At 34.6% G+C, this 144,179-nt stretch overlaps 2 protein-coding genes across 11 annotated transcripts; one reads left to right on the top strand and one right to left on the bottom strand.

Moving 5' to 3' along the window:
• Positions 1 to 57,470: 57,470 nt before the first annotated feature.
• Positions 57,471 to 83,040, bottom strand: LOC143245103 (uncharacterized). Its single transcript, XM_076490991.1, has 3 exons — positions 82,971 to 83,040; positions 75,893 to 81,152; positions 57,471 to 61,436 (listed from the first exon to the last, which is right to left on the bottom strand). The coding sequence occupies exon 2, from the start codon at positions 81,018 to 81,020 to the stop codon at positions 76,350 to 76,352; it is 4,671 nt and encodes a 1,556-aa protein (XP_076347106.1). The 5' UTR covers positions 81,021 to 81,152; positions 82,971 to 83,040; the 3' UTR covers positions 57,471 to 61,436; positions 75,893 to 76,349.
• Positions 83,041 to 83,493: 453 nt separating this feature from the next.
• LOC143245101 (uncharacterized) lies at positions 83,494 to 132,187 on the top strand. Of its 10 annotated transcripts, none has more exons than XM_076490986.1 (10): positions 83,494 to 83,814; positions 89,336 to 89,387; positions 92,663 to 92,774; positions 93,429 to 93,581; positions 99,803 to 99,887; positions 107,343 to 107,399; positions 107,709 to 107,741; positions 118,430 to 118,499; positions 126,808 to 126,931; positions 130,924 to 132,187. In XM_076490986.1, the coding sequence occupies exons 3-10, from the start codon at positions 92,670 to 92,672 to the stop codon at positions 131,875 to 131,877; spliced, it is 1,581 nt and encodes a 526-aa protein (XP_076347101.1). In that variant the 5' UTR covers positions 83,494 to 83,814; positions 89,336 to 89,387; positions 92,663 to 92,669; the 3' UTR covers positions 131,878 to 132,187. The 10 variants fall into 10 exon arrangements, with proteins under 10 accessions (XP_076347101.1, XP_076347096.1, XP_076347104.1 ...); XM_076490981.1 differs by having other exon boundaries at positions 126,808 to 126,985; XM_076490987.1 differs by having other exon boundaries at positions 83,497 to 83,635.
• Positions 132,188 to 144,179: the final 11,992 nt, after the last annotated feature.

Here is a 144,179-nt window from a genome sequence, read left to right as displayed (position 1 = left end):
TTTTATTTTTTTATTTTTGTTGTTGCTGTTATTGCTAATTTAATTGTAAAATAAACTGTTGTGCGTCCAGGCTTATTTCTTTCTGATTTAATTCAACTTCTTCTTTCTAAAAATCCTATATTCCTCCTGTTGTCGTGGTCTCCGTTGGCGTGCCTGTCAGTTCAGTTGCAGTTACCACATTCAAACAAAAATCAACTGGAAACAGTATGATTAGTTGGCCTCACTAAGTTATGTTAATAAGCAATAACGTGAAAGTTAATTGGCACGGAAATGTTTACCACTCTTTTTCGATCGAAATACGTTTTGATTCAGAGTGCTATGAAAATAAGTTCGCTTCAAACAAATAAAAGATAACCAGTAACATAAAACAAATATTAAGAGTAATTACTTAATCAGCGCACGCGATGGGGTAAGACTAATAAGTGCAAGTTTCATCTGCACGTACAATGAAAACTTCATGCATTCATCAAATGTATTAATTATAGACGCATTAGAGTGTGCTACCAAGAGCAGAGCTCGGTGAGAACGAGAGGCCACAAACCTAGTGTACAAAATAGAATACTGGAAACTGGCAACTTCAAGTCATAGGAATAATATTAGTTTGCTTTGTTTGTTTCTTTGAATTTCGCGTAAATCTACACGAGGGCTATCTTCGTTAACCGTCCCTAATTTAGCAGTGTAAGACTAGAGGGAAGACAGCTAGTCATCACCTCCCACCGTTAATTATTTGGCTGCTCTTTTGTCAATGAATAATAGGATTGACCGTTATATTATAACGATCCCACGGCTAAAAGGGGCGACCCTGTTTGGCGCGACGAGGATTCGAATCCGCGAGCTTCAGTTTATGTGTCGAGCGACCCTAACTACATGGCCATGCCGGACCGAAAATAATATCAGAAAACAATGTGATGCGATAATATATAAAACCTAGTTTTTTTAATGATTTGCGCTAAGAAGTGTTTGGTAAACAAATACAATTAAGTTTAGAAATGGTTGGCTTGAAAATGTTTAGCAAAAAAAAACTCACTTAGAGGGAGGTTTTCTTGGAAATTCTTGGCATAAAAAATATGTTTGAAAATATTACTTGGCAATGTTTGGAATAAAACCGATTTTGATGGGAATTCTTATAAAACCCCGATTATAAAGGACTTAATTTAATGTGCATGGAAGAATATCCCATTTACAGTTGATTTCTTAGAAATGCTTTTGTATAGAAACCCATTTAAAAGGAGTTTCCTTTGAAATAATTGTTATGAAAACCCATTTAGAAGAGACTTTTATTGTGAATTGTGTAATACAAAAATACCCACTTAGAAATGAATTCCTATGACATAGTCTTATGGTGGGTCAGCGGTAATTTTATGGACATACTACCCTAAAATCTGAGGTTTGATTCCTTGCAAAGTACAGAGTACAGCGAGTTATTTCTGTAGTTTTACGCTAAGAAGACAACGCATTGAGTCCCCCGTTGGCACAGCAGTAAGTTTACGGATTTACAACGGTAAAATCATGGATTCGATTCCCCTCGGTAGACTCAACAGATAGCCCGATGTGGCTCTGCTATAAGAAAACACACACACAACGCATGGAATACTTGGCATGTAAGCCTATTTAGAAGGAGTTTCCTTCAAAATAAATAGCGACAAAATAAACGTCTTTGCAGTTAATGCAGAATAAACCCGATTTTGTCTGAAACTTCTTTGTTGTTTGTTCTCATATCATGATTTGTTGAAGAATGGTGGTACCTGGGATAATTAATACTGTGAAATAAGTAATGAAAATCTAATGATTATTGTACTTCTCACACTTGCTGCAAAAACACGATCTTTTTGCACTTTGTGACCGTGGGTGCACTATAAGGATAACAGTCAAATCCCACTAATTGACAAGAATAGAGTTCACGGAGGGAATTGTTGACTACTTACTTCCGCTTCAGTTTTGTAGCTCGGCGCAAGAATTCTGAAACAAATAAAATAATAACAAAAAAACTCAATAATTTTACGTCAATTCAAGGCGGTTAACATTTTTTTTGCTACTTTTGACTGTCGTTGTAATTTTCTAAAGAAGAAAGAACTAGTCTTTAACTCGTATGCTTTCATACGAGCATTTCTAATCCAGTAATCTGATTTATTAAAACAGAAATGGTCAGAAAAGTAGTGTCCAGGTCTGATTAACATTTTTGAATGCACTATAAGGGATAAAATACGTAGAACCCATAGAGCAGAGGAGGTCTGTCAAGCCCCCCGCTAATACAGCGGTATGTCTCCGGATTTACAACGCTCAAATGAGGGGTTCGATTCCCCTCAGTGGGCTCAGCATGATATCTGTCAAAATAAACCAAAAAGTGATTTTTTTTCCTTAGTGGTTTATAAGAATATGTTCAATTACTATACTTTGTACTGCGCTAACATTACATACCGTTTTTATATATTTACCGAAGAAAAAGCCTTCTATTGTAAGAAGAAAATCCATAGATAGAGGACCGTGTGTGTATTCAAAAATAAAGATGAAAAGGCGGGAGTATTTTCTGGGCATTCGAAGCAGTTTGAGTGTTGAATGAAAAATGTAAACGTCTAAAACATATTGCAAGGATGAAAGTGCTCCAGCTAAGAACCTCTCACCAAATAGCGCCTTACCTCTCCTGATGGCTCAGTGGTAAGTAAGCTTAGGGTTTTTTATTGCTCACTGTACAGTTTGATGCTCGAAAACAAACGAAATAAAAATTACAAAAAAAACGTATAACACTTCGTGATCTTTATCTTATTTTGGTGTTTGATTACGTAAAGTTTTTTTTATATTTCAACACATAATTTTTTTTTTAGAATTTATCTCCAATTTGAGTATGTTCATCTTCTAGGTTGCTGCTAAAGCACATTATAAACTTAGAGACCTTTTCTTTTCGTGTTAAAACGTTCAATTAGTTGGTTTGTTTTGAATTTTACACAAAGCTACACGAGAGCTATCTGCGCTAGCCGTCCCTAATTCAGCACTATAAGACAAGAGGGAAGGCAGCTAGTCATTACCGCCCACCACCAAATCTTTGGGTACTCTTTTACTAACGAATAGTGGGATTTACCGTAACATTATAACCTCCCACAGCTGAAAGGACAAGCATGGTTGGTGTGACCGGGATTCGAACCCGCGACCTATCAGATTACGAGTCGAGTGCCTTAATCACCTGGCTAAAACGTTCGAAAAATATAGAGTAGAATACGAACCAGTAATTATTGTGCTAGGCTGTGAATAGGAAGGCCCATAGTTCGCGTCCTATTTCGACCAAATAAAAAAATCGCTCTCGGCACACTAAAACAAAGATGTTTTAAAAGAGGAAATGCCAAAACTTACTATTCAATTAGCTTTGTGTGCGAATATCCAAAATTAACAAAAAAGTTTAAAGAAGTGTGAAGGTTAAAAAACCCGAAAATAATTTGAATCAGATGTATTTGCAAATACATATTTAGCGTATTAAACTGGAGTTTAGGGTTCAAAATATGGTGGAACCAAAACGTTCTTCGCGTATTAGTTGTGGGTGCGTTGTATGAGTGTCTACAGATTCAAAAATATCCGCATCGCTGACAGGTTTTATACACTTATTCTTTCCTTGCTGGTCCACAGTTAAAATGTAAAGGTGGCTATGTTTTTACCCATGGGGCGTCTTTGACTCGAACGTTAAATTTTTTTGTTTCTAAGGTGTTCAAATAAACAAACAAACTTTCAGTCTGTTCAAAACTTAGATAAAAATGTATTTTCTTTTACTGAACCCTCTGTTACTTAGTATTTAATAATTAACAAGGACAAGCAAGTTATATGTGCCCACTTGTATTAGGCCTAACATTATTTAAGCCTATATTGTATGTTCCCTACATTCGATAAAGAGATAAAATAACATTGTAACTTTACTTAAGACTAGGGGCCCGGCATGGCCAAGCGTGTTAAGGCGTGCGACTCGTAATCTGAGGGTCGCGGGTTCGCATACCCGTCGCGCTAAACATGCTCGCCCTTTCAGCCGTGGGGCCGTTATAATGTGACGGTCAATCCTACTATTCGTTGGTTAAAAGAGTAGCCCAAGAGTTGGCGGTGGGTGGTGATGACTAGCTGCCTTCCCTCTAGTCTTAAACTGCTAAATTAGGGACGGCTAGCACAGATAGCCCTCGAGTAGCTTCGTGCGAAATTAAAAAACAAACAAATAAAAACAAATCAATAAATAAGCTTGTTATGCACTATTCTACAGCTTAAAGCTAGGCCTTTTTAAAAAGGTTTATAAGCTTTTTGTTGTTGTTGTATACAAGATGTCTGATAAAGTATACTTACATCCGTCTTTTGTTTACTTCCGTTGAAAGTGCGAGTGCATACGTATTAAATATTAAGGCGATCATGCATTATCAGGACAGACAGGTATTAATATAACAGATTTAGTAACCATCCGTAAAGCATTATGAAAACGAAATTCGATATTTAGGGCCGGGCTTTAAGAATGTAGATTGGTGACTCTACTAGTTTGATCAGTGTATATTAAAATTAGAGTCAACTCATGCATGCTATACAGACGCTGAGCTTCAGAGCATACATGATTTTTAATAAGAGTGGCAGACTTTTAATAAAGACGATAAAATAAGATAGGCACCAGAAACTTGAATGACGTAGAAGTGTAAAAAGAGTTATTCGTAAACTTAGTGTCAGTATACAAAACTTCCGAATGAGTTATAGCCTTAATAAAGATCCTTGCGTTAGAAATATATGATAGTAAAAGCGATTTTCAACGTTGTTTCATTCTATTACTATACGTGTTGTAAAAGACGTAAACTGCTCTATGTGATTCAAACAAATTTGGGGCCCGAGATGAGTAATCCCCCCTTTAAAAATTGCCATTGTAGCCTGATATGGAAATGATGAAGTAAAGGCTCGTTGAGTAATAAAAAATCGCTGTTTAGAATTACGTTTAATACAGACAAACCTCATGTTTCATTAAAACTACAAGATAATATTGTAATAAATATTGTATTTCAACATCATGGTTTACTTTACGTACATAATGCTAGTATTTGCATCTCATTACCAGAAATAAACAATAATGAAAACTCATTTTAAACTTGTTTATTCAAGCAAATGATGTCTTTAATATGCAACACATTGTTATATTCAATTCTACTGTTCTACTATCACTTTATTTTCAACTGGTATGAATTTCATAATACACAAATGAACCAAGTTAACATTTCCACTCTTACGTAAACATATACTTTAAAGCAGTGACTTAAGAGTTTGTGACTCATATTTTAATTCTTTTCCCAGTAGCAGAGCGGAAACGCTAAAAATCGGGTTTTGAAACCCGTGGTGAGAAGAGCAACTTGAAAGCTGAACTAATATTATACGAATATTTATGTACATTTTAATGAACAATTATACATTGTTTGTAACACTATCATTATTATCATTCGAATCCGGGTTTTAAGGTTATAAGTATTTAGGGGTAATCGCATCCCTGATTTTAGCGTTGTAATTCCGTAGACTTACCGCTGTACCAGCGGGGGACTTGAAAAACTTAAAATAGGTGGAAAACATAACCCGAAATAAAATGAACTGTTTTGTTTTATTATTTTCTAGCCGGTTATTAACCTTATCATCTGTATCTTGGGTCCCTCAGTAGCATAGCGGTATGTTTGATATCTCAAACCCGTGGTGGGTAGAGCACAGATAGACCATTGTGTAGCTTTGTGTCTAATTCAAAAACGACGATAACAACAACTGTTTCTTGTTGTGTGTTAATAAGCACAAAGTTACACAAAGGGTTGTCTGTGCTTTTATCACCCGGTTTCTAGTGGTATACGTTCGCATACGAAACATTGGAAACATTGTGCCACTGGGGCTATCTGCACTTGTTGTGTGACTTTATAATGACCGTTATTTTGTCAGGTATCGACACGTGTTAATTCTAACTGTTGTGTCGGCTTACTTGTTTGTTCGTTTAATTTCACAAAAAGCTCCTATATGGCTGATGCGCTAGCCGTCCCTAATTTTAGAATAAAAGACTAGAAGTAAGACAACTAGTTCACATTACCCAGCGCCAGCTCTTGGGCTACGCTTTATCAATGAAGAGCAGAAATGAACGACACATAATAACGCCTTCACGGCTGAAAGATGAACCATGTTTGGTGATAGGGACTCGAAACCGCAACCCGCAGATGACGAGTCAAACACCTCAACCAGTCGAGTGCCCTACACATCAGATTATTATACCAGTAATAATCTACACATTCACCAGTAATAATCTATACATTCACCAGTAATAATCTATACATTCACATGATTCCAGTTTGCTTCATCAAAATTTTCTTTTACGTATTCTTTTTTATTTCACTGAGTTTGTTGTTTTTGTTTGTTTTTTGAATTTCGCACAAAGCTACTGGAGGTCTATCTGTGCTAGCCGTCCCTAATTTAGCAGTGTAAGACTAGAGGGAAGGCAGCTAGTCATCACCACCCACCGCCAACTCTTGGGCTACTATTTTTACGAACGAATAGTGGGATTGACCGTAACATAATAACGCCCCAAGGCCGAAAGGGCGAGCATATTTTACTGAGAGGATAACTTCCGATAGGACAAGACATGTCTCGCCGTTTACCATTAACAAAAGAAAAGGACTTATTAGATTAGCTTCCAAAGGACTTTCGTCTATAGAAGTTAATAATAGTTGTTTTAAATTTAAAGTACACCCATACGTGAAAAAGTCAAATAAGAAAATCGGGTAACAGTCATTAATTTATCATTGAAAAATTAAATTGATGAAAATTAACATTATAATCATTGTCTTTTATGTTTCGGTAAACCACCCAGTTACATTCGACATTTTTCCAAAATATCCCTATGCTATTAGTCACGTACACGGATTAACTTGTCATGTTATGGGAATGTTAGAGTGTTTCGACTTACTTTGCACATGCTGCTAACCCCGTAAATAAAACATTTCATGTTTTATTATTCGATGTTTTGATCATCAAACGTTTCAGTTTTGATTATTGATTTCAAACAACTGTGTGATAGGTGGGGTGGGAGAGTAGTGTTTGAGACACAAACAAACTACCAGAACCGTTAAAATGACGGAAACTGAATAAACAACACAAAAAGCAGCTCTTCACTTTGAAGTATCTAGATCAATGACGTAACACACTAACGAACAATCGTTCTGTACTCTATAGTCTTGTACAATCATTCTGTACTCTGTAGAACCTTGTACAATTCTTCTGTACTCTGTAATGTCTTGTACAATTCTTCTGTACTCTGTAAAGTCTTGTACAATCCTTCTGTACTCTATAGAGTCTTGTACAATCCTCTTGTACTCTGTAAAGTCTTGTTTTTGTTTCTTTGTTGTTGTCAACTATTAACTACTTTTGTCAGGCAGAATAGTAGAATTTAACCTCAATCTTATAATGCACCCACGAACGTAAGGTACAGAAAGAAATTTTTGTTTGGAGGTTAGGGGCAGTAATGGTCATGAAGCGTGGACCTCCGATTCACTGGACTTCAGTCGCCATTTATAAATTCCGAGATTGTTGTAAAAGTTCGCCACTGAATAATTATTGTTTGTACAAGAATCGGCACTCTAATGAGCATGTATTAAACACGTACTTAAGAGCAGTAACTATATCTAATGTTAGTAACCAAAGGATGAGAAGCGATCTTCCTGAGTCCAGCTCAAACAAAAAAACAACAACATATTTTCATTGACTTTATAAAGTTGAAGAAGAGAAATAGATTTTATATTTAAGTAATTCTCCAAATAAATGAACATAACAGTTAAATTACAGAAGATGTTAAGTTTACCATTTACTGTGTGTGTGTGTGTTTTCGTATAGCAAAGCCACAAAGGGCTATCTGTTCAACCCACCGATGGGAATCGAACCCCTAATTTTAGCGTTGTAAATCCGGAGACATACCGCTGTACTAGCGGGGGTCCACCATTTACTAAATAAATATCTTTGATTATTCGGTCTTGTTGAGAATTTATCGCTAGTTACAACCGGCGGAACATTAGTATAATCAAAGTGGTTATAGTTAGGATACGACTGAATCAATTTGGGTGAACGAGTTCCCTAAATGGAAAAGAGGTGCCCAATAATGAGGATTTGACTCTCTTCCGTTTCAGAAAGTCTCCTAACGAATCATTTCAAGTTTGTTACAGGAATGTCTTAAAGGGTATTCACCATCATATCTATTATTACTTGCTCCATACAAACCAACACAATCCAGCCAGTACCAATAGGCAAATTATCTTTCATCAGTAAAAGTCACTATATCGTTACGCAGTAACAGTGCTCCCCAGAAACCCCTTAACGTCGTTATTTCTATTTATACCGGCTCCAATAAACCCAATAACATCGTTACTTCGATTTATACCAGCTCCCTAGAAACCCAATAACAGAGTTATTTCTATTTATATCAGCTCCTCAGAAACCCAATAACAGCGTTACTTCTATTAATATTGGCTCCCCCAAAATCCAATAAAATTGTTACTTCTGTTTATACCGGTGATTCCTCACATCTTATTTCAGTCAACGACCCAAAATAGTTATGTTGCAACAAGGTGGCATTTATCCTGCATGGTATCCAGGGAAGGAACACTTCACATTGTCTCTCTTAAAGTTCATCATCTGAAGAAAAACATAAAGCAAATATGTTGCCAAAACAAAACTTTTTAAAACCAAAGCCGCGTTCAAAAACTATTGTTTTTAATAAATTATTCGCTGACATTTTTGCTCTCGGGTTCTTTTTGAAATATTTATCGTGCCCATGCGCAGTGAACCGATAATTCCTCCTGGCCATATTGTGTAAATAGCTGTCACTATGTGGCATGGTCGACTTCTTAGCTGTCACTATGTGGCACGACGTTTTCAACGAGGACTTGGATACATCAAAATACCACTTGTATCTGTTATCGTTCGTTTTCCAACAATGAAACAGTTTTGAGAATATGTCTTTTGGGATTTTTCAGTTTCTAACAAAATACAGTTTTTATAATCTGTTATCGTTCGTTTTCCAACAATGAAACAGTTTTGATAATATGTCTTTTGGGATTTTTCAGTTTCTAACAAAGTTACAGTTTTGATAATTTGTCCTTTGGAATTGTTCAGTTTCTAACAAAAATAAAGTTTTACTAACATGTCCTTTGGGATTGTTCAGTTTATAACAAAGATACAGTTTTAATAATATGTCCTGTGAGATTGTTCAGTTTCTAACAAATATATAGTTTTAATAATATGTCATTTGGGATTGTTCAGTTTCTAACAAAGGTACAGTTTTTATAATATGTCCTTTGGGATTGTTCAGTTTCTAACAAAGATACAGTTTTAATAATATGTCCTTTGGGATTGTTCAGTTTCTGACAAAGATATAGTTGATTTTTAATAACAAAGTCCAGTTTACATAATATGTCCTTTGGGATTTTTCAGTTTTTAACAAAGATACATACAGTTTTGTTCATAATAATATGTCCTTTCAGATTTTTCAGTTTCGAACAAAGATACAGTTTACATAATATGTCCTTTGGGATTTTTCAGTTTCGAACAAAGATACAGTTTACATAATATGTCCTTTGGGATTGTTCAGTTTACATAATATGTCCTTTGGGATTGTTCAGTTTCGAACAAAGATACAGTTTACATAATATGTCCTTTGGGATTTTTCAGTTTCGAACAAAGATACAGTTTACATAATATGTCCTTTGGGATTTTTCAGTTTCTAACAAAGATACAGTTTACATAATTTGTCCTTTGGGATTGTTCAGTTTCTAACAAAGATACAGTTTACATAATATGTCCTTTGGGATTGTTCAGTTTCGAACAAAGATACAGTTTACATAATATGTCCTTTGGGATTGTTCAGTTTCGAACAAAGATACAGTTTACATAATATGTCCTTTGGGATTGTTCAGTTTCTAACAAAGATACAGTTTACATAATATGTCCTTTGGGATTGTTCAGTTTCTAACAAAGATACAGTTTACATAATATGTCCTTTGGGATTGTTCAGTTTCTAACAAAGATACAGTTTACATAATATGTCCTTTGGGATTGTTCAGTTTTGGCAATGTTTCTACTCGTCGAAAACCTCCTCTCATCAATACCATCAGACAATACTTCCAAATAATGACACAAAATCAGTAACTAAAACCGAAGCGATCACCAAAAACAACAAATGATAACATGTAACAAAGAAATGGGGTACTGTTTTTTCAGGGCAGGTAATACGCAAACAATGCGCGAAACAGCTGTGCATTCTCACAGCAAGATGCACGAAGCGCTCACATAACATAATTATGTGTCGATTCTTGGAAATGTATTTAGTTGTCTTTTTTGTACCATATTTTCTTTTCTTTTTCAGTTGTAGTTATGGTTTATTCAAGAATTAGTTTATTTCATTCTTTATTTATCTTGGAAACTTACCTGGCATAGCTGAGAACCTTAATGTTATGCAGTTCCAGTCGAACCGAGCGAAACGCGTCATCTACAAGAGTGTGGTTGAAATATTGTCATTCATAGCTCTTCTAATTCTTAAAATTCCCACAGGAACTAGTTAGAGAATTGCAATGTTAAAATATAATAGGCCTAATACTAATGATAAATAAATAAATTAAATCCATACCTCTTCAACTTAAATAAACGAGTTCATACCATAACAACTGTTGTTGTTTGTTTTGAATTTCGCGCAAAGTTACTCGAGGCTCATCTGCACTAGCCATCTCTAATTTAGCAGTGTAAGACTGGAGGTAATACAGCTAGTCATCACCACCAACTCTTGGGCTGCTCTTTATCAACGAATAGGGGATTAAACGTCACATTATAACGCTCCCACGGCTGATGTGACGTGGATTCGAACCAGCGACCCGCGGATTGCGAGTCGAGCGCTTTATCCACATGGCAATGTTGGGCGCATATGGAAAGAACAAAAGTTATTAAAACAGGATTGGACATTACTACTAGAGGAGTCTCAAGGATATTATTTCAGGAAGAAGAGCCAGTATCAAAATCTTTAAGCTTGTTAATAGCCTTTTAAGTCATGTTATTCACATTGATTAACTGATGATGAGAAATACATGTCTTCAAAATATATATTTGTGTTTCTATTCATGAAGAAAATGCTTGCCACTGTCTCTAACTTCGAAATTCTGACCAGAAGAAAAGCAGCCAGTCAGCAACACCCTACCGCCCGCCATTCATGCTAAAGAAGTTGACTGTACTTTTACAACACACATCTTCAAGATATAAATTTATGTTTCTATTCATGAAAGAAACGCCTGCCACTGTCTCTAATTTTGATATTTCTATACAGAAGGAAAGCAGCCAGTTAGGAACACCCAACACCAAACATTCACACTAAAGGGATTGACTGTCACTCTTTATATATTACCCAAAGCTTCATGTGCGATGAATATTTTGAGATGTCGCGCAAAAGTAAACAGATAAACCGTTAATTAAAAAATATACCCAAAAACCAACAAAATAAAACGAGTACAAATGGGTACTGTCGGCCTTTTGCTTTAGTGTAGTCGGTAGCTGGGAATAAAAGGCGGCGCCACATTACTGTCCCTCTGCTGGATCAGCGCTGAAGTCCAGAATTAGGTTATATGAAGCACAGAGTGTATATAGTTCATGGTGTTGCTTTGCATTAAGTAAACCACAGAAAAACACGGCCACGCTTCTTGGACTATGCTCTGAAAAACACGTTCGACGGGACTTCATAAACGGAGGAAGGAAAGCTTGCCGTTTAGCCAATGCTATAATCCTCCTTTGGCGTTTAGATAAAAGAAAATAAATAGTTTTACAAACGAATAATTCACGACAATTGTATATTCACATTGTTACTTAGTCACGTATAACAATGTTTTAACTTGATACGCATTGAGTGTTTCAATTTACATAGTTGTAACACAATTTCATTTGCTAATCAGTTTCCTGCTGTGTGACAACTTGTTCAATATTGTTGTTAAAGAGCATGGTGCTATAAATTACCAGTAAAATACAGCAAATTACTTGTTTGTTGGTTGTTTGTATTTTAAGTATAGTTACACGAGGACTATTTATGTGCTAGCTATTCATAATTTTCAAGTGGTAGACAAGAGGTAAGGCAGCTAGTTAACACCACCCACTGCCCACTTTGTCCTATTTTTGACATATCGAAAATTGGGCTTTGGCCATCCTTCTTACAATAAGCCCAAAGTGTTCAATGTGCGGAGCACGATTTTTTTAAGGTGGAGAAGCAGTAACGAGACGCGAACCACGAATTACTGGCTCCATGGTCCAGCAGGTTAATAATTGTTATTAATGTGTTTTTTTTTAATTTTAACTTCCAAGTTTTGGCTAATAGGTAATTATTGAAACTACTCTGTATATAATTATGTGTTTATAAAATGTTAGTCGATCTGTACTGTTAGTTGCATATTTGTAATTTCTGGTTCAAATAGTATATATTTTGGTATATTTACTGAGCTAAAAATGTAAAATGAAAACATTTTTCTCTTTTAAACAATCGGCTTACAGAAACGTGGAGCCCCCAGTGACACAGCAGCACATCTGTGGACATACAACGCTATAAGATGGTTTCCATACCCGTGGTGGGCAGAGCAAATATAGCCTTTGTCTAGCTTTATACGTAAGTACAAACAAAAACCTTGGCCAAGTGTATCTCAGTTGTTAGTGTGCTGGACTGTCGGACTGAAACTCCTTAGTTCGCATTCCATTGGGAAGAAAATAGTGTTTCATAGTTTTGGGATAGGTGCGTAATAAGAATGACAATCACATCGCACTACTCGACATGAAAAGAAAATCTAAGACATAGAATTGTGTACAAGCACAACGTGACAGCACAATAAAAAGTATATTTGTATACAAAAAGTATAAATTAATATGTTGTCAGGTTTAAACATTAATTAAAGACTAATATACGAATTTCTATAAATCAAGAACTTCATAAAGGCAGGCCTTACTTAATCAAAGGTTAACTGTCAAAACGGGAAAGTTACAATAAAGATGTCGCGCGTGAACTACTTTTCGTGTTCGCAGTATTCAACCAATAATTAGACTTTTATTTTTCTCAAAGGCCCCGTATGGTCAGGTGGATAAGGTACTCGACCTACTAATCCGAGGGTCGTGGATTCGAATCCCCCTCACACCCTTTCAGCCGTGGGGGCGTTATAATGTGACGGTCAATCCTACTATTCGTTAGTAAAAGAGCAGCCCAAGAGTTGGCGGTGGGTGGCGATGACTAACTGCCTTCCTTCTAGTCTTACACTTTTAAATTAGGGACGGCTAGCACAGATATATCATGCTTGAACTTCATATTCGAATTTCTCTGTCATTTATTAGACCTAAATAATTTTAAAAAATAGTAACAAAAGTAGACAGTTTGGTCAAATTCTAATTCTAGCACTATTTCTGTCACGTTTTTTGGTTGGACCATATTAGAGTAAATATAGTTGATCGCTGAGTGGATAATGCAATAGCGTAAATTTATCGTAAGATTCTTTTTAGTATGTGTGTGTGTGTTTTTCAGCAAAACAGACTACATTCTGTATTTGTGGTTCGTTTTACACATACAGAAAAAAATTATCGGATCAAAGTGAGTATTACGGATGTTCCCTCCCTGAAGGATTTACTTTAGCCCTTAAAAACACGATTCAAATAATTTTTATACTAAAAGAACTCATGAGCTGTGACTAAAGCTTGCTAAGCCTATTTGCTCTGAACACCAGGATGACCCTCATACCAATCGATACTTACGGTGCTCTACACGGTTTTGGAAAATTGATATGATGTATAACCGGTGAAATGAAGCACGTGCCTCTTGTGGTTCTAAAGCCAAGACTAAACCATTTGAGTAAATAGGGGAGGTTTGAAGACCGAGCCTGATTAATTTATAATTATCAACCCTCAGTACATTTATTGTATAAAAGTAGAAAATTTTAAGAACATTGCGAAATTATTAAATGTGTACAAAATTCACGTCGTCCACATCGTGTTAAGTCAATTTCCATGTTGTTTTTTTTGTTTTGTTTTCAGTGACATTGCTATACAAAACAAATCCTTGGAAAAACAAACAACTGGATTCAGACTCGAAATGTCATGTATTTACTGGGGCTGCATCACAAATGTAGCGTTTACCGCCAGGTGGTTAAGGCACTTGATTTGTAATCTGAGGATCGCGGGTTTGAATCCCCATCACACCAAACATGCTTGTCCTCTCAGCCGTGGGGGCGTTATAGAGCGACGGTCAATCCCACTATTTGTTGGTAAAAGAGTAGCCCAAGAGTTGGCGGTAGGTGGCGTTGACTAGCTGCCTTCAATCTAGTCTTTCTCTGCTATATTAGGAACGGCTAGCGCAGATAACCCTCGTGTAGCTTTGCGCGAAATTCGAAAACTAACTCTCTTTCTTATACCTCAGTCGTGGTTAAAGTGTTAACTGAAACCAAATGTTAAACATTCAGAAACTACAACGTAAATATTCAGTCAACTGAGATTGCTATGCAGTAGCACAGCGCCATGTCTGCGGAATTACGATGTTAGAATCCGGGTTTCGATACCCGTGGTGGGCAGAGTACATATGTACATATAGTCCATTGTTCAGCTTTGCGCTTAACTACAAAAAACGCGCTCCGTAAGACAATGGAACTGTAAAATTAAAAGATTGATAGTCTGACAGTTAAATCTCATTATTGGATCAGACAATAGTAGTCTAAGATTTGTCTGTGGATGGTAATGACTGTCTGTCTTTCCTCTAGTCTATCAGCTCAGTTTAAGGACGGCGATCCACATTGTAGCTACATCTTTGCGCAAACGTTTTTTTTTAACAACAAGTCTCGAATCATTAATTCTTGGATTCACAGTTTGGGCACGCTAATAACTAGTCTACGCCCAATCCAGGTTATTTGGTGAAACACTTTCAGTCTAAACTCAACTTATGAATTAGTAAGCAATATGAGGAGTTGCTTTATTTATACTGCAGTAGGCAAACACAAAACTGCATTAACTAATTCTAAAACGCATCTTAACTCCACTAAATAACTGTCGAATTTAAATACAATAACTTACGAGTTGCATTAATATAAATAAGCATTTCTAAGTTCGTCTTCAACGCCGCTGTACTTCATGAATATTTTCTTAGTTTTCAATAATGAAACCAAATGGTATCCATCCTTTTCACATACCAAGGATCCCTGAACTTCTCATCCTTGGAGAGTCACGTGTATAAATTAATTATTATATTAGACTTTGTTGTTTTTACATTAAGTACTTGATATGCAACAGTTAAGTACTTGATATGCAACAATTAAGTATTTGATATGCAACATTTAAGTATTTGATATGCAACAGTTAAATACTTGATAGGCAACAATTAAATACTTGATATGCAACAATTAAGTACTTGATATGCAACAATTAAATACTTGATATGCAACAATTAAGTACTTGATATGCAACAATTAAATACTTGATATGCAACAATTCAATTAAGTCTTCTTCTTTCGGTTTTATCGTTATTTTCATGAAAATAGAAATACAAGTTTTGTTGTACAATTTGTTTAATTATATGACCCATAATGGTCAAGAACACCATAGACTCTTCTCGTTTATTTTGTGTTGGTGAGCTGCTGCTTTATTACATAAAGAGGTTATAAGACACATATTGCAAGTTAAACAAAGATCTGTTTTATTACATACAATACTACAAACGTTTAAACTGTAAGGTATGTAATTGCAAAGCAAAATAAAACGGTCTCCAAAGAGGACAACTTTTACCCTAACTGTTCATATAAATAAATTTGTTTCCTTATCTCGTACAGTTTCTACAAATTATGAATATATTTGTTTTCAGTAAATAGGTCTCTCCTTTACTAGGAAACCTACATACATTTGTTATAGCAACTTATTCGATAAAATGAGATGTGACCTTTTTGTTTTTTATTTAACTGAAAACAGCCTTTACAAATCACTCAATGTAAACATTTACGCTGTAATAAATTAAACCATTACGAAATATGTCCAACAGAAGCAGAAATACAAACGGTTTGAACTTTAAAAAAAAACAAAAAAAAAACAAAACTGAAACGCCAGATCTTTATTCTGGAACATTTGCACGCTAATGTGCCACGTGACCCATAATTGCACAGAAATGGCTCTCAGTAGGGGTTCCCTGTAGCATGTAACAAATTATGCACGAATTTCTAAATTGATTGTTTTAGGAATATACATTCGTATATATATGCCTGGTTGTTTAAACATGTACTTCCATCCATCCTACTACGTGTTTATCTATCTCTTTACTTCTGATTATATGTTCAATTACCATCTTCTTTATCTTTCTTGGAAACTAGTTAGCTGTTTATCAAGTTAATAAGTTATCATGGGTTAAGCTGACAGAGGATTTCCTGAATGAAAGCAACATAAGTGACCGCATCAGGCGAATTCAGTTGATTTTTTTACCGTCAGTTATACGTCAAAAACTCCTCTGGTTTAAACTGTTGCGCCACTCCTCAATCTCCATTTACAGAACGCTTAAGTATTGCTTAATCGAGACTACAGTAAACTATCTTTAAACCACGTTTTGAATGATAGGCTAGTGATCATTGTTGCAACACCTATTGAACAGAAACTCTAGTGCTTAATAACGCGGTGTAAAGGAGACATGTTTTGTTAAAACCTTACCGATGTCTACATATTAGATATAATATTTGTACGTATTTGAAAAGGTTAATTAACACACCTTGCAGAGATAGGGTATTGCTTCCAGTTTCAGTATGAATGAGAAGAAACTCAAAATATCCGATTTTTTTAGGTTATTTTAAAAGCAGCTTTGGTTATTTTTCTGTTTTAAACACATTGGTTGCATCCATTATCATCCAAATATAACCTTATTTTTTCCCAGATTTTTCATGAGACGATATTAAAACATATATAAGCTCGTTTTTCGTATACAATCAGAATACAATTAATTATCAGAACGACAAGAAAGATTTGGAGATATTTTAGATGAGGAGGTCACATCTGCAGTGCCATCCTTCAGAGAAGATGACTATGTTTAGATAGTCACAGATAGGAGATATGAGTCCGTATGCGTGTATGTATTCTTATAGTAAAGCCAGATCTCATGGGGCTCTCTGCTTTGTTTACAGATGGGAATCGAACCCCCTGATTCTGGCCTTGTAAATGCGGAGAGTTACCGTTTATCTACTGGGGGACGATATGAGTACGAAAATTCGTTTAAAGGTAGTGGGGAGACATGCGGGGGTTTGGATATCACTCAACTCTGGGGACTAGGTATTCTTTAACTTCTTGATGGTTTTTCTTTGTAATTCTAAGAACAAATCAAATTGCAAAATCGGTGAAATAATGAGCTATTTTCGATAAAATATATTAGAAAAACCATTATGTTGCATTATGTCATCCTAATTGACGTTTTATTATTGTGAAAGTACATGGTTTATTTCTTTAAAGGAACAGGACTAAACTTGGTGGGTAACAGGTAATATGGGTAACACGAAGATTGTCCTTCTCTACAAATCTCTTACCAAAAAGGCACCAAGGGGACTAAAATGTAAGCTAATTCACTGATGATAGTGGACTAAGAGCTGGTTTACAGAGTCGTTGAATCATTTTGTATTCTTGACCCCTTCCAGATCCCTAGGCTGCTGTGTACGTAACTATATTCACATATCCATTTACAAAGTAGCAGGATCATTTGTGGTACACGTGCTCAGGCACTACAGATGAGTTTCATAACGGGGTTTGTTTTCGGGTATAAACCCTCTTGGGGTAGCTAAAGAATTAATTGCGGATTATAAAAAAGCTTTTCCGATACATTGGGACCTATGTAAGTCATGAGGGGGCTTTTAAATTCGGCACCAGAAGGTGGATATTTTGAATTAATAGGAAGAACTTGCTGACCATGAAAGAACAATCCTGTTGACAAAAGATGAAGTGAAAGATTTACATGAACGTTACTCTATAACGTGATTATGTTAAATGTTTGTCATCCAAGAAGAATATTTATGTAAAAACGGCTGGTTTGGGTTGAGAAAGTTTTTTATGCAGAGGAGCGAACAACGTGTTGACCTTCTTCGGTCATCGTCAGATTAACAAAGAAGGAAAGAGGTAACTGACCGATAGCTGACCACATGTTTGAAGGGGGTTATGTAACTTAGTGTTGGAATGTAGAGGGCGTGTTCAGAAAAATGGAAACCAGATTCAAAGAATACAAAAAATCACTTTCACACGTTTTCGAACACTGCAAATCAAATAAATACAACATAACCATAGAAAACACCCAAATATTAAATAAAGAAACAAACATAAACAAACGCAAAATTAGAGAAGCCTTACTTATACAACAACTCAAGCTCAAAATAAACCAATACAAAGGAACGCCTTTATGCCGATATTAATAAATATAATCAAATATCTAAGCACGCCTTCTACGTTCCTACATTCAGTTGCACAACCCCCTTCAAACATGTGGTCAGCTATCGGTCAGTTACCTCTTTCTTTCTTTGTGAGCCTGATGATGACCGAAGAAGGTCGAAACGTTGTTCGCTCCTCCGCATAAAAAATATTTCCTCAACCCAAACGAGCCGTTTTTATATACATATTTTTCTCTACAAGTGGTTTTTCTCGTCATTACTGATTTCGTCATCCAAGAAATACATTTCATATTTAAAATATGGACATTTAGTTATCAGTGATTCTAAATCGACACACTTTTATAAACAGATTAAAAGAGACTGATTATAAACACAATCATCGTAATTTTTTTCTTTATTCTTGCCCTAAACGTTTAGGGCAGCAATAAAGAAAAATTCCCATCTTGTCCAAATATATTCTACAGCAGAACATGTGTAACTTACTACTAGTATTTTATGCAATTATAAGCTGTAATTGTTGTTTCGAAGAAAAATACATTGGATAACTTGGTTTGGTTTGTTTTGAATTTCGCGCAAAGTTGCACGAAGGCTATATACGCTAGCCATCTTTAATTTAGCAATGTAAGACTAGAGGGAAGGCAGCTAGTCATCACTACCCACCGCCGACTCTTGGGCTACTCTTTTACCAACGAATAGTGGGATTGAACGTAACATTATAACGCCCTCACGGCTGAAGGGGGCGAGCATGTTCGGTGCGACGAGGATGCGAACCCGCGACCCTCAGATTACGAGTCGTACGCCTTAATACGATTGACTATGCCGAACCACTAGTAGTGGGACTTATTTGAGCTACTTTGTATTTGTTTATGTTCATACGTACGTATATTTCTTTCTTTTTCAAAAACAGGCCCACTTCACTTAGCTGAATATCACTACTCTATTTTAATTATTTTTTTAGAATATTTTACCACTGTTTGTTCTGAGCACTGGAATTACATTTTCACAAAATAAATAAATATGTTTGAAATATTCTAAATTTCATGTTCCTCGTTTAAGGAAGGAAATGAACTGAAATAAAATATATCTCGGTTTATAGGATGTTCATTTTATCACAAGATAATTTTCATTTAACCAACACCCGGTCTCCACAGCATTACTTGTTCCCTTAAAGTATATATGTATATCATTCGTTCGTCTCAGACCTTTTCTAATTAATAAGTGCAATGAAAAATAGAAGGCAGATAGTCAACACCAGCAGTCGTTAAATCTTTGGTTACTTGTACCGAATGGTAAGACATGATCTTTTTTCACCCACAGCCTCACTAGAGAATATGCTTCTCTAGTAAAGGGACACAAACCCTGGATCCTCGAATGTAAAGCCCGGAACGTTCACAAACCTAGACCACGTTTGTCCATTTATAATTGAAAATTCTCAGGTTTTAACAAAACAGAAGTTTTGACGAATGATTTAGGGTATGCTTTCATGGTGACAGAGATGGTGGTCCATTATTAGCCTTCTCTCGGTTCTAATTGATACCGTAGATACAACATTTTTTTACTATTCCTAAATCTCAATACAGCTGTCCAATGAAACTAACCTCAAAACTTCATATTCATAGTTCGTTGATGATATTTCAAAACTGGGTAAGTTTGAAATCTGATGCTCGTGTGAAAATTCTATCGAATACAGAGTAGATATAAAATAACATGTTGTTGTTGTTTTCTAGGGAGAGAAACAAAAAATACAAAATATTATTCTGGAAAAGGACTGCAATATGCGATGAGGTTTCAAATAATTTTGTATTAATTTAAACATGGCAAGCATCCACCATTTTTTAAATTAGTCATACCACTGCGAAACAAGATCGAAGCAGAATGTATCTTTATCTTGTTTCAACATTCTTACCAATCGTAACTCCATAGTAATTACATCAAAAACATGTCTAATAATCGAATTTTCGTGTAGTATACAGGGTTCTTTCAGTCTGTCATCGTACGTTACATCGATTCTCGAAACGCAAAAGTGATTCCTCTATATAAGAAAGAATTTATTGTAATTACAAAATTTCAAAAAGAATTGTCTTATTAGGCGTTCTTCCTTTTTCGAATTAGTTAAAAACAAACAACAAATAATGCGTGTTATGAAACATTCAAAGTGTTAAAATTAGTGTGTTGTCTACAAGTGCCATCTGTATCGTGTCATCACCACCCACCGCCAACTCTTGGGCTACTCTTTTACCAACGAATAGTGGGATTGACCGTCAGATTATAACGCCCCCACGGCTGGGAGGGCGAGCATGTTTGGCGCGAACCCGCGACCCTCGGATTACGAGTCGCACGCCTTACGCGCTAGGCCATGCCAGGCCCACTAATATTATGTAATATTTATATATAACGCCATACATTTTCCCATAACGAACTGCTTGAAAACGTACGATATATAATTAAGAATTACTTAATTTGCAACATTGAAAAGTTTCATCTCACGACTGCCATAAGGTTTGAGTGCGTTGTCAGTGGCGGATTTAAGATTGTCTGGGCCAGGGGCTAATACTCTTTGTGGACCCTACATCCCATGTAAGTTTACATAGAATAAAGTTATCAATGGGCTCCCATTAAGACTATGGGCTACGGGGCTGAGAGCCCTCTAGCCCCTACCTAAATACGCCATTGTGCGTTGTGTTAAAATGATTTTCAATGCGCGAATTAACAAATCACGTTTCAACTACAACAAACACAAATTTGTGGTGGAATCGATTGTATCAAAACTACACTTTGACGTCATTTGGCGTTAACTAAATAGTGTGATGTCATCTAAAGTCCATCTCTTATGGAAATGGTATGTAACGTCTCTTTCCAACGAAAATACTTAATTCAGTATTTCCAAAGCGGAGATATCTGTTGTACTTAAAGGTAAGGGTCAGCTTGAGAATCTGGAAAGCCCAGAAAGGAACCTGTAACAAGTCAACCCACATTCATTGTAAGCAAAGTGCAGCATCTTTTAACAGGTGAGAATCCACTCACACAAAGGTCAGCAACGTATCTCGTTCACATGTTCAAGGCAAGAATTATGCATTACAATAAAAATATGTGGCCACAAAATATGTGTTGACCAATGATTAGGCTTCCATCTGTGATTCCCGTTCACTCGTCACATATTTTAAGCACCCAGCAAGTTAAATGGAAAATGAATATTCATGCTATTTCATACGATTGATACGAAGAAATACTGACCTATGTTTTTATGTGCAATTATACTGCTGAAACTGGCGATGTGTAACGGTCACCTTTGCGCACCAACCAGAATACTGAAAGTCCACAGGGAAAAGAAAGAGCATTTCGAAATGGAAATTACGCTGCAGAGCCATTGTTAAGATACACTGCCAGGGCCATTGTTAAGATACACCGCCAGGGCCATTGTTAAGATACACCGCCAGGGCCATTGTTAAGATAGACTGCCAGGGCCATTGTTAAGATACACCGCCAGGGCCATTGTTAAGATACACCGCCAGGGCCATTGTTAAGATACACCGCCAGGGCCATTGTTAAGATAGACTGCCAGGGCCATTGTTAAGATACACCGCCAGGGCCATTGTTAAGATACACCGCCAGGGCCATTGTTAAGATACACTGCCAGGACCATTGTTAAGATACACTGCCAGGGCCATTGTTAAGAAACACTGCTTTCAGGTAGAGCATTGCCTCAGATATCGAAATGGATTGCAAAGACGTTTTGAAGTCCCAAAATCGTTTTAATATGTAATGTACTTAATCCTCAATATAACCTTAGTAAATCCGTGTGAAACTTATAGTTGTTATAATTTAGTTAAGTAGAGAAGTGGAAATTAACTTATCAAATGCTAATAATACTTTACATTGCCTACATTCCACCATGACAGGTTTACCATATATTATGTAATATTTATATATAACGACATACATTTTCCCACAACGAACTGCTTGAATAAAAAGCAGACACCGTAACGTGAGTAACCCGGCATGATCAGGTGGGCTAAGGAGTTCGATTTGTAATCTGATGGATGCGGGCTCGAATCCACGTCGCACCAATCATTTTCGCCCTTTCAGCCGTGAGGGTATTATAATGTGACAGTCAATCTCTATTCGTTGGTAAAAGAGTAAATCAAGAGTTGGCGGTGGATGTTGATGACTAGCTGCCTTCCCTCTAGTCTTACACTGCTAAATTAATGACGACTAGTTCGTGTAGCTATGCGCGAAATTCCAAAACAAACCAAACCATCACGTAAACAATTATTTAAAAGATGTTGAACTTTATGATCCAAATTGTTTTCTTCGAAAACTGAGTACTCAAGACCTTGTAAACAATGAATTGACACAATAAGTACTCAAGACCTTGTAAACAATGAATTTAGACAAATGAAGTACATATCGAAACAGCACAGGAAACTCAAACGAATTTTGGACTTATTCAACGAAGTGTTACACTTGCAATTCCCATTAGGTCCGGCATGATCAGGTGGGTTAAGTAGCTCGACTTGTAATCTGAATACAAACGTTAGTGAGAAAAGCCGTCCATGTGCCTCAGGTAACATCACACAACATATTTAACAAAGATCTTTGCCTGAAAAATCGACGTAAGTCACGTAAACACAAGCTACTTCCATGACATATTAAATCAACGATTGTATACTTCATGACTCTAGGGAAACAAACTGATTTTTATGCTAGTCCATACGAAGATATTCGCCCCAACTCCAGGAGTACAACAACGATATGCGTGTGTATCTAGAATGCTGAAACCGGGTTTCGATACCCGTTTATCTGGTTCCGTGCTTAACTAAAAACAAACGAAGATATTATATTCGCTTATAAATTTCTGTGCGATTGTATCGTTAAAACGAGCGCTGAGAAATCATCATCCTCTTACACTAAATGTATTATGGAACGTAGTGGGGAGAAGGAAATGTGCTTTGAACATGACAACCTTACGAAGGAGCATTTTAGAATGAAACCTCCACTACAGGAATAGTGTCCAGATTCATAGCGTTCAGGATATCAATTAAGACAGAAATAAGCAACATAAATAAATCATAGAATTTGACCTATAATCTTTCTGTAAAAGTGCCTAACATATCGGTAGTTTTAATATATCGTTGATGGTCACTGATATTTTGTAACAACAGAATACACTGCAGAAAAAGTTATACTCATACTTGTTACCAATAAAAACTGCCCACCCGCTAGTTCAGCGGTAAGTCTACGGATTTACAATGCTAAAGTCAGGGGTTCGATAGCCCAACGTGACTTTGCTATAAGAAAACACACACATCAATAAAACTACTTGTATTTATAAGATAAAAATGAACACGCCTGATGATGGTGATGTATCATCTGTTCTATGAACAGGATAGGAACTATGAGTATGTTCCTGTATAATGTTGATATCAGTTTTATATTCATAAGAGATGTCATCCTCAAAGCAAATTAGTGCCCGGCATGACCAAGTGGTTAATGCACTCGATTCGTAATCTGAAGGTCCAAGGTTTGAATCCCTGTCGCACAAAACATGCTCGCCCTTTCAGCCGTGGGGGCATTATAATGTGACGGTCAATCCTACTATTCGTTGGTGAAAGAGTAGCCCAAGAGTTGGCGGTGGGTGGTGATGACTAGGTGCCTTCCTTCTAGTCTTACACTGCTAAATTAGGGACTGCTAGCGCAGATAGCCCTCGTGTAGCTTTGCGCAAAATTCAAAAACAAACGAAGGAAATTAGCTTTGATCTTTAATTATTTCATTGACGGATTGAACTAAATTTATTTGAGATTTCTTTTTTTAATCACGTTAAAAATAATTTAGTTCACTGTCTCAGTCAGGTATGCTCAAACTACGTAATCACAATGAGCAGTTCAGTTAATGTAAGACACCACTTTGTTTGTTACGTTAAGACGTCTATATCTCACTGACTTATATTTAAACTATTAATAAATCTAGGTGTAATTTGCAGATTTCAAAAAAACAACATAAAGTTTTCAACAACAAACTTCGAAAAAGAAGCAGATGACAATACAATAAAAAACTGTTTTTTTCACTGTATATAAAATAAAATGAACACGTTTGCCGTCACGTGCCCCACATTTAAATATGGCAAATAGTAATTTATTTATTTAAGTCTTTTTTTTTTTACGAATGAGATACTAATAAAAGCCTGTCTGAAAAATAAGTTATGATAACATATTTTATGACATTACGTTACAAATACTGTTGCCTTTATAGCTGATGACAGAAGCTAGATATAAGAACGCAATCTTGCTGAGGTGTTTCACTTTTGGTTTGGTTTTATTTCACAATTGGCCTGGCATGGCCAAGCGCGTAAGGCGCGCGACTCGTAATCCGAGGGTCGCGGGTTCGCGCCTTCGTCGCGCTAAACATGCTCGCCCTCCCAGCCGTGGGGGCGTTATAATGTGACGGTCAATCCCACTTTTCGTTGGTAAAAGAGTAGCCCAAGAGTTGGCGGTGGGTGGTGATGACTAGCTGCCTTCCCTCTAGTCTTACACTGCTAAATTAGGAACGGCTAGCACAGATAGCCCTCGAGTAGCTTTGTGCGAAATTACAAAACAAACAAACAAATATTTCACAATTTTGCACATAGCTACACAACTGCTATTTGAGCCCAGCCGTCCCCGAAATTATGCTCGAAGACTAAAGGGCCTTAACTTTGTGAATAGCACCTACTACCAACGTTCGAGTTACTTCTTTTCGTTCAATATAGTGGGACTTGGCTCCCATTTTTATAGAGTACGTAGGGCCTTAAATTGCGGAGTTCGTCGCTTATGCAACAGAACTCGAATCATAAGCCTTCAGACTCACGGTACAGCCACATTGTTTCCTAATAAAATTGATTATTACATACATGTATGATCTTTAAGAAGATTTATTATACACAAAGATTTGGTTTAATACGCTAGTATTATGTTGTATGATTCATATATAACTATTGCATTTTAATACTAGAAGGTGAAAAGATATATATGTTATGGACTATCTGCCTGGGAGAAACGACATTTCGATACGCATACGTGAATCTAATGAACTCAGCCCAGTGTATCGGTTGTCATTTCAACAACTGTATCTCAACGACGTTATACCAATTAAATTAAACCCAATACTAAGGTACCAAATCCAGGAAGAAGAAAGAGTCTTACAAACAACTTTCAGGATGTCCATGACAAAGCCATTTAAAAATAAGCCACGAGCCAGTCAACATTTGAGTGATGATTATTCCATTGTTCTTTCCTGTGAGCCAATACATTTTCCATGTTTTACGGTGATAGCACTACATTTCCGCTCTCAAGAAAGAGTAGAAGATGATATATCGCGTCTGAGGTAAAGACAGTGTATAATACTTGACGCCAGTAAGAATCGCTTGATTATTGTTGATGGCGCTCTCATCAATCTTTCTAACCTTCAATGACGTTGAGTTTGATAACGAGAGTGAAAACAAAACCAAAACCAAAACGGATGAGCAGAATTATAAGAAAAAAATAATTTTATAAGAGAACGAAAAAAAATTAGGTGAAATGAAAGAGGAAAAATCTCTAAAATTGTTGGATCAAGTGTGTTAAAAAAAACAGAAGAAAACAATTGATGAAGCAACTTGTAGAAACCAACAGAAAAATGCATATATAAATTTTAACTCCATGAAAATTAATGTCTGAATTAGGAAAACGGGTAAACTTTTGACCTCCGAACATAGCGTTTAATTAACAGAGATGAGTGGAATATTTGTTTGTTTTTGAATTTCGCACAAAGCTACTCGAGGGCTGTCTGTGCTAGCCGTCCCTAATTTAGCAGTGTAAGACTAGAGGGAAGGCAGCTAGTCATCACCACCCACCGCCAACTCTTGGGCTACTATTTTACCAACGAATAGTGGGATTGACCGTCACATTATAACGCCCACACGGCTGAAAGGGCGAGCATGTTTGGCGCGACGGGGATTCGAACCCGCGACCCTCAGATTACGAGTCGCACGCTTTGACACGCTTGGCCATAACGGGCTGCATGTGAGTGAAATCCAGCAAATATTTTGATTATAGGAAAAGTAATTTCAGTGATCAGAAGAGCATCAATCATTAATTATAACAAATATTTATTTTGTAAATACTCTTGTTGTTTGTATGACCAGGTGGTTAAGGCACTCAACTCGTAATCTGAGGGTCGCGCATTCGAATCCCCGTTGTACCAAACATGCTTGCCCTTTCACCCGTGGGGGCGTTATAATCCCACTTTTCGTTGGTAAATGAACAGCCCAAGAGTTGGCGGTGGGTGGTGAAAAGTATCTGCTTTCCTTCTAATCTTACAGTGATAAATTAAGGACGACTAACGAAGATGGACCTCGTGTATTTTGCGCGAAATTCCAAACAAACTACAATCATCTTGTTTGACTTTGTTTTCATCCATCAACTGCTCAAGATGAGGAATACACGCTTACATCTTCGTTGGTACAAACTGATGAAAAAGCAGAATTTAATAATCAATGTGTATACGTGTGCGTATATGTATATATATATATTTATGTGGGTGTGTATTTGTTTGCAGTTAAGTGCAAAGCCCTACAATAGGCTGTGTTTTTTCTTACAACGAGCAGCTAAATCCAGTTTCTAGTTTCGTAAGTCCGCGGACACACCCCTGTGCCACTGGAGCTTTTTTATTGTATAAAATAAAAACTGCAGCATTTGAAGTATTTTCGGCAAGTTTAGAGTAAATTAACCTAGGATATAGGTTTCCGTTTATTATATACAGCTTTGTGAACCAACAATACCAAAGTTAAGGCACGCATAAACCTGATTCAAATTTATTACTCATCCGGACTTTTACCAGCCTACCCTGTTATGGTGGTTCAATAGCAATAGTTAAAAATGTTTGTTTGTAATTAAGTACAAAGTTACACAATGGGTTCTCTGTGCTCTGCCCACCACGGATATCGAAATTCGGTTTCTCGCGGTGCGAGTTCACAGACATACAGCTGTGCCAACGGGGAACAGTTAAAAAGTTTTTCATGCTCTTATATATATATATATATATCGTAATGTGCATTTTATATTAAATTTCAGACTTCAGAGTTTGTGGTTCACGTTCCGTTCTGCAAAAATACACTCCGCACTTTGGAGACGTAGGTGGACTGTAATAGTAACAGTAGAAAAACTTCTCTAATTGCGCTTCCCTTATTGAATAAGTACACACACACATATTCATATAACAACTGAAACGTTTAATCATTTGATATGTTTTACATGCTATTTCAATGGAATTGACTTCAAGGTATCGTGTCCAATATATTCTAACATTATCAAATATGCAATGTTATAAAATACCATGATCTCAAAACAGAAGCAACGTAGGAAAGTGATATAAAAGAACAAACTACTCCTCGAAAGTGGAAAGTTCTTAAAAGACACCAAATTATTGGCATTTGCTGGTCTGCAGTATTTTTATTACGCTTGTAATACCGTAGAATGGAAGGTTTATCGTTAGATCACAGTTAGATTTAATGTTATAACATACTCAGAGATTTAACTGAATTGTTGATGCGTGAAAACATTATTTTAGACAATTAGCTACTATTCAATAATGTACGTATTTTAAATCTTAAAAAAAATTCTACTATATTAAATAAACCCTGAAGTTTCCGGCTTATAATGCTCTAGAAATAAATCTGTCCTCAGTATACAAATGTGGCTTACCTCACAATGCACTGTTTACTGGCCTTAAATTAAACTTACCTTATAATTCTTCTATTGGAGTAGGTCAGCAATGAGTGTAGAGATTTATAAAACAAAATAAGTGGTTTGATTCCTCGTTCTGAAGAGAATCCGTTTTGTACAAAGAAAACAACAACAGTAATCGTCTATTACAGTAGCATTATTTCATGTACATATGTGTAAAGATTATATGAAAAACTTTTTTACCTGAAGTCACCTCTAATAAAATAGTTTTAGCATTAAAAGACTGAAAAGAAGTTAACTTACAAATTACAGAATTACATTTGTCATTAGTTATGTTTGTAAATTACAAGTTGGCCAAGTGGGTAAGGCACTTGACTCGTAATGTGAGGGTCGCGGGTCGAATCTCGGTCGCACCAAACATTCTTGCCCTTTCAGCCGTGGGGCGTTACAATGTTACGATCACTACCACTAGTCGTTGGTAAAAGAGTAGCCCAAGAGTTGGCGGTGGGTGGTGATGACTAGCTGCCTTCCCTCTAGTCTTACACTGCTAAATTATAGATGGCTAGCGCAGATAGTCCTCGTGTAGCTTTGCGCGAAATTCAAAAAAACAAAACAAATTCCAAGAAACAAGTGAAGCAAAAGTGGTCGAGTACTTTGTCATTTTTTTTCGTTTTACCTCTTCATTATTAGCTGCCTTCCTACATCATTATTCCAATACAATCAATAGCAAAATACGAGATCCACATGCAAGTCTTGACAGGATAATAGTCATATATTCATGACAACATTTAATGATACTGAATTAAAGAGTTACACATAGACGCTTGTTAAGTATTGATAAAGTAATCAAAGTACCATCTTACACATGCTAAACGGAACGCAGAGAGAGCTTGTGTATTTTTAAATTTCGCGCAAAGCTACTCGAGGTCTATCTGCGTTAGCCGTCCCTAATTTAGCAATGTAAGACTAGAGGGAAGGCAGCTAGTTATCACCACTCACCACAAACTTTTGGTCTATTTTTTACCAACGATTAATCCCATTATTCGTTGGTAAAAGAGTAGCCCAAGAGTTGGCGGTGATGACAAACTGCCTTCCCTCTAGTCTTACACTGCTAAATTAGGGACGACTAGCGCAGATAGCCCTCGAGTAGCTTTGCGCAAAATTCAAAACAAACAAACAAACAAACACACTCTAACCAGAGTTAAATTAAACACTAGATTCTATAAAGATTTGTATGGTTAATCGTCGTTGTGTTGTGTTTTACATTTACTGAACAAAGATCTGGCTTTTGTGTGATATTTCTTTCATTTGCACTAATTTTGATAAGCGAAATTAAATTTTTCATATTGACTTCACTTACAGGACAAGTTTGAAATAATGTTTACTTAATACACGCTCGATTTAAAGTAATGGTTCGGAAAAATACAACCTTAATAATTTCTAAGTGACTATTAAGTTTCCTTCCAGACCTGAAAAAGTGTTTAACTGATTTACGGAAGATTGACGAAAACGCCTTGTTCGAAAATAGCAGTTGATTGCCTTAACTTCCAAATTTGTGATGAACAAACTGTACAATATTATATTATATTAGATCAATTTCTTAAAATGATTTGATAAACATTAAATATGTGTGTGTTTTCTTATAGAAAAGCCACATCGAGCTATCTGCTGAGTCCACAGAGGGGAATAGAACCGCTGATTTGAGCGTTGTAAATCCGTAGCTGGGAACAAACATTAAATGTACCAAAACCTTTTGAATGCTCAAATGAGTTATAGATCAGTGCACTTTGTCTATCTTCTATTAATACTTAATACTTAGATTAGGCCCAGCCCAAATCTCTAAAACTACAAACGCTGATAAGAACATGGTTAAAAACGGAAGTTTCCAACGAACCAAAGCGAACTTGTCAATAAACGTTATATATTATTTCATCGTTTTAATAACTGAAATTATAATAACAGCTCGTCCGAATTTCAACTCTTTCTTACACGTTTTCCGAAACAAAACCATTGGAAAGGATCTAAGCTGTAAATATCTACTTATCTATACATGCACATAGCTTGATGACTTCTTTTACAAATACGTTTATTTGTTTGTTTTGAATTGCGCGCAAAGCTACACGAGGGCTAAATGCGCTAGCCGTCCCTAATTTAGCAGTGTAAAACTAGAGCGAAGGCAGCTAATCATCACCACTCACCGCCAACACTTTGGCTACTCTTTTTACAACGAATAGTGGGATTGATCGTCACAATAACGCCCTCACGACTAAAAGGATGAGCGTTTTTGGTGCGACGTTGATTCGAATTTGAGACCCTCAGAATATGAGTCGAGCCCCTTAATCACGTGGCCGGTCCTGCAAATACGTATCGTCCAAAATGTATTATACTGCAGCGTACTTTTATTTGAATTAATATTCTGAGGCTGATTCTGTTTGAAAGTTACTCATGAGATTCAAAGTTTGTCATTACAGCCAGTTCCTTGAGTTGATACAACGAAAATGTGTGACTAGATCGCTGGACGCACACAAACAACACAATGATAACCTTTTGTTTTGTTTTGTTTCAGTTTTCTTCATTCACAATATTGCAATAACGACTTCAATGTACAGTAACACTTCATCTAGCGGGGATATAAGGTATAGAGTTGTTGGAGTGTGTTATATAGCTGAGCTTTCATTCTCTTAAAATGCACAGGTACTACACATTTGTGCAAATTAATTGAAACAAGACAGAAAATTACGATTTTTTCATTTTTTTGCGTTTTATTTCTGAGAATCCAAAAATTACTCACAAATTAATACATGATATGACTGCCTTTATTTTACAGAAGATCATTAATCTGCTTTAGCATCGAGTCCACGAGTTGACTGTAATCTTTACTAATTTTTGGATCGCGGTACCACACCTCAATAATGGCGTCAATTAGCTTATATTTCATAGTACAGTCTTTTCCCTGAAGACTTTCTTTACAAATCGCCCAAAAATTTTCAATAGGATTTAAATCCTGAGAGTTTCCAGGCCAGTCCAGCACCTTTATTCCCGTTGTAGTCATAAAATTCTTCACAAGTTTGGATGTGTGGTATGGAGCCAGATCCATCTGGAAATCTCTTTTTTAATTCTGGAACAACTCTTCTCTGCAAAACTTCAATGTACTGTGGTCTTCACATCATACCTTCTACGATATTTAAGCCTCCAATGCCATAGTAGCTGAAACAGCCGCAAAACATCTTCTTCAAGGGATGTTTTACGAACTGATTGATGTGAGATTCTCGAAGTTTCTCACCTGGAGATCTGCGAACATGCAGACTTCTTTGATCCTGTTCAAAGAACTGAGTCTCGTCACTGAATAACACCTTCCTCCATTGTTATTTCGTCCAGTTCTTGTACTTCAGACCCCATTGATACCGTTTTATCTTTATTGAGTTGGTAAGAAGTTGTTTTTTGACTGGTCTCCTTGCACTTCTAACGCAATTTCGAATGACGTAATATTCCTTAAAATTTCGTCATATATATCCCAAAAATAGATCGATTGTACTCCAAAACACAGATAATGACGCCGTCTGTGTGAAAAAATGACTATTAAAGGAAATCAGCGGGTCCAGCGAGCCTACATCGGCCGCCATGCTGAAAATATTGTAAAATGACCATTTGTTTCAATTAATTTGCACAAGGATGTATATATGTAAGTTCATTGTTGGTGTTAAATGTGTATTCTATTTTTATTTTTTGGATTTCGCGCAAAGCTACTAGAGTGCTATCTGCGCTAGCAGTCCCCAATTTAGCAGTGTAAGACAAGAGGGAAGGCAGCTAGTCATCACCACCCACCGCCAACTCTTGGACTACTCTTTTACCAACGAATAGTGGGATTGACCGTAACATTATAACGCTCCCATAGCTGAAAGGGCGAGCATGTTTGGTGCGAGCGGGATTCGAACCCGCGACCCTCGGATTACGAGTGGAAAGCCTTAAATTCTTTTTTTAATTACATCACATTTCCGCTGACCATAGAGGTCATATATATAAAGGCATACCTGAAAATGTAATGTAATTAAAAAAAACGTTTCGCCAAAGGTCCAACAATAAATGAGAAAGTTTCTATGTTTAAACACCAGGTGTAGAAGGAAGTATATGCATATATAGAATGGGTCTACACTCTCTGTTATGAAAGTTTGTAGTTAAATGAAGTATTTAACATAAATTATAATTCTATGCTTAAAATAACATATTCAGGTTTTCTGTGGCCCACAGATGAACGTAACAAAACAACCGAATTTAAATCAAATGTATTTTGAAATACATAAGCAAATACACAGTAGTTATTGTGTGTTTGTTTAGAATTTAACATAAAGCTATACAATGGGTTACTTGTGTTCTGTCCACTACGGGTATCGAAGCCGGATTTTAGCAGTGTGAGTCCACAGACAATGGGGACCGTAGTTATGATAAATAAATCATTTTTTGTCTAAACTTTGAAGTTTCTAAGCAATCTGATTATTTTCGTTACATTTTCACGACGTTACTCGATACAATATTAAAAATTTAGGCTGCAGTAAACTGTGTGATATTTAACTTCTGTGGTCAAGCACTAAAAACTGTATGTCATAGACCAGGGATGGCCAAACTTGCTTAACGTAAGAGCCACATACGATAAAGTTCGGATGCGTGAGAGCTACAAGACATGAACAAATATTACACACACGTTTTTATTGTTACATAAATTTTATATAAATATTAAGAAATACATGTACGTAATAATATTTATTCATATATAGTTTGTATTACTTTCAATAATTACACAGTACACATACACATATACCAAATGTTTTCAAAATCCTAGCTGATTATTGTTTTAATTATACTGAGTGTATAATCTAAGAAAAATATGGGAATTTGCAATTCAATAACATTAATGAGACCACCACAAATAAAAGGGATAAAAACAGATATTTTAATGATATTTATTTGTCTTAATAAATATCTGGTAAAAACATGGAGGAAAATATGTGAAACAATAAAATTAGAGACATTTTAATCAGATATCACCTTACAAAATGTTAGTCTTATCATAATATTTTTCTGACACAAAGAGACATTGATAGAATTATCAGGCTAGTGGAGGTATTATGAGTTTCCATCTTGGTTGTGAGTCGTTGAAATTCCGGCTGATATTTTGTCAAGACTGTACAGATTAGCTCTGTCATGTGTTGATTTGTAAGGATTGCACAATGCTTCGACTTCACAAACTTCATTACAGAGTACAGTGATTCACAGCAGTATGTTGTGCTGAAAATTGAGATGAGTTGTACACTGGTTTTCTTCACTTCAGGATAGTTTATTTCTGGCACTTGCTTTCAGAACTTAATTGTTGAATGAGATTTATGGATCATCTTTAGACCCAGGTCCTTCTGTAGTTCTATTAGTTCCATTTCCACAGCAGATGATTCTGTAACCAGTGGTTCGAAAATTGGACAACCATCATTGATCACATCAATCATAAATGGATATACAAGAAAGGCGAAGCAGGGCTTCAGCTTCTGCAAGTTCTCAAACCTGTCTAGGAAATTATGAAGCAGTTCTTGTAATTTATCCTGGTATTCTTCCAGCTTGTGGTCTTTTATTTCAATTCAGGGAATGTACTTACTCTCCTTTGAGATTGGGAAAGTTATTGTTTCTTAACACTATGTCTCTTTGAAAAAGTTTTATTTTATTCTAAAAGCTGAAAATTCTCTGAGTAAGATCAGAAACAATCTTACCCTTCTCTTGGAGTGCCAAGTTGAGTGTTTGTAGATGATTCATTATCTCAGTAAGGAATATTAGATCTTGAATCCATTCATCATTTCCCAGTTGAGGATAGAATCTTTTCTTTTCTTCAAGAAAAATAATAATAGGATCTAACAGATACACGAACCTATTTAAGACATCACTGGTTGACAGCCACCTCACATGCAGTAGAAAGAGACGTCACTGGTTGACAGCCACCTCACATGCAGTAGAAAGAGACATCACTGGGTTTATCTTCAAGCTCCAGTTCTTCAATAAAATTTTTGAACTGTCGGTGGGTCTTCCCATTTAAGCGTGTGAAATTGACAATTTCAAGAACAAATTTCATAAAATCTTCACACTTGAAGTATCTGGCTGCCAGGTGTTCATGATGAATAACGTAATGAACAGGGAGAAACTCTGGGAAGCTGGGATCGCTTTTCATAAGTGCAATTAATCCTGCATCTTCCCCATCATTGCAGGTGCTCCATCTGTTGCAACACTAACAAGTTTATCCAGTAGAATATCAGCATTTGTTAAAGCTGTGTCAAGCGCATTTTTAATGTCAACACCACGACTTGTTTCTTTTACTACTACTAAGTTCAACATCTCTTCTTTCACGTTTACATCAGAGGAAACATAATGAACAAAGACCACCAGTTGTGCGTTGTCTTGTGTATCTGTAGATTCGTCAAGGGCTAAGCTGAATGCAAGGGAATTCTTTAAATTATTTTGCCTTTTGTCTGCAACATCAGCAGTGATCTGGGAGATACGTCTCTCTGTAGTGTGGCATGAAGCTGGTGTTCGTGCTATTAATCGATGAAGTTTTGTGTTACTTGGATCTAACACTACAACAACTTCAGACATATTTTTCTTAATAAATTCACCATCAGAATATGGGCGTTTATCACGAGCAATATTCCATGATATAACAAAACTAGCTTCAGTCGTTGTATCAACTTCCTTACTGAACGTTGTCAACAGTGTCTGCTAGCTATTTAGTGATTATTTTAACACAGTGAACTTGTTTTCCCATAATTCTGATGTAGGTGGATAATCAGACGAAACGTTTTTGTGATTTGTTTCGTAGTGGCGTTTCAAGTTACTGACCTTGTAATGAGTAGCACAGTTCAGATAAGACACAGAAGTTTACTTCCTTTAACGGTGAATGCAAAATCTTCCTCCCACTCTGACTTAAAATTTCTGTTTTCATCTTTCGCTTCTTACAATTTGATGACGCCATCTTCCTTCACAAAATTTTCACAGACACTTATAAAAAATTAAAGTGAAAAGAAACAATAAGCTTCAACATGTGCAACGCAACCAAACCCTACAGCGCCCAATATCGCTCTAACATTCAGCTAATTTCACTGCCCGCAACACAGCCACACACACCACAATAACGCGATCGCAAGCCACGCCCACTAAAACTAATATTGTCAGCACCGGCTTGTACGATTACTGATTCTCCAGTATAATTCCTCTGTAATTCTTGCTCATCCAAAATTTCTTTAATCCCTGACTCAACTCTGGCATTAAAATCAGAATTTAAGTTCTTAAATATATTTACTTACCATGAGCATTAAACTTACGTTTTAATCCAGTGGACTCTCAGTTTATACCTGATAAATAATTATAAAGCTTGACCATCTTTTGTTTACCTTTTATATTAATTGTGATTCAAAAAGGAGTTCAGCGAACATATTTCCGCTAGCAGCACATTATATGTCAAAGATCCGTGGTTTGGCCACCCCTGTCATAAACCAATAACCAAAGCCAGACTTATAACAACAGCAGAATGTCTACCAAGGTACGGAAAAACTATCGATGAATTTAACTTTTCAATCTTTTCAGCTCTATTTCAGTATCTTTCATAAATACCTTTATAGTAATATGGTAACTTAAAGCAGGTTCCCAGTGACACAGCAACATGTCTGACAACTTACAACGCTAGAATCTTGGTTCAGATACCTGTGGTGGGCAGAGAACAGGTAGCAGATTGTTTAGTTTTGTGTTTAACTACAAACAAACATAAAGCAGATTTGTGGTGGTATTAGTACCTTTACAACATCGTTGTAATGACTTTGTCTTATAACGCAGGCGTGGTGAACTTACTATTTTTATAATATAATTGTGACTATCTTACTGTCTTTTTATACCACAGTTGTTACGAACTTAATATTTTTTATAACACAGTTGTCATAGTTTTGCGATATTTTATAACACTTGTAATAAGCTTACTGTATTTCACAACATAGTTATCACAAGCTTTCTACATCTTATAGCAACAGTTGTTGCTATATTTAATAGCGCATATGTTCTGGCCTTATTATATTTTAAAAACAAAGCTGTCATGTCCATACTTTTCTGGAATGTTCTTAATGTCTGTAACAGATTATTTATGATTGCCATGTGTTGATTTCAAATAAGGGTGAAATGTGATTCTTGCCTTCAGTATGTCCATTCTCGTATAAATTGTAAAGTCAGTTCTTTTATAGGTTCCTAGCTGTAAGGCTTAACTGTATGTACACAAAAAAATGAGAAAGTTTCCAAACACTACTTATCGCATTGACTGTTTGTTTTTGAATTTCGCGCAAAACTACACGAGGGCTATCTACACTAGCCGTCCCTAATTTTGCAGTGTAAGACTAGAGGGAAGGCAGCTAGTCATCACCACCCACTACCAACTGTTGGGTTAGTCTTTTACCAATGAATAAGGGATTGCCCGTAACATTATAACATCCCCATGGCTGAAAAGGCGAGCATGTTTGGTATGACGAGGACGCGAACCAGCGCATTACGAGTCGAACGCCTTAACCACCTAGTCATGAGAGTCTATCATACTGATAACTTGGACACATTTAATCCATACGTTATATACATATATAAATATAGATGTATTTATTCTTCTCTGAAGTGAAGCGCTATTTTCATAGTCTGAAATGCGTACAGCTTTGACAAGGAAAGACAAACCCAAAACAGCTGTTTTTAGTTTGTAAGCAACATAGTAATTTCACTCAAGAACAAAGCTTCAAAATTGTATTATTGACTAGACTGAGCCCTCTGAAACAAAGAAACAGTTATTTAACATTTAAAATATGTATAAAAACTAATGAAAAAGAAAAAAGTCTATTGAACGGTTTCGTAATGCAAGGATTCGTGTATGTACAAACAACGTAGAATTCAACATATGCTTTGTGATGACATGGTCGTGAATTTAAAATGCAAATTACAGCTTATTATTTCTTTCTATTTTTGTCACAAATAAAAGTCCTTACTACCTCGTTAAGTAGTTGTTTGGTTAATAAGTGATATTTTGTGTAGAATCAATTTATTTTGTAGTTGTTTGTGAATAGTTTTTTTTCAATTTCGCACGAAGCTACACGAGGGCTACCTGCGCTAGCCGTCCCTAATTTAGCAGTGTAAGACCAGAGGGAAGGCAGCTAGTCATCGCCACCCACCGCCAACTCTTGGGCTACTCTTTTACCAACGAAGAGTGGGATTGACCGTCATATTATAACGCCCCCACGGCTGAAAGGGCGAGCATGTTTGGTGTGACGAGAATGCTAAAAGACCGTGATTGTATTTAAAAACAATTGCATTTTTGTGCTGCGTATTGACTGATTAAAACCTTATGATATCAGCTGGGTGTTATTAAATCACACATCATATTTAAAGAAAACAACATAATATACAATATAAAGCGTAACATCTGCTTTTCTCGTTCGATACCACTATTTAAGTACCTATAATTTCAAATATTACCAATTTAGACACTTCATATTTTCCCTGGTAACAAATTAACTTAAATATGTTTTGTTTAGATAGGATAATTGATGTAAACTTATTTGAATTTTACATTTTAATGCATTATCTAGATTAGACCCACTTTCTTTACTGACGCTCATATTACTGACTTGTGTTGGCAGTATCTTAAAGATGCGATTGTTCCAAACACCTTGTAAGTGACCATCTTTCAATTTCTGGTCAACAACAAATGACTTGTTTTTATAAACATAAGCAGGAGCTCATATGGTGAAATGACTTGGTTAACTTGTGGGCCAAGTCTGTGAATGAACAAGCTTCCTTTTAAACAGAGGCTTTAGTAATCAATGCTCGTAGTTAATATCCTAAAAGAATTTGAATGGACGACAACGTCACGCGCATACACCTAAGGTCACACACGTGTCTGCAATCGTCTCGTGGTAGATCCAATATAACCTTATTTGCGACAAGGACAAATAAATCGTTAAAGAACATTAATGTGTTGACATTCTGGTTTACAAAATGCACCTTAAACTGAGTATGAAAGAGAGGACATCTTTTTTTCTTCTTCTTTAAACTTATCGCTCGGCGAATCAGCGATAAGTGTGAGGGCTTTACTCAACTCTAAAATTTGGATTTTTATCCTCGTGGTGAGCATAGCTTACTGTGTAGCTTTGAGCTTAATAACACATAGAAAGAAAGAAATGATAAGGTAATGCCGAAGAAATTTTGTGTATAGGTACTTGATGGATTGTTGATTTTATGAATATTTTGTTTTCAAAACACATGAATTATCCTATACAAAAAATAAACTAAAAAAATTCGTTATTCTGATGTGTTTGGTATTTGAAGTGCACGATGAATTAAGATCTTGATAAACTTGGGTACATAACATGTAGAGATGAAGTACAAGCAAAATGTGCGTAGTAAAACATTTAAAACTACTTTCAGAGATATAACCAAATATCTGTACGTAGTAAAAACATTTAAAACTACTTTCAGAGATATAACCAAATATCTGTACGTAGTAAAAACATTTAAAACTACTTTCAGAGATATAACCATATATCTGTACGTAGTGAAAACATTTAAAACTACTTTCAGAGATATAAATAGTTAAAACATTTAAAACTACATTCAGAGATATATCCAAATATCTGTAATAGTAAAAACATTTAAAACTACTTTCAGAAACATAACCAAATGTCTATACATAATAAAAACATTTTGAAATACTTTCAGATATAAAATCAAATGTTCGTAAGAGAACAAATTTGTTATGTTGCTGAATCAAAATAATTTTGTTATCTATTTAGTATTGATGTTGTTTTGTTTGAATTAAGCAAAAAGCTACACAATGGGTCATCTATGCTGTGCTCGCCACGGGTATCTAAATTCGGTTTCTAGCGTTGAAAGTCTGGAGAGCTAAGAACTGATAAACATGATCAGGATTCTAAAAGATAGTAGACGTCTCTGCATACCTTCAACAATACAATATTTTGTATCTCAGAACGGCTGTATGGATATTAACACTTTTATTGATAAGGAGAGAACAACATTTCAACTTTCCTAGGTCATCTTCAGGTTAAGTGGATTTATCGTCATTAAGAAATACAATAGTTTATAATTAGAAGATTATAGACATTTCTCTAGCTAATGAGAAATTGCTACTTCATTACTTACTCTAATCATAAAGATCGCCATTAAACAAAAAATAAGGTCTTTTAGTAGCAAAACTCATTAGATTAAAAATAAATTGGAATGCACAACTCGCTCGAATTATTACAAAAAAAAATTCAGCATATAATTCTTTACTCATTTTTGAAATTCGTGCTAAGCTACACGAAGACTGTCTGCGCTAGCCATCCATAATTTAGTAGTGAAAGACTAGAGAGAAGAGATATAGTCATCATCATCCAACGCTAACTCTTGGGTTACTCTTTCACCAACTAATAGTGGGATTGATCTAAACATTATAACAACCACACGGCTGGAAGTACGAGTATGTTTGGCGGGACGGTGATACCAATCCACGACCCTCAGACTACAAGTCAAGCTCCCTAATCACCTGGCCATGCCGGGCTACATTCAGTTACATTATCTATTTCAAATGAATATAAATATATAAATACTAGACATAGAAACTGGCACAGTAGATCTTACTCTCAACGTTTACATTTTTAGATTTATTGTACAATTCAAAACTATCCCTCACGATATATTTTCAGAAGTATAATCCTTCAGAAAAAACACTTATATAACCTGCTAATGCGTGGTCATAGGTTTCTGCATTGGAAACCATAGGTTTAAGTACACAATCTTCCGTATAATCTATAAGAGTCCCTGGATTACAACCTAGTAGTTTAATTTCGTAATCGTGTTTCTGAGTCAGCACACTATCGTCTTTTTTGATTTCAGTAAATTTCTTTGTTGTTCCGTTTCTCTAGAATTATAAGTTAAAACATCTAATTCAGTCAAACAAAATATTGTACACTTTACTCGAACAGTCAAATTTTTATCTTAAATAACACCATTACTTCTTTTAATCAGGATTAATTATAACATTGTTTTGTTTTTCTCAGAGATGAAATACTAATTTCTCTTTTTACCTACGTATGAAGACTGTTTTACATGTTGTTAAGCCCAAAGTTACAAACTGCACTATCTGTGGTCTGCCTATAACCAGGGGTGTAGAGTTTTTACACCCGATGGGGGGGATGATTTTTGCAACAACTTATGTGGACTGTTCAGTTTGCAAATTAGTAATCTCTGATTACGTGAACCTGAAAGCTGTAAACATGCAGTCACAGAGTAATCTTGTTGCCACGATACTTCAAGGTTTCCATGTAGGTTTGTATAAGTGAAGTGTTGTGAACAGTTTTCAAAATGTTAACAGAATAAAGACAAATGTGTCACAAATTAGCTGCCACATGAATTTATTCCTGCACAGTATAAAAGATGGACATTATACTTGACAAGGTTACTTATAACTTTCATTGCATGAATTACGTTTTCAAATATTAATAAAATTAGTAATTACCCTTGATTAGTTTATATCTACTGAAAAACTGTTCGTGTTGTTTGATAAAAATAATTAAAATGTTTTTGCGAACTCTTGGAAATTACACATCAGTACAATGTAGCACATAATTATTCATACTTTTCATTGAAGTAAGATTCATTAAGTCCTCTAGTCTACATGTTCCAAAACGTAAACCTCCTTTGTGATGATCTGTTTATGAATTCTTTCATAAGCTCTTCTATATTTATCTTGTCGACCTCATCTTTGTGAGTGTGACAAACTGCCACATGGTTGAGGCGGCATTGAGACATAATTGACCTTAACCACGTCTTCAACCGTCCTAATGCAGGAAAGCTGCGTTCACATTCACAGCTGGATACTGGACATGCAAGCAAAATTTTCATGAGAAGAAACACTTCACTAAACATCTGCTGGTTTGTTTGATGCATTTTACAGTAAGCATCCTCCGCACCTTTCAGAGATACTGCTTTTGTTGTTCCTTTGAACATGGGCAACTGAAACTCGAGCCGTTGTGCAGAGACTTCTGGATAGAAGTTTATAACCGAGTTGTCAATCTTGCCAGATGTGATCATGTTCTCAAGTGCTAGGTATTGCCTAAGTCATTGTTGTCTGCATTGAATCTAGTGGTCCGATGTTCTATGACTGTGTCCACAAATTCAAAATATTGGCTTCTGTTGTAATCTCTAGCTGTTGCAGAATGGTGTGCTGAGCAATCACCTGTGATCCTTTTGGGGGTTTGCGAATGCGTGGTTGTTCAATAGGCACCAGATCTAGGGAAGTTACCTTTTTCTCAGCTTCATGAAATATCTTGTTGTAATTTTCCTCTGTTCGCAATACCCGCAGTTGCTCAACTGTCATTGCAGAGGTTTCAATCATGTCAGATACTGTCGCTGATTGTGCTTGGAATGCACGGTTTAGTTCCTCTAATGCAGCTAATGGCTGCTGAGCCATCAACAACCCTAAAACTGTCTTTCCTTTGTCAAATCTGTCCAGCAGACCTCGTGCTTTCACTGATACATCTGATTTTTCATTTGCTAATTTAGACAAAGAATCAACAATGTCACTGTAGTGATCATTAGCATATGTAATTGCAGATAGGCGGCACAACCAGCGTGTTGAACACAGTGGGCGGATGTATTTAACTGGACCATTGTGGCTGTCTGACGATAGAATATTTTCAAAGATTGTCTTGTATTTACCTGACCTCTGAAGCAAGACACCAGGTTCATGTACCCACTGGATAGAATCTCGAACACATTCACAAGCTTCAACTGCATGTTGCATTATTAAATTAGCCTCGTGTGCTCCGCAGTGATAAAACAAAGCTGACGGTTGCTTCTCTTTTATCTTTGCCTGGCATCCACTGTACGCACCACTTATGTTAGCGGCTTCATCATAAGTTTGTGCTTTTAATCGTGACAGTGGTAAATTGAGTCTAGTCAGTACGTCAAGTATAGTCGAGGATATTGTTTCACCAGTTGTATTGGAAACATTGTACAAACCAAGAAATGTCTCATGGACGTCAAGGTTCTCATCTACGTATCGTACACATATTGCTTCCTGTTCGGCACCTGTAACATCTTGAGTGCCATCAACCATTAATGCAAATATTTTAATTTGCTGCACTTCGTGTGCTATGTTTCTCAGTATTTGATGGCTGAACATCTCCATTATTTCATTCTGAGCCTGGGGTGATGTGAATGTGCTTTTCTTTAACAAGTAGGTTCTTCCTCTTCCAGGAGCTTCATTAACTGCAGGTAGTTCCTCTCCGTATCAGTATGTCCACGTAATGCTAAACCTTGACGCAGTAAGAAACGTAAACTACTGAATATTTTGGCTAGACTTCTTTTGCATTCTTCCTGCTGCTTCTTTTTTCCATCATGTAGCTGGACAGCCACTGGAGTTACATCAAGCAAACCTTCTAGAGATATAGTGAATCTGTGCTGAGAGGAGGATTGGTGTTCGTTGAATTTCTGTTTTGCCTTTTTCCACTTTCAAAAACCGGTGGATATGAAGGTATACTCCACTGGCTTCTCCAATTTCCCTGTGAAAAGGCTTCTATTTTCCGCCTTGGCACAATGAAAGCATATGACTTTTTGAATCTGATTGTCGAAGTGCAGCCATGGGAACTCATCAAACCACTTGCCCTGGAATTTGATATTTTGAGATTTTGCTTTCTGTGTAGTATTAGTTGTGCGTCTGGATGATATGGTTTTCCACACTGTATCTGTGGAGTGTCAAATTTTTCATTACTGCACAAACTTGTTTCACAACTATCTGGTGGTTCATGATGTGCAATAGTTGCACAAGCATTTTCAGACTCGTCCTCCGATGAACATGGTATTTCCTCTGTGTGGCAAGTTTCTATTCCTTTGCTTGAGGTTGTTGGATTATCTGCATCTGCATTGTCACTTGTAGTACTAGTACTGGCTTGCAGAATTGTCTAATATCGGAAAGTTTCAGACGCTTGCTTGTCATAATTGGAATCTGTTTCCCAGATGACTCAACAGGTTAAAATACAGTCTCTATTGAAAACCTCTAACTTACAATGAACGAAGAGAGAACAGAAGAAGTAGGACTGAACTGTACAATGTATTTAAGTCGAACCTCACAGTGACTACTGAGCCGACTGACCGCCTGGGCATCGCTGGGACAATAATGTGTGCTAGTTACAACACAAGTGTTTGCAAGTGTCTCGAAAAATACTTATACAATCACAAATATATTATACTCTTCAAAAAAAGAAACGCAAAAGGGATATTTTTGTTATTTTAAAGAGAAATATATGTAATAACGTTACAAGCTCAGAGTATGTGATGTTACACGCGTTAAGGCACTGATTGTCAGACCAAAATGACAATAAAAGTGCACTTTGAAAACGGAGGAAAACATCGAATTTTCGCCAAAACGCATTCGTGTCCAAAAAATCTGTTTGAGAGATCTGCATGTTCTGCAAGTGCAACATGTGCAAAATCCCTATAAAAAATGACGGGTTCTCGGTTTCCATAGCTCAGTGTTAAGCCACCGACACGCAATACAGTTACGCCAAGACTGACTGAAGCACAACGCAACAACGCCATTGGTCGCTTAGAAGCAGGCGAATCTCGATCAGATGTTGCCAGAGCTGTGAATGTCCACCCAAGCACCATCACAAGGCTATGGAATCGTCACCAACAACATGGATCAACTCGTGACCGTCCACGATCTGGCATACCTCGTGTGACCACGCCCGCACAAGATCGCTACATCTGGTTACGTCACCTTCGGGATAGGACCACCACTGCGACGTCTACTGCCTCAACCATACCAGGGTTGCGTAGGATTTCCGATCAGACCGTACGCAACGGTCGACGAGATTCTTAGGCCCCATGTGCAACTAATCATGGTGAACGTCAACGACGTTTTTCAACATGACAACGCCCGTCCTCACACAGCCCGACTCACCACTGTCTTCTTGAGACACCACAAGATCAACGTTCTTCCCTGGCCCTCCAGATCACCAGATTTAAACCCCATCGAACATCTTTGGGACGAGTTGGACCGACATCTGCGACGGCGACAACGTCAACCGCAGACTCTACCTCAGCTTGCAGCAGCTTTGCAGGCTGAGTGGACAGCCATTCCACAGGATGTGATTCGTCATCTCATCGCTTCCATGGGCAGGAGGTGCCAAGCAGTTATTGATGCTCACGGGGGCATACTCGTTATTGACGTTGAGTGACGTTAAACTTCAACTAGTGAGTGTGGACTTCGCCTTTGCAGACTTTGGATGTTCAGCAGTGAATGTGAAAAGTTTCACACATGTCATACAGAACTACTCGGAATAAACTTGTTAACAATATGTCTCAAATTTTGCCTTTTGCGTTTCTTTTTTTGAAGAGTATATATTCCTGTTAAAGCTCATCAAAAGGCAAACACGTTGTGATTTTATGTCTGTAAGCACGTCTATTAAATAAAAACACCTGAACAAAAACTAGCAATACAATTCGAGTAGAGGCTTCAGGCCGTTGAAATCGCTCCTTTTGTGTTCTAATTATACAAGAAAATACAATATTTTTGCTATCTATGATAAGAGAATATATTGTTCTTTTACCATTTGTTTTTGAATTTTGCACAAAGCTACTCGAGGGCTATCTGTACTAGCCGTCCCTAATTTAGCAGTGTAAGACTAAAGGGAAGGCAGCTAGTCATCACCACCCACCGCCAACTCTTGGGCTACTCTTTTACCAACGAATAGTGTGATTGACCGCACATTATAACGTCCCCACGGCGGGGAGGGCGAGCATGTTTGGCGCGACGCGGGCGCGAACCCGCGACCCTCGGATTACGAGTCGCACGCCTTACGCGCTTGGCCATGCCGGGCCTGTTCTTTGACCATAAAGCACCAGCACTTTATTAGAGGGCGGTGATAATCTGAAATTTCATTGATTAATGAGAGCCACAAACACAGGTCTAATAAGCCCTGTTGTAAAATTGAGGCTCAGACTAAAGGGAGCGGAGGGGGATGATATAGGGCGCGTCTGGATCCGAGCGGCCCGAACCTGTCGTTACCTGTACACTAAACGTACACTATGGCCAGCAGCTTCGGCAGCTAAGGCGAGTAAGGCGTTGAACAATAAAACCGGCTAGACATGCATAAGAACAAATGGCGTAGGAAAACCGCACAATATACACATAAGATTGATGCAGCTACAAGCTACAAATGGCCTGCCAGATCTAGATAACAGGAGTTTACGCTTGGGAGTAATATTTTTGAATTTCATGCTCTGTTCAATTTGTTGTGATGAAAATTTTACTTAATCTTACTCTACGTACAAGACGTAGGTAGATTCTGTGATAGTGCTTGCAAGCCTTGCATGTATACTTAGGGCTACTGATTGATACTTACGAACTATCGCTTAGATCGAAAAGCTTAGAAGCAAGCCTATGTTAATGATGTACATTTTGGCTGCTGAAAAAGCCTACATCTAGGCCTAATTATGTAATTCGATTGGTAAGAACACGAGAATCACAAAAACAAACACACAATTTGTAGGCTTGTGATGCAATAAAACAATTCAACAGACCAAACTGTAGGGGGGGATGATTGTATGCACCATACCCCCACCTAAAATAAAGGGGGATGTATCCCCATCCCCCCAGGATCTACGCCCCTGCCTATAACAGATATTCAAATAAGATTTTTTTAGAATTATAATCACCAAAACCTAACAGTTGAGTCGTGAGGAGACAGAAGTTATAGTTATAGTTGCTAAAATTGTTTGAATTTCATGTAAAACTACACGAGAGCTATCTGCGCTAGCCGTCCCTAATTTAGCAGTATAAGACTAGAGGAAAGGCAGCTAGGCCCGACATTGCCAGGTGGTTAATGCACTTGAATCGTAATCCGAGGTTCGCGGATTCGAATTCCTGTCACATCAAACATACTCGCCCTTTCACCCGTGGAGGCGTTATAATGTGATACTCAATCCCACTATTTGTTGGTAAGTGAGTAGCTTAAGAGCTGGCGGTAGGTGATGATGACTAGCTGCTTCCCCTCTAGTCTTACACTGATAAACTAGGGACGAATAGCGTAGATAGCCATTGTGTAGCTTTGCTCGAATTTCAAAACAAAGGCAGCTAGTCATCACCACCAACTGCTGACTCTTGGGCTATTCTTTTAACAACGGATTGTGGAATTTACCTTAAAATTATAACGCCGAAAGAGCGAACACGTTTAGTGTGATGAGGATTCGAATCCGCGACCTTCAGAGTACGACTAGAGCGCCCTAACCACTTGGCCATGCCGGGCCTTAGTTGATAAAAGTAAGTTAACGATATTCAATTTACTTTAGCTTTTGTGTTATTAAAAAAGACTCTACAAATTTTAACGAAATACGTAGTTTAAAAAGTTGCTTTAAGATCCTCTTAAAATGAAAATATAATATTGAAATTTTAACTTATTCAATGTATCAAATTTCCAACATGAGATAAAACAACAAAATCGCTGTAACCCGAGCACTTTCGGAAGGTGGGCCCTTCTTTATCATCCCCAATATACTCCTGAAGAAGATAGGTCGATCCACCTTTCCAAAGCTCTTGGAGTGTAGGGTTTTATCATTTTCAAATAATTCAATATTATTAATCACAAACTGGAAGTATTCCAGCTACAAGCAGGAATACTATATATATATATATATACACCAGGGTTGTAGTGCACTAAAGCGCTGCTCCCTCATCTGAGATCGCAGTTGAGGACCGACACTTCAAAAACTCAATGCATATATAAATTAATTTATTCAGATTAGAACCAAAATTAGGTGCCTTTCGTAATCAAACTTTCAGAGTATCAGAGAATACACTGGCTGTTTACGATTTTCCTCTTCCATGTACACTGGTAGAGCACTCCCAAAACACCCAGTACACAGTCTGTTCCTCTCCCTCAGGAGCTGGATTTAGACACCGTGCGACGGTTTCGGCTCGAATTCTGTTATCAGAGCGTCAAAATTGTGAAATCATTATTATGTTTTTTTTTAAAAACATAAATATATTATAAAAATACTTTGCAAAATGCATTTTACAATTATAATGCGTGTTTGAAATCTAGAAATTTTAAAAAGCTTATTGTTTACATAATATAGAATGAATGTAGTTTTCTTTTTAATTATTAATGTCGGTAAAACCGGAATTGTGCAAAGCATCATAAAATTCGAAGCTTTTAATACTGTAGTGCAGTTGAAAATATAATAAATTAATAACATTTGCGTTTTTATATGTTACCAGGTAGTAGTTTTTTCCCTCTTGCAGCCTAATCTGAAGGAAGTTGAGTTGCGTGTTTTCTCTCAGTAATATATGCGTATTTAATTTAGTTCTAATGCAAGTACTCTCAAATGATTAGTGGTGTATATAATTTCTTTATTTAAAATGGACTAACAAAAATGGAAATTAGGGCTAGAATATGTGATCTTTATTCTGATGATGACGTCACTCGTATAAAAACATTTTTCCAGGATTTCGACACTACGAAAGTTAACATTATAAGTGATTGTTTGTTTCTTTGTTTTGAATTTCGCGCAAAGCTACTCGAGAGCTATCTGCGTTTGCCGTCCATAATTTAGCAGTGTAAGACTAGAGAGAAGGCAGCTAGTCATCACCACCCACCGCCAACTCTTGGGCTACTCTTTTACAAACGAATAGTGGGATTGACCGTCACATTATAACGACCTCACGGCTGAAAGGGCGAACATGTTTGATGTGATCGGGGTTCGAACCCGCGACCCTCGAATTATGAGTTTAACACCTTAACACGCTTGGCCATGCCGGACCATTATAACTGATAAATACATACTTAACAGTAATAAACAAATAATCCCCGCAAACACACTAAAACTTTTGCACACCAACAAATGCAAGAAACAATCCTTGAATAAGTAATAAAATATAACACATATTTATGCCTAACAATAATAAATCAATAATTTCCCACGCACACATGCAACTTTTTACACATCAACGAATACTGGAATTAATTCAGCAACGAACTGTTCTTTGCGCAAGGGACTAACTACCTTTGTTATATCCATTATTAATATTGAACCTCATTGAACATTATGAGTATTGTTTTGTAGCATAATAATTTCTCGTACACGCCGCTGTAGGATATATAGAATTTTGTTTGTTTTGAATTTCGCCCATAGCTAAACAATGACTATCTGCGCTAGCCGTCCCTAATTTAGCAATGTAAGACTAGAGCGAAGACAGTTATCACCACCCACGGCCAACTCTTGAGGTACTCTCTAACCAACGAATAATAGGACTGACCGAAACATTATAACGGTCCCATGGCTGAAAGGGCGAGCATGTTTGGTGTAACGGGAATTCGAACCCTCGACCTTCGATTACGAGTCGATCGCTCTAACCACATGGCCATTTTAGAAGTAAAAGACATATTATCAGTTACATAATATCACATTTGATGTGTGGTTTATTCTTTTATTCTTTTACGCAGGTCTTAGTTGTTGGTCTTTTTCAGCATTTTCTAAACCTTTTCTTAGCACTAAAGGATATAACCGTAAGTGTATCTTTACTATCATTTACTTTGTATCTCTTTTTTTACTAATAGATGTAATTTCAAAGCTGTATTTACCAAGCTTTATGGGCCCGGCATGGCCAGATAGGTCAAGGCGTTCGACTCGTAATCTGAGGGTCGCGGGCTCGAATCCCTGTCGCACCAAACATGCTCGCCCTTTCAGCTGTGGGGGCGTTATAATGTGACGATCAATCCCACTCTTCGTTGGTAAAAGAGTAGCCCAAGAGTTAGCGGTGGGTGGTGATGACTAGCTGCCTTTCCTCTCGTCTTACACTGCTAAATTAGAGACGACTAGCGCAGATAGCTCTCGAGTAGCTTTGCGCGAAATTAAAAAAAAAACAATCAAAGAAACCGAGCTTTATTATACAACAACCAACAATTATAATCTTTGAAGGCAAGTTTCAAAGATCTGGATTTCAGATACACAGATTCATGATATTAAACTAGTAATATAATTCAGTTTACCTCTGGTTGATGTCTAAGTATTAATATAATTACTTTAACGCATGTATCATGTACATCTCTATCTCGAGTAATAAACTTTTAATCTTCCATCATAAAGTGTTCATCATACGGTTTCATGGCATATTCCTTCGTATTAGAAAACTGGTTTGACCTCAATTTCAGATGTTCTTTATTAAACAAGACAGAAAACAACTCTGATTTACTTTTATTGATTTAAACCATCCAATCAGGTTTGTTTTATATTATAAAACTACTATTATTAAACAAGACAGAAAACAACTCTGATTTACTTTTATTGATTTAAACCATCCAGTCAGGTTTGTTTTATATTATAAAACTACTATTATTAAACAAGACAGAAAACAACTCTGATTTACTTTTATTGATTTAAACCATCCAATCAGGTTTGTTTTATATTATAAAACTACTATTATTAAACAAGACAGAAAACAACTCTGATTTACTTTTATTGATTTAAACCATCCAGTCAGGTTTGTTTTATATTATTAAACTACTATTATTAAACAAGACAGAAAACAACTCTGATTTATTTTTATTGATTTAAACCATCCAGTCAGGTTTGTTTTATATTATTAAACTACTATTATTAAACAAGACAGAAAACAACTCTGATTTACTTTTATTGATTTAAACCATCCAGTCAGGTTTGTTTTATATTATTAAACTACTATTATTAAACAAGACAGAAAACAACTCTGATTTACTTTTATTGATTTAAACCATCCAGTCAGGTTTGTTTTATATTATTAAACTACTATTATTAAACAAGACAGAAAACAACTCTGATTTACTTTTATTGATTTAAACCATCCAATCAGGTTTGTTTTATATTATTAAACTACTATTATTTCAATAATATTATGCAGCATAATTACAAGTCATATTTTGTACAATACAAGTGTCATAATCTTTCTGATCTTTAATCGAAATTTGTTTGTCTGTTACAATCTTATAATGAATGAGATATGACGACAAAGTTCAAAATATAATAGGTTTTCATCTTTCGCCAGTTAATTCAGTTGAATACCTTCATTTGAGGTAAAAATGCACACAAAGAGCATATTCTATGTAGAAACACGTGTCTATCTTTCAGCTTCAGTTTGAATTATAAAAAAAATTAAGTAGAACGGAACAAGTCGTAACATTTTAACTGAATAATCAGTTTTCTTGATAGGTAGTGAGTTCTGTAACAATCAAACCAAGTATTTAGGGAACGTTTTTCACATTCCTCTAAACTAAAATGGTTTGGGTATGGACTAGTGCCTGACATAATCTACTGTGCATCTGAGGGTTTATAGTTTATGTCCGGTTGCATCAGAAACATGCCTCACACTTTGAAGTTGCTAGAAATTTCTCTCTACTAAGCTATCAGTATTAAATTAGGAAAAGCTGGTACACATTGTCCCATGTGTAGCTTTGCACAAATTTCCGGAACAAATTACCTTACCTTAAGGACCTGAATAATAAACAGTAATATTACACATATATATTCCGTAAATGGTGATAACCGTGATAACCAGGTTATTCAATTCATCATAGTTTACTACATAAAATATTCCACGGCATTCGATTTCAAGCAAAACTGCGCTCTTTTCAATGCCACTGTACCGTATAAAATGGCACGGTGGCAAGCTTGAGGACTTATACTGCTAACTTTCGGGGTTTGATCCCTGCATTGGGTGAGGCTCAGATAAACAATTGTGCAAGTTTTGAGATTTTAAACAAATAAAGAAACACAGATAACGTAATTAAATAGCGAAACTTGTTTTTTTAATGCTGGTTTCCCCTCACATTAACGAATCCCTCATTAACAAAAATCCAGAGTTCCATTTCCCTAAGTGGACAGAATTGAGGTAGACAATTAACAAAAATATTCTTCGTAATTTTTATTTAAAAAAACAAAAAAATAAAAAAGAATATATTTATTTGTTATTTTTTGTGACTGTTGGCAAAACTTCAACTTTACTTTGACAAATAATAAGAAATATTATTAAACTAGGAAGATTGTTTGTTTGTTTGTTTGTTTGTTTGTTTTGAATTTCGCACAAAGCTACTCGAGGGCTATCTGTGCTAACCGTCCCGAATTCAGTAGTGTAAGACTAGAGGGAAGGCAGCTAGTCATCACCACCCACCGCCAACTCTTGGGCTACTCTTTTACCAACGACTAGTGGTAGTGACCGTAACATTATAACGCCCCCACGGCTGAAAGGGCGAGCATGTTTGGCGCGACGGGGATGCGAATCCGCGACCCTCAGATTACGAGTCGCTCGCCTTAACACGCTCGGCCATGCCGGGCCAAACTAGGAAGATCATGCGTGTACATCGTTTTATTTAGGTTTTTGAACCGCTTCTTTGCTCACTAAAATATTTTACTTATAAAAATATTATGGAAAACTAGTGTTATACAGATGAAACTATATAAAAAGGTGCAATTTATGTAACTCATAGAGTCCAATTACGTGGCAATAATACTATTTTATCAAGAAATATTAAGTACTATTGCATAGCCCGACAAAAATGACACAACAAGCATTACTCTCCACCTAATACTTTATATACTACCTCACGTTTCACAGCTAACTTGAACAAATAAATTTTACGAAATCTTGCTTGATCAGCGAAGAGACAGAAAAGTGCTGTCAAAGCAGCTAAACTTCGGTAAATTCCTTTGTGAGTCGATCAAAATTAAGTTCAATTTTGCAATGAACTTGTGATGTATTCATAGAATAATTATCGGTAATAATAAGTTAGGTTAATAACTTCTAATATAGAGAAAAACCGATGCGTTTTGGTAACACTAAGTTCGAACAATGGCTTTTATGTCATGTTGCTTAGCAATAAAAGTATAACCTATTATTGTTCGTTGTCCATGTACTGAAAGTATAAATTGAAATGTATAGACAACAAAACTGGAATAATATTTGTTGATTTCTTAATTTTGTGTCTCTGTTGATTATGGAGGTTTTGTATTAAAACCGTTGGTGATATAACAAAAGTAGCTTGATTCATAAACAATTTAAGTTTAAAATTGAATAGTTTGTGTTTTTTTTCGGGATACGTGTTGTGCACTTGGCTCCAGGCTAGGTGATCACACACTTCATCTTTACTTTGGGTTTAACATACCAACACTCACTACACTTATAACGTTTCATGGTCCCCTTTCACCCCGACACTAAAATCTCAATAGGCAGACAGTAATGGAATTGTTCTATTTGGATAAATGCATTTAAGTTTTTATAATTTGGTTTGTTTTGAATTTCGCGCAAAGCTACACGAGGGCAATCTGCGCTAGCCATCTATAATTTAGCAGTGTAAGACTAGAGGGAAGGCAGCTAGTCATCACCATCCACCGCCAACTCTTGAGCTACTCTTTTACCAACGAATAGTGAGATTGACCGTCGCATTGTAACGCCCTCACGGCTGAAAGGACGAGCATGTTTGGTGTGAAGGAGATTCGAACCTGCGACCCTCGGATTACTTGTCGAGTGCCTTAACCACCTGGCCTAGTTTTTATTATATTAGAGAAATCAAGGATGACGTGACGTGACACACGCCGATTTTATAAAGATAAGCCATTTCTTGAGTCGTTTGATGCGAAAAACATCAAAAGCTTTTCTCTATTGTTGTCTTACCTTATCGTGTAGATACTTCATAGGCAACCTGTGTTCTTAAAACATGGGGAATCGAGCTCCCTATTTTAACGTTACATATGTAAACTTACCGCTGACCAGTTGGCGATTTCTTTTTATTATCCATAGTACAAGCTTGACAGTTCTACGATTTTGAATATATTTAGATGCGCTTCTATAAAGTTATTTTAAAAGAAAAGTTAATATACTTTTTAACACGTATCCATAGCTACATATCACTCATTTAACTATAACGATAACTGAAACTACCAGAATTTTAAATAAACGGTTTGTAATTACTTCATAAAATGAAAATATTTGTTGTTAATACTGTACTGTGTAAAAATATCTAACCAATATGAAGACCAAAATGCACTTATTCATATAAAATATCAGGCCATCCCATAAGTATTGTCCGAAAATTTAATACAGAGAGTGCATCATCATTTCTGTCTTTGTAGAAGACTTTAATGACTAAAACATGTAGTAGGACATATATAAAAATGTCCATATAAATAAAAGAAACTAATCTAACTCCACTTTTTTAGATCATTAATCAAATAAACCCATATGAAGATGGATGTGTCTGAGAAGCACATTAGGCATATAATGCCTTATGAGTTTGAAAGATACAATAGTGCAGCAGACACTACACGAAACGTTTAAGATGTTTATGGTGCGGAGTCTCTCAATGCAAGAAAAGGTCGAAGGTGGTTTCAGAAATTCAGATCAGGTGACCACAGCTTAAGTGATAAGCCACGCTCAGGTCGTCCTGTTGAGTTTAATGATGATTTGCTGCTGGCTGCACTTGAAGAAAATTGTGCTGCAACAGTTGAAGAACTAGCACAGAAGCTTAATTCAACCAATACAACAGTTTACCGTCATCTGCAACAGCTTGAACAGTGTCAAAACTTGGAAAATGAGTCCCTATGATTTGACAAAAGGCAACTTTTAAGCAAGAGTGGACATTTGCACTTTTCTGCACTCTCGGGAACGTAACTCACCTTTTTTTGGAAGGTTAGTGACTGGAGATGAAAAATGGATATATTATAAAAATATTAAGCGCCACAGACAATAGCTCAGTGCAAATAAACTGGCTAAATCATAGCACAAAATGGACCTCCAACCTAGGAAAGTGTTGTTAAGTGTTTGGTGGGATATTGTTGGTGTGATCCACTTTCAGTGTTGCTACCATTTAATGTAACGAATATATCAGACTTCTACTGTCAAGAGTTAAAGCGCTTGAATGTTGCACTGAAAGAAAAGAGGCCTGCTTTGATCAATCATAATGGTGTTGTGTTACACAAGGATAATGCACGGCCCCATACAGCAAGGATCACACCAGTCAAGATTGAAGAGCTAGACTGGGAACCACATCCTCCCTATACTTCAGACCTTGCCCCTCCTGATTATCACCTATTCCGAAGTTTGCAGAACTACCTTAATGGAAAAGAGCTTGGAACATATTAAGATGTCAAAACTACCCTCTCTACATTCTTTTCCTCCAAACCCTAAGAATTTTATAGAAATGGCATTTAGAAGCTTGTGAACCGTTGGAATGAAGTAATTAATAATAATGGAACATATATTATTGATTAAATAACATTAAAAGTGTTTGAAATCCTTTCTCTTTTTCTGAATCTAAAATTGGACATTACTTAATGGATGACCTGATAGGTCAATTACTGTTTGCCCACTATGATTTTAATGACGGGGATGCAAGGGATCCGTAAAACCTTGTTAGTGTAGTGAGTATTGGTATAATTAGAATAAAGTAAGTAAAATTGATAAAGCCACGGACATAAACTTTATCATGAAAGTAGAAATATCGAATTAGTTTTAAATCGTTTCGGTATTAAGTTATTTTCTGTTATATCACCAACATTGTTAGTAGTAATAATAAAACCTCTTTAGTCAACAGACACTTTAAATTTAAGAAATCAACAAATACTTTCCCAGTTTTGTTGTCAATAAATTTCATTTCATACCTTCCGTATATGAACTACGAACAATATTGTTATCCTTCTGTTGCTGAGCCACACGACATAAAATCCATTGTTGGAATCTTGTGTTACCAAAACGCACTAGCTTTTTCAAAATATATTTTAGAAGTTGTTTTTAACCAATAATTATTCTATGAATACGCCACGAATTCACTTATTGAGTGGTCTTAGTTTTGATTGGTTTAAAAAGGAGCAAACCGACGATTGGCTGTTTCAACTGCACTTGTCTGTCTCTTTATTGGTCAAGCTTGATTTCGCTAAATTTATTTATTTCAATTCACTACGAAATATAGCTTAGGGTGTACTATGGGTTTGGGGTGTTAGAACTTACACCGTTGTTTTTGATGGGCTATAAGGTAGTTAGATATAAACTCTATTTGACTTAAAAGTAAGTTATTGTAGTAAAGTTGGCGACAATTCTTATGACCAGTTTTTTAACCTAGTTAATTCCCTAACATCAATTTACAATTCGTTTTAGTATTACCTCAGTATACAAATCGAACTATTCCAAAATAAAACTAAAAAAACGTTTCAATAGATTCTAATATTGATTTATTTTGAACAAATCGACAAATAAAATTATATATTTTTCTTAATTTCAAAAACGTGTTCTAATCAATACGAAATGAAAGCATGGAAACAGTAGTAATAAGTATTTCCTACCAAAGGTTTAATTATTTTCTTAGAAAAATGGAGAACAATTGTGTTTCATTTCTTTTCACTCGGGTATCTTTGTAAACTTCTTTCTCGTTTAAAGTCGTACAGACTTAACATGAGAAAAAGCAATCTTGAAAGATAGTTTTCCGTCTATTAAAAACTTCAAACAAAATCATTTACGCGCTATATCTGATTTATTTATAACACATTATTCTTTATACAGCAGAAACACATTTATCAAATTTATTGTTTTTGTGATTTAAGGTTTTGTTTTCTTTCTCGGTCCTAAGAATGTCCAAACGTTGATATATTAAGGATCTAGTTTTACGAATTTTAAGTTTGATGTTTCCTATTCGCTGTAAAAAGTGTGATACAGTTTCACTTACCCCCCTTTCTTTTTTCTTGAGACAGAAGGAAAGCAAAGAGTCTAGGTTAATACCAGAGATACCTTTTAATGGAGATTTACTCACTAAAATCGAACCAGGCACGTTTCGGATTACTTGTACTTCGCATTTCTTTATTTTTCGAGTAATCACGTCTCGTTTTTGTTCCATACTTCCTCGAGTCTTACTTTTAATACGATAGTTTTCTTTTCGTTGGGGTGTTTCAATGAATTACGTTTTGTGTGTGCGTGTGTATTTTTGTTGTTTTTTCGTTTTGTTTTGTAATATTATCTATACGCGTTTTCCCTAGAAAACGTATAGAGCGAGCCAAAAGAGTTGCTGGTAATTTCTGCTTTGTGAATACGATACCGCATCAAACTTCATGAAAGGATTTCTCCACCCCCCCCAAACGTATATACAGGTTTGGTGTTTCCCCGAGCATATCATCAAAAAGATTTTGTTTTCAGAATAATTACAAAACAAGTATTTTCAGCTTAAACGTTGCAATTAAATTCTCAGTTTGTCTCTGAAGTAGAAAGGTCCACCTTTCGAAAGCACTTAGGTTATACAATATCGTTTTATGATGTTAGAAAAATACGTTTTAGGTTTCTGTCAAACATGCTTTTAATGGCGTAATTACGCTTTCAAATAAAATTTAGTTTTCTGATTGAGCTAATGATAATAGTTAAATAATCAATTTATAACACGAACTAACTTATTAATGAATACGCAGTTTCTTAGGAAGAAAAAAAGTAAATACCAAACCTGGAATTTTTCATTTTAATTGTAGAATGTGTGTTGTATTTTATATTTCTAACAAAAATAGGCTCCATATTTGATTTTGTACAAACTCAACGTCATTCCGGACAATGCAATCATATGAACAACTCCTTATTACAGGATGGGCAAAAAAGTCTAGGCGGCTTCTTCACCTTCTAATAAAGATAGCCTATTGATTTTCATTTTCACGACATAGAAGTAGGTTTGTGTGTTTTTGAATTTCGCCCAAAGCTACACGAGGGGGCTATCTGCTCCTAATTTAACAGTGTAAGATCAGAGAGAAGGCAGCTAGTCATCACCACCCACTACCAACTGTTGGGCTAATCTTTTACCAACGAATAGTGGGATTAACCATTACATTATAACACTCCCACAGCTGAAAGGGCGAGCATGTTTGGTACGATGTGGATTCGAACCTGGGACCCTCAAATTACGAGTCTAGTGCTTTAACCATCTGACCACTCCGGGCCAGAATGATAGGTCTCCATGTGCGACGTAACATTCTCCTTAATATATTAGGGGTGATCTTTTTGTTTCAAAGTTGTTTCATATCGTTCCTTTGCCACAACCATTACTAAAACGCGAAAAACTAAATTGTTACATGAGCAATGAATAAGTGGGGAACAAACTTTTTGTCCATTCTGTACAGTTCGGGGGTTCTTTGGACTACGGATGCATGTCATATTCAGGGTTAAAATTAATTGTATTAAGGTCATAAAAATCTAGATATTTAACAGAGTTGTGATCATTTAACTTAATTCATTCACGGAAAGAACGACATGAACACATTTTGTTTTGGTTTATATATTTTATTTGATTAGCAAACAAATTATTCCATTGTTACCACAGTTCACACAACAGAACACGATGAATACGATGCTAGAACAGATGACAAACACATGGAGTTCAAAAACAGTTGCAGATTGAAAGATTTTTTGTCAAGAAATAGGAGAAACTTTCACGTTAAATAAACAACAATGTTACAGTAACACAAGTAGTTGTGTTCAATACGAAGCTAACTTTAAAACGCAGAAAGAGAAGAAAAGTTTACACAATTTGTTAAGGAACAGTTTTAGTTCATATACCACAAGATTACAAAATTATACATTGTGAACTTGAAATTTCTCTTTTGATTAACATCATACAAAAATCACACAAAACTTAAGACTGTTATCTCTTTTAAGTGCTATGTTCAATAGAATGTATTATAAAGTTCGATTACTGTCTTAGGCCTTGGCACTTCTGTAGCCTCACCTGAGAGGTTTATTTCTATGTACAGTTTAAGGCCTTAAGACTGTTCTTATATCACAAATATAAGCTTCAGGATTAAATTGTTAATTAATGAGACAGCAGGCCACCAATATGTATAATTAACACCTTTTACAGCTATGTGACATTTACTCTAGTTATATATACTATAAACTTTATTAGAAAACTTTTAAAACAAACTTAAAATTATACATTAAAAACGCTTGTTTACATCAAAGTATGACTCGCACGGTGGTAACGTTACATAGTAGTCAAACACGTTAAAATAGTGATTAAGTATAGATCAGTTACTTTCATTTATAAAGTGTTCACAGTCGATACAAATATGTTTAGCAACATTTTGTAAAAGATAACTTCATTGCACACAATGCAATCGTAAAACAATGCGCCATTTGAAATCAAAATACATTACAAAAATCAATTGGAAACAATGAAAAGATTAAACATATTTTACGTAGAACTACAGTACATAATATTTGGAAGAGCTGGAATCATTGAAACTTAGTTTTGATTTTCCATTTTAAAGTTAACATGGACTCTAAAAAATAAAAAAAAAAACACTAAGCAGTCTCAAGTAATATGTTAATAAGTTGATAAAGATTGACAATTGTTTAATAATTAAATAATAATGGCACCATTATTCCAAGTTCCAGTGTACTTGGTATCATTCTAAATAATTAAACAGAATAAACTTAAACAATTTTCTAGTTTTGGAATAAATAATAGATTCCACTACTTTCACCAGTTCACCCGGTGACCTGCTGTTTCAAATACGTTTGATTGTTACGAGTTGTAAGCTGCCAAGAAAACAAATGAAGTTCATTATTTCTCCTTCGGGACGTATGTTTCACAATCTATAGAAGGCGGTCTCTACACGTACATTTAAAATTTTGACTCAAGTCAACTCGAAGTTAGGCTGTAATTAAATAGTGAATCAATAGTTTTAACACAAGCCTTTATTCGAACAGAAACCAACAGCCATCACTGGTACAAACTTTACTATATTCAGATTCATTTTTTCTGCCTTTTTAAAATGACTAATACATGTTATTATGTCACGAAAATTGTGAAGCAGGTCATGAAATATATATTTTTTCTAAAATAAACTACACTGAATATCAACACTTTTAACCATTTTGTTTTCTAGGTGGTGTAAAGGTATTTTCGGTGTAAGAAATGCTCTAACTGCAACTTTAAAATAACTAAGTTGCTTATCTGGTGGGTAAATTTTAAACTTAAAATATTACTCTTTTTCGCTATTAGGGGTTCCCACGAGATGAGTAAAATCAACTGGTACCTAGTAAGAAAGGCTCCCTCTGGGATAATATAATCACTTAGCGACAAATATAGGACTGTTTAATTAGGAGAGTACAATCATCTGGTAAAGGATTCTATTAATATAATTTTGTTGTTTGTTATTAAGCACAAAGCTACACAAATGGTTATGTGTACTCTGCCCACTACGGGTATCGAAACCAGGTTTCTAGTAGTATAAGTCCACAGATGTATCACTGTACAACTGGGTGAGAGTTATTAATAGATGAACATAGTTACTTAGCAGCTAGTGGGGGGGGTGTCCTATTACATGAGTAAAATCACCTAGTAATGGTTTTAATGAATTGAAAATAATTGTTAATTAATTATCAACTAGCAGGGGGTTCTTATTAGATTAGTAAATGTATTTAAAAGATGCGCCGGATAATAAATAATCTCGTCAAACCTTACGTAGTACTTGTAATTTAGTGGGATAATTTAGTTACTCACGTAGTACTAGTAATTTACTGGGATAATTCAGTTACTCACGTAGTGCTAGTAATTTACTGGGATAATTCAGTTACTCACGTAGTACTTGTAATTTACTGGGATAATTCAGTTACTCACGTAGTACTAGTAATTTACTGGGATAATTCAGTTACTCACGTAGTACTTGTAATTTACTAGGATAATTCAGTTACTCACGTAGTACTAGTAATTTACTGGGATAATTCAGTTACTCACGTAATACTAGTAATTTACTGGGATAATTCAGTTACTCACGTAGTACTTGTAATTTACTGGGATAATTCAGTTACTCACGTAGTACTTGTAATTTACTGGGATAATTCAGTTACTCGCGTAGTACTAGTAATTTACTGGGATAATTCAGTTACTCACGTAGTACTAGTAATTTACTGTGATAATTCAGTTACTCACGTAGTACTAGTAATTTACTGTGATAATTCAGTTACTCACGTAGTACTTGTAATTTACTGGGATAATTCAGTTACTCACGTAGTACTTGTAATTTACTGGGATAATTCAGTTACTCACGTAGTACTTGTAATTTACTGGGATAATTCAGTTACTCACGTAGTACTAGTAATTTACTGGGATAATTCAGTTACTCACGTAGTACTTGTAATTTACTGGGATAATTCAGTTACTCACGTAGTACTTGTAATTTACTGGGATAATTCAGTTACTCACGTAGTACTTGTAATTTACTGGGATAATTCAGTTACTCACGTAGTACTAGTAATTTACTGGGATAATTCAGTTACTCACGTAATACTAGTAATTTACTGGGATAATTCAGTTACTCGCGTAGTACTAGTAATTTACTGGGATAATTCAGTTACTCACGTAGTACTAGTAATTTACTGTGATAATTCAGTTACTCACGTAGTACTTGTAATTTACTGTGATAATTCAGTTACTCACGTAGTACTAGTAATTTACTGGGATAATTCAGTTACTCACGTAGTACTTGTAATTTACTGGGATAATTCAGTTACTCACGTAGTACTTGTAATTTACTGGGATAATTCAGTTACTCACGTAGTACTAGTAATTTACTGGGATAATTCAGTTACTCACGTAGTACTAGTAATTTACTGGGATAATTCAGTTACTCACGTAGTACTAGTAATTTACTGGGATAATTCAGTTACTCACGTAGTACTTGTAATTTACTGGGATAATTCAGTTACTCACGTAGTACTTGTAATTTACTGGGATAATTCAGTTACTCACGTAGTACTTGTAATTTACTGGGATAATTCAGTTACTCACGTAGTACTTGTAATTTACTAGGATAATTTAATTACAAGGCTCAAAATCTATAACAGCTTATGAAACAGACCTTGCAATGTGCTCAGTTTGTACATCTTTGATTCCAGTTTAGCATCAAACTGAGACGTTTGAAAAAGTACGACGACTGAGTCATGAACAGATGTATTTGTCCCTTGGCTGCAACAACCGTTTAATCAAACACCAATCATGGTAAGTATAACTTTAATGTGGGTAAACAATACAAACTAATACATGCTCAAAAAGTGTTACAAATACATATGAAAAAAGAACAAATCAAATTTCAACTTCACATGAAGAACCACAGCAGTTAAAGTGCAAGAAGTTACAATACTCTCAAAAAATGTAATACTCCTAAATGTCAAGTAGAGAGTACAAAAATAGTGCATACAATAACGGACGTTTTCAACAGGAAACATCACTGCAATAAATATACATAAAATGATGGACTAGAGAAATAAATAAATATTTAATGTTATAATATCATGTATACATAAACGTGTGTGTACACAAAATCTAAAGTTTTGATTTTTGCTTGTATCACTCCTGATTTGACGGATGGATTTGGTCCACGCTGCAATGCTTTTGTGCCACAAAATATAACAGCATATAAAAATAGCTCCTCAGAGGCAAAGAAAGCATTGCCTTCGTGGTAACTTGTCAGCGAGGTAGGAGAAAAGGCGATTCTATTAATTCAATATCCTTTCACTTTCCTAACAGTTCTGACCACTCCAACATTTGAATATAATAGATCCTAAAGTACCCTAATATACTTATCTCTTTCTATCATTCCTAGCTACCTTGAAAGTCTCTAGAACAACACTACAGTGACTAGTACTACGCTAACATTTTGTCTGAGGTACAACCCTACAAATCAACAGTTTTAACTAAAATTATATTTCTATAATATGTGCCTTTTCAAAGTATTCAACCTTATCAATCACTTTGAATTAATCACTCCAACATGCATGCAATGAATACAAACATTTGTAATAAGTAAAGTTGTGTAATCACGTTACGTAATTATTGACCTTCAACTGATACGTTTAAAATATTACAAAGTGAAAAAAACCAAAAAACTGGTCTTTGACAAGGTGTAAACCTAAAACTTGGCTACCCTTGGACTTTTCACTATAGATAAACACAGACTTGTACAAAACTATAATACAAGGTGAATTATAAAGGTGAAATGTAACATTTTTTTTAACTCTTTCTTTAAATACAAATCACCAGTTAATCCTGAGGATATTTATAATATTTATCACACAGGTTACACGTAACTTGGAAAGTATAAACAATAAAAACTACAGTAATTAATTAATAATTCAGTAATTACTCATTCACATCCCGAAAAATTAAAACTTGACTTAATTCTCGAGTAGCTCAAATGCGTTTAATAAAAGCCTGACTCACGTGGCTGGTTAATCTATCATATGATAATACAAGTTTCATTTCAATACATATAACGAGCTGTAATGGTACGTGGGGATTCCATTACAGGATGAGCAGTATGCGACAAAAGTTTCTACAACAAACTAAAAAAAAAAATTTAACTACCACATAGACGTTTTCACCACTATAATGAACATGACAGTCCTTCAGATACTAGGAATATTCTCGAAACAGAACATACAATACCATTGAACGTTTATATACAAGTACAGACAGTCATATATGTATAAATATGTACTATTAAGTAAAATCACCACATTGTAATCAACTATTTTAGGCTGGCACAGTTACTGCCATACCCCCCTCCCCGCAAGAGTTCCCATTGCCTAATCATAGCACGTGCTTCTTTCTATGACTAGGAATAACTAGTTACTGTTAATACAAAGGTAAGTTTGAATTATTTGACCCCTTATTTCACAGTTAATTTTAACATCAGAAAACATAAGTGGTTACTTTTGAACGTCACACGTGGAAAGACATTTTGTTTTTTTTTGACAAAGAACACTGATTATTTTCCGAAATTTGAAACGGTCGACCAGACAATAACATCACAGAAAACAAATGTTATTTTGGTTAATGGTCTACAGAAAGAGTCAGAAACAAAATTTCTGATTTTTTATTTTAAGGATGACCGAAGACGTTAAAAATGTCTTGACGCAACCACAAATAACAGGTCAAAAAAAAAACACATTATAAAAAACAAAAATTCAAACTTATCGTGACGACAATTACGTTATGCAACTTTCACTCGTTTTATTTGTAGTTAATTTCTTATTCTGTAGTATGGAGTTCCACTTTAGTCCTGGTTCTACGGAAAATTATAACAGACTAGTTACTGTGTGTTTATATAGAGTTACGTGTGTAAGTAAGAATCTATACGTATATCTGTCTACTGAGGCATGAATCTTTGGACTTGTGCACAAACGCTAAAATAAGGGCGAGTTCAAAATCCAGCCAACATCAGTTACCATGGCAACAACAAATTATAAATGATACGGAAGAAGGTTTTATTGAGTTGATTGGCGAGAAGACTTTCTGTGCAGAATTAGAAGGGCTATAAATGATTTGGACAGAATAACTAAGGGAACTATGGATAAGGGTGCAGGTGCGCAATTTTTTCACCAATCTGTAAGCGTAACTTTTACTTAACGCTTGTAAAGAAAAAAAATGCTTTTTCTTCACAATACCCCGAAGAAGAAAAAAAAAAGTCCTGCTTTTACTTCGAGTCTTAGATCATCACTGACCACACACATGAAATAAGAAAAATGAAAATAAGCCAATGTTACATATTAACACAAATATATAATCAAGACATTCAAAGGCAAACAATTTGAATAAAACAGACTCAGAGGTTCTAGAAAGAAAAAACGATGTTCGCAAAACACCTGAAAAATGATAAAACAGATTCATCAATGAGTTATTCCGCTTAAATATATAGTACATAGTTCTATGAAATACTTCCAATACTTGTAGAGTGAGAAAGGTTACAAATGAAACTAAACTGTGGGTTTCATCATTCCGTAGTATCATGTGTAATGCAAAAAAACAAACAAAACTTACATTAGGAAATTCAACTGTGAGTGATAAAAAAGAGGGTACACAAAACATGTGGACTGTTTGTTTGTTTGCGCTAGTTGTCCCTAACTTAAAAGAAAAGTCAATTAGTAAACACCACTCGTCACCGGCTCTTTGGCTACTCTTATCGGACCAAAGAGTAGGATTTGACCGTCACTTTTATCACGCACTCACAGCCTCAAAGTAAGAGTAAGCAAGAGTCTGGGCTCTACACTCCCGCATGCTAACAGCTATACATCTCGAAACTATGTGTATTGACCGTAATTACTGATTGAAGTTTTAAAATGTCTTGGGGAACCATAGTTTGGAAGTTCGCGCACAGTTACGCAAGGTTTACCTGCGCTAGCCGTCCTTACTTCAGCAATGAAAGCCCAGAGGGAAGACAAACAGTCATCACCACCCGCTTCCAACTCTTAGGCTACTTTTTATCAACGAATAGTGGGATTGACTATCGATTCATAACGTTCCCCCAGCTAAAAGGGCAAGCATGTTTGGTTGGACGGGGAATTGAACCCGTGACTCTCAGGTTGCGAGTTCACCACCCTAACCATCTGAACATATCAGATCATACATTATTAAGCCATTTAATTATTGTGGATTCGTGAACAGGGCATTAACACTGTCCGATATCTTAATAGAAGAGCGCCGTTTTATATATTATTACGTATTTCACAAATAATAAACATCCTCAGACCTAACAGTGTTGGTAGTTTCTGAATGAATAACAGTAAAGCGTCATATCAAACTGTTACATCACTTGGAAAACTAGCTAAATGAAAAAACCGGATACATCTTCTTCTTTGCTGGTGACTGGATAAGTCATACGATATAACTAATTATATATTCCAGCTTTAATAGTACAATTCAAGTATATATATATATATATAGAAGAGTTAGATGCTCCGATTTTTACACAGTGTATGGAGTTTCAGGATGTTAATCCAATAATGTCAACATCTGTTAACGTACACGAAATGTTAAAATTTGTATATATTTTGCTTCAATTGCTATCGACCCTTTGCTAAAAGCACTAACCGAACAAAATTTAATGTGGATTTACGATTCACTGATTTTGCCAGTGTTATTATATGGAGGAGAAATGTGTTTGAACCCCCCCAACACCACTCCGGCGGTTTAGCGATAAGCTTAGAGTCTTATAACGCTAAATTGAACAGTCAAACCACTATGTTGGATACCGTGGCAGTTAACCCATTGTTAAGATTTGTGGTTAAATAAAGTCATAAACATAGAAAATACACCTAGATAAACTTAATGTTATAAGAACCAGCACAGAACCAAATCCTAAAAACGATAAAGTTCAAAACAAGCAAAGTTTAAAAAAAAAAAAAAAGGAAGAAAAGTACGAGAAAACACGCGATTCACACGTAAACTGTCGGGACGTAAAACGCGATTTACACGGAAACTATAGGGACGTATAAAGGGGACATGTATCTCAGAACGGGAGATGCTACTTCTAAAGGAAATGAATGACAAAGGGCGTATGCACCTCAAAACAAATTATAATTTTCACTAGAAATTATTCATACCTTTTAAATATTATATTTGCATATAATTTTATTTTATTTTTAGCGGGGACGATCTCACCCGCTACACTCCTGCCCTATGCGCACTTGTATAAAACTAAACAGCACCTCGAATTATATTTATTCAATCGAAAATAGGAAAAATAATGTTTTCACACACTGTTCATTTCTTTGTCTACTTATCGTTTTTATGTAATATTTTCATTAATAATCAAAATATTGTATAGGGCAATTAATTGGTGGAGCACGTGGCAGGTTACATCAACAAAACTGTTTGGCAATGCTGAAACCGCCATGGTAATAATTTTAAACATACAACTTACAAACGCACAACGACGTTCTTAGCGATAATATATATATATCTATATGTTTTACTTTCTTTACTTTCAAAACTAACATTGCAACACAACATTAACTCCCCCCTCATAAACATCCCCCCTTCATGCTTGCGCGTACCTAATAATTTATGACGTTATTTTCTGAAGATTAAATCTATGTCGATACTTGCATACTGTAATCTCACTGAAGCTTTAAAAGTGTAGTTAAAAGCCACGTGTTTTAATGGAAGCACGTTATCGATCGCAGAGATGAAAAATAATTTTGTGGGCTGGAAATAAAAAAACAACGAACGAGTAGTTATTAAGGCATTTTCATTGATTTTTACAGAGAAATAAAACAAATTATGTTTTTATGTTTCCAAGAAACATGTAGTAAACAGAACCCTGGCGTTGCCTTTTAGATTAATTAAGCCTCATGATTCACAAACATTGTAAAATATATATATATATATATATATATATATATATTAAGTTTCCAAAATACACTTTGTTAGGTTTAATAATTTCCATTATAAAAATATAAATAAATTAAGCATCACCACCATCCACATACTACACGTAGCTGAAATGTTTGAAACGGATGTGTAATTTTGTTGTCGATAAAAAGAAACATTTTTTATCTCAAAAACAATATCGCATGTAGCATTCTGTTACATTGATAAGCATTACCACCTGAACAGTTGACACATTTGAAACAGCAGTATTTAATAAACTTGGGCAGTGTCCGAAGTGTGTGTTAAACGGCATCATCTCTCAAAAGTTTATTTTTGAATTTCGCGCAAAGCTACAGAGGGCTATCTCCGCTAGCCGTCCCTAATTTTGCAGTGTAAGACTAGAGGGAAGGCAGCTAGTCATCACCACCCACCGCTAACTCTTGGGCTACTCTTTTACCAACGAACAGTAGGATTGACCGTCATATTATAACGCCCACACGGTTGAAAGAGCGAGCATGTTTGGTGCGACAGGGATTCGAACCAACGACCCTCGGATTACGAGTGGAACGCCTTAACCCACCTGGCCATGCCGGGCCCATCTCAAAAGTATACTTCTTGTGAACACCAATCGAGGTGAGAAAAAAAAATATTGATAAGGTCAAAGCTACACAGCGAACTGTATTTAGCCTGCCCGTCGCAATATCAAAACCCGATTTTTAGCGTTATAAGGCCTTAGACTTCTTGCCGAGCCACTGAGGTGGGAGGAAGAAAAAATAAAAAAAAAAGAAGGGCCGAAAATGTTTACGAACAAGATTTGCTTATTACCTTCCAATGCTAATACACAACTATAGGAAGTGGTGTCGCTTATGTATTATCTTCAACGGCGTGTTGATTTTCTCGTGCGCAGTAGAATATCACTAATAAAACCACAACAATAAGAAACGAATGCAATGTAACGTCTACAATGTAATGCATTCGTCTACTCATTCTGGCTTGAGTGTACGGGGGTGGGAAATTCTCTGGTGTATGAAGCGTGAACATTTATCTCCACATGTCTCAATAACTGAAGTTAAACAACACAGCTTGTTCTTTAAATACCGTTTCCCTTTAAAAAGTAGCAAGGGAAAACGTGCAATTTGTGTTGAAACTATCTCGTGACTAAAACAAATATCTGAAGAAAATAAACGCCACCAAAAGGCACACCAAATTATCCACCATGTTGTTTCTAAAATACGTAATTTGGAAATAAAACACAATTAATGGTCAAATAGAAAAACCTGGAAAAAAATATGAAACTAGTAGTTGAAAAAAATAAATAAAACTATTTGGTAACCTTCGTTTGTTTGTTTTATGAACTTCGCGCAAAGCTACACGAGGGATATCTGCGCTAGCCGTCCCTAATTTAGCAGGGTAAGACTGTAGAAAAGGCAACTAGTCATCACCATCCACCGACGACTCTGGGGCTACTCTTTTACCAATGAATAGTGGGATTGATATTACATTATGACAACCCGACGGCTGAAAGAGCGAGCATATTTGGTGCGACAGGGATTCGAACCCACGACCCTCGGATTACGAGTCAAATGCCTTAACCCACCTGGCCATGCCGGGCCCCTCTCAAAAGTATATTTCTTGTGAACACCAATCGAGGTAATAAAAAAAATATTTAGTGGTAAGGTCAAAGGATTCGAATCCGTCACCCTCAGATAACGAGTCGAGTGCTTTAACCACCTGTCCATGTGGAGACCGGTATCTTTTGTGTTTTAAGCCTAAATGAAGTGTATAGGACATAAGTCTTCTTCTTAAGCCTAATTGTTTTCAAGATTCGTATATAACAAAACATGCTACAGTAAATAACTTTGTTTTAACGTTTACAGCGTGTATGTTCATTCATCTTTCAAACATCTTTTATATGAGCTTCATAATTAAGTATAATCTAATTACAATAACAAAAATATGCTTCATTAGAATAATACATTTTCTGTGAGATGTTATTATAAACGCCACTTACGAAAAAATGTACTTGTATATCAACTTAAAATGGTTATTCAATGATAATTTAGAATAAGTAAGACATGTACAGTTTGAGAAGGACTACATGGAGAAGAGAGATACACGAAAAAAAAAATGGATGAAGAGGAAAACGATATATGTTTTCAAGTGGAGACGTCATTAATACAACTAGAACTAGGTAATTAGCGTCATTAAAAAAATCCAAGAATATTTGAAGCATAACCGTAGAAAGGAAAGACATGTAAGGTGGGAAATATCGATTTCCTATTGTCTGGAGCAAGTTGTCTGATAGAGATCCCATAAGAACTGGACCTTCCACTAACCTAAGATGTGACAGCGACTGTTGACAGCGTGCAGGCTTCACTTCACAGTGATGCACTATGTTGCCATGGTTACTGGACAAAATCTGGTCGGCTAGACAGTTTATCTGTGGCGTAATACTTGAACATCATTCTCAAAAGACATTCGTCAATACTGCACCGATAGGTGCAGCAGAATCAACTTTTTTTCTTTTTGGCTTTAGAAATTGGTATTTGAAAGAAATAGGAGGAGAACATTCCGCGAAGTACTTGGGATGTAACACGGAATTTTACCAATTCTTGTAAACAATAATAAAACTTCACGTTTATAAAGAAGCCATTTCTGTAATCTCAACTGTTATGCTGAAATGTTTTTAGAGTGGCGTACTAACACTGATCATAACATCTGGAGAAAGATAACAAATAAATGTATGTATATTAGCAATAAAACATAAAAATGAGGCATCAGGCGCTCTGTGACCTTTATTAATAACGCAATGCAAGTCCTTATCAACCAACAACGACTCAAACACGAAGATCGAATAATAAAGTGTTTTTTTTTGTTGTTGTTTTTAATTAAGCACAAAGTTACACAACGGGCTATCTGTGCTCTGCCCACCACGGGTATCGAAACCTGGTTCTTAGCGTTGTAAGTCCGCAGACATACCGGTTAGCCATTGGGGGGCCGAATTATAAATACACTTAAAATATTTTTATATGAACGTTAAAAATTTATAATTACTCTCCAATGTTCTCGTTTTCTTCATTAAAAAAATTACATTTACAAATAGTTATTGTTTACACTGCGGTAAATATTATGTGTTTCCCAATAAGCTTACGAACCTAAAAAGATAAAATAGTACAATATACTGTAACATTCCCTATATGTCCAGTAAAAAACAACAACAAAAAACAAAATGCTGAAGACTATAGCACCGATGATGGCGCTGTGCCACTGAAACTCTTTAAATTATATTGAACCCAGTCATAAGCCACGATTACTGGCGTTTAATAATACTACATCGGGCTATCTGCTGTGTCTACCTAGGGGATCTAACACCTGATTTTAGAACTGTAGATCCGTAGAATTTCTGCTGCCCCAGCGAAAGACACTACTGAATTAAAACATTCAGTTGTGTGAGTAAAACCATGGTCAATTTTAGCAGTTTTGGCAATTTCTTACTTATCATAACAAAAACGATTGTTTAATGTATTTCGATTTTTAGTCAGTAACATAAAAATAGAAGATAGAAAAACAGCAGAAGAAACATGTGGAGATGGCGAGACGTTTGAAAAATATAAATATAAATAAGTTTATGTTTATCTTTATCTGTTTTTGTTTATACCAGTTGAAAAAAACAATTTAAATGTGTTGGAAATTCCCCCCCCCCTTCAAACAAATCTTTCTCACATACATGGGGAAAAACCCAACAAAAACAATTACAATTCGCCAACAATAATTTTTCATCACAGATTCATTGTTTCTTCATTTGCCAATCACAATGATAAAAGTTCGGTTACTTAAGAAATAAATTCAACAACCTCGGATCTTTTGGACATACACGTGTTTTTATGTAGGCTTTTGATGTGCAGTTAAGTACCAATTCATATAATTTCTATTTTACCTAAATCAAATGACACTAACAGTTTTAGTGTGAGACTTTGTTTTTTGAATTTCGCGCAAAGCTACACAAGGGCTATCTGCGCTTGCCGTCCCTAATTTAGCAGTGTAAGACTAGAGGGAAGGCAGCTAGTCATCACCACCCACCGCCAATTCTTTTACCAACGAATAGTGGGATTGACTGTCACATTATAACGCCCCTCACGGCTGAAAGGGCGAGCATGTATGGTGCGACGGGGATTTGAACGCCTCAACCCACCTGGTCATGCCGGGCCATTTAGCATTATAAGTTTTAGACTTACTCCTGAGCCATTTAAAATAAGATATCTTTATTTTGAAGTTTCAACTGACATTAGTATTAAATTTTCTTTCTAACTTACAGAACTTATATCAGCACTTTTTGATGTAAATATCTGAGGGTCAAAAGAAAATAAACACCTTATTTTAAAAAATAATACGAGCACGTCAACATCACTGACAGCCAGTTATATTGCATTTTCGAATAGTGAAGCAAATAGAAATGATTATGAAGCATTACAACAATGGCCTGGCATGGCCAAGCGCGTAAGGCGTGCGACTCGTAATCCGAGGGTCGCGGGATCGCGCTAAACATGCTCGCCCTCCCAGCCGTGGGGGTGTATAATGTGACGGTCAATCCCACTATTCGTTGGTAAAACAGTAGCCCAAGAGTTGGCGGTGGGTGGTGATGACTAGCTGCCTTCCCTCTAGTCTTACACTGCTAAATTAGGGACGGCTAGCACAGATAGCCCTCGAGTAGCTTTGTGCAAAATTCCAAAACAAACAAACAAGCATTACAACAAGCGAAATCATAATTTTTTAGTGTGAAAAAGGTGGAAAAAAGCGTGGCACATTTAGCAGTTACTGTTTACGTGTTTTGCGAACTAAATACATACGTACACACAAACTGTCATAGAAATAATGGCAGATGTTTCAGTGGATGAGGAATTTCGTTCTCAAAATCTTCACAGAAATGAAAAAGGACTCCCCAAGGGCCTCGAAAAGTATTGTGGGAAAGATTCTAATCATTGTATCACCCCCTAGTGAGAAACATAATGGACAGAAGTCGTTGGTTCGTTTCGTAAATGTCAATTGTACTTTTAAAACCAAATGGTTGACGAATGCTTATGTCCGTTTCACAGGGGGGGGTGCAGCACGTACATCTTGAAAGTGTATAACAAAGACCAGGAACAGATAATTCATGTGAAAATTGTTCTGGCAAACCATGTTTGAGCTGGAATTGTGTGTAAATCTAAAGACCTCTTTAAAACGTCATAAGCGTAATGCTTTAAGTGTGTTTTAAGGAACACCAACTGGTTTGTATGTCAAAATACATATATACGTGCAATGGAATAGCTGATAGTCTTTGAAAATTTCTAGATTAGCAGGCAACGTCAGAACAAAAACATCTTCCTCATACAGATATGATCAACTATATTGTCTTCCATTTTTGAACCAAATTTGGCTGACCAAGTTTATAGGCGCATGCGCGCACACGCACACAAATGTATGTATTTATGGTTATATAAGGTGTCTCAAAAAAAATCCACCAAAAAGAAAACTGAATATCTATTTATTATACAAGATAACAACAAAATTCAAAACAAAATATTTTTTGAAGGCTTGTAAGTTTTATTTGAGTCAATTATTATTATTTATTTATGTATGAATGTGTTTTATTTCAGATTGTTTGTTTGTTTATTTTGATTTTCGCGCAAAGCTACATGAGGACTATCTGCGCTAGCCATCCATAATTTAGTAATGTAAGATTAGAGGGAAGGCAGCTAGTCATCATCACCCACCGCTTACTCTTCAACATCTCTTTTACCAACGAAAAGTAAGATTGACTGTAACATTATAACGCTCCAACGGCTGAAAGGGCGAGCATGTTTGGTGCGATGGGGATTCGTACCTGCGACCCTCAGATTACGAGTCAAGCACCCTAACCACCTGGCCATGGTGAGCCACGCAGACTTCATAAATGACGTTGTTTTTAAGTAAAATGACAACTCAGGAACCACCTGGCCATGCAGAGCCTCGCAGACTTCAGAACTGACGTTGTTTTTAAGTAAAATGACAACTCAGGAACCACCTGGCCATGCCGAGCCTCGCAGACTTCAGAACTGACGTTGTTTTAAAGTAAAATTACAACTCAGGAACCACCTGGCCATGCCTCGCCTCGCAGACTTCAGAACTGACGTTGTTTTAAAGTAAAATGACAACTCAGGAACCACCTGGCCATGCCTCGCCTCGCAGACTTCAGAACTGACGTTGTCTTAAAGTAAAATGGCAACTCAGGAACCACCTGGCCATGCCGAGCCTCGCAGACTTCAGAACTGACGTTGATTTTAAGCAAAATGACAAATCCTGAGCAGTTTCCTCCGATTATATCCCTTCGGATTTTTATCTCTGAAGCTTTTTGAAAACAAAAGTTTAGCATAACAAACCTGAAGATCATGAGGATCCGACACTTTACATTCGTCATGCTGTCTTATCCATCTCTGCAGCTGTTAGAAAATATGTTCTTAGAATTTGAATGCTGAAACAGAATGTTTATGGATAATAATATGAGACATGTAAACTTACAAGCCTTTAGAAGACATTTTTCTTTGACTTTTGTTGTTTCTCAAACAACGCGCATGCTATTCAATTTTCTTTTTGGTACACGCATTTCGAGAAACTATATATATATATATTTTATATTTCATGTTAATGTGTTTTGGTTTATGACTTGAATATTTTATGGTTTTATATGTATATAGCGAAAACGCTACCAACTTGCCGAAGCCTAAAATATAAACATACGACATTTCGATCACGGCGGTATTTTGAATGTTGATATATATACGTTATTACGTACGTTCAATAAGATCACAATAAGATTAGCCCCTAGCAGCACATCGGTATGTCTGCGGACATATAACGCTACAAACTGGGTTTTCATACCCGTAATGGGCAGAGCACAAATAGCCCACTGTATAGTTTTGTGCTTAAACCAAAGTCAAACAAAAAACAATAAGATTATATATTTATAATTATTCATAAACAATATCGGTAAAACATAAATATTCATATGGGCTTTGTATAATTTCTAAAGCGACACAAAATTCGAAGGGATTATACAATTCGAAATAGATATCCATTATGTATTAAAATTCATAAGGCCAATTTGATATAATAATGCAATTTATGATACGTTGTGTGCTACTACCACTTAGTCAGTCGTGTATGTACAGCTAGTTACTTATCGTTTACTGAAGCACAGTGCGATGCACTTCTGATTTTTTATTTTTTTCCCCTGTGAGTTTTCATAAACGTTTTCAAACACTTCAACTTAAAACATATATTTATGATATACATTCAAGTCAATGTCTGGAGGTTATAATTACTTTTATGTTGTTACTGCTTAACCCATTATATTTCAAAAAGTGTCAATAAAACTTCTATTCAAATAGAAATGGAAAATATTGGAATTGTTTCGAAATTACTACCTATACGACTTTTAGAAAGAGGTATTTTCCTGTATGTGTTATAATAGCTTTTCTTTGAAGAAAGACTTATGTCTGGATTAAGCGATAATTCCAAATGGGTCTGCCGCATAGAATAAAAACATATATTTAAATTTACAGTTTATGTACAAAGATAATATAAGGAAAACGAAGAAGAATCATAAATTAAGTTTTGTACTTCATTTCCTACAAAATTAATAACAGGTAAAAGAATACGAACTGATAAAAATACGACAAATAAAATTATCGCTTTATGCTAAGCCTATTTTAACAATCTGTCTATAGTATGCTCATTAAAAAAAAAACGCAGTTTTATTTATCGTATAGTGTGTTGTACGAGTAGGAAATTACAGGGAATTTAACTAATTAGATTTGAGAACAACACTCATTTCTGTATTTCACAACGTTCAGACGTTTAACATATCAAACTATATGGATGTTTTCCATAAAAGCATACATTACGGTCAGCGATCATGAACAGGGCTCAACCTAAATCTACACTTCTTTTTGGTACGTACTTAACCAAGTCTTAATACTGAAAATATACGATCTTATAACACTAAAAAAATGTTATTTAATTAGGCACGGAACATTTCGATTTACAGCTTTTTCACGAACGTTCACTAAAGCAACTGATTTTACAAAATGTTAAGTGTTATAAGGTCGTTTATTTCTAGTATTATTATATTTTCTATACAACAATATGCACTACAGAAATTAAACAATGAGCTAATGAAATCTTACATCTGCTCCGAATCCTTTCTAAAAACTCATTGTTATGCCTTAACAGCAAAAGACAGGGTGATTTAACCTTGTTTACCTTCGTGATATCGGATTGCAGAGGATAGAAAAATTAGACGACCGTAATTTATTACTTATTCGACTTACTGCAGTAGGGCTTTTTTTTGTGGAAATATATATTTATATATAAATAAAGTTTTTAATGTATAAACTTTAACAAGTGGTTAATAATAGGCATGCGAGCTGAGTGTACGTCCAGCGGTTGCGTCATTATGCTATTCATGCTAAGGGACTATTTGCTTTTGAAGATTTTTATGTATACGTACACACCTCAATGAACGGCGGTTTCGAAGGTTGACTGGATTATAAATAAAAGCCAAAAATTTTCATTATAAAATAGTTGTATAAAGTGTCTAGTTCTATAAAATTTATCGAATATGTATGGCCAGATATGCATGCCTCAGAGACTGTAAGCAAAATAAAACACAACCGTTTCAAGTAAAACTTTAAATACGCTATTTCACTGAAACGACTAGGCTCAATTTGTGAAATAAATCAAAGGGCGTAAATTGAATTTTTTTATAGCTGAACGAATTTTTATTTATTAACACTTTAAAGTTCATTTACCAAACCAAAAGGGTTAATGTGAAAATTTCACCATTTTTTATAGTTTCAGAAGCGATTATTGTTTACGCATAATTATATCTTAAGAGCGAAAAAAAGAAAATCTCCCCTTTTGTCCTTATCCGGTAAATCAACTCCTGGTGTCTGTTTCTGTCAATAAGACTATCTGCGAGATATTTTTTGCTACGTAGTGAATGTTAAAAGACCTACGAGTATTTAAAACAATGCAACTGAAAATTAGCTAATGCTGTCACAGCCATCACGAATGTAGTTATCTAAAAATTATTACGTGTTTACTTACAAAGATGAGAATTAATTATCACGAAGTAAATAATACTTGATGAAATGAGAGACACAAAAGGACGATATGAGACATACACAATATAATTTAACATAATCGCTTGTCACTCACTGGCTTGAGAAAAATCGTGCTTATTTCGTGTAATTAATAATTACAATAAAATAATACGATATCATAATATTAATTGCGTTTTCATTTATACACAACTGAGATACCGTACGAGGAAATAAAAAAAACAAACAACCTTTGGTCTGCATCCTCGTCTGATACGCAACTAAATTGAATGTGGTTTCAATAAATGATCAAAGCTTTTAAGAAATCAATCACTCAATCAAATATACAATCTACATCATTTGTAAATTAGTTTCTCAGTTTTGAAGCTTATGCATATCTGATATAATTAAATACCTTGTGAATACTCGTGGAAACATGAAACTTGTAGTTGAGATAGTTGATCCTTTCTTTTTTCCCACATCAGATCCACAACGGGCTAGCAACGGAAATGATGAACACTTCCATAATAATACCCATGTGACACTTTATACATCTTCTGAAAATTGAAGGTAAGCGATCCAGTTCTGTTTAAAAATCTGAATAGGCTCTTCAATTAACTAAGAAAAATTAATAAACATATACCCGTAGTGCTTTAGTAATATAATAGGTTATCTGATAAAAGACTTTGAAAAGTCCAACAATATTTTGATTTCAAATTTTATCACCTGAGGAAAATCACATTCACTTGTCACACGTAACAAAAACGAATAACTAAATATTATTAAAATGCACACTTTTTTTTTGATTTCAGAAGAAAAGAGTCACTACATAACAGTTCAATGATTTGATTTGCTTTCTTTGTAAAATTACCTTATGCTGGGGTCAAAGAGAAAGCCATTGTCATTGGATGAGAAACTTTCTGACAAACTGGAAGATAAACAAGTGAGGGTACAAAATTTTCTTCTTTGGTCACTCCTTCAGCTTGTGGTTGAGCCAAAAAGAAAGGTTGCATGATAAAAGTTCCAGCTTGAAGCTTCTGGGGCATAGCATAGGTAAGAGGAACTTCATCAGACGTTTTCTTTTCCACATTTGATTCATTAGGAACAAATTTATCATCTCCATTTATTGATTGGGTTCCAAGTTTATTTTCTGTCTTTTTTATCCCAGAATCTTGACTTACTGATGTACTTTCTACTGTTATTGATGGTTTACACTTGTCTCTGTTGGTAACATCTGTAATTTTTTTACATTTACTATTCATAGATGCCATAGATACTTTTCTAACTCTTGCTTTATACAGAAGCATGTCGAATTTATGCCTTTTCAAGAACTTGGGAAAACCCACATAATATTTTTTTCTATTGTGAGCTGAATAAATGTGACACAAGCAATGTTCTTTGGAACTAAATTTCTTGTTACATTTGCTACACCTATACTTCTTTGATTTGGACATTTGGTGCTGAGTACACTGAATTTTGTAACTTGCATTCTTTGTATTGCTACCAACACAATCTTTCATGTTTGCATGTGACACTGGATAATTCCAATAATCTGTCACACTGGTGTTTTTGTCCTCAAGTTTGGAATATTCATGTGAAACATGATTAAGAAGGTGATGCTGTAAAGACTGATGGTTCTGGAAAGAACAATGACAAATTATGCATACATATTTCCCTAATGCTTCGTTTCTAGTTAATAAATGTTTCTCCTTATTGACATGATGATAATTAGAGCTGCACACAGAAGATAAGTTATAATGATAGGCTTTTGCTTCTGTTGAATGTTCCTTTTTTTTCCCCAACAGTATCTCATTGTCACACCCTTTCTTGCTTGTGAATACTATACTATCATTCATTTTAAGGTCACTATATGGATTCAATAAGGTGGCTGACTCTTTAAAACATTTTCCAGTTTTGAAATGGTGATCCTTAATAATATGGACTTGAAGATCAACCTGATCATCAAAGGACTTTCCACAATAGCTACATACATTTTCCATACAGTTTGATGTTCTGTTTTGAAGAAAAAGTAAACTTTCTTTAGGAGTATTGTTGTGGTCATTAAGAATATGCAACTTCAGACACTTGGTGTCCTTAAATTTTATGTCACATAGAGGACAGGTTTCCATGCTACAAGGAATGTCTTTTTTGAAAGTTTTGTTTGATGGTATTTCTTTCATTTCCTTGGGTGATGGTTCTTCATAGATACCATGGGTGTTCTGTTTGTGAACTTTAAGAAAATATTTGCTGCACAGCTCCTTTTGGCACACATCACAAGTCACTCCTCCAATGGTACTTATTTTGGCTGCCTCTGTGGGCTGCTCAGTTAGATCAATGCCATGCATCTTTAACATGTGAGTCTTCATAAAGTACTTGTTGCATAGCTCTTTGTTACAAGCATTACAGTAATTGCTTTTAGTGTGTTTCTTGGGTGCAACTGCATTTGAAGAAGAGATGTTATTAATTTCTGGCAGGTGAAGTGATTCTTGAACAGCAGTTTTTCCACATGTACTTCCTGATTGCAGATTCTCACTCTTATCATTTATGGCAAAAGAGAGGTTTTGGTTTTGCATATTTGGAGGCAAAATACTTTTATCAAGAATACCAGAATGAGATATAATACCTGTAATTGAAGAAGTATTGGAAGGGGATTTGAAAGAAGAATTAGACACTGAAGGATTGTGGTTTTTATTTGCTCCACATAATTCTTTTTTAACATTAACATTTCTAATGACTTCATTAATAACTGGGTCATTGTTGATACTTTGATTGTAATATTCTTCATAAGCACCATTTTTAAAACTATTTGAATTTCCAGTCATTGCATGAAGCATTTCATAACTTAAATTAGTAATTTCTTCTTTTGATTTAGAGATATTTCCTTTCTGTATTTGTGCTGGCCTCTTATCAAGATTAACCAAACTACTTTGGTGTTGGGCTTTCACAGTTCCAGGATCAGAATTTATACTGCTAGAAGCGTGAAACTGAGGTATCTTAAGAAGAGAAGATATTGTTGACATGTCAGCTTCTTGTCCAGTGTTATCATTATAACATTCTGTGATGTTGTTTTCAATAACTGATCCTTTTTCAAGAGAATCTTTTTTCTCACTTGAAAATGTTTCACAGAGACTAGGGCTTTTAGAAGCTGAATTTTCTAGTTGCATTGATATTTTCTCAACATCTGAAAATTTAATCCCATGTTTCTTTTTCCTGTGAGTACGAAGAAAATATTTGTTGCAAAATTCTTTACAGCAGATCTCACAAAAAGCATCAACATTGATGACTCCTATTTCTTTTAATTTTTCATTGGTAAATGGTACTTTATCTCTTTCACACTCTGAATAAGCTTTAGAACTGGGGACAGAAATAAAGTTATCATGATAATCTGATGAGCCTAGAGTGGTAGACATAACTGAGTCAACTTGTGGGCTATGTAAGTCTGCTGATACTGCAATTTGTTGTTCAGTTTTGTCCACCTTAGCACCATGTGGGATGTTGTAGGATATTAATATATTTGATTTAGGTTCTATTGGCTTTATCTCTAAAGTCTTATTTATTTTCTCAACTGTCAGGCTATTTATAGGAGAGCTAGGAGAAGATGATTCAGATGATGCAAATTTGGCATCACAATAGCTTCTAGCAGTCAGATTTTCATGAATTGGATCTCCTATCCCATGCTTTTTAAACTTGTGTTTTTTAAGAAAATACTTGTTACAAAATTCTTTTTGACATAATTGACAATAAGTTTCCTCATTCATGATGTCTTGAGATGAGCTCAAAATATTAGAAACATGAAAACGAGGTATTTTAAGAACAGAAGAAATGTTGGACACATTATTTGTCCATTCAATAATAGACTCATTATACTCTTTTTCAATTTTGTTTTCTAAAAGTGATTTTTCCACAATATCATCCTTTTTCTCAATTTTGAAAGTTTCAACAGAACTCTCAGAAAATGTATTTCCTAGTTCCAAAGATTTACTTTCCAAACCCGAAGCATTAATTATATTTTTCCTCTGATTACTTTCATGAAAAAAATAGTTGTTACACAAATTTTTACTGCCAATCTCACCAAAACTACCAACACTGCTGGTCTCTAGTTCTTTTGAAATTTCTCTATTCTTCTTAGACTCTAATGGTTCTTTAGGTTTGGTAGTGACAACTGAATCATCTTGTGAAGCAGGGAATCCTATGGATACAGTAGTCTTCTTTTCAGCTTGGATAGCAGGAATATCCTTTGAAAAGTTGATTGACATTAGGTCATCTGATATTGGCTCCAAAGGCTTTACTTCTAAAGTTTTGCTTGTTTTCTCAACTACCAAATTACTTCCAGGAGAGTTAGGAGTTGATGATACAGGTGATATAAATTTGGCATCAAAGTAGCTTTCATTAGTCATGTCTGCTTGACTTGGTTTGCCAATTCCATGTGCTTTAAACTTGTGTTTTTTTAGGAAATATTTATTACAAAACTCTTTCTGACAGAATTCACAATAAGCCTCAATATTCATTATACCTTGAGAAGAGCTTGATGCAGTTGTAGAAGGTTTCAATAACATACGAGGAGGTAAAGATAATTCATTACTCAAACTTTGAGCAAAGAGGGTACCTCCATAATGACAGCTGGGAATTATATCAGTAGAATAAATTCCATGTTTATTAGCTTTATGTGTCTTCAGAAAATACTTATTACAGAATTCCTTTTGGCAAATGTCACAAAAAGCTTCTTGATTGAAAATTCTGATACCTGCAGAACCTAACTTCCCATTGGTCATATCAATGGTCATATTTTGTCCCTGAGTCTGAGGTAGAACTGGAAAGAAATATGGATTAATTGGATTTTGAAACATGGTCAATGCACTATTAGGTAAATTATTTGTCATACTGACTTCAGCATGAGAAATAGGTATCAGAGGTGGAATTCTGGAAAATAGCATTAATGAATCTTTACTTAAATTGTTTTCTTGAGCGGAGCTATTAGCAGTGCCTAGAGGTAAAAAAATATTTTCAAAATTTTTAAAAGAAGAAAAATTTGTAGCTTCTGAATAATTAGTTCTTTGAAAATTAAGTAATGTACTTTTATCTGGTTCCTTACCATTATTGATGTTACTTAGCTCTTTAGGATGTGCATTAGTATTATGAAAATGCAATGACTCTTTTGTCTCAAAATTCTGACTACAATGGAAGCATTTCAATTCTATTTTTTCCACTAGTGGTTCATTTATTGAAATGGGAAAATCTCTTTTTTCCTTTACTTTTAAAGTCTCTTCACTTGAATATTCTATCATATTTTCATCTCTTATAAAGGTTGTTGGGTATTTAACTGGATTGCTCTGTTTGCGTCTTTTCTTAAGCTTTGGTCCTTCTTCATTACTCGTAGTTTCTGTTGGTGGTTCCAAGCTAGTTACATCATCATCATCTTCTGAGACTCCTTGAATATCTTCTTCTATATCTCTATTACTATTTGCAAATATTTCCTGAATATCCAATGCACTGTTGGTAATGATATCAGAATTTTCTATTCCAAGAAGTTCCTTTGGATTCATTCTTAAGTTTAGAAAATTAAATTCCTAGGAGTATGGTTTTCATCAAAAGTTTCTTTTGTCTTAATTTTCAAAAAAAAATATAATCCACATGCTTCAACATTGTATCTTCAACATAGTATCTTCTTTCAAACCCTATAAGAAATGTTAATATTTTAAATTAAACTTCAAATACAACTATTTCCTGTTATTCTTGATTGTAAACAACTAGTAGAATAATATATTTTGAAAGACCTCTAGTTTTTTATTGTAATATTTATCATCTATAATATTATCAACTAAAGGAAGTTTCTCATAAAACACATGTGAAGTTAGTAGTAAATATTTTACAATAATCTTATTTAAATAGTTTCATATCTTGCAGTTGTTTTGATTGAAATATAACAGAGTTTCAGTAATTTTAAATGCTGAAAATATTATAATTTGAACTTGGCTTCATGCTGAAAGTATAATAAGTAAACAATGTAAGCATCATTTATAAGCATAATACCGTAATTACTGGAAAAAATAAAGCAATTACAGCTGCATGCTATACAAGAAAATTTTACACTGTGAAAGGAAGCTCTTCTGAAACACAATAACATAAACAGTATGCATAAAAATTCAAGTGAGTTAAGGCTTACTTTAATACATTTGCAAATTGTACAAGAATTGCATGCATTATACATTCTATATTTCTTCTTTTAAAGATTAAATTTTAGGTTAATTTTACTACATATACAAGACACCATACAAAAAGATACATATATGTATATAATTCTACACCAAATTGTAAGCACACAATGGTATTTACATCTCTCTTTTATTTATTCAATAAATCACATATATTTTGTAAGCTATAATATATTTAAAATATTCAGTGCATTCTGTTTTAACTTCTGCTTGTATAAGAAATCTATAAAATTGAATGTTTTACAAGAGGTAATATATGCATTTTGATTATGCAAGTTCATAAATATATTACATATGTATAGCAAGATATCCATATACATGTACCCCTAATATGAATTACAAATAAAACAAAGGGGAGTGTATGTAACAATAATGATAAAGTGGTTCATTGTCACATAATTTAGATTACTTGTGTCACTACACTATACATATATACACACACACACATTTTATATATATATATACACACACACACACATATATGTTACCATGTACAACAGATATTTTTAACTACACCAAACACTTAATGTTCTGATTTCTTCCTTACAATATATCTTGCAATGGTCTCAAAAGTTCAACTCTGAATACTTTCTCTTAAATGAGTTTCTTCAATGAACTCCTTGAAGCTGTCAGTCCTCTGAGTTTTGTATCAGTTGAAATCCTCAAGAAAGCTCAATATTTAAAGTATAATGTACAGAATTAAGCAAAGAGAGCCACATAATTTAATATATAATTTCTACATATAATTTATTTTTATTTTCTTAGTTGTGTAATTATTTCTATTTGTTTTTTAAATATTACCAATTTCTGTTTAAATGTATTTTTGTGTTATTTGTGCATGTTAATGGCCATTAAATTTCCAGTTCTTTTTTTAACTACTTATTTTATAAAGCGATTTTTTTCACAAACACTAACACAGGATTTTAAGGGGCTTCTTACATGGTTTAACCTCTAAAATATGGAAGCATGGAAAAGTAACCTGTTTTCCTGCTTGTTGTCTTTTCATATTTATAATTTATTGTATTTTTGTTTGTTTCTTCTTCTATTTTATATGTTTCTATGTGTTTGTTTATTTCACTCATAAAATTACTCATATGAATTAGTTTGTAAACAGATTCCTCTTGATAAAGCATATTGCTTAATTTTTCTATAATCTGGGCAAACACGCACTAGTTACATTATAATTTTTAGTTGAATGATTTGTTAATGTTACACCGTGTCTTTGAAATGAAACAATAGTATATATCATACGTTACATATTACTATATATAAATTACATACCCATTACTTCTTCGTGGACTGCTCGTGAGTGTATTGTGATTACATCATTTGCATACTTTACTTCTTTCCCTAAAAGTAAAAAGAAATCCCATATATAATCACTTATGAAATATAAATAGGTGTATTGAAAATAATCATTACTTATTCTGTTATTTAAAAAATAACAATAACTTTTGTTTTCATTTATGCCTACAACCAAATTATTGGATACCTTCCATCTTTCTGTCAGCTCCCACCTTATGTGAGTAATTGGCCTCTACTGACCAAACGTCGAGATATGAAACACGAACAAGCAAAGGAGAACGAGCTTTGAGTTTGAGTTCGTTCTTAACTTTTAACTCTCGCATAGAAAGTACACATAACAAAAAAATTGTTTTCATTGGATTAATCCAGAAATAAACAAAATCAAGAATTAACATTATAAATCCTTTATAAACTTTAAAACTAATGCAGCACAAGCTATCATGTATAAACATAAAAAAAATAATTATAAAAAATATAAACTGAACTTACAGAGGGCCTCTCTTCGCGTGTGTGAGCAACCTTCGTGAGGACGCGTAGTTCTTATTCAATGAGCTTCAGAGGATGGCTTCCCAGCATTCCCTGTATTAACACGGCTTTTGTTTATATTAGCGGAAAGATAGCGGGATATGTGCGGGAAGTTGGTGTGGAACATTTGAGTTTTTGTGTAATTTGATGTACTAAGGTCTAGGTCTATATTATTACAGGCGTGCGAGTCTATAATATTAATAAGCAGATAAATAACTTTCAATAAGTTAAAACTGATGTCAATTTTATTTTCAACATTCATCAGTGCAAATAAATATCAATGAAAGAAATCTTGGTAATTGTTAATGCATTAGTAACTGAGTGATCTCAACAACCAAGTACTAATCCTATTACTGCTGCTATTAGTAGTAGTTAGACTGTAGGTAAAACACTAACAGTAAAATTATAACGTGTGTTATAGTATATTTAATTAAAATTAACTTATCATTTCTGAAAAATAAACTAACTGTAAGTAAAACTAGTAACGAGAAATTATATGCATTGATAGTAGTTAAGCCTTACTGTCGGTCTATGGCATTAACAATTTTAGGTATAACTTGTTAAACTGTGATACTAATACATACACAGTATTAAAAATACGTTAATCATTGTTATAGTGAACTTAATATATAACAAAGAGTTATATACTCATAATGAAACTAATTAAGAGAGCGTATAATATAAACTAATTTTAATTATGCTTATACTTTTATAAATCGTTACTAAAAATGTTGGTCAATTTATTTAGTGTAAATTTAGTACAAGTACATAATAGTAGTACTACTGTGAATTATTTTGTTCAATCACGAACAGTGAAGAAAAATTACTTTAAAAGTTTAATTCATGTTAAGATTTTATTATAATTATGTGTATAAGACATTATGGGTACTCCAGTTGAAATATTATTTTTTTAACTTAAACATGATCCTGAATGTGGCATAGGTAGTGTCATCAACATGATAAATTTTCTGTTTCATCTCATAAGTTTATTTGGAAACGCTAGGATAAGCGCTTTTTCCTTCTAAAGACGAGTTCTGTACATTATTTGTTGTTTTTCTCTATTCTAAAGACTGCTTCATTTTTATTTTTTTATTATTTACAGCTTAATTCTCTGAAATTACAAGTAACATAAATCAACTAAGTAATATTAAATTGTATAATAAAATACAAAACCATATAACCTGAGTATTTTTGAAATGTGTACCCTTCCTTAATCGGAGACAAACTAAGAACTCGTGGTAAGAAAGGTCTACCTTTCAAACTGCTCAGGCTATAGTTTTTGTTTCTGTTAAATTATTATTAATATTTTATTGTGTCTATACTTTAATAATGTGAATTTTTTTCTGATGACTTGGAATGGTACAGAGAGCTTTTGCTTTTAACATTTAAGAACAGCAAGGGATTTGCTACATTGAGAAATGTTGCACATATGTAACCCTACACACTTTGTTATGGCGCCATTGTAGACACTTGAAACTCAACATTGACAAAGATTACAGTTTGATTTTCAGTGAAATTAAATTGTTTAAATTTGTACAAAGATATAAAGCTTAATTTTCTCTCAAAAGTTTTGAAACAAAAAATATATTTTTGTATACAATCCTTAAACTTATTTTCTTCTATTAGTGGGTCTGCCATTCTCCTGTTAACATGAACATGTAATTCCAGAAATAAATGTGTGAATAGTATAAAAGCAGTTAATTGGTACAGATGGCTCAAGGGATAAGTATGTTAATTGTCACAATATAATAGACAGGATACACAGTCATACCAATTATGTGCCTTTGGTGAATTATGTTTATCTAGTGTCCATTGTGATAAAAACAACACCTCATATCCAGCTGTCATCATTTAAATTTCTTAAACTCTTTACATTTGCTGTATATATCCATCACATCTAAAGGTAACCTTTTACAAAGAAAAAGAACTCTTTATACCTTTTTAAAGAACCCTTTATTAAAAAGAACCCAACATGATGCATTGAGACTATTAGTACCCTTAATAACCATGAATACTTCAACTGAATATTCTTTAGATCTTTGTTTTTTCCAAAAGAAAACATCTTTTTTAAAGATAACCTTTCCATCCCAGGTATTATCCTATTAACCATCCTTCGAGCCATTTCCAATATTTCAGTGTTCTTGAGGTAAGGAATGCAAATGAGGCCTAACCAGTGATCTGTACAATGAATTGATAGCCTTATCAGACTTGTATTTAATATTTCTGTAATAACAGCCCAAAATTATGTTTGTTTTTTGTTATCAACAGCTAGCATGCTGTTTGATGTAATAAGTTTATCTCATTCATAGCACTGTTTAGGTTATTGTCATCAACTTATAATTTTAAGTTAATTGAAGTAAGATCTGGTCCAGGAAACTTGTTGTTCTGTTAAATTTCCACATTTCTCATATTCCATTTTTGGTTGTCTAATGTTTTGTTCAACTAACTCTCTTCTAGAATTGTTTTAAGTCTCCCATTTTTGCAGTCAATTTAAACTTCTTAAATTTGAAGTTATTTTCTTGTGTTACTTGTATTGTTAGAGAATCAAACCAGTCATTTCTTTGCAGCTGCTAATTTTTGTGTGCAGTCTATCTGCATATATGTAACTTACCATGAATTTAGGTTCTTTTTAGAGGTTGTCTGTCCTTATTGTAAACAGATAAACAAAAGTTTGTATGCAGTTTAAATGTACATTTTAAATCTGTGCATGTATCTAAATTCTAATAAAAATTAGATTCAACATAACTATTTTAGAATTTAAAACCAAAAACAGTATTGAACTGTTCTTGAATGATAAATCTGTTGTAGATTAACTTCTAACAGGGTTACTGTATGTCCTGTAAAAACAACATTTTCAGTTAAATTTCCACTCTGGAAGATGTAATAAAACTTGATGTTTTGGAAAACTGTGAATTTGTAAAATATGTGATTTAATGACAGTTAATCTTTGCACTGAAAATATGTGATTTAATAAGAGTTAGTCATCTCACTGAAAAGCAAACTTTAGTAAGGTGTGGTTAAGGATGTCGAATTTAAAATAAAACCGAAAATATGTACATAAAGCAAAAATTGAAATTGCTGTTTTTATATTACCACTTTTTTAGTTGACTGTTTTGCTAAAATTGCCTTCTGCTTAACTATTTGTGACACTTTTAACAATTTTACATATATTATAAATATCAACTAACCTTATATTATCTGCATTTATATTTTATTAACAGCATAGTAAAAACAAATGAAATTCAGCCTAAATATTGCATATGAAAAATATTCTATCAACTCTGATCTGATTTGGTTCTGTTATTCGAACTTAGAATAATTCAAATGAAATTTACTGCTTTATTCTTTTTGCATTCTGATTATCTTATAATTACAACCATCCTATCTAAAACAAGTAATCTGAAGGTTGTGGGTTTGGATCCCCATGACACCAAACATGTTTGTTCCTTCAGTTGTGGAAGCATTATAACATGATGGTAAGTTCCACTATTTTTTGGTAAAAAATAACCCAAGAGTTGGTAGTGGGTGGTGATGACTAGCTGCCTTCCCTCTAGTCTTACACTGCTAAAGTAGGGACGGCTAGTGCAGATAGCTCTCATGTAACTTTGCGCACAATTCAAACCAAACTGAACCTGTTGGTAATTTTATCTTTGTTTTACTATAAAAATTAGCTCTAAGTTCAGATCCAAGTTGAGTGGAGATTTATACCATAACTTTTTTTTTCAAATTATTAACTTATGTTTAGAGCAAAATCATATAGTATTAGAAAGAAGTGGAATAACATGATTCTTTAAATTAGAGATTTGAATTATGTGTTAATATTCAATGACAAAGACTGGGTGTTAAAATGGCTACAGTACATAACTATCATGTGGAAGCTTCTCTTTAAAATCCCGGTTGGGATTTTGTTTTATTTTTTCTGAAATGTTGTCATATAAAGAATATTTGGGAAAATATGATTACCATTATAGAATACATTAGGGTGCAAGCTATATATATAACTGTTTAAGTCTAATATAATAGTTGTGATTTAGATAGTTTAAGTACAGTCTAAGTGTTAAATGTAGTTGTTTTTAGAAGCAATTGTTTACCGATAGTTTACTTATGCCACTGTTTGTGAATTATATGTTGTGTAGCTCAATTGTTGTGAATTGATGACTATTGTAGTATTGCATAATGCTATTAAAAATTTCTAAGTTTGCTTATTGTTTTGAGTATTATAAGTATAAATACACATTTAAAATTTAGTTCTAATTAGATATAGGTTGTTAGATAGATACATTTTGATTGCTTAATTGTGAGTTTAGCCATAAAGAGTGTACATTTGTGATTTTAAAGTGAAATTATTACAGATTGTGTTGTAATAACAGATAAAGGAAAAAGAATAATTGCCAAATTGTGTTCTGAATTAACTGAACTATCCTATGTGGACTTTGGTGAAAAAAAAAACAGTTATTTAAAGCTTTGGATGCAAATGTGATAACCAACATTGCAACAAACCTTTGCACACAAGATTGACTTCTTTTAATATATTATTTCAAAACAGGTGGATTGTGTGTGGTTTGTTTATTGTGGAAATTTATCACCAACAAATCAGACACCTACTGTAAAGAATACAGCACATACATAAAAACTGACATTGGGTCGTATTACATGTAAGCACTATTGTCTGTTTGTTTCAAACACAACTTAAACATTTTTCAACCCAATAGGTGTTGTTACATTATCTATAGATATTTTTCAACATATGTAAAATATCTTTAAATATTTATTCAAAACTTTTATTTGCATTTACCACACTCTCAAATTCTTTAGCTCTGCCATTGCAGTTAAGTTGCATGGTCAAACATTTGACCATGTAGGAATAATTCTTTAGTAACCAATTCTGTTTTTATAAAGTTCATTCTATAAGGCTTTATCAAGAAGCAGATTTTAACATAATTTCAGAACAAAATTACTTAGATTTAATATTCAAAAGAAAATTTATTTATACTGTTAAGAAAACATGTAGTTTCAAGAAATCGATTTAACCTGAGCTCTTTTGAAAGGCAGTCCTTTTCTCTTCAGAGACAAACAAGGAATGACTGTGTAATGCCAAAGGTTATATAAAGTGAAGTTTGAATGACATCATACAAGTCATCAGGGAAATCCAGAAGTTAGTAGTTTTCAGTGTATTGCTATAAGTATTTCAGGTAGTATTGCACCAGAAATGAGAAACTTGTGACAACACATTGTAAGCTACTAAAAATGCTTCCAGATTTCCATGTTGGTTGCATGACATCACTCAAACTTCACTTTTTGTTCCACTGTTTTTCACATGGTCATTCTAGTTTGCCCCTGAAGAAGCAAGTTCTACCTTGTGAATGCACTTCAATTACAAAAAACAAATAAACATTTTCTACCACATAATAGGTATTCAGCTAGTATTTGTATAAATATCTTTTAACATTTTATTACCTTTACTATTTACAACTAACATCATAACACTTTCTATGTGGCTTGAATGACATATCCTTTTGTCAAGAAAAATTTCTTTAGTGGTGCTGTTGAGTAGGTACCTACATATAATAAACAAGTGCACATTGGTTGTTAGGTTTAGGTGACAGTGCCATTTTGTGTATTCTGAACCTATTTTAGCATGTAAGAGTAGCCAGACACATTTTAAACTTGTTTTTATTTCATAGAAACATAAGTTGTGAAGGTATGATAATAATTTCATTATTATCAATAATTATAGATGTTACTATATGTCGCATGTTGCACAATGTCATGCTTGATTTCTCAAAATAAGAATATTTAATGTCTTCCCATTACAGTTTTAGTGACTGGAGTGCAAGAGGACTATGAAGGGTGTTGCTGTGAAACCTTGTAAGTTAAGTGATTCTTAATATGATTTTAAGTGCATAAACTTTATCATGAAAGTAAAAATATTAATCAAATTTTAAACTTAAATTATTTCTGAATTTTAATCAGTTGAAACTCTAACTTAAATCAACAATTATTTTTTCAATTTTGTAGTTTATACATATTTTATGTTTTAAGTTGCATGGTCAAACATTTGACCATGTAGGAATAATTCTTTAGTAACCAATTCTGTTTTTATAAAGTTCATTCTATAAGGCTTTATCAAGAAGCAGATTTGAACATAATTTCAGAACAAAATTACTTAGATTTAATATTCAAAAGAAAAATTATTTATACTGTTAAGAAAACGTAGTTTCAAGAAATCGATTTAACCTGAGCTCTTTTGAAAGGCAGTCCTTTTCTCTTCAGAGACAAACACGGAATGACTGTGTAATGCCAAATGTTATATAAAGTGAAGTTTGAATGACATCATACAAATCATGACTAATAACAATATTAGATTATAATTTGTTGCTAAGCAACATGACAGAAGCTATTGTTTGAATGCATTGTTATGAAAATGCACTGGTTTTTCTGTATTTTTGAATTTGTTATATGGAGAACCATTTCTTCTCCATGGTGTTTGGCTAGCTTTCCTCGTTAAAAAGATGAATACATGCATGTGTGTATCTGTTTGTAATTTCAGGACACACTTCTTTTTTATGTGGTTTTTTTACTTGCTTGCTGCATTAAAAAGATGTACACAGGCAAGCACGTGGATAAGAAATAGTACCCATGTGCACACTGTCAGAGTCTGTTTAGTATGGGTGAAAATTTTCAGGTTTCTAAGTTCTCTTGTAGTTTTGACAGCCACTTCTTTTTATGTGGTTTTTTTTGGTAGCTTGCCTCATACAAAGATGTGCACATGCATGCATGTGGATAAGTTATTATACCCAGATGCACACCATAAGGGTCTCTTTTGTGTAGGTGCAAAATTTCAGGTTTCTAGGTTCTTTCCTGTTGGAGCTACTTTGGTCACAGACACAAAAACATGCCATTTTATTATTATAGATATGTGATCAAAATTATGGATATGACTAAGCCTCTAAACCTTGCTGGAAAAGAAAAGTTTTTTTATGGAGAATTCCAGTTACAGAAGTTATGAGTGCAATATTCTTGTTACAAGTGGTTTGCTTCAGGATTCAGTGTTTGAGTCTTTGTCTTTTTATTTACATCAATGACAGTAAAAAAGAGCATAACAAGTAAATTAATAAAGTTTGCTGGTGGCATTAAACTTCAGTACTCGTAGTTATACTGAGAATTTTGAGTCATTATAGAAAGTCGTGGATCATATGGTACATTTTACAAAAAAAAACAACAACAAAAAACTGGTAGATTATCTTTAATTACAGAAAGTGAAAGGTATGATATTTGAGTTATAATAGTTTGGAACATATTGAAAGATATAGGCAAGTGATGCCTTGTTTCTTCCAGAATCATAACTAAAACATACTTCATAGGGTCATGCCTTTATGATACGTGCATCTAACATTTCTACAGCAACCAGGATATTCTTTAAAAACCCCACATAACTTCTGTTTATTCTCTTTAAAAATAGGCATTGAATTGCCACATCATGTTCTTCAAGAGGTGTAATCTTGACAGTTTCATAATAATTGTGATTACTGCTAACTGTAATAGTAGTTGCTTTGCTGTATTAGAGCAAATTATAATGTAGATTACTGATGCTTTTCTCTGACATTTAACGATTTTCTTTTCAAACTGATACTCATGTTCATTCCCCCCCCCCATTATTTTGGAAACTTGTGGGTTAAGAAACGCTGATCTAAAGAGATACCTAAAATATTTTGTATATGTTGATGTCTAAATTAACCATTCCTTAAAAAACCCATCTTATCAACTATATTTGCTATAGAAGTACATCTTATGTAATAGTAAGGATGAGTAGAGCATTGGTTTTAAGACACTTGCAAAATATCGGTCCCATTGTACAACCCTGGTCAGTGTATACTACTGTGTTATTTTTTTGATAAGCATATAAAAAGGTTTTTAGTGTAAAATTATTTGCATAGACCAATGCAATGCATTCTTGAGATATTTCAACAATCATGGACAGTCATCCACCATACTTGTTTTATAATTCTGTGTGTAACATTGCATTGTGCCATTAGACTGTTTTGGGAATTTTAATTGAATTTCTAGATGAGCATTGGAAGAACCTCATTTGTGGTACAAGTGCAGCATAGATGTATACAGTGTTCCCTCTGAGCTTCTTGGTTGTACAACAACCAGTCAAGTGCTTCACACTTCCAGCCATGCACAACCTCAGTAATGATGACAATTCTCAATGTTGATGGCCTTAATGGCCCTGGCAATCGATAGGTCTAAAACTCAAATAACCGTCTGGTAGCACTGCAAAGAGGCCTAATGATCCAGTATAGTCAGTGATCCAAAAATACCTCTTCCACCCAAAATATAAAAAGAAAATGAATAGTACACATCCACTCATTGCTTTAATACTGGTGTACATGAAAAAAATTAATTCCACATGTGGATTGAAAAATATTAGAGGGAATATTGGATGTGTTTGTATTTTCATAAGAAGAAAAGTTCATACTCTCTCTCCAGTATTATTCATGGTGAACTGTTTTGTAGGCTTTCAGTCACTAACAGTTTTATTTTTTGTTACATTTAAACATACGTGAAATGTAATTTCTTATTGAATGTACTACACAGTGTATGTAAATAAAAGGAAGAAAATAAGTAGGTTTGGCACAGTAAAACTATTAGTAACCTGAAACCAACTAGTTTTGGAACATAATTTTGATGATAATTGTGTTGCTGAAATTACTTGGCTTTAAGTACCTAATAAGCCATTATGTTTCATTGTGCAAAAAATTTACATAATTTTATTTTTTTACATATATGGCATGTGCAACTCTAATAAAATATTTCAACAGTTGAATTTTTTTCATATTCTTACATAGCTGGAGAGAGATTTTGAAATTATACCAGGACCAATTAAAATCCTCAGTTTTATGGATATTATTGTTCTTTAGCTTAAACTTGTGAGAATCAACCATTTGAATTACTTACTTGAAGCCAAAAGAGAACATATTTTTTCTTTAAATATTTTGCATATTGGATGCATATATATATTGAGATACTAACAGGAAAGTTTAGATTAAAAAATTTTAACTAGTATGAAAAATGCTATGTTGCAATACAAAGAAGTAGTTGGTAACATGCTGATAAAATCTTGCTCTGTGTTGTTTTAGTTAGAAAATGAAGAAGAGTCCATTTCATGCATCAGAAGTTATGGAGTTACCAGTAAAGAAAAAGAAAACAGGAGAAGAACAGAAATTCTGTGCCATAACAAATGAGAATGAGGTTAGTACTTTAAGTCGTATAACTCATTTTCATTCTAAAATTCATCACTGCTTTTAAGTTTTATTTTGTCAATCAAAACCTTATTCTAAGTCAACTTTACTTCAAGTTAAGTGTATAAGATCTGTAGATAAATTTTATAAAATTACTCAAAAAATATGAAGAAAATTTACCAATAGCAGTAAGAAAGAAATTAGTTGTTCTAATGTAAAATTGATTTATATTTGTGATAAGAAAACAAGACTTGTCATCCAAATAATATCATATTTGTATGAAATTGAACCTTCAAAAGAAATAATTCTCAAGCTGTATCATTACAGTTTATATTTATTGTTGACAAAAACATATATTTATGTTCTATGGATCATTTATATTTGATTTTGTTTAAACTTAGTAATTTGACAACTTTAAAGTCAATTTTACCTTGCAGTACTTGTGGCTTGACTTCCTATAATTCTTTTTTTTTCTTTTTCTTTTAATCAATATTTGTTATTTTAAGTGTTTGACTTCTCTAGATTATAATTTCAAAATACGTTTTAACAGCTTCATGAGAAAACTGTGACAGAGCTGAATTTTGAAGTAATTCTAAATACACATTTGTCCATGTATTTGTCTGTACATTATATTTGTTCAGTGTTTTTATGGTTTCTTTTTCAGTTGTTTGCACCTGTATATAGTGATGAACTTGATCTTAAAAAAGAAATGCACCCCTTGCAACATTATGTTGATGACAGTGGACAACTAGTAGAAGAAATGTTTAGTGCAATTCGTGGACCATCATTTAAAACTCTTTTGCCACCTATTTTAAAGGTATCATCCAGTTTCATTAACTCTTGCAACATGGGTTTGGTCATTCTTGATGACAAAAAACAGCTGGTAAGGGTATTAACACTTTTATTGATAAGGTGAGAACTCCATGGGGGTTCAAAATTTTAAATTTCTTTTCTGTAATCCCTAAAACATCTTAAATACATATCACACGTTTTTTTTTTCAGTGAAACTTTATATTTTGTCTGTTATTTTGTCTACTCTAACTCAAAATGGAATTGGTCAATTTGACTAACCTTATAACACACACACACACACACACACACACAAAATCAAGATAAAGCTATATTATGGGGAATCCCATGTCACCAGTTATAGCCAAAACTTTTGATACTAGATTAAATCTCAAGTGATCAATTCAGCCTTACACCCACCATTATACCGGTACAGGAATGTTGATGATATAATTACTGGATTTACTTCTACAGAACACATTTATTTTTTTTAACCTTATTAACTCTATACACCCCAATATTAAGTTCACCTGTAAAGAGGAAAAAACTAACCATATAGCATTTCTTAACCTCGAGATCACTAGAACTGACAGACAATTCAAAACAGAAATTTTCGGAAAAATCACCCACAGTGGGTTATACATTTTCTGGGACTCAGCACATGATGTAAAACAAAAACTTGACTCAGTAAGAAACCAAATAAACACAGCCACAAAGCTATGCTCACCCAATAAAATCAATGATGAAATTAACAAAATAAAACAACATTTCATCAACATCAACAAATATCTTCAAAAAATCATGGCAAAAATTATTTGCACACACCTAGACCGACAATAAACCCCAAGATACAACAAACTACAAAACCTTATATTGCTGCATACCATATGTTCCTGACATCCGTGAAAGAAATAACCAACATTTGGAAAACACTTAAAACTTAACATTCCACTAAACACCAAGTTTATTCAAAAACCAGGTACAAAACTAAAGTCCATACTATGTTAAAACTACACTGACAAACACAACACCAACATAATTTATACAATACAATGTAACAGTTGCCACAACTTCTGTATTGGAGAAACAAGGAGAAAAATAGAAACTAGATTCAAAGAACACAAAAAATCACCTTTGCACATTTTTGAACACTGCAAATCAAATAAACACAAAATAACTATAAAAAACACCCAGATGCTAAGTAGGGAAACTAATAGAAACAAGTTCCAAATCAAAGAAGCCCTATTTATACAGCAACTAACACCAACATTAAACCAATATAAAGGAAGAGCTTAATACCTATACTAATTAATAACCTAACATCCACCTGCAATGCTCCCTACAATCCCTGACCTGTTTATACTCTCGTCCCTAAGTCTTGTCCAGCAACAGTCACTTGCAAACTCTCTCTTTCTTAGCCTGAAGATGACCTAGGAAGGTCGAAACATTGTTCTCTCCTTATCAAAAGAAGTTTTTAATATCCATACCAACCATTCTGAGATACAGGGGCGTGGTCAATTTCACTGACAACATGATCTCTTTGTACTTGTTTAGTCTTTATACGTTTAATAATTATGACTTTCAATATAGAGTGTATATCTTCACAAAATCTGGCAGTGTTTTAGTTAACATCTTATGTCTTTCACAGATGAAAAGTCATTTTCTAGTGAAATATTTTTAATAAACTAAAATAATGGTTTGTTCAGTGTTATATTGAGTATTTGTTTTGAATAATCTGTGTGCAAAGTAATTTTTATGTCAAGATTAGAAATAATTTTTCTCATCTCAAAAATTTCAGAATTCTTTTGGTTTTCCCTAAAACCTCCGATAAACATTTTAATTTTATTTTTCAGTAAAACTTTTTATTTTATCTGTTATTTTCTCTACCCTAATTCAAAATGGAATTGGTCAATTTGACCAACCACATAACCACACACAAAAAAATCAAGATAAAGCTAAATTATTCCTTTTTATTTTCTAGAATGATTTAAAATTGTAACATGAAACTTTCATTTACTTTAAATAACTTTAAAATCTTAACAGTATACATCTGTTAATAATTACATTTTATTGTTATATTGCCTGTTGAACCATGTCTAACTACTATCTCTGATATAAGTTGAGAAACTCTGGTCATGTATAGCTGATATTATTGCTATCAAATTACATTTCATACATGCTGCTCATGTGCTTAGCTTGTGCATTGTGAAACATTTTTATTGTATTATTTATTTTACCTAATATGACCTTAACTAACCAAAATAGGTTCCTATTCTTTCATTTTATTTACTTTTATTATAATAAAGAAAGAATAAAGATGGAAAACAAGAAATAAAGTGGTTATTCTATCTTCTTTTTTCTTGCCATTGATTGTCTGGAATAGTTAAGCCTACTTTTTATTCTAGTGGTAATAATGCACCAAAGAACACAGACTGATAATGTGTAAAATGTAGACAATCTCTCTCACCACTCAGTTTTTTTGGCTTTCTAACTGCAATAAGAGCTGTTAAAAATTCATCTGAGGTAGTGATTAAGTTTCTTACTGGAACTTTGCTTGCACTCTTAGTGAAGTTAACTGTTATCTTTTCAGAAGGTTGTAATGCAACATGTTATTTGATAGATGAAAACCTCCAGTGTCTGTCGGTTGTATGTAATATATAATTACATGTAAGAGAGGACTGTTAACATATCCTGAAAGAGAAAATATGACAGGTGGATGTGGCAGGAGGGATTTGATTTTTTATTGATAGCTCTATAATCAAACAAAATAGAAGGTTACAAAATTAAGTTTGAGAAATAATGATTCTATGGTGGATAATTTATGTTTAATTTCTTACTCTGTCAAGGGGTGGTGGAAAAAATAGAGAAGGCAAGATGGTTAGAAAAAATGTCACTTGTGTCATACTAAGTGAAATTTAGGATTTAAAAATTTTTTTCTTTTAGAATTAGGAACTGAGAACTTGCATACTATTAACATATGGATTAGTAACTTAAGATTTTATGCTGTACTAATTGGTATAACATAAAGTCATTTAATAAAAGTTCAGATATCAAAACTTGGTGTCGTGTGGTAAAGGACACCAGGGGAGAAAAGTTTAAAGCAGTATTACAGTAAAGATGGAGGAAAAGTTAGTTACAATATGTTGTTAGAATCATCTCTGAAAATAAAAACCAAAATACTAAATTCAGACTAATTATAGCCATTCATATCCATATCTTTACCCAACAAATGCTCTAAAGAATTTGGACTATTAGTACACATCACAATATCCTACAGTTAATGAGAAAATCTTGTTAAAAAAAAACAAACAAGCCTGCTTCTAGGCATGTTTTTGAGGCATATATCTGCTAACCTCAGTATTCAAGTTTGTATTTCCAGTTTTTTCATACACCGTAAACACAGATGGACACCAGTGGGAAGATCTTATTATTACTAATTATTTTACACTTTTGCTTCAAATTACCTCCGAGTAACCATGTTTAATGCATTTCAGAAAGTAAATTTCAAGCAGGTATTATACAAGATTTTATGAATTAGTCTGAGATTCATAATGCTTTCAAAAGCATTTGAAAATTTTAAGCATAGAAACACTAAAATAACTTAATTTTTTACATAAAGTAGAAACTTACAATACATTTTTTAAATTTTTGTACTTTTGTGTTCATTTTCAAAATAAACCCAAATTATAGATAAAAAAAAACAGTTCAATAATTTTGTGTATTTATTAGTGGGTATTTGATAAAGGTTAGTACCAGGGAAGAATAAATAGGTGTATTTCAGTACTTCATTATTCTGTATGTATTCTTTCAATGTTGGCCTTTGAGTATTTTACTGTCAACTTAATGTGTGATATAAATGATCTATTCTTCCAATTCAGTGTGCATAATACAATAAAAAACATCCTTTATTAAATGGGAGTTTAGGAGTTTGGCTTGACCCCTAATAACAGGTTAACGTTTAGTAGATTTGCTACTGAAGTTAAAAAAAGTGTTTTAAGTGTTATAGTTAATAATTTGTGGTTAAAATAAGATGACTTATGAATTCTATTGAACTGAATTAATGTAATAAATTATGCTCCACTATTTTGTAAGTATTCTACATTAAATATACTGTGTTTCAGTTGAAACAAAATAGATCAACACCTGTGACATAATGAAAATGCTCTTCAAGTCCTGGTGACTTGGACCTTTCTGCAGTAGCAAAGATGCAGGGATTCTGTAAACTACAATGTTGATCTTTCTAGATCCTTGGGAATGAAACATTCTCATCCATAATCAGCTTTTCCCAACACTTTTGTATGTTGAGAAAATATGGAATATTGTTATTCAAGAAGCTTCTGCAATCATTGATATAATGGGAAATAGCAGTAACAAGGTCTCAAAAACAAGAGATACTCCACATACCATGTTTCTTCGAAAATAAGACAGGGCTTATATTAATTTTCACTCCAAAATATGACACTAGGGCTTATTTTCGGGGGATGTCTTATTTTGATATATTAAAAAAATGAAGTTACAAAGTAAAACTATTAAACTAACCATTTAAAATAAACTAATATTAAACTATTAAACTAACTGATTAATACTTAAACAAACTAATTAACTAACTATTAAACTAATTAATAAATTAATTTTTTTTTATTTCTTTCCTCTTCCTGCTACTCTTAACGAGGGCTTATTTTAAGGGTAGGGCTTATATTAAAACTATCCCCAAAAATCACACTAGGTCTTATAATCGGAGAAACACGGTATATATTTTATGGCAAAAACATAGTATACTAACAACACAAATGTATATTATTGAAATAAAACATTTGTAAGAATGCCAGTAATAATAGTGTTATGTTTTCATAAGAAACTGGTATAATCTCTCCTATTGGACTGTCGTATAGGTTCCACTCATTGCATTTGGTCACATGAAACAATGCTTATTCACTAACACTTTTACTAATAAATATTGTGAAGCATCTTTTCTAGGGATTTTTAAAACTCAATGTACACAGCATTGTCTTGGATTTAGTGTTTTGGTTAACTCTGCCATATTCTTCAGTAATTTTAAGTGAGTACTTTATTCTGGTAAGTTAATATACATATGTGTTATATGACTGATTATGCGTAATTCTGAACATAATTCTTGTGTTGTCTTTGATAATGGTATTGATGTGAAGTGACCACCAACCATCATACTTTATTGAATATTAGACAGATTGCTACTGTTATTCAAACCAACCTTTACCATATGGTGCATGAGGGCCATGCTGCACCATTGAAGTAATTGCTTGGTTACTGCAGAATGTGACACCAAGTTGAGCAATATTAGTTAGGTTTACAGTCAGAATTACCTGTATATGTAAGGGAACTTATATTTTTCTACCTGGGCTGAACTGTGCTTCAATAATAAATCAAACCATGAACATATCCTAAATCTATTAATTTGAACAATGTGGTTATATTGTTTTAATAGGAAAAGGAAGTGTATGATGTTTTTGTGAATTTTTTTAAATTTTCTTTTCAGAGGTATTATAAACATGACATCACTTTTGTATAAAAGTTTATTTGTGTAGTATAGTTTATAAGACTATCAGAATATATAAGATCACTAAAGTATTTGTGAGGGAAAATTTGGGTAATGTAATGTTGAATATGTTTGTAAAAAATCTATATGAATATCCAACAATGTACATGCATGTATATCTGTTTTTAAAGTAATGTTGAATATGTTTGTAAAATGTCTACATTAACATCCAGGTATGTACGTACAAGTGTATGTGTTGGAGTAAAAAAAGAAACTGCATCATAACAGTTGTATTTTTGAGAAAATCTTAGATTTCTGATTTCTGTGAAACAAATACTAAAGGTATTCTTGTTATTATATGTGCATGATATTTTTTCTATGTCATGTGCTTTAATTTCATTTTAAGGCTTAAATGTTTCTTTTTTAACATGCAACATTGTGTGTCATTTGGTTATTATAATTAAATTGTACTATTTCTTTCTCAAAATCCCTTGCAACTTTAGTGTTATAGTTATTTTTAATGGTTCTATATTTTTTTTCCTAATATTTCACTTTGTATTGTTATAACTTTAAACAGAAATATGTGGAAAAGTGATTGGTAAATGTAAGTGCAGGTTGCCAGTTTATTGTTATTTTTTTATTGGATAGTAAAAAAATGACCTACAACATTGTATAATTCTATTAGGACATATTTGATTTGAAAGTTTTCAGTGTTTAAATTTCTTCTGTTCCAGAAATGTCCAATTGAGGAGTTAAAGTTGCTATGTAAGGAACAACTGGAAGTGATGTCAAAGAAATGTATTCTTCACATTTTATCTTGTGAGTTTAAGAATGTTTTAATCTTTCATTTACACAATTTTAAAACACATTTGAATTAGAAAGCATGTTTGAGATGTCATTGGCCATACCAGTTTATCAGATCTCAATATTTAAGAATAAGTAATAATTCTAACTCTGTTGTCAAAAGAATGGACTTGCACTTTTGTAAAATTATATAGAATAGTAGTATTTAGTAAATTGGTTCAATAATATGGGTGTTGGGCTAAGGATTCTTCAAGAGTAGGTGTCTTTGACTTGTTAGAGATAAATTCAAAAATAAAATAACAAACATACTACTTGTTTTTAAAATGTGTGTGTGTGTTTAGATATATTCAAACTAGTTAAATGTTTGTACAACAAATATTTTACACTATAGAGATCATAGCATAAGCACTATATATAGTTTTCTTTTCAAAAGACTATTTAGGCCTGTTCAATTGCTTTAGAATTTCAACTGGCAACATGAACTACTTTTCTCTGTTTCTAACCCTCTAGTATTCCATGAATAATTAACTTATGATTATAGCCAGAATTACCATGTTCACATATTATTTGTTCCAGTAATTGTCTGGTCCTTATATTTTATATATTGTCTGTTCCTTTTGTCAGAGTATACTTGTGCTGGTACAGTTACTTTATAACTCACTTTGACAGAATAAACTATACCTCTTATCTTTTTAAAACTTTTAATTTTCCTATAACTTATTAATTGGTAGGCCAGTGTTAACCATTAGGACTTTTGTTCCTATGGCAGTTAACTTTGTTTAATTTGCTTTGGCTGAATATCTACTACCTGTGACTTTACTTTCTTGGCTGCTCTGTCTGTCTGCTGTTCCCACTCATTTTGCACTATTTATATATATATATATATATATTTATCACTTAAGCATCTGTTTGCCTTCAAGAAATCTCTATATCCTCAACATCAGTATAAATTACATATCTGGATGTTTTTTATAGTTTCCTTATTTATTTTCTTTGCTGAAAATGTTTTTGTCTCAAATTATGTTTGTTTAAAATCCACAGGAATTTTCTTGTGACAAGACATTAATTCAGCATTGTTTTAGGTTTAGCAAATTCTGTATTAAGGCAATGCCTAATTATTCAGATGAATCAAATCTTCATTTATTAATTATTATAATTTATCATATTTAAAAAATGCAAACAAAATATTATATATTAAAAACTTAATTTTTAGTTATTAACTGATCTTAACCAAGAATGTCATTGCAGTGTTCACATTGTAACACTTTTTTATGCATAAATTATAATATCGGAAATTCTCGACAGTTGCTTTATATGCATCACAGAGAACCAGACCAAAATTATCTTTTATATTTTTCACTTACTACTTGATAGCATCATATAGTTTTTAATAGAATTAAGATATGTTGTTAGCAGTTTACTTTGATTTGATGCTACAACATCTATACTGTTTGCTGTGGTATTGTTGGCAGAAATGATCTGACATTGCTCCTCCCACCCTACATCAGTTGGTTCAGTGAAAAATTGAATTTAAATACACATGGTGGGCAGAGCACAGACAGACCATTCTGTGGCTTTGGGCTTAATAAGAAATAAACCATTTTATGTTGCCATATATCTTCGAAATTGTGTATTACCCAATGAGGAGGACCTAGTGGAAGATGGAAAACCCATTATGGGCAAACCAGTATGGTGTAGGAAGAGTTGTTAGTACAGTTAATAAGTAACAAATTATAGAATTAGAAATCCTGTCTTTGTTTTATTTTAAAATAAGGGAACCCAATTTTTCTCAATGATGAATAAGGTGATAGGGACTTCAAGACTAAATAAATTAAAATGCTAGTGTTAACACTGTGTTAGCAAAAAATCGTAATGCTTGGCTTGGTAAAGGTATTGGTGGCACCATTTTGATAAATAAGGATTTGGGTCATCAGTAAATTTTTATCAGTTTTGACCATTTTGTGATTTTTAACCATAAGTTATGACTATTGCAATCAACAAAGTACCCCAAGAAATGTGTCAAGAAATTTCAATAAAGTAATAAAGTCGAAACTAACTTCATTTATGAAATGGAACTATCTGATGGACAATAAAAAAATATTGAAATTCTAAGACACAAAAATAAGTATATTAAGTGTTTTTTTATAACAAAAGTTGAGATTTCACAACCCATATAATTCTTTCTAGCTGAATCTAGAGACTTTAGCAAATTAGTACTAATGTTCATGTAGTTTAGTTAAGTAATTTCATTGTGAGAAAGATAGTCAGAGAATACCAATGAGACTTTCTGTTCTGGTATATTATTGTGGTTTCAAAAATACGAAAAAAAGAAATGGGGATTGCAGAAAGCAGTGTTTTATTTAAAGTGAGTCTATGAATCACTACATTGAATTGATTTCACTACATTTCAACTGACTGATAAGCTATCATGGGTTTAAATTGTATACTAACCAGCATTTGTTTGATGTACATTGTACATCATAATCACGTCTGAGTTTCAACATGCAAGCTAGTGTTCTTTTGTGAAGATTTTATGATATATTAGTAATCTAACATCATCTTAAGTGTGTGTGTATGTGTAAATAAGGTGGGATCTAATTGTTTCCAGCAAGATCCAAGACAAATGCAACATTCTTTTGATTAAAAAGCAGAAGTTGGGATATCCTGAAAGATAGTTTCTAAAGATTGATGTAAAGACAGCTAGAAGTGAAAAACAGTATCTTTTCATTTCTAATTAGGGCCTGATATGGCCAAGTGGTTAAGGCACTTCACTCATAATCTCAGGGTCGCGGGTTTCGAATCCCTCACCAAAGAGGGTCGTTCTTTTATGCTCCCCCCTTCCCGCGAGTACAGCAGTAAGTCTATGGATTTACAATGCTAAAATGAGGGGTTCAATTCCCCTCAGCAGGCTCAGCAGGTAGCCTGATGTGGCTTTGCTATAAAAAACACAATTTTACTTGACAATAAAAAATAATACTTAAAAAAATTTCTAATTAGTGTCAGCATAACAGCTCATGAAATGGTTTTCAGTTTTTCCAGATACAAACTTTTAGCTTACAGCTAGCTCCATCATCTCTTGACCAATTTGAGATTAAACCACACCCAAAATCTCATAGATTAATTTACTGTAATCCTGACTTTTTAAAAGAACTTCAAGAGCTGTGAATATTGAGGATTTCCTCTTGTTTTTATTTTGTAAATTTTTGGAAACCCCTTTGCCTATTCTTTCATGTTAACTTTCCTTGGATATTCCATCATAATCATATTTCCACTGATTGCACATGCCACATCTCATGTCAGTCATCAAACATAAGGTTTATTGAGTAGCAGCTACAAACTGTAATCAATCATATACTTAAGTGGACCACAGCAAATGGTTTTCAACTTTCTCTCTCTAAAACTGTTTGTGTACATTTCTGCCACCAACAGGGTATTCATCTAGATCCAGAACTTCATATTGGTGATGCTGTACTTCCTGTCATTCATGAGACAAAGTTCTTATTTCTTATATTTGACTGTAAGTTAAACTTTATTTCCCATATCAAGCAACTTTGTATCAAATGTATAAGAGCACTGAACATCCTCCGTGTCCTCTCTTCCACCTCTTGGGGAGTAGATCGATACTCCATTATTAAAATTTATTGTGCCTTTATCCGATCCAAACTTGACTATGGGTCTATGGTTTATGGTTCTACCAGAACCTCAGCACTGAAAATGTTGGATCCTATCACCATCAGGGGCTTCAGCTTTGCACTGGGGCCTTTCGTAGTTCTCCAGTCCAAAGTTTGTATGTGGAGTCCCATGAACCCCTTCTGTATATTCACTGTTTGCAACTGTCTCTTATGTATGCTTCCAAACTTCACTCTTTACCACAGCATTCTACATGGGGTTGTGTTTTTTATCCTCAGTGACTATCCCAAACTGTGACCTATCGTTGAGTCATCCAAGGAAGGCCAATACTCCTGATTGGAAATATTGCTCTTTATTTGCTGAACATCTTTTAAATGATCCATCCATTTCCATATATACAGATGGTTCAAAATCAGGTGACTCTGTAGGTTCTGCTATGGTTTGTTACAGTTCAATTGTAGCACACAGAATCCCCTCTACACTTTCTCTGTTCACTGCCAAATTGTATGCCATTTCTCTTGCCTTGAATTATATTGAAACTATGCAATATACGAATTGTGCGATCTATACTGATTCACTCAGCTGTCTATTGGCCCTGACATCATTCCATGTTAGTTATCATTCTATTCTTATCAATATCCAAAAGAAAGTGGCCCATCTATCTCTGTCCAGTTTGTTTTGATACCAGGTCATGTTGGTATTTGTGAGAATGAGCTAGCTGGCAGAGCAGCAAAGTCCATCTGCTTTGGCTCTATCACCACTGTCCCTGTTCCATATATGGACTATGGTCCAGTTATCAAAATCCAACTATACACCAGTTGGCAGTCGATCTGGAGTGAGCAACAAAATAATAAGCTTTTTCAAATCAAGCCTTCTTTAGCTCTTTGGCCATCTTGTTTCTGTAAAGATCAAAGGGAGGAAGTTGTTTTGGCTAGACTATGCATTGGTTACAGTTTTTTAACTTACCACTTCCTTTTATCTGGTACTGATGTACCAATGTGTGGTCTGTGTGGCACTCAGGTCACAATTGTACATATTTTATTATCATGCCATCATTATAACCAAGAATGACAACAACATTTTAAACATATTTTTAAGGTAGGTTTGCCCTTGACATCAGCCAGTGTCATAGGTGATAATGGCCACCTCACTCATGTTTTTACATTGTTAAGAGCCATTGGTCTTTTTAACTTCATTTAAGGTGTTTATTGGACAATATATTGTTTTAGCATGATTTCTTTTACATGTTTTAATTTTTATTTTGACCTGAATCCAGGACTGGAAAGGCCAACTTCAGGTGACTGACAGCAAGTTTGAACTTAATGCTTTGGTCTTCCTGGCACGTCTTAATTTTACACATTTTACGTATTTTTACCTTAATTTCCATGTACCATTGTAGTACACCACATCTTGTTTGGCACAGATAGCCTAGTAGCTGATTGCACACGAAGGTGTATTACATGCTTCCAATAGCTTTTTAGTTTGAAATGTCTTCTTGTGGGACGGTGGTAAGTCTGAAGTTACAACACTAAAATCATGGGTTTGATTCCTCTTGGCAGACACAGTAGATAGCCCGAAGTTGCCTTGCTATGATAAAACACATACTTTGAAATTGAAAGAAATTGGTGTTATTAGATTACACTGTGATATTTGTGTAGTGTTCTACATTTGTTTACTGTGTTTGAAAACAAGAAGGAACCCAGAATAAAAAAGCAACTTTTGTTCAGGAAATGGAAGATATTGGTTAAAGGAGGTGCAAAAAAAGTCAAATAACTTCCAAAAATAAAAAAAAAAATGTTAAAATTTGTCTTCACAGAATGGAAATTTGTAACGGTTGATTGAGGAATTTAAGAGTAATGTTCTTGACAACATACACATGTATATTATTTATATAGATTTGTAAAGAATTGTATGGGAATTATTTTAAACTCTACCATAAAATATAACATCTCTTTGAGAAACTAAATAATTATTGTGATGTACCTGCTAAACTAGGTCTTTCCTGAAATCTCCCATACTTCTTGGCAGTTCTCTAGTGTATAATGATATACAGTTATGACAGAAAGTGTTCGTACCCCTGTGTCCTGAGTGGTTTTTTGCTCATAACTTAAAAAGTATCATGATTAGGCTAATAGAAGTATAGTATATAATAAATATTATACTAACACACATCTACATAAATGTTTATGTAAATTGAATGACAAATAAACTGTTTATAAACAAATAACCAAACATAGGAGGGGCAGAAAGTATTTGTGTGTCTACTTTAATGGTTGGTTGTGTAGCCTTTCATGTGAATTACTTGGTGCAATCTCTCCTCATAGCCCTCCATAATTGTTTGACAGTATTCAACTGGTATTTTCTTCCATTCTTCTTTACAGACAGCCTCCAACTCTTGCAAGTTTTTTGGATGACGCTGATGAACTCTAGTCTTCAACTCATGTTAAACATTTCCAATTGGGTTGAGATCGGGTGACTGTGATGGCTACTCCAGAATGCTTATATGGTTCCTCTGCAACCAGGATTGCAATATTTTGATGTGTACTTAGGATCATTGTCATGGTGGAAGATCCAACGACGCCCAAGCCGCGAGTTCCGAGCATCGTTCTTGATATAAGTGCCTAATATATCAACGTACTCTTCTTTTTTCATGATTCTGTTGACGTGGTGAAGGTTGCCTACACCAGAAGAGCTGAAGGAACCCCATAGCATGATTGAGTCACCTCCGTGTTTAACTGTAGGGACGGTGTTCTTTGGAATATTTCATTCCCCCCTTCTTATGGAAAATATAGCGAACATCTTTGTGACCGAAAAGCTCGATTTTAGTCTCATCTGACCAAAGAATACTCTTCCAATAGGTAAAGGGTTTATTTACATGCTTTTTTGCGTACCTCAATCATGCTTCTAAATAAACAGGCTTTAAATATGGAGTTCTACGAGGACGGCATGCTTTGAACCCAGAAGAGCATGACATGTTCATAACTGTAGAGGTGCTTACTTCAACCCCAGTTTCCCTTACCAGTTTTTGTATGCTATTACGTGTTAAACGAAGGTTCCTACTAACTTTTCTGAGAACCTTCCTTTGGTTCTCTCTGGGTGGGGTGTCTGGAACGAGGGAGGTTAGCAGTTGATCCTGTAAGCTTGAACTTGGCAATTATTGCTTTGAACAGTAGGTTTCAGCACATTAAGTTGTGTAGTAATGCTAGAAAGAGACACACGAGACTTGTATTTTACAATAATTCAGTTTTTTTAAATCACTGGACAGTCATTTTCTATTTGCCATAATGATCAAGCAGAGAATGACCGAGACGGCGCTAAATTGCCGGAAGTAAATTTTTTGCTGGCTAAATTCCAATAATTATGAACCCAGTGTCCAGTTCTGGAATGGTATAATGTAATTTATTTGCCAAAATAAACAAAATTTTACAGGAATATCAGTTTTTTTCACATGTTCTGAAATGTACGAACACTTTCTGCTCCTCCTATTTTTGGTTATTTGTTTATAAACAATTTATTTGTCGTTTAATTTACATAAAAATTTATGTAGATGCTAGTATAATATTTATATTATACTTCTATTAGCCTAATCATTATACTTTTTAAGTTATGAGCAAAAAACCACTTGGGACACAGAAATACAAACACTTTCTGGCGTAACTGTAGGTTTTAACTGGTTTCATAAACAGATATTTAAAATGATGAAAGTTCCAAGCGATTTTTACATTTTTGAATGGTTACGGTATGTGTAAATTTAGTTATTGTCATTACATGCTGATTATATACATAAATAAAGGGAGTTGTTTAGTTATATATAGCTTGTAATGTTTTATTTTGAAATAGCTGAAGAAATGGTTCCTTCACTGAGCACTGAAAAAGAAAATATCAAGGAACCGGAAGGTAGGGTTATATGTACATCATTAAACAAGATGGTTAACGTGAAACTAGAAACTGTAGTTGTTCAGATGTTCTGTGTGTACTTTTACTCAAATTCTCTTATGCAACAAATAGTGAAAACATTTAAAAAGATATTCTGTCTTTTTCTTAGCTTTTATGATAACAGGATCTTGGTATATTCTTATACAGCAACAACCATCCTTCACGTTTTAAAAAAAAATTAAATTAACAACAAAATTCACAAAATTAAAATTTAGGTATAATGTATAATACTTTATTTTGAAACAGTTGAAAAAATAATTTCTTCATTAGGTACAGAAAAAGAAAATATTAAAGAACCTGAAGGTAAGTTGTATGTATATTGATAAACAAGGTGAGAAATGTGCATCTAAAAACTATGGTTGTTAAAGTGTTCTGTCTTTCTCTAATTTTTATCATAGTACACATATTGTGAAAGACAAATTATTGTTTCTTAAAACTTTTAATATAGCGAGATTTCAGGTTTGCCTACATTGCAACAACCATCATCTTTGTTGTAAAATAACAAGATCAAATTTAACAATACTTATAAAGTTAAAAGATTTAACATGGAGTAATTCATTGTTAACCCTCCTTTATTGTTTTTGTCACAAGGTTTTAAGTTACATTCAAAATTTAGTTCATCTAATTTTTGTTTGTTCATCTTGTATCAATTAGTATATTTTTATAGTATGCAAGTTTTACATTCATAATTTTATAAGGCAATATTTTAATAGAGATCCTGAATTTGCCATGGTGTGAGAAATATGACATTTTTTTTCTTTCGGCATCCATTCTGGAAGTACAAAATATCACTCAAGTAAAGCATAATTTTCTTAGCCTTCAATTTTGTTTGACTACAGAGTCATCAAATAGAAATCAGACCCTATATATCAACTAACTTTGAATTTGTTATGGTTACACTTACGTAGTTAGAAAACAATAAAAATTGTGACAGTTATTGGTCATTGTCTACTTTTTGCATGTTATTATTCTGTGTTCTATGATGGATTATTTATTTAAATAATTATTTGGTGCACCACTACCATTAGTATATATATATATAAAAGTTAAGTGTAATTGGCAATTTTTCCAGACAATAAAAAGAAGATTCGAGTAAGATGTTTTCTATTTTTTGAAAATGTATATTCTTTACCATTATAAAAATAACCAAAATGTAGAAATAGTAGACTCTTCAGGTTAGATAAGATAAAATAAATAATAATGTAATAAAATATACTTATCAAATCTTTTTTTTATGTTCTTGATTGTCAAAGAGAGTTAATCCTAATTTTGTATACTACTTACAGTGTACCAATTAATTTTTATTTAATTAACCCTTTTGTAATAGGCTCAGTATAATATGCTCAAGTACATTTGCATATGTTAAGTATTTGCATTATGACTTTTGATATAGCATGTGTATCTTCACAAAATGTTATGACTTTTGATATAGCATGTGTATCTTCACAAAATGTGGTAGACTTTTAGAAAAGGCTACAACCCTTTTGTACACAAGAAATTAGTTTTTTTGATTAAATATTTTCCTAAAGATTTGATTTTGAAAATATTAAGTCTGTTTTGTTACTGGTCTGAGTGCAGAGTGATTTCATGTTATGATTAAAAACTTTTTTGTCCCAGAACCTCAAATATTTGTGTAATCTATAAAACTGCCTAAATACATTTCAAATGTGTTTTCAGGAAGACTTTATATTTTGTTATTTTCTATACCATAACTATTTGATGTCTGTTAAATGACCTATCTCATAATAACCATAAAAAAACACATTCAGTTTTTGAAAGATATCACACTAGTATGCTAATTTTGACAAAAAATCAGCGTACAAGAGGTTTTTAGCACGTTCATGGTTTTTTTGTTTGAGATAAGAGTGGAGTTCCTGTCCTGATTTGAACACATGAGACAGTACATTTCCATGGGAGAGCCATCATAAGCTACAGTTGTACAACAAATGTGTGTGTGTTCAGATCCCATATTTTCACACAGCCCCTCGGTGTGGATTCCTGTACATGGTGAGGGGACCTCCCAGGGAAGGTTCTGTTCTGTCTGGTTACCTTCTCTGGGATCTAAACATCCACCCACGTGTTTGCCATGCGTAGCGACTCGTGAAGGGGAGGAGAGGATCCTGGTGGTTGAGGGATCCAACCCTAACACACCACTTTGGCCTCGAATTCCTGTAGACGGGCAGCCTTTGGGTGGTCCCCCCTTGGGTCAATCGGCTGGTCCACTTGGGCTAGAGTCAACCAAGTACCAGTGTTGGAAGTTCTCAACGGGTGTTGTGGACATTGTGCCTGATGCTGGTGTTTGGGTATAGTGCTCACGAAACCCTGGTGTTGCTGCATTGTCCTTGCATGACTTTGTAATTCGTCCCCTTGTAGGGCTCCATGGTGGGTGGGGTCAGTGGGTACCGAAATTTTTCCTTTTTCCAATGGATCCTCCAAAAAATTTAAATTGCTGTCCACTACTCCATCTCGGACATATGCTGCTGCACTTCATTCCACAACTACAGTGGGAGTGCAGACAGATTTCTCTGTGCCTCCAAGAGAATCGTTTTCAAAACAAATGAAAAGCCTTTTGACCTCCGTGGTGAAAAAGGTTGATGAATCGACTTCCACACCCATCTCTGTTCCTCCCATACCTTCCAACAAACCTCAAGATCCACGTCCTTCAGTTTCAAATACAGGCATTTCCTCTGATACATCTTTTTCTCCCACCACAAGAGACAAAACAATTATTCGTTCGCGTCCTCAGTCACTGGATTCCCCTTCCAATAACAAAAACCTGCCCACTCGACCCAGGACAGGATCCATGGAGGTTGATAGACCTTCTCTGACTAAAGACAGTAAAGAAAAAAGATGTGGTCGTAAACTGAAGGGTTCTCCAGCCACTTCACCTACCTGTTCTTAAAAATGGCCACCTTGATACAATGGAACTGTCGATGTTTACGTTCTAATCTGGATGATATTAAAACGCTGATTGCTTCCTACCATCCTGTTTGTCTTTCTTGACAAGAAACATTTCTTAAATCTGCTGATACAGTCTCTCTTCGCAGTTTTCTCTGTTCAGAAATGATAGGTTGTGTGATGGTCGAGTACATGGAGGGGTGTCACTGTTGGTTGATCAGCATGTGCCCACCCTGTCTTTGTCACTCAACACACACTTGGAGGCCATCCGTGTTTCCTTGGGTCATACCATCACTGTTTGTTCTCTGTACCTGTCCCCTGGAGAGACATATGATCAATCAGACCTTGATGCTCTCGTTGAACAGTTGCCATCTCCATTTCTAATCCTGGGGGATTTTAATGGACATCATCCCCTCTGGGGAATTGCTGTTATCGATGGGATGGGGTCGATCTGTAGTGCGGATGCTCTCTGATCACAATCTTTCTCTTTTCAATACTGGTTCATCCACTTACTTTCATGCACCTAGTCAGTCCTTTACCGCGATTGATCTCTCGGTTTGCTCCCCTTCATTATTCTCCCATTTTTCATGGAGGGTTGACAGTAATCCACTAGGCAGTGATCATTTTCCGATCCTTTTGAGAGAGACTGGCCGTGGTCGATGCCACCCTACCTGCGTGCCCCGGTGGAAGCTAAATCAGGCAGACTGGTCCACTTTCACTGCTCTCGCAGAACCTGATTCTGCCATCGTAAATCAGCCATCAATAGACGACTGTGTAGCAGCGGTAACTGACTGTATTATACAAGCAGCTGCTCAGTGTATTTCTAAAACCTCGACACGTTTTCCACGATATCCTCGTCCATGGTGGAATCCTGCTTGCCACTTAGCAAGGAAGGCTCAAAAATGGGCCTGAGATACTTTTCGTAGATATCCCACACTTTCAAACCGTTTTGCTTTCCAACGGGCCTGTGCACATGCTAGGTGGGTAAGACGTCAAAGCAAGAAGGAATCTTGGATTAAGTTCACAACTAGCATATCTTCTACCACCAATTCCAACATCATATGGGACAGGATTCGGAAGGTTAATGGGCACTACAATTCTGTCCCCCTCTCGATCTTACTCTTTGATGGTCAGGAGGTGACTGATGTCCGGAGCATCGCTAACACTCTAGGTGAAAGTTTTTGCTGGGTATCTAGCACTTCTGCTTGTTCCTCCACCTTCCTGGCCATCAAGACTCGGGCAGAGCAATCACCTCTTTCCTTTCGAACTGACTGTTTCTTTGACTATAATTGTCCCTTTACCCTGGTGGAACTGAAAATGACCCTTCATCGGTCTGCCTGTATGTCTGTTGGACCTGATGATATTCATTATGTCATGCTGCACCATCTATCTCCTGCTTCTCTTGATGTCCTTCTGATTGTCTTCAACCGAATCTAGCAGGAGAATGTTTTTCCTGATGCCTGGCACCAGGCTATTATTTTACCTTTCTCCAAGCGAGGGAAAGATCCCAAGATTCCTTCAAACTACCGTCCAATTGCTTTGATGAGCTGTCTCTGTAAGACCTTAGAAAGAATGGTTAATGCTCATCTTGTTTGGTTCCTTGAATCAAACAACCTCCTCTCACCCACCCAGTGTGGGTTCCGTCGACAGCACTCCACCACAGACCACCTAATTCGTCTTGAAACATCTATCAGAGAAGCCTTTCTCAACCGCCAACATCTTGTATCAATATTCTTTGACATAGAGAAGGCTTATGACACAACATGGAGGTATGGCATTTTGCGAGACCTCCATACATATGGGTTACGTGGCCATCTACCCATGTTTATTAAAAATTTTTTAATGGACAGGAGATTCCAAGTTCGTGTGAGTTCGACACTTTCCCATTCTTTTGTACAGGAATTTGGAGTCCCTCAAGTCTGTGTATTGAGTGTCACACTTTTCAGTATAAAGATAAATGCCATCACTGTTGCAAATGGGCTGTATGTCGACGACTTTCACATCTCATGTCAGTCGTCAAACATGAGATATATTGGCGGCAACTACAAACTGCCCTCAATGGGTAATGCGGAAGTGGATTCTGGCAAGCGGCTTTAATTTCTCTCTCTCTAAAACCATATGCATACACTTTTGCCGTCGACGGGGTATTCACCCTGATCCTGAACTTCATATCGGTGAAGTTTTGCTGCCAGTGGTCCCGGAGACCAAGTTCTTGGGGCTTATCTTTGATCGTAAACTGACCTTTATACCACACTTAAAGCAGCTTCGGGTCAAATGCACAAGAGCACTGAACATCCTCCGTGTCCTCTCTTCTACCAGTTGGGGGGCAGATCGCTGTTCAATGTTAAAGGTATATCGTGCTCTTATTCGATTGAAACTCAACTATGGATCAATGGTTATGGCTGTGCCAGACACTCGGCCTTAAAGATGCTGGACCCCATTCATCACCAAGGACTTCGACTCTGCACTGGGGCTTTCCGTACCTCTCCAGTTCAAAGCATATACATTGAATCTCATGAACTTTCTCTACACCTTCGCCATTTGCAACTATCTCTACAATATACTCCAAAATTTCGTTTCTTACCAAAACATCCCACCTGGGAATGTGTTTTCCTTCCTCGGTGGGCAGTACTTTTTCAGAACAGACGATCTGTCATTGCTCCGTTTGGCCTTCGCATCCAGGCGCAATTGGATGGATTGGGTCTGTCCTTGGATAACATTGCAGATTCCACAGGTCGGCCCATCCCACCATGGCTTATTACAGCCCCCAAATGTGACTTTTCTTTCAGTCACCTAAAAAAGGCAGATACTCCATATTGGAAGTACCATCTTTTATTCAATGAATATCTTTCAAACACTCATTCAGTTCCCATTTATACAGATGGTTCCAAATCAGGTAATTCAGTGGGCTCTTCTATGGTTTGCTGTGGTTCAGTAGTTGTGCGCAGAATCCCTTCTACAGCTTCTGTGTTCACTGCTGAACTGTATGCCATATCTCTTGCCCTGGATCATATTGCAGCTGAGCAGTACTCCAACTGCACTATTTATACTGATTCGCTTAGTTCTATACTGACCCTGGAATCGCTACACGTTGGCTCACACCCTGTTCTCGCTGATATTCAAAACCCACTGGCCCATTTCTCATTAACAGCTACTTTAATCCAGTTTTTCTGGATACCAAGCTATGTTGGTATTCGCAGGAACAAGCTTGCAGACACGGCAGCTAAATCTATCTGCTCCGGCACTATCACCACTGTGCCTATTCCGTACATGGACTATGGTCTTGTCTTCAAGGCTCGGCTCCGTGCCAGCTGGCAGTCCACTTGGAGTGAGAAACGCGACAACAAACTTTTTCAAATCAAACCCTATATTGGACTTTGGCCATCTAGCTTCCATAAATTTCGGAAGGAGGAAGTTGTTCTCACTAGGCTATGCGTTGGTCACAGTTTTTTAACTCATCATTTTCTTTTATCTGGAACTGATGCACCAATGTGTAGTTTGTGTAACACTCAAATCACTATCAGCCACGTTTTACTTTCTTGCCATTGTTACAATTCTCAACGACGGCAATATTTTAAACATATTTTTTCCCAGGGTCAATCTGTAACATTGGACAGTGTTATTGGTGATGGTGACTCTGTCCACCTTGATAACGTTTTTAATTTTTTAATGGCCATTAATTTTTTTAATCTCATTTAAGTGTTGCATATTTATTCATTATACCTTTTTAATTGTGGTTTCTTTTTTATAGTTTTAATCTCTCTCATTCAATTTGACATTGGACAATGGCCAGAACATTAAATAACTCAACACCAGGACTGGAAAGGCCAACTTCAGGTGACTAACGCTACTGTTTGAACTACTCGTTAGTCGTCCTGGTGAGTTGTTATTATACTTTTGCTGCATATCATTTCACACTTTTACTACTTTACCTTTTAGTACTGGCCATATTGACTCATAACCTGGAACCAGGACTGGAAAGGCCAACTTCAGGTGATTAACGGTGGTTCTTGAACTTACCTGTTAGTCTTCCTGGCGGGTTATGATCATTACCATTTTGCTAGAGTAAATACTTTACAACTTTGTAGACTGGATGTCACCATTGGGTTTTACATTGCTGATCATTACCATTTTTAGAGTTACTTTACAACTTTTAGACGTTTACTTTTACAAATTTTACTCCATTTACTTGACTTTTATCTTTTTACTGGACATTTGACTAATCATTATTACGATTTTGCTATGTGTCTTTTAAAACTTCTATTCTTTTACATTTTGATAATAGCTGCTATGACACATAACCCAGAACCAGGACTGGAAAGGCCAACTTCAGGTGACTGACGATGGTTCTTGAACTTATCTGTTAGTCTTCCTGGCGGGTTATGATCATTACCATTTTGCTAGAGTAAATACCTTACAACTTCTTATACTCTGCTTTCTCTCTTAACGTTGTAGACTAGGTGTCAACATTGGTTTTATACTTTTTCGTTTTACCTTCATTTCCTTTTATGTCTTTTACTACTTTACTTTATTTTTACATTTTTACGGATGTTTGACGCAGATAGCCTCGCTGCTTTGTGCCATAAAACACTAAATCAATCAATCAATCAATTTTCACATAGTTTTTAAAAAAAATCTCACCTTCTGTGGCCAAGTTTTTATAAAGTTCACCACTTTCAGCACGCTTTCCAAGACTAAGTTCAGTGGATGACCCAGATGCTTTGGCGTAAGGGCTTTCCTGTAGATTATGTTGTGGGTCCACAGTGCATCAAGAGCTTTGCTTTGTACGAGTGTCTGCAATCGTCCATAACAGCTGGACATATAGTGACCATCATAGGTACAGATGCAACACACTTAGCCTAAGTTGTTTTTATAAATAAAAGTTTCAAGGATCTCAAACAAGTCCTGAGTCTTTGTATTTGCAGTGATATTTCTACAAAAGAATAAGCCTTCCACATTTTTGTCACCATCCACGAACCATGTGCAGCAAATCAAATGAGCATCCTTGTTACTATCCTTTGCCTCATCCAGCTGTAACCCTGAATTCTTTCCCTTTCATTTTTTCAATTAGCTAGTGGTTGAGGTCTTCAGCCATGTGTTGGATTCTTTGACTGATAGTAGTGTTGAATAAAAGCATTTTTGAAAGCAGTCTTCCTGCAGATTCATCAAGAGTAATATTCATCATATACACTGCAACCAGTAAAATTAGTTCCTCTGCAATGTTGTGAGGCTTTTTACATTTTTTGCTCTATATTCCACCTTATAGGATCCTAGTAAAGCATTGCTTGGTATTAATGCTTGTTTCAAAAGTGTAGCTATTTGTTTTCTCAATTTTTTTAACTTTCTGACAAAATAATCACAGGATTTACCAGCCATGTTAGGATGATATGTCTCTAAGTGGCATTTTATTTTACTTGGAAGTATGCATTCTGGAGTCAAAACTTGTAGACGTAATACATACTGCAGACACTCTTCATAATTGACATCTACTAAAGTAAAACCAAAATCTAGTTAACTATTATCATGTTTCCAGTATTTCTGTTTCTTCACAACTGGAGTACCACAGTGCACAGTTTGGAAACCACTAGTCTAAGTAGCTTAAGTCTCATAGCTAACATTACATAACTTGCATTGATGAGGTGCATGTGTATTTGTGTTACTTTATCCAATACTATAAAACTGACCTTTAGACTTTCCTTTCTTAGCTGTGTTTTAGTGAACTTGTATTTTGTAATATCAGTAACATTTTAATTATTATATATATGTATATAGAGTATTACTATTTAGAAATAAGTTATGAAAGTCATTTTTCTTAGTGTATAACAATGAAGAAGTAAAGCAAACAATTATTTTTTCTAGCTATGATCTTTGAACTCTGTTGCTGATGGATGTGGGTTGTTGAGCCTTTTAAAATTTTGCACATGGAGGATATTAAACAAAATTTCTTTAGATGTTATATATTCAGTTGAATAATGAAAATAATCATAAATAACTATGAAGATACCTTTGAATTCCACTATGATTTTACTAAGCTGCATTTTGGTTTAAAAAACATGAAACTTCGAACAGACTAAAAAAGCAACCTACTTTCTTGAAATCTAGATTGACAGATTAAAATGGCTGAGAAAACCACTAGGAGGACATTCTAAGCTGTTGATTGGTTATTCAAATGTCACATATTTAAGTAAGTGTATATAAGGGACCATTTTCAAAAATGGAAAGATTTGAATGGGGGCCACTGTGTTTGATTTAGTACATAAACCACATCTCAGCAAAATAAAAAGATACAAGGTTCTTATTTTGTATTCTGGCTTGTCATTATTGGTAATTCTAGTTTATAATTTCTGTGAAAATATAGACTAAGTATTTTGAAATTGCAAACATCTAATTCTAAACAGTGCTGCATTGAAAATATCACATGACTCACTAAAATCTAGGTCTGTTATTTTCATATTTACCTTTAAATTAACAAATTAACTTGTATATAATAGTAAACATTGAATTATAATTTAGAATTTGATTCCAAACCTATTGACATAAGTTTATAAAATAGTAGTTCAATAAAATTTTGAATGCAAGTCAAACATGATGACATGGACTTTGACCTGTTGTGAAAGGGTTAAATAATGCCCTAAACAATATAGACTAATAACATGCAAAAGGAAAAAAAATTCTTATGTGTCAAAAGTTTTCTGACTTTGTAACTCTCTGACAAAAGTGGTTACAAATTCATCCAAGCTCTTCATTAGCTTTCTAATAGGAATGATTTTCATACTATTCAGTGAAATTGAAATTCAGTTGTTCAAAACAATGTTATACGTCATTTGATAGATGAAAACCTTGTGTTTCTATTGGTTATAGGTAATACAGAATTAAATGTAAGAGTGAACTATTGATGAATTCTGAAAGAGGTGACAAGAGGGTGCAGCAGGATGGATCTGATTTTATATTCAATTGCTCTGTAACCAAATAAACTAGAATATATTTAAGTTTAATTTTGTACTTTTTCAAGGGATGATGGATAAAGTAGGGATGGTGACATGTTAAGAGAAAATGTGTTGTGTCACACTAGGTGAAATTTTGAATTTTAAAAATATTGCTTTGCAGAATTAAAAGTTAAACTTGTATACTATTAAAATATGACTAGTCAGTGATTAATAGTTGATGCTATTCTAATTGGTATAATATAAACAACAAGTAATTAAATAAATTTTGAATGTAAGATACTAAAACTGTGTCATGTGCAGTAAAAAATACCTTGGTGGACAGGGTTAAACAATGACCAATATTCTGATTAGTTTTTAAGCTATATTTTAAAAACATAAATAAAATCTAATAGTATAAATGGTAGTAAACAGTGCTAGAAGTCAAAATCAAGTTTTAAATCTATGTTTTGTATTAAATTTTTGTTAAAGGTAATTAATAAAAGATATTTTTTTAGATCTACATGCACAACTTTGAAATGTTTTATAAAATATTTCATAAATCACATTTGTAAAAAGTCACTTCATACTGCTTGGTCTGTCATGAGTTAAACAGTTGGAGTGATTGACATTAAGATATTAACCACGAGGAATGTTTGTGAAAATGTTTAACAGGTTAAAAAATAGCACGTTTCAATAATTTACATTGGAAAAGTAAATAGGGACTGATAATTTAACAAAAACTTTAGTTTGGTTAAAAAACATGTATCAGGAGAATCATCAAATGCACCACAGTTATGAAAAAGACTACATCGTAATTGTCACCTGACTATTATAAGGACCAAAGTGAAAAATTCAGAGGTAATTTTATGTAACCTTAGGTTCTAGCATCTTCTTTGCCCTGAAAGCTAACTTGTATTTTTTTCTTGGCACTTTTATTGAGTTACTGCATGTGCTTTTTGTTAACCTTTTGAACCCCTTGTTTGTATTGATACTTGTTTGAATGATGTTCAGATTTTTGTTACACGTACTAAATTAAAATTGGTTTTTATGTTATTGTTAGTGTATCTTTCTTTGACTTCTAACCAGTGAATAAAAGATTTGGGTATCATTTATAGGTATCTAATCCTTGTCTGGATTAATATATTTTTACTACTTTTATTACATGAGATTTATCAAAGAGTAAAGTTGTTGGAGAAGTACAGGCAGCTGATTCTACAAGTGATGGACCTGTTTTAAGGTATTTTTTATTTAAAAAAAGTTTGTTAGATACAGGTCAATATTAAGTATACAATACCATTGTTTGTGCATTCATATATATGATTTAATTTATTGTAAAGGCTTCTTGTAAGTAAAACCTAGATTTTTTAATTGGAGATACATTAAAAACTAAAGTTTTACTCAGGGAAATCCAAACAGTGTTTTAGAACTGTATTAACTTGCATACCTAAAACAATTTTCTTACAGACTGTTACTACATTTATTTCTTATCTGTTTTCAACAGTACAACATTAGTAACTTAAATAAAACCCATGACAGTATGAAGGATAGGGTGATGATCAGTGAACACTGTCTAGGACAGATCTGACTTGCAATAAGTCGTGTTGTTTATATGTACATGTGGTATGTTGATTGAGATTGATAGAAGTGTCTTATGTGATTGTCTTAAATTTTTCTGAGCACTTATAATTCAGAATGCAACTGATTGAAATTATTTTGTATGAGATAATTACTTTTGAAGACGTGATCATTTTGATTAGGATGTGTTTTTCTTTTTGATAGTTTCTCTCAAATTAAGAGTTTTATAATTTTTAAAGATTTTGTTGCACGTTTTATGAGAATCAAATTTGTAGATGTGTATCAAAACAAAATGACAGTAAAATGTCATGGGTAACGAGTAAGTGGTATAAAACATAATCAAATTAATCATGGGTAATGAGTAAGTGGTATAAAACATATTAATCAAATTAATCATGGGTAATGAGTAAGTGGTATAAAACATATTAATCAAATTAATCATGGGTAATGATTAAGTGGTATAAAACATATTAATCAAATTAATCATGGGTAATGAGTAAGTGGTATAAAACATATTAATCAAATTAATCATGGGTAATGAGTAAGTGGTATAAAACATATTAATCAAATTAATCATGGGTAACAAGTAAGTGGTATAAAACATATTAATCAAATTAATCATGGGTAATGAGTAAGTGGTATAAAACACACATTATTAATGAATGAGTAAGTGGTCTAAATGTAACATAAAAACTGAACAAATCAGTAGACTGTAAAAAGTATTTATGATTTACAATTTTATTTCCTTCAAGGAAGTTTGTAAATAACCTAAAAGTTTGCCTTCCTGTTTTGGCATCTCACACAAATCAAGTTTGAAGATGACATCCAGTCAGTAAAATCAGAAAATTGTTTACTTTGCATGATTAATTTTTTTATGTAAAATAAATATAAAAGTGTTGTAGCTGAGGTAAAATAAAGTTTGAACTAGGTATAAACAAATATTTCAGACCTAAAGCCGTTCTCTGTATTACTTTCTATCAAAGAGCTGGAATTAAAAAAAAAAAAGGAAAGATAGAGGAAAGGTTAAAAGCAAAGGACATTACTGAGATGAATGAAGGACATTACTGAGATAAATATGTAAATGATAATTATGGCTTCTTTTTTTTTTTTAAAGTAGTGCAGAGTAGTTTTACTTGACCATCTGAAAACAGTAGAAAATGTTTTATTTACCTGTGGGCTTAGATAAGACATAAGTAAGCTCAGAATTAAAGTTCACTTAAAGAAAGGCTCTCAACTAGAATATTGACTAGGACGATATTTAAGTTGGGAATTTTAAAAAATAGAATTTTCACAATAAAATGATGAAATAATATTAATGTTATTTTGTTTTTAATAATTTACAATATGTTAATCTAAACATATTCATGGCATTAGAAAGCATTTAGTTTTAGAGAACATTAATGACTAAATACTTAAAAGCTAATATCAGCATTACAGTATAGTACTTGGCTTCTTATATTCCTAAATGGAGGACTTCTTGTGGCTAAAGGATTATATAATATGTAGAAAACAAGTTATTTTAATTTCTTAAATGGTACATCATCTTTGTTCTCATAATATATGTCTTTCACAGTGTTACCCTGTATATGCCCAAAGATTTCTTCCCATGTTATGATTTCTGTTTCATATTTATTTTGGTGTTGATGCTTGTTTCACTTAAATATATATTTAGAAATGCATGCAACTTATACTGTTAAATTTGTGTTTTAAAATACATGCCTATTCACTACATTTGTAGAACATTTGCAAGTGTAAGAGTCAATAGTACTTGTTTTGCAAAAGCACTACTGTATTGTCATTATTGTTGGGCCAGCTGAAATTTCTTGGAACTCACCTAAAACTTATAAACCAGTGTGAGGTTTGCTACACTTTGTATGATATAAACCTTGGAAGTTATAACCATGATTAATGCTTATTAATCAGGGCAGATGCTAATTGGTTTCTTTGTTTATCCTACCTTTGTATTTCTCTATCTACTCTCTTATGGTACTTATGTACTGTTTACCTCTTCTTTTTTTTTTTTTTTTTTATAGGCAGTCCACAATAACCTTGAGGATTTTTCAGGTGATTGGTTTTCCATAATTACTTTTATGTTGGCATATCTGTCTTTGTAATTTCTCTGTCCCATGTTCATTTATCACCACCTTCTCCTAACACTTTGGAATTCTGTGTGGAGTTGGTGCAGCAGCATACTATTCCTTTATTTTCAGTGGATTGTTTGTTGCATTCTAAGCTCAGACATGCCCCTTACTAGTTCTTTTTCAGGCTTTACCTGTTATTACTCCCTCATTTTATTCAGTGCAGATGGACACGTTGCCAGCAGTGCTGGTGACTATTCACTGGGTTCTGGTCCAGTGGGCACTCACTTCTCCAATTTTGTTCACCTTTGGCAACTTCTTGCAACAAATATATGGGTTGTTCAAGTTTTATCAGACAAACTTGTCACTCAATTTCTTTCACCTCCTCCATTATCTCCAAGTCGAAGTTCCTATCCCTTGCCCCTGGATCCAACTAACAGTCAGCATCTCTCTGAAAAGATACAAGAACTTCTTCCACTGAATCTATCACTCATGCTACTCCAGTCTGTTTTTAGTTTCCAAGAAAACCAGAGACCAACTTTCTGTGATCGTTTGATTCTACCTCAATCAATTTCTAGTTATATCCAGATTTATCAGGAAATTTTTTATCAGGTGGACTTTTTTCCAAGTTTATGGGTGATCAAGGTAAACATAACAAATGCTTACCTACATATCACTTCAGTTGATATGCTATCTTTAGTTCATTCATCACAAGGTAGTTTATCAATTTCATGCTCTACCCTTTGCTTGCTTAAACCCTATATATCTTTTGTTTGATTCTCAAAGCATTCAGATGACATTTACATACATTAAATGGTTCCTCTTCTATCACTACATGGATGACTGGCTTCTGTTAGCTCAAACTAAACAGGAGTCCTCGTATCATACCCATTGATTTCTCCTGGAGGCATCTTGGGTAGGGTGGTTATATAAATTGGAAAAGCCTTTTTTATTCTTACCCAATATCTTGTTCATTTGGATGTTTTTATCAACACTGCTCTCAGTTGGATCCAACCTAACTTTCTCCTCTTTGGCTTTGTTCAGAGGAGCTTTCAATTCTCTGTACCTTTACAGCTTAGTGTTCTATTGCTTTTAGAAATGTGATCTTACATGGGAAACATTCAGCTCATATATGATCTCTATAGTGGACTCTGCATGACAAGTTGAATCTTGTACAGGATCCCTTGGAGGCTCTTATTTTTATTGTCCTTCCCTGATAGATGATCTCCATTAATGGTTGGATAAAGCTCACACATAGATGGATATTCTGCTTACCTACATATGACTTCAGTTGATATGCTATCTTTATTTCATTCATCACAAGATAGTTTATCAATTTCACTTCCACTTGCCCCAATTTATGTATCTTCATGCATGTTGCCTTTAGAGATGGGAAACTTGGATCAATTAGCAAAAAGCTTCGTATCAGCGGTGACTGGCCTAAAGACCTTACCACATCATTGTAATGGTCCCTCTAGCTGTACATTGTGCTTTGGATCATTTTTTTTCCATGATCATAATTCATTCTATAGTGGTGGGTAATGTCAATTATCAAGGTGGTATCTGTTCTTGTTCTGTATATGGTCAAACCTTGGATCTTCTTTTTAGACCCACACATGTGGGATTCATATTGTTGTGTTAGGTTACAAAGACATTCAATCTTGTTGCAGATTGTCTTTTCAGTTCAGGCTGAGTTACAGAGTGATCTCTCGATCCTTAGTTTTTGGTGCGACTATGTTTTCAGTGGGTATTCCTCAACTGGATGCCTTTGTCACATTTCTTGATTCCAAAATACCTATGTTTTGGTCTCCAGTTTCTCATCCTCTTGCACTGGCTGTTAATGCTTTCTGTAAGAATTGTATAAACAAATACCTGTATGTTTATCTTCTCATCTGTCTTCTTCAGAGAGTGATCTCATTTATCCACGTCACTCCATTTTAAGTACTTCTTATTGCTCATTACTGGCTGTCTGGCTTCTTCAGTCTACACCTCTGTTGCCTCTTCCTTTTATGTCATCCATTCTATGTCAGCCTTGGTCACTGTTGTTTCATCCAGTCCTTCTTATCCTTTGTTTTATTGCCTGGTTTTTATCCAGTGCCTGGTGATGAGATATAGTTTGTCCCAAAGGGTAGCTTCTTTTTTCTTTGCATGATCTATTTGCTCTTCTTTTAGGGATATTTATCAGCATAAGTAGAATGTTTTCAACCAGTGGTCTTTGGATTAGGGGTTTTCTCCTGCTAGACCCACTGTTCCATTTATTATGAATTTCTTCTTAGTTTACATCTTCTGCTCTTTTTATCTTGTTGCATTCATTCCAGATTAACCATTCACCTCAGTATGCTATTCTTTCAAACACTGCCTCACTTTTACCTCCATTTGAACCATTGTCCTCATGCTCAGTTTTATACTTATTTTCTTCTCAAATTACCTTGTACATATCATTGTTGGTCAGTTTTATGTGATATTGACATTTCAAATACTCTTTACCATTCCACATATCTTCTCACTTATCCAGATTCACTTATTTCAAAAACCAGTGACTCGGGAAGGAACTGCCTCTTCTCATAGATTTCTTTTTGTACCATTTCTCACCTATATTTTCAGTTATATCTGGATAGGCTACTACATCCTGTCCATGCTTTTCATTGTTATGTTGTCCAAATGGCTTCCTTTTGCTTGTCCATCCTAGTTAAGCATCCTCTATTCTTGTCATTTCTTCTTCCACTCTGACCAGTTAGGTTCAACTTCTACTTTGATTGGTTATTTTTCCACATTGTCTTCTTACTGTAATTTGTTCAAGGTGTCTTCTCATCAGATTAGGGTCTTTATCTTTTCCCTGGTACCTCATCTGTTATCTCTTAGAGGAAATTCTTCAGTCAGGCATGTGGACTACTGTTTTTTTGTTTATATATCAATGTTTGCATCATAGTGCTGTTTCTTCATCATTGAGTTATAGTCTCCCACCTGGAACCATTCTTTAGACTTTGACAAGACTGTGTCTGGGTAAATTACCTTTTATATTTCTTTCTCTTCTTCAGGGGCTTCCCCCACTTGTTTTTTTTAACATTGTCTGGATTCTGCTTTGTGGTGAGTGATGCCTGACCTGGTATACTTTCAGTGACCAGATTAACATAGTGAAGTCATGATGACATGAAAATTATATTTTCCTTGGCCATTAAATACAAACTTTTAAATGGGTTTATGTTGGTAAGTTTATCCTTGTGGTATATTTGCTTCATCAATTTGCTTATCCTAGATCGTATTCACCCATGGATTTATGGGTAAAGCTGAAGGGGATAGCTGCCCATCTCTTCCATACTTTAAATTGAATAAATCAGGTGTAGTCTGCTTTTCAAGGTTGGGCTTTGTGGTCACTATTTGCATTGTATGAGGTGTTGTTCTTCTGGACTCCACCATGATAACTCCCCCCTTTTCTCATCTAATGCCACTTTCCAGTTTCAAGCCACTGCGATGGTGAACTATGGAGACATCATCCTGAATGTGATGATAATACAATACATGTACATTAAAAATAATTAAAAACATTCAGTTCTGAGAAGGGAAGTGATGTTCTGCTGGTATAGATGATGATCTGTTCTCCAATGTGTAACATTGGAATAAGCCACCAAAATTGCAATTCACCCCTCTGATTGAGATCCCTTATCCTACTACCACATGTAAGTCAGTTCTCAGTGGCTGGGTTTTGGAGTTAGAGCTAAATCAGTCAGTCAGTATCAGTCCTCACAGATGTGTATTACTGATGTCTATATTTCTTTACTTGATTGCACTGTTTTTTTTTTTTCTACATCATTATTGTGGGTCAAAACAGAGGAACTTGATTATTTCTATGGTTTTTCCTCTGATGCTGTCCCTGGTTTTTCCTCTGATTTTATTGTACTGAGAATGTTCTTGCACTAGGAATGGTTCCTGTTTGTTGGTTTTACATGATATGGTTTACAGGGACATCTTTATGATATTGGTTGTCAGGTTCCTGGATTGTCCATCAATTTATTGCATTATTATCTTGTATGCTAGACATAGATCAGGAGTACAAGATCCTCACCATATGTTAGGGTTTTGAATTGTAGTTGATTTCCCATATACAATCTATTATGTCATAGCTACTCTACAATGGAGGCACAGTTTTTTATTTTCATCCACAGTGATGCACACTATGGGATCGAGATATTGATCTACTGCAGTTTGGATCCCTATCTGATCATGGTTCTCTCCATTTTGGATGTGCTCCTTCCAATTTACATCTGTGACACATCTTTATTCCACTGGGCAAAGAGTATATGTGGTACAGAAGTAGTGAAGTCTCCCATGTATAATACTTTAATGCAATGATCTATTCATTTAGGGAAGTCCTTTGGGTGCTTTTGAAGAACTCTTTTTTTTTTTTTTTCCTCATATTGGTACATCTTTCTCTTCAGTGTGTATGATTCTAGTTGACAGGAAGTAATGTACTGTATCAAGTTTTAGTTTTCCTGTACAAGAGATGTATTTTCAATAGGTACCTACTTACCCCACACTTTAAAGTGGTGCCAAAATTTGAAGTGATAGTTTGATAGAATCAAATAGAGGGAATCTCAGGTGTCAAGAGAGTGTATCACATTCTTATTAGTGGTAGATTGTTGCATGCAAGATGCAGTTGAATCACTTGAAAGATGTGGGAGCTTAATTAACACTCCTACGAAAAGTGGGGCCTAATAGGCCCCAGAGCAACTTGAAAGGTTATTAATATTAGGCTAATAATTTTGTATTTAAATGAAATTGCCATTTCATTTAATGAAATGAAATCAAATTTCATTTGATTTTTTCATTTTCATTTCATTTAATGAAATGAAATCAAATGAAATGGTAGGAGTGTTAAGGTCTGTAGCATGTGGAAACAGTGTCTTTTTCCATATAAAGGGCAACACTGAATGAGAATGGCTAATTTTGCGAGTGGAGTTAAATACCTTTCAGAAATACATTTTCATTATGGAAGAATTATTGTATTCAAATAATGTATTGGAATACAGGATGAAAAATTACTGGACAGATGATTTGAGTGTAATTAACTCTGTTGTTTCATAAAGAGATTGCTGATTCTTGTATGTAATTCTTGTCCTTTTTTACTGATAAAGGGTGCTGACGGTGTAACCTAAAACTCGTTTATTCTAGAGAATTAATTAGGTCAAATTAAGAGAGAGATTGACCATTTATTTTTCAAAAAAATTTAGGAGAAAAATATAATGGAATTTTTTACATTGTAAACTGTTATTGTAGAAAAAGCCATTGTTAATAGGATTGTTGACTGTTTATTAAATGTAATAAAATATAATGAAATACCTCAAAACCTAACATATTGCTATTATAGAGAACTGTTGTATTGAATATCTGCAGTATAGTAGGGTATAGAGTAGTCAGAAAAAGAAATCTTCAAACACTGTTCACAGGAATAAATTCACTAAATTATTATGTATCTGGTCCAGTCATGCAGATGAAAATGAAAGACTTTTTCAGACTAAATATTATGTAGAAGGAAATTTTCATTAAAAATATTTTCCTACCACTTTTTTTTTATATTTTGAAGTAACTGGTATAGAAGTTCAATAGACACAAGGGTTTCTAAACTTTGCCAACTGATGACCTGCTTGGCAATTTTCTGGAACTTGTGTGTAGTTGAGGGTTTACTAAAGTCTGGTAGAGTTATTGTGATTTTTTAAATATTTTAAGATCATATTTTATAAATTGAACTTAGATTTTTGTTTATGTAAAAGAATGTATCCTAAATAAGGTAATCCAGAAGTTTTGAAACTGTAGGTTGCAAAGTAACACAAAATAATATTTTTGTGTATTTTTAAGACATCAAGATAATTACATCTTTTGTCTTCCTGTTATTAGTAAGACAAGTTTACAGGGGCCATCAAACAATGAAAATGGTATTATTGTAAATGGAGAAGTCGTCGATATGTGTGTGGACCAAGAGGAAGTTGACAACTTAATCTTTGGAGAAAGAAATAAGAAGGTGAAATCATCTCCTGACAATAAAAGTTTTAATCAGTATCAAAAGTTGAAAGTGGTATGTTTTTAATAGTTGTACTATTTGCACTTCAGAAATTTAAATAGCAGACTCTTCCTTTCAGAATGTTTCAAGGTGTCTCCACCTCTTCCTTTTAAAATAGTCACTATAGTAAGTGTTTCAGATTGTCTCTTTCTTTCTAGTATTTAATTTCTCCATTAAATATTTTGTATTATTTCCTTCCTCAACAACTATCATTCCAGTATATTTGAGGTTGTATTTTTCCTTTCACTCCAGAAAATTTGTCAGATTGTCTCTTCCTTTCTCGTATCTGCTTACTCTTGCAAATGTATCAGGTTTCTTTTTTCCTTGTAAAATTCTCATTCTACTAAACATTTCAGGTTTCCTGTAAAATACTTCTCTCTTACTTGTACTTGTTTTGTTCATGAACAAATGATATTCTAATAAACTTACTATTTACCCCATGTGTACAAGTGTGGATAGAAGTGTGTCATTATGAACTTACTTTTAAGTGTGGATAGAAGTGGGAATGTCATAATAAACTTACTATTTACCCCATGTGTACAAGTGTGGATAAAAGTGGGAATGTCATTAATAAACTTACTATTTAGTATGGATAGATGTGGGAATGTCATAATATTTTACAGATTACATTCAAAATTTAATTGATTAATTTTAATGTCAATTTATGTCAATAAATCTGGCATCAAAATCTAACAAACAGACAAACAAAATTATAGTTATATACATTTTAATTTCGTAACTTCAAAATGAAATATTTACATTTATTCTCGAATTTCTCTGCTGTGTATCACGTGATACTGGTTTGTCCCAAATGAGTGATTTAAACATTACTTGCACCTCTATCTGGAACTCTTGAGATTTAAAAGAAACAATAAAATTAAGGAATAGGTATTGCTGAGACACACCTAGTTTCATAACCTCCAGTCATCTTGGTTTACAGAGATATAAACCAGAAAGTCAAATTACCATGCCCTGCCCTTCTATCATATATTGTTTGTTTTTAATTATTCTGTTATATTATTTAAAATCTATAGAAATAGAAGGTTTGAATTTACTAAGTTATGTATAACACAAGCTTTTTGTCTTGATAGCTTTGAATAATTTGGCCTACAGATTCAAAGTTATCATTGAGTTTACCTTGAACATGGTAAAGGAATTATTTCAATACACTTAGAGCTTAGTTGAAAAGCCAGTTAAGCTATAATAGTTATAGGGCATAGTATTCTTCATGTGTGTATTATTATTTTATATTTGAATATTTTAAATAGATAAATAATTTGGTAAAGTACTAACAAAACTGTACCAAAAATTGTGGTTAAAGTTTACCACAATTTGAGTTTAGATAAATATAAGCAATTTTTTGTTTTTTGTCTATTTTTTATTTTGAGGACAACTTTTAAATTTCTTTTCAAATAAGACTTTACTGTTAACATCCATTTAACCCAGTAAACTCTGATTTTGACTAAACAACGTTATTTACTATGACTTAATGTGTTTAAAAAAGTACATTTATGTTAGTAACTAATATTAAAGCCATTAGAATTAAGTGCTGGAAATATTAGTAACACTGCATGATAATTTTTTCTTTGAAAAGTTTTGCTTCCTGAAGTGTTTTTGCTGATTGTGACAGGTACCTGGTGGGTATGTACAAATATAGTTTTGGTTTTGCTTCATCATGTAGGAACTGTGATAAATAGACAGTTAACTGTTTACTGGCAATAATGTATTTAATTGCGTTTATGATTATGATACGCTGTTAAGTTCAACATAATTAAAAGTGTTTTGCTCCTGATTTTCATTTGTATTCAATGTTCGGTCCATCACGTTGCAGTGTCCAACAGTAGTCAGCAAGCGTTAATGGATTCCAGTTGCCCTGATATCATTTTTCCACTGTAGCAATGTCCTGATGAAACCTTTCACTGTGTTCTTCAATGACAGCACTGAGATTTGCAGGGAAGAGGTCCAAGTGTGAGTGGAGGAAATGAATCTTAAGTGACATGTTGCACTTCATTGTTTTGTATGCTTTGAGAAGTTTGTTTACCAGATGAATGTAATGTGGGGCTCTGTAATTGCCAAGAAAATTGTCAACAATGTCTTTGAAGGCTTTCCAGGCAGTTTTTTCTGGCCCAACAACCAGACTTCGAACCACTTGTCACTCATCATGTCTGATCTGAGGGCCAACAAAAATGCCCTCTTTGATCTTGGCCTCAGTTATTCTTGGGAACATCTGTCTTAAATAACAAAAACTTTCACCTTCTTTGTTCATTGCTTTCATGAAATTCTTCATAAGTCAAATTTTATGTGAAGAGGAGGCAAAATAATCTTTGCTGGGTTGACAAGCGGTTCATGCGTCAAATTTTCCTGTCCTGGAACTAACTTTTTACGGAGTGGCCAGCTCTGTCCAGAATAATGTGATTCTTTGGCACAACTGCCCCATTCACAGATAAAACAACAGTACTTTGTATAGCCAAGCTGCAGTCTCAGTAACAGAGCAACGACTTTCAGATCTCTCCAGATATTCCAGTTGTACTAGATGTGCTTCAGCAACATTTTCATGTTCTCTTTGGTTTCTTTCATGTGTGCTGCATAGCTAACAGGTATTGAAGGGTGAACATTGTCATTGTGTAACAAAACAGCTTTGAGGCTTAACATTGATGAATCAGTAAAGAGACGCCACTCTTGTGGGTCACGGTCACAACCCAAAGCAGAGAACGATCCTTCGATGTCAACACAGAAACAGTGACTGTCAACTTGTGCAAAGAATTTGGTTATATCATCTTGGCAGCTTTGAAAAACAGAAATTTTCAAACACCATTCCTACAGTCTTGAACCCGGCAATTCAGTTTTTGCTTTTGAAAGACCCAAATCTCTGACCAGATCATTTAATTCTGACTGTGTTACGAGATGTGGATCGCCTGAGGAGCACGGTTCAAAATCTGGATCAATGCCACTGCCAGTTCCCTACATTGCAGTTTCTTCATCTGGTTCGTCTGAGGTCCATTTCTCTGGTGGTTTTGAAATTGAAGACTGTCGTCATGTGGCACTGGTCTCATTGCTGAAGGCAGATTAGGATATTCAATTGACTTCTTGTTTTTGGCAGAGAAACCAGACACATTAGTCAAACAGAAGTAAAAGTCCGTCACATGGTCTTTCTGTTCTCGCCATATCATCAGGACAGCAAACGACATTATCTTTTGAGTGCCTCTGAGCCAAGCTATCAGACAGACAGCACATGTTGCACAACAAATGTGAGGCACCCATTCCTGGTCTTGATCACCAATGTTACAGCCTAAGTACAGATGATATGCAGTCATTGAGCATCTCTGAACAAGCGTATACTCACTACAAATATAGCAGAATGTATCATGGCTGTCACGACATTGACGAGACATGTTGACCGACACCAGTCGTCCTGTAAAACATCTATAACACTAACTTACTTGTTATAGTGCTACTGAGGCAATGCTATATTCTGAAACAATATGTGCACACTATAAGGTCTATATTAATCCAATGAGCAGCCTATGCAATCTATGCAAGCCACTTTTTTAGCCTGCTGAGACAGAATCAAGCTGGCTCCGACCTCCCCAGGCATGTCTGGGCTGCATACTTTTACAGAACAGCTTCCAATCTGGCCTGATTTCATGCCTGGACATGCCCAGACTGCACAAAACATTGTTCATAGGTCTCTTACAGAAACGAAAATTTTTGGACACACGTATAAGAAAAACCATGACAAAACTAAAGATTTCGATGAAATGGTGCATGATGGGCAAATTTGGATATGATTTTCATGATCAGCAGCCAAAAATCTACAAGGAACACCCAACAGTGTTCAAGAAGCAAAAACTTTGTTGTGCAGTGTAAGTGGTCCTGTGACTGTCAATGTCAGTTTTGATTATTAGTTTCTAAATTTTATTATCTAACTTAACATAAATTTTATCTATTTTCAGCCAGGTAAGGGGAACCAACTTAAAGACTCTGATGCTGCAGGCAAGTGTACATCAGGTATTAGTAGTCCTGCTGTTTCAACTACTCAGACTGATGAACAAGACCCTGATTCTTTCTCAACAACTGACAATCCAGGATGGTTAAGTGATTTCACTAAAACTCAGATGGAGATCTTGGAACTAGAAATGCGGGCTCGTGCCATCAAGGCACTCATGCGAGCCCAAGGACTTGAAGAGGAGCATCATCCTCATGAAGAAGTAAATCTGGATGTTCCTTTAGACATAAAGGGAATCAAAAACAAGAAAAGACATAAAAGCAAACATGCTTCTTCTTCTGAACCAAAGGAGAAACTTCCAAATTTAATCTGCCAAGCAACTGAAACTAGTGTACGAGCCAACAAAGACAAAATTAAAGTGAAACCTTTGGGAAAGTTTACAGTTGACAATGGCGATAGTCATAACAAAAATAAATTTTTCGAGTTGAAAGATATGAGTAAAGCAAATTCTAAATCAAAAGAAAGAAACAAACTGACACAGCTTAATACTTGTAGTAACAGCTGTGAAGTGAACGAACAGTGTTTGCTTAACACCGAACAAAATATGAGGCCTGATAAATCAGAGTCTTTTGAATCAGATCACCCTGTCGTAACTCATTCAGAAAATACAACCAGTAAGATTTTCTCTGCTAACTGTAATACCTCTTCCTCTATGTCTAAAAAGGAAAAGAAAATTAGTATAAAACACACTTTTGAGAGTAAAAATACAAGTAAAGAATTCCCGAACGACAAGATATTTGAAAACCTGCGTGAAGAAGGTGATGTTGAAGTAAGAGATAAAAAAGAAATTGATCTTCAGAGTTTGCAAAAAGAAGGAAATGTCAGTCAGTCGATTATAAGCGATAGTATACATCATAAAGACGGTGTATCTTGTGGTGACAGTGGGAAAAACTGTAGTTAGGTTCTGTTTGTAAATGTTGGAGAAATCACTGATTCTGAAGACTTGCATAATCAGGTTCGTGTTTTAAAAACATGATGGTTCGTAGCCAAGTGAATCTAGAGATGATGATATTAAGAATTAGATAGAAATAGGAAGAAATGAAGATGGAAGTACCAATTACAAATTTGAAAAATAATGATAAAAAGTGGAGGAAGAGGACAAGACAACAAATAACAATTGCACTGGAATAATATTAAAACGAACTAAAAGGTTTTCGGGTTCATTGTATTCAAAGATCTTAAAATTAATAAAAAAAAATTGTTTGAAGGTCTGTAAGAAGTGTTGCTTTTTCTATCACATGTATTTCAGAAAACGATAATGCTGAAGTCTCGCATTTATTATTCTGTTGAGAAAACCGTAAACAGTGTTTTAATATCTGTTTCACGTTTAACAAGTAACCTGTTCCTAAGTGTACTCAAGAAATGTATAAAAGAATATAATTGGGAGTGAAATACCTTAGAATCACATGAACGTGTTGCCATCTATTAACACATGTATGAACGTAAGTTCAAATTTATTGTGAAACGTTGAAATAAACTTTTATCTCGTGACACTCGATACTGCCTTTAGTTTTTGATAATAATTTTATCGAATTATTTACCACGATTACTTGTTTTTTCGTTCAATGAATACATTGTGTTACAAAGGTAAATGACACATTATGGACATTTGACTACTTGTATTCGTATTCCAAATATAACGGAAAACAATTACAACCCAAACCTGATATAAAAAGTGTATATTTGTAACCATCACTTCCACACATTAAGTACTTAATTCTGTAAATTATGTAGTAACTGAAACTGTGCTTGCAAATAAGTGATGAAAATATTTCGTGCGTGAATCTCAGTGTCTGAGCTTTTGTTTATGAACCAAGTATGGAACATTAAAAGTATGTGGGTCAAGCAAGAAGGAAAAATACTGAACTGAATGACATTCGACCAGAGTGAAATGTAAACCGTAATATAACTGCATTAACAAAAGTTCTCTCGACTTCATCCGAAATGCGCATGGCTGTAGTTTGGTAGTCTGGTCGCCATTACTAATAAAAGTCAGCTGCATTACGTTACCATAAATAAATGGATCCTGTCAGGTTTGATCATGCCCATATTTATTCTAGGTTATGATGTGCAGCTCCACACAAAATATGTGGGCGTGAATAAACGCCATTCGTTTTCATATTTCGTTAAGTACGCAAAATGTTCCCATGAAATTACAGTTGCGGGAAGGGTAAATCCGTCTTGATTGAGTTTGGAAGATAGGGAGTAACATTTTAATAATTATCAAATACAGAGGTTTGTTTGCCAAACAGTAAAGTTGCACGTGCGTTAGTTTTGTTGTTGTTTGATTTTATCAGATGTTGAAATGAGATACTGTGATATATTGTTAATATTGGCCCGTTGTACGAAAGAAAATACGTCTGTGAAATATGTGAGGTTGCATTTCAAAAATGTTTTTTATATATGGTAATGGTTGCGACACAAAAGGTACTTAATTCATGTAAGCGATACTATAATGTGAAGTGGTCTTAATTTTATATGGTGTGTAACGACATATATTTACTAGGGGATTGTAAATGTGATTTCTGATAAACATCAAGGTACATTTTTCTGGGAAGAAAATAAGTTATTTTTTTTACTACAGTTTATGCTCTCTCTCAGTCTTAAAGATTATAACGCTAAAAATCGGGTTTCATTGCATGCGATTCGCGAAACACATTTTACCTATTATGTAGCTGTTTGCTTAATAACAAACTAAATTCCGTAAGTAGAGCGTGACCTAGCTTTTAATGTGCTCAGACTGTGAATCGGGGGGTTTGTTGTTCGTGATCCATTGTCGTAAAACAATCTCCGGAACTTGGGACTGTAATAGTCAAGTCCCACTGTTCGGTCACAAAGAGTTTCCCAAGGGTTAGCGTTGGTGTTGCTGGTTAGCTTGCAGTCTTCTCTCTATGGTCTGTGATTTCAAATGATAAATATTGCTTTGCAATACACGAGGTATGTCTGCACGAACAGTCCGTAATTTAGCAGTGTAACGTTGGAGGGACGGCAAGTAGTCACTGCTGACTCTTTGGCTATTCTTTAATAATAAATAGTAGGATTGACCGTCACATAATAACGGCCCACAGCTGAAAAGGCGAGCGTGTTTGGTGTGACGGGGATTCGAACCTGCGACTCTCAGGTTACGACTCGAGCGCCCGAACCAAGCTGGCCATGTTGGGCCTGCTGACCTTTTCTTACCTTATAGTTTTCTGCAAGCCGTTCCCACCTCATTTCAGTTTTATGTTGGAAAACGTTACTGCTGTTTCAGAATCCTGTTCTTTAAATATCTATCAATAAAAGAAACAATAATTCCGTTTGCAATACAGTTTGATGAAAGTGTAGGCAATTTATTATTTTTTTACGTTGTTTTAGTATTAATTAAAGGTTATTCAAAATTACGTTTTTTAAGTGCCGCCTTCAATTAAGTAAAGTTTGTATTACGCACGAACGGCTTTAGAAACACGTAATTAATTTTTTTTCAATGTTCTAATTTGGTAGGCCCTAATATTTTTGTCATCCGGGCTTATGCTTAAATAAACTTATTGAAATATAAATAGATTATTTGTGTAATGTAACATTTTATAAACTGTTTTTTAAGAGGTGTACGAAGTGTATGTTTTGAGGAATTCTAAAGAAATTTCGAGGGTCGCAGGTTCGAATCCCCGTCGCACCAAACATGCTCGCCTTTTCAGCGTGGGGGCATTATAATGTGACGGTCAATCCAACTATTCGTTGGTAAAAGACTAGCTCAAGAGTTGGCAGCGGGTGGTGATGATTAGCTTCCTTCCCTCTAATCTTACACTGCTAAATTAGGGACGGCTGGCGCAGATAGCCCTTGAGTAGCTTTGCGCGAAATTCAAAACAAACTAACTAAAGAAATTCATGTCTTTGTAACACTGGTTCAACACAACCAAATAATGCATATTAATATTTAATTGAAGGAATTGTTTTGAATTTCGCGCAAAGCTACTCGAGGGCTACTAGAGGGAAGGCAGCTAATCATCACCACCCACCGCCAACTCTTGGGCTACTCTTTTACCAATGCATAGTGGGATTGACCGACACATTATAACGCCTCCACAGCTGAAAGGGCGAGCATGTTTGGAGCGACCAGGATTCGAACCCGCGACCCTCGGGTTACGAGTCGAACGCCTTAACACGCTTGGCCATGCCGGCCCTTAATTGAAGGATCAGTGACACAAGTCATTAAATAATATTAGATTAAAGTGATTTAGCGTATCGGGTATAATTGTAATTTGTGGTTGCATATCATATCAGTTTTGTGGCTGGAAAATAAGTCGTAATTGTACTATGTGCTGCAACTATATCTGCAACTTTTCTCTGCTGGCTGGACAGAGTGGGTTTGAATATAAAGTTAAACATTATGGAAATATATTGTGTTTTATAAGTGTATAGCTACAGTGAGTAAAGATGTTGAAGGATTATTGTTAAAAATGTATTTTGACGTTAAATAGAAACTATACTCAAGATTCTGTTGTAAAAGTTATAAATATGGTGTCGCAGTTTTCATACTGTGAATTAATATCCTGGTGGGATATTTCATTGACTTCTTCCTTTCGGGACAGGTCTCGGCCTTTCTTTCCGGTGCTGCCTTTGCCTCCACCCAAGACAACATTTAGAGAGACATCCTCCACCCAAAGAGTTAAAAATAATAATTAATTAAAAAAAAACCAAAAAAAAACTTATTCTTAATAACAATCACGAAAGGGGACGAAGAGGAACCACAACGTTCCTGAACACCCCAGTTGGAGAGAGAACTCTTCTGATTTCTCTCTCTCTAAACTAAACCCCTGCCACGTTAGTTTGAGTTCGCTAAATTATTTCGGGATATGAACGTAATATAATACTGTCTTCTGTTTGTGTACAAACAAAGCTAAATACGTAAATAATGGAGTTTGTTGAAAGCTGGTAGAGAGATAGCTAAAGGTTTTTTTATTATTATTATTTAAACGTAATGAATTTGGTGGGAAGTTTTCTAGTGGAACGTTGATAATGTTATTCTTAAATGATTAATTTTTGATATTTTGAAAATTTTACTAAACGCTAATCGGAAAAAAGTTATTTAATATTACTAATAATATGAAAATGGTGAAGAAAAATTGATATAAAAGGCAAATACTAGGGTAATGCCACCGTTTTAATACGTGAAAATGAACTGCATCAGAGTACAGTTACGTGCTGATAACTTACAATGTAGCTCTTATCCAACCAATTAGAAAATATCTAAAGACGTGCAGACAGTCATACTTTGTGAATCCAGTCATGGCTAATTGGAGTGGAAAGCAGCATAACAAGTTATGTTAGAACAAACTGCGACAGAACTCCATACAAGTAAGTATGTAAAAGAGCTAGAGAGCCAGAAATCATCGCAAGTGTTGTTAAGTATCTTAGGTTATAAAGACGGATAAGTCCAGATTTTACTAATGATTTTGCTGTTAATACAGGAACGAATTTACATTTGAGAAGAGAAGGATATACGTTAACACAAAGTAGGTTTAACAAGAACGTGTATCTACTGAGAAGACGTAAACAAGTTAATGGTTGAAAGGGATATCGGACCACAAGCAGTGAAATGAGTAAGACTGGAGTCGTATGATCTTTCCAAATGAATTCAAGTTCGAATTGTTTGACAACAATCAACACCAAATTATTTAGGGGCGGAGAGGAGAATGTTGTGATAGCCAATGCACAACAAATACAACGGAACATCATGGAAGATCGGTGTAAGTTTAAGGATGTGTTTCAAACAAGGTATGGTTGGAAATTCTTAACCGTCCTGCCATTTGTTTTCAGGAATACGATTCATCGGGCTGAACCTCATAATTATCATTTCAATGATATAGCAAATTTAGTGAAACGGTAATTTGACGGTAAAATCTGTGAGGGTCAAAAGGAGACACAAAACTTGACTGAATTATGGGTAAAAATAAAAGACAACTTACACAATCTACCAAAATTGCAATTTACATAGTTTATAGCAGCGTGAAGACAAATTTAATGTTTTAGTGCAATTGGAGGAATTATATACAACCCATTACAACTATGAAAATTCAGGGTAAATTGTGTTTTATTTTAGTTTTCTCTAGACATGTTTATTTCAAACAGGAAATGTGGGATTTTGAAGGCCATTTCTTTATTCACTATGAAGCTGACATATACGAAAAACCTACAACACGCTTAAGCACAATTACATACCTTTGCGTTGATTTTACTACAAACCAATATAATAGTTTATTAGGTTGCCTTGATAAGTTAGGAAGCACTAATTTACATCGTTTCCATATCATTTGTGGTTTTAGCTTTGTACAACTAGAACAAAATCAAGTTAGTGGCAATAGTGTCATATGCTAGAGGGCTTGGACAAACTAAGAAAAAAAAAGACTTTTCAGACTTTCGAGTACAAATAAAACCTGATGGGCTGTGTGCTCCTAGCAGTGCATGGGAAGCTATATTTCACAAAGAACCTCTTATTACAAAGATATATTCCAACATATGTGGAACACTGTTTTTGGAATGACACGTATATCCAAAAAATATGATAAAATTAAAACAAATTCCAAGCTGAACTTGATCAACCCAAAGACACGTTTGTAGTTGATTCCACTGAAGTTTAAGGAAACGGAATATGCAAATATCGTTTGTGTTTTTCTATTTCGCGCAAAGCTATACGAGTGCTATCTACACTAGCCGTCCCTAATTTAGCAGTGTAAGACTAGAGGAAAGGCAGTTTGTCATCACCGCCCACCGCCAACTCTTGGGCTACTCTTTTACCAACGAATAATGGGATTAATCGTTGGTAAAAAATAGACCAAAAGTTTGTGGTGAGTGGTGATAACTAGCTGCCTTCCCTCTAGTCTTATACTGATAAATTAGGGACGGCTAGCGCAGATAGCTCTCGTGTAGCTTTTCGCGAAATTTAAAAATAAACAAGCTCTCTTTACGTTCCGTTTAGCATATGTAAGATGGTACTTTGATTACTTTATCAATACTTAACAAGCGTCTATGTGTAACTCTTTAATTCAGTGTCATTAAATGTTGTCATGAATATATGACTATTATCCTGTCAAGACTTGCATGTGGATCTCGTATTTTGCTATTGATTGTATTGGAATAATGATGTAGGAAGGCAGCTGATAATGAAGAGGTAAAACGAAAAAAAAATGACAAAGTACTCGACCACTTTTGCTTCACTTGTTTCTTGAAATTTGTTTTTTGAATTTCGCGCAAAGCTACACGAGGACTATCTGCGCTAGCCATCTATAATTTAGCAGTGTAAGACTAGAGGGAAGGCAGCTAGTGATCACCACCCACCGCCAACTCTTGGGCTACTCTTTCATCAACAAATAGTGAGATTGATCGTAACTATATAACTATGTTTGGTGTAATGGGGATTAGAACCCGCGACCCTCAGAGTATGAGTCCAGCACCTTAACCCCCGGGCTATGCGAATATTAAGAGCTTAATAATATTATTATTGAAACCATTTAAATGAAGATATTTTGCTGGAAAATCCAAATTGTTAATAAAACTGCAAAAACCTTAAAGAGTAACATCTCGAGGGAAAGTCAAGTGCATTATTTGTAAATTGTTTTCGAAACTGTGTACTTATAAAGAAGTGTCTAAAATTATCTTAAGAAAAGAATCGTGTGTAGCTTCGCGCTTTACAACGAACAAAGTATTGTTCATTTAAGTAGCACAAAATATCAGGCACAACTTTCTGAATCAGGGCTTGATATATTAGTGTAGCACAACGTCTCAGGCACATCCTTTCTACATCAGGACTTAATATTAGTGAAGCACAATGTTTCAGGCACATCCTTTCTAAATCAAGACTTGATATTAGTGTAGCAGAATGTTTCAGGCACATCCTTTCTAAATCAGTACTTGATATTAGAGTAGCACAAAGTCTCAGGCACATCTCTTCTACATCAGGGCTTGACATTAGTGTATTGCAATGTTTCAGACACATTTCTTCTATCATATATCAAAGCTTCAGCCACATTTCTGATTTACACCATTTAACTTCCGGCTCATTTTAGGGTTAAAATAAAAGCTTAAGTCTGAAATGGGGAAGTATTTCATAAGAAAAATATTTAAAAAATATATATTTTCTTCTTCATGTAGAAAATAGTTTTCAGTTGAAGCAAAATTCAATATCTGTATTAAATTTTATGCAGTAAATATCCAATTAACCCCCCATTGGCTCAGCGGTATGTCTGTGAACTAACAACGCTACAATCCGGGTTTCGATACCCGTGGTGGGCAGAGCCCAGATAGCCTATTGTGTAGCTTTGTGCTTAATTCAAAACAACAACAGCATTAAATATTCGAAATTCCCACTTTAGAAATTTTAACTACATCTTTACTGCGAGGTAGGCCATTTTGTTTTGCCATTCCTCAGAAGTTTGGGCCTGGCATGACCTAGCGCGTAAAGGCGTGCGCTTCGTAATGTGAGGGTCGCGGGTTCGCGCCCGAGTCGCGCCAAACATGCTCGCCCTCCAAGCCGTGGGGGCGTTATAATGTGACGGTCAATCTCACTATTCGTTGGTAAAGAGTAGCCCAAGAGTTGGCGGTGGGTGGTGATGACTAGCTGCCTTCCCTCTAGTCTTACGCTTCTAAATTAGGGACGGCTAGCACAGATAGCCCTCGAGTAGCTTTGTGCGAATTTCGAAAACAAACAAACAAACCCGACAAGTTTCTCGACTTCGCTTCCACACCTCTTTACTTCCGACCCACTTCCTGTGTTTTGCAACACTTTTTTTGAAGAATAAACGCTATTGAAAATCCACGCAGGTATTTTACTTATATTTAGCAAACCTGTGTCTGTTTTGCGCGTTTCCAAGAGAAATAAAGATATTGGACTGCAGTAAAAATAACATGTAAAACTTTTATTTTAAGACATTTGAAGTGCACAAGAAGAGCTTCAAAAAGAAAGACGGTTATGGACTAAACGTGCACTTTTACTTGTAATCTTTCATTGAGGACAGAGCTGGGTATGCAATTTGCTGCTCAAAAAATTATTCAAATTGCATATTTACTTAATTCAACTTCGGCCTCCATGTCCAGGTGGTTAAAGCGCTCAATTTTTAATCTACCAATCGCGAGTTCGAATCCCCCGTCATACCAAAGAGGGTTAACCATTTTAGCCGTGGGGACGTTATAATGTGACGGTCAATTCCGCTATTCATTGGTAAAAGAGAATCCCAAGAGTTAATAGTGATGAGTAGCTGCCTTCTCTCTAATCTTACACTGCTAAATTAGGGACGGCTAGCGGAGATAGCTTTCATTTAACTTTGCGTGAAAGTCAAAATAAGCAAACAAGCAAACTTAATTCAACAACCTTCATTGTCTATTACTTGAATACTGTCAATATAAGGGGCACTAAATATTAGTCAATTTGCACATCTACTTAATTTTCACTTTCAATATTTTCCAACTTAAGACGTTAACTCTTTCGTTCTTATGATTATGGTGATTCGATATTACTATTATTTTTGTGCCTTTTCAAATATGATACAGTGCTTACAATCACTTCAAATATACATTACTTATTGATGTATCCGTCATTTGGACAGATTAAATAAAAACTCGTTACGTTTTGTAACGAAAGGCGAGAAATTGTGCTTGCATTCCTGTTCTCAGCCCCCCCCCGCTAGTACGGCGGTATGTTTACTGGTTTACAACCCTAAAATCAGGGATTAGATTCTCCTCCGTGGGCTCAGCAGATAGCCCGATGTAGTTTTGCAATAAGAAAATACACACATACATTCCTTTTCTTAACATAAGAAATATTAACAATGCAACACAAATAAATATATAAAAGGTACCAATACTAAAAACAAAGAAATAATTCATTCAAAAATTCTATCAATTTCAAATCAAATGTTGGTTCCATCCCATCGTGGTCTCCTTTATGTCTTCCTGTTTCAAGTTTAGTGCTGATTGATCAAGAAATGTTGAACGAACACACATGTAAATATTTTCACCAAAAGAATGCGTGTGTGTATATACACATATATATAAAGGCCACATCGCGCTATTTGCTGAGTCCACCGAGAGGAATCGAACCCGATATACCATTAGGGGACACCAAATAACGAGATGGATTAATATTTACATGGGAATTTTAAATGATGTGATAAAATATAATATTGATTTATTATAGTATCGAAGATACTCATACACGCATTCATCGTTGTTTTATTAAACCTAATTTTTATTAATTGTGTTATAGTACCAATTTCAGAAACACTTGTAAAATAGCACATGTTATAAAATATACTAATATGCACAATGAAATACAAGTATTAACTTGTTTTTTTTTTCTTTCTTTGTGTAACTCGACTTCTTTAAATAGCTTTTATTGAACGCTTCGAATTTATTTGTAATTAGCACTGGGTTGTTTTAAATGGATAATAAATTATGTAGTTTTTTGTTCCATGGTAGAGCGACCTCTATAAATCCTTCTCAACTGCTTGTTGGAGAATAATTAAATTCCGTGTAATTGGTGGTCTGAGTTGTTTTGCGCTCGCTGGCAGGAATTAATGGACTTGCTGGAAATTTAAATCAAAGTCGAGTGTGGCATGAACGGGCGTTTAATTACCGGATATCCTTATCACTTCACAAACCCCAGCAATCAGGACTTAATAGTAACTACTATAGCTTTAATATTAAAATATTCAAAGTTCCATTTACATTTTGTTCTATTTTTTCTTTGTCCGGTTCAGCAAAGGATGTTTTCAGAAAAGAGCTCATGATAAGTTGTAAATGAAAGTTTACTTCTCACTAGACCAAAAAGGCTTAACAAGTTATTACGTGCTTGTGATTAAAATACTTTTAAGAAACTGAGAAACTTCGGCTTTAAAAAGTTCGTTTCTTTTGTTCTGAGTCAATCATTATTTATCACGCAAGGAAGACATGTAATAAGAACAAATGCAAGAAATACCGTAAATAACCGAGCTGATTACTTTGCCTATATTTGTTTGTAGTTAAGCGCGAAACTACAAAGGTATGTTATTTGTGTACATGTATTGACCCTTTGCCGCTTGTCCGATGGAGACATTTTGTTTATGAATCAAACACACACTTAACACAAAATGTTGTGCAAGGACTGTATTTTTTCTGACATACAAAAGTTAAATTTGAGTTTATACAGAAGGCAAAATAACACATAAAAATTAATTTTCTGTACGTAGGAAATCTGGCTTGGTTTTCGCGAACATTAGTGTTTTATTTCGTATGTCACGTGATCATTTTGTTTATTACTTTGTTGTACGGTTATGCAGAATGTTCTTAGAAGTCACTTAACTGTATCGATTTATTTAACATTAGCCTTTGTATCCAAATAGATGGGTGTTTGTCCTCATCATTAAATGAAAGCACATAAAAAGACGGCGGATAAGAACTGTTACAATTGCGTAAATCTCTCTAAATGGGACTGGTTTAAACTCCTTGTACTATTCAAATGCCAATGAAAACTACAGGAAGTACTTTATAGACTAATTAGATGCAGTTTTCATGCAAAGTAACGATATTGGTTATCAAGACTTTTGGAGCGAAGTGACAATAAGGAAAGTATTAGAATAATAAATGTGTGACTTGGGTGAAGAGGTGTAGTTAGGATATTATGAAACTTGGATCTAAACCTAAGCCTTTTATGAGCTCTATGGATAATCGTAATTGCAGTGGAGTACCTTTACTACTATTGCTTCTTGTGATTGTACTCTAAAATGTTACTTAAATTCCAGTAAGTACTTAAATAAGTCTGCTGATGTTTTCCGTCCTTTGATAAATATGCACAGAATACTGTTTTAGTGTAGCTATGCTGCTTTCTCGTTTCTTGACACTAAGTATTAAAGTTTCAAAGCACCGAAACGAAGCAAACATTTTTGTTTCTAATTAAGATTTTTTTCCCTTGTATGATATCTAAGCAATTTTCAGTACATATGAACTTTAATTATTTTATGATTTATTATTAAACATGCATGTGTGCAAGATATCCCCCAGTAGTTCAGCGAAACGTTTACAGGCTTATGCTAAAATCTAAAGTTTGTTTCTTGTTTGTTTGTTTGTTTTGGGATTTTGCGCAAAGCTACTCGAGGGCTATCTGCGCTAGCCCTCCCTAATTTAGCAGTGTAAAACTAGATGGAAGGCAGCTAGTCATCACCACCCACCGCTAACTCTTGGGTTACTCTTTTACCAACGAATAGTTGAACTGACCGTCACATTATAACGCCCCACGGCTGAAAAGGCGAGCATGTTTGGTGCGACGGAAACACGAACCCGCGACCCTCAGATTACGAGTCGCAACCTTAATCCACTTGGCCATGCCAGGCCAAATTTGGTTCTCGGCGGACAGCGTGCAAATAGCCTATTGTGTAGCTTTGTGCAAGAAAAAATAACACTACCAAATACATAATGCATGGTATACGTTTCGACTCCATGTCCAGGTGGTTAGTGCGACTGACTTGCAATCTGAGGGTTGAGGGTTCGAATCCCCATCCTACCGAATGTGCTCTCTATTTCAGCCGTGGGGGCCATTATAAAGTGATGTCTAATCTCAGAACTCGTTGGTAAAGAGTAGCACAAGTGCTGACGGTAGGTGACGATGATTATGTGCCTTCCCTCTGGTCTTTCACTGCTAAGTTAGGGACGGCGAGTTAAGATGGCTTTGCGCGAAATTCAAATCGTATCTACGTCTACGTCATCTGTTAAAGAATCCTCCCAACCCCCTTTTCTGAAATGCTGGAAAATAATTTTGTAAAGCAATTAACGTCTAAGGAACAAACTTAATGACTCGTTTGCTAGTACGCTAGAAGTTTTTAATCATGGTTTTATTGTCTTGCAACAATATAAAATGTCGCAAACTGGGTTTTATAAAACCAGTGATAATTAAAGCACTGTGATGGATGTGGCATATTAATTAGCGTGTCGGACAGCGGATCAAAATGTCCAAAGTGTAAGTTCACGATACGCCGCTGAGCAGAACACGTACTTTCAGCTCTGGGGGCGTTGTAGTTTGCACGGGTTGAAAACAAATCCAATATTGTGCGGTGTATTTTCTTGAGCTACAATGTTTCTCGTTGTGAAATTTAAACTATTTTTGAAATCTCAAATGACAAAGTGATCGTTGGCAATATTAATTTTTTTTTTTTTAAATATGCACAGGGAGATCGGAAAAAGTATTTGCAGATAAATTTG

This window comes from Tachypleus tridentatus, chromosome 2 (genome assembly GCF_004210375.1).
Source record: "Tachypleus tridentatus isolate NWPU-2018 chromosome 2, ASM421037v1, whole genome shotgun sequence".
Taxonomy (NCBI): Eukaryota; Metazoa; Arthropoda; class Merostomata; order Xiphosura; family Limulidae; genus Tachypleus; species Tachypleus tridentatus.
Note: the sequence above shows the minus strand (reverse complement) of the source record. Positions and strands in the feature narration are given on the sequence as shown.

What these genes read in the sequence shown, in the direction of transcription:
- LOC143245103 (XM_076490991.1), bottom strand. Translation starts at nt 81,020, where the DNA reads ATGAATCCAAAGGAACTTCTTGGAATAGAAAATTCTGATATCATTACC.
- LOC143245101 (XM_076490981.1), top strand. Translation starts at nt 92,670, where the DNA reads ATGAAGAAGAGTCCATTTCATGCATCAGAAGTTATGGAGTTACCAGTA. An exon ending in CCATAACAAATGAGAATGAG is followed by an intron (nt 92,775 to 93,428) that starts GTTAGTACTTTA and finishes TTTCTTTTTCAG; the next exon opens with TTGTTTGCACCTGTATATAG. An exon ending in AAATATTAAAGAACCTGAAG is followed by an intron (nt 107,742 to 118,429) that starts GTAAGTTGTATG and finishes TTATTACATGAG; the next exon opens with ATTTATCAAAGAGTAAAGTT.